General features: G+C 42.3%; 3 protein-coding genes across 4 annotated transcripts; 2 read left to right on the top strand and 1 right to left on the bottom strand.

Annotated features, from left to right (window-relative positions):
* Window positions 1–7,344: 7,344 nt before the first annotated feature.
* Window positions 7,345–72,963, bottom strand: si:ch211-186j3.6 (putative neural-cadherin 2). Its single transcript, XM_044030850.1, has 21 exons — window positions 72,954–72,963; window positions 72,765–72,885; window positions 72,524–72,686; window positions 69,345–69,512; window positions 69,183–69,257; window positions 69,000–69,108; window positions 67,829–67,938; window positions 65,872–66,063; window positions 64,060–64,503; window positions 63,111–63,441; window positions 59,711–59,804; window positions 57,640–57,824; window positions 48,497–48,726; window positions 36,525–36,802; window positions 31,351–31,565; window positions 19,878–20,005; window positions 19,100–19,227; window positions 18,265–18,388; window positions 15,173–15,353; window positions 13,795–13,961; window positions 7,345–7,617 (listed from the first exon to the last, which is right to left on the bottom strand). Exons 1-21 carry the CDS (start codon window positions 72,961–72,963, stop codon window positions 7,345–7,347), a joined length of 3,726 nt encoding a protein of 1,241 aa, XP_043886785.1.
* An 8,637-nt stretch (window positions 72,964–81,600) lies between these two features.
* Window positions 81,601–86,285, top strand: LOC122772656 (aldehyde dehydrogenase family 1 member A3-like). The gene is made up of 5 exons (XM_044030851.1): window positions 81,601–81,629; window positions 84,644–84,911; window positions 85,209–85,366; window positions 85,473–85,547; window positions 86,210–86,285. Exons 1-5 carry the CDS (start codon window positions 81,601–81,603, stop codon window positions 86,277–86,279), a joined length of 600 nt encoding a protein of 199 aa, XP_043886786.1. The 3' UTR covers window positions 86,280–86,285.
* A 676-nt stretch (window positions 86,286–86,961) lies between these two features.
* Window positions 86,962–118,432, top strand: lrrk1 (leucine-rich repeat kinase 1). Of its 2 annotated transcripts, XR_006360759.1 has the most exons (39): window positions 86,962–87,259; window positions 87,923–88,043; window positions 89,570–89,784; window positions 92,632–92,803; window positions 92,918–93,097; window positions 93,245–93,381; window positions 93,494–93,720; window positions 93,838–93,965; window positions 94,051–94,214; window positions 94,299–94,436; window positions 94,641–94,753; window positions 94,818–94,894; window positions 95,019–95,148; window positions 96,094–96,206; window positions 96,473–96,687; window positions 97,337–97,501; window positions 97,633–97,805; window positions 97,886–97,997; window positions 100,890–101,049; window positions 101,403–101,581; window positions 101,663–101,760; window positions 101,925–102,096; window positions 102,178–102,347; window positions 102,490–102,629; window positions 103,729–103,945; window positions 105,178–105,347; window positions 105,513–105,731; window positions 106,797–106,936; window positions 107,340–107,477; window positions 108,959–109,153; window positions 109,359–109,510; window positions 109,599–109,716; window positions 113,663–113,779; window positions 114,314–114,511; window positions 114,587–114,801; window positions 115,760–116,170; window positions 116,490–116,591; window positions 117,014–117,333; window positions 118,202–118,432. XR_006360759.1 is itself a non-coding variant. In XM_044030192.1 (38 exons), the coding sequence occupies exons 2-38, from the start codon at window positions 87,974–87,976 to the stop codon at window positions 117,189–117,191; spliced, it is 6,018 nt and encodes a 2,005-aa protein (XP_043886127.1). In that variant the 5' UTR covers window positions 86,962–87,259; window positions 87,923–87,973; the 3' UTR covers window positions 117,192–117,639. The 2 variants fall into 2 exon arrangements, 1 of the variants encoding a protein (XP_043886127.1); XM_044030192.1 differs by lacking the exon at window positions 118,202–118,432 and having other exon boundaries at window positions 117,014–117,639.
* The last annotated feature ends 25,747 nt before the right edge of the window (window positions 118,433–144,179 follow it).

Raw genomic sequence — 144,179 nt, forward strand, 5'->3', positions numbered from 1 at the left:
TTTGGGTTATTTTTAAGTATTGTGAGTGCTTTGCGTTCGGCCTCCGACAGATTGTCTGGGACATCTGTCGGGGGCCGAAAGCGCTGTAATGATTTCCTATCTGTATGTATGAGTGTGTGTGTTTTATTGTCGAGGGTGGTCCAGTCTGGTTCCCAGTGTGAGGGGTGGGAGAACTGTGAGGGTGTGAAGTCAGAATGTGGGTGGAAGTAGTCGAGTAATTTGATGCGTCTGTGATATTTGTGTAGGTCCCTTTGAAGTTCCTCCCAGTCGTAGGTTGTTGGGCGTGGGATGAATGATAAACCCCTCTCCAAGAGCTGTAGCTGTATCTGTGAGGGGGTGAATAATGTGGAGAGGTTGCAGATATTGTTGGATGAGTTCCACCCCAGGTCTGGGCTACTGGCAGGTGTCTGTAGTAGTCGGGGGATGGTGAAGTCTGGTCGTGAGTCGGGGGCCAGTTTGGTTTTGGGTGAGACTATAAATTTAATTGTGCACACCAGTTGTTAAAGATGAGTTTGGCCGTTTTGGGGGTCCAGTGAATATTGTCCTTTTCTGTAAAAAAAGTGTCGTGAGGTATTTCGGTTAGGAATGGGAAGTGAGTGACCATGTTGTTATTGATTGTAGTGATGTTATTCTGTTGGGTGGGGGTGAGGTTGGGGGAGAAGTTGATGACTGGGAAATAGATGTCTGCCGTGGGGAAGACAGACTTCAGCAGCCTAAACAGTGCCTTGAACTGTTTGATGGAGGTCTGCCTGGGGTCCTGGTCTTTATTATTGATACCAATTGCAATGATGACGATCTTGGTGTCCGGGTTTGGTATCGTTTTTTCACAGATTTTGAGGAAGTGGTAAGTATTGGCCCCGGGGTAACTGTCCAATTGAATGAGCGGGTTGGTGTGGGCGGGGATGCGGTTGATGTTGGAGTCTCCGAGGATCAGGATTGGCCTCCTGGGTTTGAAGGACCAATCCTGGATTTTTCTGTTGGGGCGGGCGATGTGGTAGTTGGGACGATGGAGGGATGATGCAGCAGCTGGAGGGGTGAGGGGGAAGGTGGGGTGATCTAAAAGGGGGCTAGAGGCCATGGGTGGACAGGGAGCTGGGGGCGGTGTTATTACTGGGTTGGGGTGGGGGGAGGGGGGAGGCGATGATGGGGGAACACTGTCGTGGGGGACCGGGGGTGCTGATGAGCCAGCGTCCCGGACTTCCTCGGCGGGCAGTGTCGTCCCCCTGGGTAGATGAGTGGAGGGCTCAGTAGGGGCGTTTTGGTCTGAATAGACTTCAACGGACCCGGTTGTCATCGTTGCCTGTTCCACATGTGTGTTTTTTAGGGGAGGTGGGGACAACTGCACCGCCGACTGGTCCGGGACGCCAGCATCATCTATCTGGGAGGAAAATGGAGAGATGTTATCTGAAATGATAGTAGAAACATTAGTGGTGCTATTGAGTGAAATGGATAACAGTTCTGGGGCCTGTGTGGGTTTCCGGGCAGGTGGCTTGGGGGTGTGGATCTGGACCTTAACTTCTAACTGGGTGTTTTTTATGTTGGCCGGGGTGAAGGGGGGTTGTGTGATCGGCGACTTGGGCTGGGAGGTTGTTGGTGGGGTTAGGGGGAGTATGGGGGATATGGGTGAGGCAGGGGCTGTGGTTGTGATGTCGGTCCTGGTGGAGATGGGGCCCCAGGTGACCTTCTTCGTCCTCTGGGGCAGCGGGGTAGAGGTAGCAGGTGCTGGGTCGGGTTCTATTGCCGGGTTAATGATGTGGGTGGTAGGTTCGGGGGTGGGTAGCCGGGTGATTTGGTGATTCTGCCGGTGTGGAGGTATGATGGGGCCTGTGCGTCTGGCTGGCTTCTGGACTGGTTTATGGCTTGGTCGGAAAAAGTCTGTCATGGGGGGAGTCCTGGATGGCTGTCGGCTGGCGTAGGTGGGAGTGGAGGGTGAATTTCCAGTGGTTGAGTTGGTGCCTTGATAGATTGTGAGTCTCTGGGGAGCCTGGGATGGTGGAAGATTGGGGAAGTGACTGTCTTCTTCAGGGATTGTAAAGAGGGTGAGGTCCAGGTTGTTTCTGCTTCGGTGCTGGGGTGGGGGGGCAGTATGGAGGATGGTTCTGGTTTGTTGTGGTAGAGACTGTAGTTGTTGCTGGACTGAATGCAGTGTTTGCTGCATCAGCCTGGGGCCATAGCGTTTCCTGGCCCAACCAGTGGCAATTTGAAGGGCCAGGGGATTAAGGGGTGTGGAGAGAAGAGAGGTTATTGTTGTATGATAATGGTCCTGTAAGATAAGCATTGTGTTCTGCATCCAGCGGGTTGTGTTGTTGTGTATTTTGTTGTAAGTGGCTGTAGTGGGTGTGGATGGTTTGATAAAGTCTGTAAGGCGTTGTACTTGTCTGTTCATCCCTGGTGGGAAGGTGCCGGTTGAAACTGCAGTGTCCATAATGTGTTTGTGGTGTGTGGCCTGAATGAGTTTAAACAGTTGTTTGGCAATGTGTCTTGTTTCTGCATCGGGTGGGTGAGTGAGTGGAGTGTTGTGTGTGTGTGTGTGTGTGTCTATGTGTTGTCCTGTAAGTGTATGTATTCTTAAGGACATCAGTGGTTGTGGTTGTGGTGTGGAATGTCTGTCACTCTCAGGTGTACTCCTATGTGTAGGCCCGTCTCTGTGGAAGTGTGGCATGGTGGTGGAAGGCTCTTACCTTAGTTGCCGTAGATGTAGATTTGGTCGTCCCAGAGTAGAGTCTCAGCCGCAGATGGTCCAGGAGGTGCTGTTAAAAACTCAGACTTTGTTGTTGTTAGTCTTATCCGGGTCAGGCTGGCAGAGCCCTCCACCTCCAGTTTAAAAACCAAACTTTATTAGGTTTAAAAATTTAGTTAAAAAGAGTAAAATACTCTATAAAAGCCAAATAAAAAGGTTAAAAAGAGTAAAATCACTCGCTCAATAAAAAAGAGGACGGGCCTAGAGTATAGGAGTAGTCCAGGTTCCCTGACGTTTCGCAGAAGTACTGCTTCCTCAGAGGGATACCAGAGAGTGACAAACATTTGGTATTTGACAGTTGAGGGGGGGAGACAAAGTCCCTCCCCCAAGTGTCAGTTTGGATGATGTGGTGTAATGGGATTGGTCGGGGTGTGGTGTAAATTAAATATTCGGAGGGAAAGGACTAGTGTGTGCCTAAGATGGGTTGTTATAGGGGCATTCTGGAGGGAAAGTCGGTGATTGGATGTATTCAAAGGGTGTGGTGGTGAGTATTTATACTGAGTTGGAAAAGGTGTGATGCTGTACCTGTTTGCTTGTGGTCCACTGGTTGGGCCATGGACTTGCACCCAGGAGGCCCGGGTTCAAGCCCCACGGACACCAGGCTGAGAGCCATCCAAGATGCCGACGATTTTGTGGAAGAAGATGGTGCACAGTTCAGGTAGGTGTTTATGATGCTACTCCTTTTTGTTCTTTTTTGTCCAGGTTGCAGATAGGGTGGGTGACCAGATCAGTGGCACGGGCTGGGTAAGGGTTGGGGTTCGGGTTGGGGTTAGAGGTTATGGAGGGTCCATTTTATGTGCACAGGCCTACTGATCCGGTGTGTGGCGATGGTGATCCAGTCCAGGTCTGCCAGCCGGGAGACCAGGGTTCGATCCCCAGGCAGAGCCCCGGGCAGGAAGAGGGCGCCCACTGTATTCATTTTATTTTATTTTATAATTTTTGGAATAAACCTAATCATTAATTTGAGGAGTACTGGAGTCGAATCCAGGTCGCCGTCAGGTGGGTGGGAAGGTAAGTGCTGTGGGGAAGGTAAGTATAAGCAGTATATAATTATATTAAAAGAGGGGAGAAGGATCTTGTGGAGTGGTGGTGACGTGGCAATAACGTTGGCCTTCATGTGGGCGACCCGGGTTCAACTCCAGTCTCGGCCGCATGGGGCCCCGGGGAGGACGGCATCTCAAGTATAGGGGTGAGTAAACATTGAATAATAAAAAGTATGAAAAAAATAAATAAAATAAAATAAACAAGCTTAAAATCAATCTTAGTTGAATAAAAGATGATTAAGAATGTTTAATATAAAGTAAATGAGTGGATAAAATGAGTAAGAATTTAAATACGCTGTAAAATGATTGTTTTAATCTAAAAAATGTATAAAATAATTTGAACTTACTTAACTTTTTGTTTTGGGTTTGATGCCGTCCTGCCTGAGGGAGTGAAAGTTCTGTTAAAACAAGTATATGTTTAAAACTAGGGGGATTCCAGAGCCCCAAACGGCTGTAAAAAGTGGGTCAAGAGGGGACGACCACGTCAGGGGGAAGCAGTAAGATGTGGTCTAATCTGCATTAAGACCCCCTGGCGTGGTGGTCCCCAGCCTGTGGATCCAAATCCTTTCCGCCCTCTTTCTCTGCCCGATGGTCCAGTGGTCGTTGTTCTCCAGGCCGGAGATGATGAGATGAGTGGGGGAGTGGTGTTGGAAATGGCTGACCAGTGGAGTCTGAAGTCTGCCTTCCCCAATGTTGTACAGGTGTTGTTTTAAACGGGTGAGTATGGAATGTTGTGTTTCGCCTATGTAGTGTCTATTGCAGGTTTTGCAGGTGATGATGTAGATGACGTTTGTGGTGTTGAGAGAGAAAGTGCCCAGTGTTGGATATGCTGTACTGCTGTGTGGATTATGAATGAATTTTCTATGTTTGTAGTGGGTGGAGTGTTCTGAATGAAGTTGGGGTATGTGATCGGAGAATTTGGATTGCGTGAGTATGTTGTGTAAATTCCGGTTTCTCCTGTAAGCTGAGATGGGTCTGTGGTTATGAAAGGCTGGTTGCTGCTGTAAAATAGAAAAGTTATTTTTGATGGTCCGGTGGAGTCCTGTGGTTCTATGGGAGAAGGTGGAAATAAAAGGTATCAGTCGTGTCGGGTCAGTCAGGGTGTGGTCGGATTGTGGTGTGTGGTCAGGGGGGTTCTGTCTGGGGTCCGGGCTGCCTCCAATTCCAACCGGGTTAGGGTTAGGGTTAGGGAGGGGCTTGGGAGCCCCTGGGTTAGGGTTGGGGCTGGGGTAGGGGGAGCCCGCACTGGCCCCGAATCGAACAGAATTCGGTTGGGGGTCAGTGACAGGAGGAGGGGTAGAGAGGTTAGGATTAGGTATAGGGATGAAAACCACCATTTTGCGGTCATTCCGCGAATAACTTTTGAACGAAGTGTCGGATCGACTCCAAACCAACGTCCGCCCCTCCATTTAGGCACCCTCCGGAGCCCCTGGTGAAACCCCCGTGATTGTAGGACAAAAGGAAGCCGAGATATGGAAAAATGACCGAAAATTCTTCGGTCATTTTGGACTTATCTCGAGTTAGGAAGGTGCTAGAAAGCCGAGGTAGGTGTCCAAGGATGCGTCTTGAGGAGCCGCACTTAGCCAGCCTAAAACACCCCATGACCAAACGTGTAGTTTTTGAGTTATTTCCCAAAAACCGTCAAAATCTGACTTTTTCGGATTGACTTGAATTTTTGCCGTACCCCCTAATGTGGCCACGGGCTTTCCAATGCACTAGGAGTGGAGTCTCCCAAACGTTGGCGGGCGGAGTTATGGCCGATTGAAAATCGCCATTCAATGCGAAAATTTCACCAAGTGCCAGGTCCAACATGTACCTGACAAAAACCACTCAGGAGCATGTTTCAGGCCATTTGGAGGCTATCTGAAGCCAAACCGACATTGCTCGATTTAGTGACCCAGGAATGTGCTAGAGGGGTGAGTAACGTCGGGTTTTGTTCGTCTCATCAAGGCCTTTCCATAGATGCCAGAACCATCCCTGTGTGACAAAAGGTTCAGGAGATATGAACTTGAGAAGGTACTGTTTTCGCCATGGACGGTCCAGCAAGCAGGTGGTGATCCAGCCCAAAGCAGGGAGTGGTTAGGGTTAGTAAAAAGGTCATGGTAAGGTGTAAGGGTAAGGGTAAGGGTTAGGGTAAGGGTTAGGGGTTAGGGTTAGGGTTAGGGGTTAGGGTTAGGGTTAGGGTTAGGGGTAAGGGTTAGGGTTAGGGGTTAGGGTTAGGGTAAGGGTAAGGGTTAGGGTTAGGTATAGGGATGAAAACCACCATTTTGCGGTCATTCCGCGAATAACTTTTGAACGAAGGGTGGGATCGACTCCAAACCAACGTCCGCCCCCCCATTTAGGCACCCTCCGGAGCCCCTGGTGAAACCCCCGTGATTGTGGGACAAAAGGAAGCTGAGATATGGAAAAATGACCGAAAATTCTTCGGTCATTCTGAACTTATCTCGAGTTAGAAACATAATGGCTGCCAAATAATGATCTGATCTGTAAATTCACAAACATGACTGCCAAATAATGATCTTATCTATAAATTCAAACATAATGACTGCCAATTAATGATCTGATCTATAAATTGACAAACATAATGGCAGCCAAATAATGATCTGATCTATAAATTCAAAAACAAAATGACTGCCAAATAGTGATCTTATCTATAAATTCACAAACATAATGACTGCCAAATAATGATCTGATCAATAAATTTACAAACATAATGACTGCCAAATAATGCACTCTTCTGTACAGCCACAAAAAGGCTCACTGAAAATAATTGTGTAACTGAACTGTACGTATGTATGAATCAAATTTGAGCTTCAATTAACTCTAATTTGTTCCAAAATAAATAAGGTTATTAATAATTTGGTGTCAAGAAAAGTTTTAATGCTGTAAAATAATGCAAATTTAACCCTGAGAATTGAACCCGACAGTTGTTTCAGAGAAGTCTTTGTTGTCAGGTAGAAATAAATCAAGTGAAAAGTCAAGTTAAAGTTTGGAAAACACCTGCAGACGCCTGCGATATTACATGTCAGTGACCCGCTGTGTTCAGGGCTCCTTTGTGCTTTGAATGATTTTTTCCAATTTCGTTTCCCTCTTTGCTCCTGAGCAGATGTTCACCTTTCCATCAGGTCACCTTTCATCCATCCTGCTCCACTGACGCTCACATAGAAGCTGTGTCACCTCACGCTGAAGGAAAGGTGTGAACGACCTGAGAAGATTGCAGAAGGTGGAGGCTGACAGCCGTCAGGACGACTGATGTCGTCGCCTCGTCACAACCTGACAACGACTTCAGGAACAGCTTTCGCTTCTTTTGTTGGATTCTGGTCTGATAAAAAAATCGATTTTTATATTTATTTTTCTCTGGAAATCTATTAAAAATCAATGAACTAAATTAACCGTCAACTCAATGAATTCATCGGTTTGAAGGTTTTCTGATTGGACACAATAGCTCACTATTTGGCAGTCAGTCTGTTTTTTGATGTAGAGAACAGCTCATTATTTGGCAGTCTGTCTCTTGATGGATGTATATAACAGTAATGATTGATTGATTGATTGATTGATTCCTCACTCACCCTGGAAGCTTTTGTTGATCTCAGACGGGAAAGTGTTTCCCAGAATCACGGCACTGGGGTCAATTACGATTTCTCTGCTGCGCCCACGCGACCCGGTGACCTCCCGCTGACCCCCGCCGCCGTCCAGCCGCAGTGTCATCTCGTTGTCGTGGCGATCCAGGTGGACCTCGTGCCACTCCCCGTTGTCGAGGCGATAAGTGGGCAGGGTTAAGTTGTAGTCTCCGTCGCCGAGGTTGAAGAAAACACAGAGGAGACCTTGGAAAATCTGTGGAATTTTAATCAATAGTTTCAGACACTGTTACTGTGACTTTAATAAGAAACTAGAGACTTTACAGCAAGCTTTTATTAACAATCATAAGAATTGATTTTTGTTTACAAGCGTCTTATACTCACACAACTTAACGGTTGTTTTTCTTTGTTCTCTAACAGTTGTAAGTATGAATGTTTGTTGTAATGACCCAAGATTTATTTTATTTTTTCAACTACAGCAAATCAAACAGAAATAGCGTCGTGTGTGCGGCGCTTTAAGGTAAAAACAGGGCTGATATGTTCCGTTCTCCTGGTGTTTGAAGGACGACTTGTTAATAAAAAGTGTCTGAAGTGACGAGGGATCATCAGGCGAGCGACAAGCGAGAGAAAAGCAATCCTCACGTTTAAACGATGAGCTGCTTCTCCTGCGCCGTCTCATCTCCAGATGAAAACGCTTCCATTTTGGCCCCGAATGTGACGCTAATCACGCGTCTCTCACAGAGCGATATTCATTTAAAACTAATCCAGCAGCCTACGCCTGCTCTGTGTGTGTGTGTGGAAGAGAAGACTGAAGGCCACTTTCAGAGCGAAGGAGCAGCGAGTGCTTCACCCTCATTTCAATTTCAAACCGTTTCCTCCAAGTGTCCCACTGAGCATCATTTTCTGCTCTCCAGCCTCGTCTGTCGCCGCGACTGCGTAAACAGGCGAGTGAGACGACAAGTGGACCATACCAAGTAAAATAAAATAAAATAAAACCAACAGGAGATGAGCCATCACATGTCAGCTCTGCTTTTCATTTACTGCTTCTTCTTCTTCCCTGGTGTTCACATCATATTTGACCTATTTTCTTTTTAAGTGAATTAATATATATATGATTGTTATGAATGAATAATAAGTCAACATTATCTTTGCTTTGTTTTAATGAGTTTTTCTTTGAGAGTGTGGTTGATTGAGGTACTGACATAAAAACATGGCTGCCGGCGAGGACAGAAGGAAAAACAGGTTTTAACTACTGAGCCAAATACTTATCGACTGAAGTCTTCATCAGTTTAAGTCTAAGACATCTTTAAGAACGTGTTCACGTCTTTATCTCACTGTTAGACACACTTTTACCACCAGGAAACTGAAGTTTGTAAACCACTCACTCTCCCACACCAAAGCCCATAGAATGTCTGATTTTGTCACTTCAGTGTTTGAAAACCTCTGTTCAGATTAAAATCAGTGTCACAAAGTGACCACACGAGGCAGCAGTAGACCAGCAGCGCCTGTGTCCTTGCGAGTTATAATCACTGATTTTCTCTATGGACTTTGGTGTGGGAGAGTGAGTGGTTAAAAAGTCAGTGTAGCACTGTTGTAGTGTAGCAAACACATCCTTAAGATATCGTAGACTTAAGCTGACGTTGATTTTATCACATGAAAATATGGTTAGCGGCCAGTTTGACTCAGATTCTTCCTGCAGGGGGCGATGATTAACATTTCACTGAGGGCATGAATCCTCTTGACTACACAACAGGAGACCTACAGTGAAAAATGAGTCCAGGTTTCACTTATTTTTGAAGGACAGCGCTCTGTGATGAATTTATGTATTAATTATAATCCAAATCCACTGAGGCTGTGATTTTTGACCACATGCACTCGATGCCACCTGATTTTACCCCCAATTAAAGTTGAACTGAGCGCAGCAGTTCGGCTCCCTGGGAGGTGTGTGTGTGTGTGTGTGTGTGTGTGAGTCTCTGCCTCACACACACTTTTACACACACTAGGTGTGTGTGACATTGTTGAGTAAACAGTCCCACTGCAGGGACCGTCTCATTTCCCCTGCCACCGTGTGCTCTCGAAGCTGCACAATCTTTCAGTTTCACGGACGACGCTGTTAATCTGCCGCATACCGGGATTAAATGATCCGGTTAAAATGTAGATTATCTCTGTTCGCTGCTCTGCAGTGAGCCGCTCCAGATTATTGATTTAGTGATAAAAAAAGAAAAAGAAAATAAATAGCATATGCTGCCGAGCGAACGGCCTCAGCAGCCTGAAGGAGATGAGTGTGATGTATGTTAAAGGCTCAGTGTAAACACCTGCTCAGTCTGAAAGATAAAGGAACATTTCTCAATATTTAAGGAACAAAATCATGTTTTTAACATGTTTAATCAATGACTTGTCGATTAAACACAGTGTAAAACAAATAGTTACATTTGTCGCCTTAAGGACATAAAATGTATTCATCCAGTTGACCGACAGGGCCTCACAGTTATGGTTATATCGCCCCCTGTTGACTTTGACAGTGAAGTTTTCATGTGGATGAAGATGTGTTTGAAAACATGATTGTTTTCTTTCTGAGGGTCATGTTATTAGGACTTTGTATTTTTGTGGTATTTCCAATGACCTGCTATCCATTAAACACAGTGTAAAAGAAACAGTTACATTCGTCACCTTAAGGACATAAAATGTACTTGTCCGATTGACCGACAAACCTTTAAAATTATAGCTATATCGCCACCTATTGACTTGGCATGACAGGGTTCTTTTAAACAGACAGACAGATAGACGATAGACAGATAGATAGATAGATAGATAGATAGATAGATAGACAGACAGACAGATAGATAGATAGATTCCTTATTGGCAAGTATCTAACTTCTTAATCAAACTAGGGTTCGATTAGAAGGAGCTGGTGTGAATGCACCCATAGATGAACGTGTGAGATGGGTGAATGGCAAAACTGTTGTGTAAAGCAGCTTTGAGTGGTCATCAGGACGAAGAGCGTTAAATAAATACAAACCATTTCCAGGTTTGAGAAACACTGATCAACATTTTCTGGGCCAAACAACTAATCTATAATAATCTGTAGATAATCGATGATGACGAAAATTGTGAGCTGCAGTTCTCGCCCTGACATAACTGTCTTTATATAACTTCTATTTTTCCTGTGAGACACTGTGCTGCTCATCCATTAGCACAGTAAGTGTGTGCATTGTCTGATGTCGATGGAATCGTGCTGTTTCTCTCTGTACCACAGTCTGAGTCCAGCTACTCGTTGCTGCTTATTAAAACAACTGTCTTCTCTCTCTTTCTCTCATCCCTCACACAAAATCACACATTCATTTCCACATTTAACCCGTGCTGTGTTCAGTCAGAGATCCGCCGCGGCGCTCGTGCCTCGCCGGTCATTAACTAATCATAAGCAGCGGTAAAAGTCCAGTGTTGCTCTGCCTCTTCATCTCACTTATTGCCACACTCTGTGACCGCCGTGCCCATTTCCAGCTGTTATTCCAGCCATTACACCGCGAGTCTCCAGCTCCCACTGACAGATGGACGCAGCATCAGCGTCCGTCTACAGGAGATACAACCACTGACGCTGATTTTCATCATTCAACCACTAACCTGCTGCTCCCTCAGAGTCACACTGACTCTGTATCACCATGAATATGTCTTTAATCTCCCACAAATACTTTAGTTTCACCCATTACAAGCTTATGAGCACCTATCATTTAGACCAGTGGTGCCCAAAGACTGGGTCGTGTTTTAAATAAAGTTTTAAATGGCATGAAATGTACTTAAGTTTTAGAAGTAAAAGTATTAAAAAAGTGAGGAGTTGTCTTTTAAATGGAAAGTTGTGGGTTCAATTCCTGCTTGTCTATAAGTGTCCTTTCTTCTGATTTTATTTGGTAGTAACAAAGAGCGTTAGAGGAAATGTAGTGGAGTAAAAGTATAAGTTAAACAAGAAACAAAAATGACAAAGTAAAGTACAGATATGTGAGCCTTGTACTTGAGTACAGTAACAAAGTATTTGTACACTGAATACGATGTTATTTGCTTCATGCCACAGTCAACAGGTGGCGATATAACCATAACTGTGAAGCCCTGTCGGTCAATCAGACGGACACATTTTATCTAGCTAGACAGATAGACGGTTTGTCGGTCAAATGGACAATTACATTTTATGTCCTTAAGGTGACGAATGCAACTATTTGTTTTACACTGTGTTTGATGGACAGCAGGTCATTTGAAATACCACAAAAAATACAAACTCTTAATGACATGACCCTAAGAAAGAAAGAAAGAAAGAAAGAAAAAGAAAAGTGACCTCTCACAGTTGACCTGCAGCTCATTAGTCACTCTTTTATGCGACTGGTTAAAAGTTATGAAAGCTGTTTTACAAACTGCATCTTTTTTTAATCTTCTTATGTTTATTATTCCCAGTAGAAAACAACTTCAACGATATTTCATTATTCTGGAGTGGAAATGTGTTTTTATGCCTCTGTGGATTTCACTGCTCAGCAAATCCCCGAACATTTGTATTGATTTAAATTAATATTTACTGGCCTGTGTGAAAGTGAAACAATAGTCTAATCCAAGAGGGGGAGGAAGAGGAAATATCACAGGGGAGAGAATGTATTATCTTAAAACAAGCATTTAATTTCAATGCATGTCAAACACACACACACACACACACACACGTTTTCCTCCCTGATGAAAAGTAAACAGAAGAATTACACAGAAAACATGATCCTTGAAGGCAGCACTGTAATATTTCCATCAGAGAACATGGCAGGGATCCCACTCTTCCTCAGTGGGGGGGCTCCTCCTCCTCATGAGATTACACACACACACACACACACACATATTTTCATGCTCCCTGCACCCGCGGATAACATTTAAAAATGGAGAATTGTTGGAGTGATGGATGGAGAAGCTGAGACGGACGGGGAATCAGAGGAGAGGCAGTGTAACCATGACGGCGGCCGCGCTGTGGATAATCATCATCACTTCAGACGCTGACGTGTGATCGATACACAGAGTGGGAGGGGCCGTAGAGAATGTGTGTTTGTGTGTGTGTGTGTGTGTGTGTGTGGGGGGCAGCTCAGCAGCAAAAACATGACAACAAGCGGGAAATAAGCATGACTTACATTTAAAGCTGCAATATATTTTAATTTAATTAACAATTTCCGTGATTAAAACGATGAGTGATTTTAAAGTATCTACTACTAATTAAAACTGATTTTAGCCACAAAACAAAAGATTTATCGAATAAAATCCACATCAGTTTAAGTGTACGATAGCTTAAATAAATGTTAACCACTCACTCTCCCACAGAGAAAAACATACATTTTAACATCACAGCACACAGGAGTTGTTGATCCACTGCTGCCTCCATCACTAACTTCAAATGTCTTATTTTGACTTTGTTTGACTTAACCTCGTTGACACAAAGTGACCACACGAGGCAGCAGAGGACAAGCAGCTCCAGTGTCAGGTGTCATCGTCATCGTCATCGTCACGTCTGTGCTCGTGAGAGCGGAGTCACGACGGGTGAATATCAATGAAAACAAATGTAGATTCTGTATCTGCTAATTAACAGAATTCACTGAGGACTTTGTTTGTTTCACACACACACACACAGTAAATCAATGAGCTGCACACGGGCGCTCTGCACTGAAATAAGATTTTATCCATCTGGAGTCGTAATAAAATAAAAAAAAAAAAGGGTAGAAAATCAATATTTCTCATCAATATCTATATTGTTGCGAGACGCCGCAAATAAATGAAGGAATGAATGTGGGAGGAAAATAAAGAGTCACGTCTCCTAAACACTAGAAGTCCATTTTCGTCGACATCATATTTTAGAGTCCGTAAATATTGGGTGGGAACGAGTGTGCGTCATGTGACCCAGCAGTTCACCATGACTCTTTGTCATATGGTAACTATTCACTCTCATTTATTACTGTCTATGTCTACGTAGCCTTTAGCGATCGTCGATCAATGAATCAATTATTTCCTCTATTCATTCTTAAACTGTTGAAAATGAAACGACAAAATCTGGGATTAAACGTCAAAACCCGAAATTAAACGACAAAATATGGGATTAAATGACAAAACCCGAAATTAAACGACAAAATATGGGATTAAATGACAAAACACCAAATGAAACGACAAAATATGGGATTAAATGACAAAACACGAAATTAAATGACGAAACCTGGGATTAAATGACAAAACCCGGGAAAAATGTTGATAAGTTTCTCTTAAATGTCTTGTTTTGTCCACAAACAGAGAAATCTGCTCCACACAGTTACAGTATACGCTGATGACACAGAAAAGTGACATTTGTCTCCTTGTCTGTACGCACAGACAGTACACGCACACGCACACGCACACGCACACGCACACACAGTGAGCGAGTGTGTGTCTGTACCTCGAGTCTCAGGTATTCACTCTGCTCCTTGGACGTCACGCTGATGATCGTACTGTTGTGTTTCCGGGTTCGAACCAGGACTTGAATCCACGTCCTGCGAGCCGGCAGCGGTGACGCCAGCTGGTACTGGACGTAACTGTGTCCATCCAAGGAGAACTCTGGCACCTCTGGTAGTGACACACACACACACACACACACACAGGTCAGTCAGCTGGTGCTCCAGACTCTTTTATCAAAGACATGAATCATCTCTCATGAATATGGAGACGTAAACCTTCATTCATTTATTCATTAGTTCACTCACTTCATTAATCACAGAGAATGTGTGTGTGTGTGTTTGCCCTCTGTCGGCTCTTTGGATTAAATCTGAATCAGTGCATCAGTGTTTCTGAGTTTAAAGCTCAGCTCTGGGATTTAGCTTTAGCTTTAGCGACCGCTATGTGGGCAGTGAGCTAAAATCAAGGCGGGGCCATGATGGACACTTCTGTGCTAACGTCTGAGTAGGAGTGGGTAACAAAACCCGGGATTAAACAATAAAACCCTGGATTAATTGACACAACCCGGGATTAAACGAAAAAAACTGGGATTAAACGAAACCTGGGGTTAAATGACAAAACCCAAGATTAAAATAAACGACAAAACCTGGGATTTAACAACAAAGCCCAGCATTACTCGGTTATCACTGTAGATTCAAAATCTACTTATAATTCCAAAATCTACTTAAAGTTTAAAAATCTACTTAAAGTTTAAAAATCTACTTAAAGTTTAAAAATCTGCTTAAAGTTTAAAAATCTACTTAAAGTTTAAAAATCTGCTTAAAGTTTAAAAATCTACTTATAATTCTAAAATCCACTGGTCAGAGAGTGTCGTCATGACAACCAAGCCAACAATATAATTGTACAGAATGAGCAGTAAAAAAGTCTTATCAGCCGTAATTGACTGCAGCCTGGAAAACTCAGATTAACGTCAGATTAAATTGATCATATTTAAACTCCCGTGTTTTCCCTCGAGGCTGCGAGAGAAGAAATAAAAAGCTGAGAACACGACACATGTTTGCATCCTCGTTAATCCTCACAGGAGACGAGCTTATTTTAGCCGTGAAAATGATGTGAGCTGCAAATGAAAATGTTTAAATAACTCACACCTCATTATCAGGCATATATATGTGTGTGTGTGTGTGTGTTTCAGCTCATGTGTCTCTCATGTCTCATGTCATGTTACTTTTTTTGGTTGTTATTCTTATAAAATCCATGTTTTTCATGTTATCGTCCTTTATTTAATAGTTCTTATCATTATTTATTAGTTCATAGAATCCACGTAAAACCTCTGCAGAGATGCGAGACCCTGGTGTTGAGGTAAAAACATGAAGCGAGCTCACCCTCCTCACACCCGTGTCCCGTGTATCCCGGCACACACTGGCAGCTGAACGAGCCCCACTCGCCGTGACAGCGGCCGCGGCGGCCGCAGGACGGGAAGCCCATGTTGACACAGCTGCTGTCAGTGGCCGGGCAGCCGGGCGAGCTGGACTGAGAGTCAGCCGGAGAACCCAAGTCATACAGCTGCACATGGACAGATACAGGGAGGGAGGAGGGAGGGAGGGAGGGAGGGAGGGAGAGGGTGAGCAGAGGTCAGAGGGAAAGAGGAGAGAAGACCAAGTTCACGTTGTTGTTGAACATCACAGCACACAAGAACTGTTGATCCACTGCTGCCTCCATCACTAAGTTCTCATGTGAAATCGGCACAGAGCTGGAGAAGAGAGGAGGAGGAGGAGAACCTTCACATGTGCTGAAGGACATGAGCTCAGGGAACAGTGGCCTTCTTTCTCTCGTCTCTCTCTCCCTCTCTCTTGTCTCCTCCTCTCTCTGCTCTCTCTCTCCCTCTCTGTCTCTTCTCTCTCCCCCTCTCTCTTGTCTCCCTCTCGCCTCTCTCCCTCTTGTCTCTCTCTCTCCTCTCTGATCTCTCTCCCTCTCTTGTCTGCTCTCTCTCTCCCTCTCTTCTGTCTCTAGTCTCTCTCCCTCTCTGTCTCTCTCCTCTCCTCTCTCTCCCTCTCTTGTCTCTCTCCCTCTCTTGTCTCTCGTCTCTCTCCCTCTCTCGTCTCTCTACACCACAGCGATGAAACCAAACACTGAAGGAACCCTCGCACAGGCAGCTGCAGTCACAGCTGACAGGACGTCAGAACCTTGAATGACTAAATGTGTCCTCACAGAGAAGAAGACGTTAATATGTTCCCTCTCTCTCTGCTCAACTTTACGAGCTGCTGCTGCTGCTGCTGAAAATAATGTGTTATTTTTTAAAGTTCTGAGTTGGAAATCCTTCTTTCAGATTGACGTCAGTGACACAAAGTGACCACACGAGGCAGCAGAGGACCAGCAGTGAGCTAAAATCCCTGACTTTCTCTGTGGACTTTGGTGCTGGAGCATAAAAAGATTGGAAACAGCAGTGAATCTTAACTCAGGACCAGTGAAGCTGTACCTAATAAAGTGGCTGATGAGTGGACGTCGTGCACTTTCTTCTGTGTTTCATCGTTGGCAGCAGACGTAGCAGGAGGCTGCGCAAGCGTCGTGAACTAATGAGAGAGAATGAGTGGGCGGAGCCCGGGATAATGAATCCCCGAGGAGCAGACGACGCTCGGCGTTCTCGTGACTAACAGCGTTGACGGACATGTTTCCACGGCGTGTGTTTTGATTCAGATTTTTGTTCCTCACTCTGATTTCTCCTCACCCTCCTGTGGTGATGTTGTTGTTGTTTTTATCATCAAAGAATGTGCTAATGTGTGACATTTTGTTGCCATAGCAACACCCTCTGTTTCACTTGAGGTGTGAGGAGCGATGGTGCGGTGAGGGTAATTGACTTTGATAGATGCTCTCGCTGTGACTGAAGCCTCTGTTCGTGCCCTTGTTTCCTTGCGTTTGATCTTAACGCCTCCATGTTTATGTGTGTGTGTGTGAGTGTACATTACATTTACTGATCACATGATCACATGTCTGTACGAGCAGCGACACACAGGAACCAGCCGGAGTCACACATGCTCAGTAACAGCACGTCTGCCACTGAGGAAACAAGGAAAACAAGGATCCCAGCCAATTAACCAAGGAACGAAGGAATTCAATCTAGGTCAGATTGAATCTTTCACATAATGAGAATGTGTTTGAGACAGTTTTTCCTGTGTTTGTAAACCGCTCACTCTCCCACACCAAAGTCCATAGAGAAAATCAGTGACACAGCAGCTGCTCCATCACTCTGCTGCCTCCATCACAAAGTTTAAATGTCTTATTTTCTCACTTCACTGTTTGAGAAACTTTGTGCAGATTGACCTCAGTGACACAAAGTGACCACACGAGGCAGCAGAGGACCAGCAGCTGCTGTATGTGGGAGAATGAGTGTCTAACAGTGAGATAAAGACGTGAAACATGTGACCTAGATATCGTCAACTTCAAATGACTTTGTGATTCACTTTGTGTCACTGAGGTCAATGATTGACAAAATCAGACATTTGAACTTAGTGATGGAGGCAGCAGTGAGTGTGTGTGTGTGTGTGTGTGTGTGTGTGTGTGTGTGTGTGTGTGTGTGTGTGTGTGTAGGATGTTAAAATCACAGATTTTCTCCGTGGACTTTGGTGTGTGAGAGTGAGTGGTTTACAGTCGCTTCATCTCGCTGTTAAACAGACCTTTCACTCTGTAAAGCACTCACTCTCACACACCAAAGTCCATGGAGAAAATCAGTGATTTTATTATTCATCCACTCACTCCTGCCTCCACATCAGAAATATGAGTGTGTGTGTGTGTGTGTGGTACCTGACGACGACCACACGACAGTTTGACATTTTCACAAATGTAACTTCTCCGTCATTTTATTTCATTTTCAAAGTAAGCTAAAAGTAAATGTTTTTTTTGTTTTTAATCATCTGTGAATCGACGTCGTGCTCATTTCTGAATCAGTGGGAATTCATTTTTAAAAACTGTGACATTTACGTCTAAATACCACTCATATCAGGTAAAACAGCCGCAGACTGACGCGGCACAATCTCTTGTTTCATCTGTTTTTTGTTTTTTTGAACAAACACTTTTAATCAAGGTTTAAGGACGAAGTGGCCGAGCGAGTGGTTATCAGACGTGACGGGGTTTTAATCTGCCCGAGTTTGGGGCTCAGATTATCGCACTTCTGTAAATTTTCCCTCGCGCAGAGAAGCAGAGGGCGACATGAAAGGTCTGCACTCGGTCGTCAGATTGGACGGGAGTGGAGAGAGCGAGCGAGAGCGTCCTGAGTGTCCTGAGTATCTGAAAGTGCTTTGAGGTCCCAGTTAAAAGCAGGAGAAAAATAAAACACAAGTACAGTGAATGTTCAAACCTGTTATTAAACCATTTATCAGCCAGAGTGCAGGTGTGAGCGTGTCTGTGTGTGCTAATGGCTGTGTGCTTATACTGCATGCATGCGTGTGTGTGTGTGTGTGTGTGTGTGTGTGTGTGTCACCTTGCTGTCCACCACCAGGTTGCGGATGCAGCCGGTGAAGTGTTTGTGCTGGAGCTGAGGGTAGATGTAGGGAATGTCCTCGTTGACGCCGCCCAGCTGCAGAACCTGGCTCATGTTCAGGTGCCTTCAGAAAACACACACACACACATTTATAGTCTAGAACACACTTAACGTCACGTGTGTTTCTCAGCAGAGACTCGCTCCACTGCTGGTTTTCTGCTGCCTTAGTTGCTAAGTTTGAGTCCAAAGCAACACCATAGTCACATTTAAACTTATTGTTCACTGGTTTAATATTTAATATCATTATTATTAGACAGAGTTTTTCAACCAGGAAACAGACGTTAATGTTGTTTTGTGACGTGTTCACTCTCCCACACCAAACCCCATAGAGAAAAACAGCGATTTTAATATCACAGCACACAGGAGTCGTTGATCCACTGCTGCCTCCATCACTAACTTCTAATGTCTTATTTTGTCACTTCGGCATTAAATGACCTTTGTTCAGATTGACCACAGTGACACAAAGTGACCACACGAGGCAGCAGAGGACCAGCAGCTCCTGTTACCCTGTGAGCTAAAATCACTGATTTCCTCTATGGGCTTTGGTGTGGGAGAGTGAGTGCTTTACACACTTCAAATCTGAGTTAAAAGAGTCAGTTTAACAGTTAATATGAGTAAAATATTCTATAAGACATCATGGACTTCTTCAGACACACCTTTTATTAGCTTCTGTCCCCTCACCACACACACACACACACACACACACACACACACACACACACACACACGTGAAAACACCTGAACTATCGCTTCACACGGGTGAGACGCGGCGTACCTGTCGGTGTTGGGCGTGACGCCCGTCACCTCACAGGTGGAGTGATCCTCGGTGGTCAACCACGTGCCCAGACCCTCCATCTCCATCACTGCTGCTCCAGAGCAGCGGTCCAGAGTGAAACGCACTTCCTGTGGAGGAGAGCGTCACGTTTTATTCATGTGACCAAAGTGAGAAAGTAAAGAAGAAAAAATCATGTAATATTATCCCTTGTGACACCTTTTTATTTTTTATTTTTATTTACTCACATATTTACCTGTTAATGACACAAATGTATATAAAAAACACACATTTTTGATCAATTTTAGTGACAAAACTGTGAAATTTAAAGTGAAAAACATATTAAACTTCTTACCACTTTATTGGGGTTGTTATCGTTATTGTACTAATGTCATCTTTTTAGTTTTCCCTGTTGATGTCACAAATTTATACAAAAATAACAATATTGTTTTATCAATTTTATTGATGAAACTTTGAAGTAAATGTGAAAAAACACATTTTTCAAATAATATTATCACTTATTATCAATTTAATAGGAAATCTGATTATATTACCTTCTGATTAGAAACTTATAATAGTTATTTTACTATAATGTCACCTGTTTATCTTTCCTTCATATATTTACCCTTAAATGCCACAAATGTGGACAAAAAGCAGTTTTTTTCTTCATCTTATTGATGAAACTGTGACAGTAGCAGCAGGTTTTCCTGTCACAGACGCTCACGTGTCACAGAAATCATGTTTTCCGTGTCATAAACGGCGGCCGGCGTCGTCCCCTCACCTTGCTGTTGCTGCGGACATCCAGGCGGTGCCAGCGCCGGTCTGCCACGTTCACGTTGCTTGGCAACTGTAGCACCACTGTGCCTGAGCCGTGATTGATCTTCAAGGTGGGGGTCCCGTCGACGAGCTCTGTGTGGAGGCGGTCACATGATCGGAGGTGAGATAAAGAGCAGGTAAATCCAGTGTCACATAAAGAAGAATGAATGAATGAATGAATGAAGTGAACATCAACACTGATGAGGATTTGTCTTCACTCACAGACGACAAACGCTTTTATTACGTCCTATTTTCTGACTTAGTCAGATGGCAAATTAAAAGTTAATGAAGTGGTTAAAAGAGTGTGTGTGTGTGTGTGTGTGTGTGTGTGTGCATGTACAGAATTAACATGTTAAACAGAGAAAAGGACATTCATCATCGTTGCTGCTGAAACTCACTCACAGACTGAGTTATGTGTTTATTTGTATGTTATTAAAACAAAAACTCTACACCTGTATACCTGTACACCTGTATACCTGTGTACCTGTACACCTGTATACCTGTGTACCTGTACACCTGTATACCTGTATACCTGTACACCTGTATACCTGTGTACCTGTACACCTGTATACCTGTGTACCTGTACACCTGTATACCTGTGTACCTGTATACCTGTACACCTGTATACCTGTACACCTGTACACCTGTGTACCTGTACACCTGTGTACCTGTATACCTGTACACCCAGACTCCTGTACACCCGGTATACCCGTACACCTGTGACACCTGCACACCTGTACACCCGTGAGTACCGCGTGTACCCGTACCTGAACATGGTACCTGTATACCTGCGTACCGTACACCTGTATACCTGTGTACCTGTATACCCGTACACCTGTATACCCACACTCAGCCACCCAGAAACGTACACCCACATACCTGTACACCTTTACACCTGTATACAGCAAAACGCGTCTGTACACCTGTATACCTGTACACCTGTACACCTGTATACCTGTACACCTACCCAAGGTACACCTGTACAATTCCCAGATACCTGTACACCTGTATACTGTATTACACCTTTACACCTGTATACCCGTACTCGCGTACCTGCACAGCCATATACCCGTATACCTGTACACCCGTATACCGTACACTGGTATGCTCTGCAGTACACCTGTATACTTGCATACCTGTACACCCGTATACCTGTACACCTGCATACCCGTACACCTGTATACTTCAGAGTACCTGCACACCCGTATACCTGTACACCCAGTACCCGCATACCTGCACACCTGTACACCTGTATACCTGTACACCTGTATACCTGTACACCTGTATACCTGTACACCTGTACACCTGTATGCTGTATGCTGTTTACTTGTACACCAGAGCATGTGAGCGGAGAGCGGAAGGATTTTTTGTTGAGCGAGGAGCGGGAATTTATTTGAAAGGTGGAGCGGAGCCTCATCTCCGGTCTCTACCCACTGTCTCACTGTTTTTGTCAGCTTAAAAACGAAACATTACCGTAAGTCTTAGTTGAGTTGAGTTGTGGTATTTTTTAAATGATATGAATAAAAAAACGGGAAAAACGGTCAAGCTCATGTTTCATTTGAAAATGTATGATGGAGCGGACGAGGAGAGGACATTTTCACCCACTCCGCTCACATGCACTGTTGTACACCTACAGTATATACCTATCTACCTGTATACCTAGAGGTCAGAGGTCAGTGTGGATATGCAGCACAGAAAATTAAACATCCTGTTTACTTTTCAGATTAAAAGACCCCGTGTTAACACTGAACTACATCACAGAAAGAATCCTTGTAAGCTCCTGTTTCCTCTCTGCAGCCGTGGAGGTGAGACACAAGCCCTGCATTTACCCGGCAACAAGAAATACTATTTTCTGATTGGCTGATAGGTTTGCTATGTACACAGAAGTATGTGAGCAGAAAAGGACTTTGGTCGAAGTGAAAGTCACTTTTTATAGTTATTCCTACAAAATAAAAGACACCCTTATCTTACTAAAATGAACGAGAACATGGAACCATGTGTTTTATTTCATGTGTTTTGTTTTGTGGCTGCAAAGACAAGAAGTAAACTCAGGGAAAAGTTTTTATGATCCAATTCCAGAAAAATAATATGAAAACGACTCCCGCTGCGTCTGCGGTGACTTTGCACAAATTATAATTGTATGTAATGTAATTATGTTGTTTTAAAGCTGGTGTCACACCAGCAGTTTGTCTCTGTCGGCTGTATTCAATTAAAAATTATAATGGCCGTCACAGCTCATGTCCAAGCGCTCATTGTTCCCAATTTTCCCCACAGACACACACACACACACACACACACACATTATCATTACGATTACACACACACACAGAGCCAGAATTAACTTTTCATTCCTCTCTTAAGCTCTCTTTTCTCCTCGTGTTTCATTTCCAGTTCTTTCTAAATCCTAATTTGCCCCAAAAAAAAATGAGGCGAGTGCAGCATAGACGGGAATTAATTAAAACATTCAGTATTTAGAGAAACTCCAGTGTGAATTTCACTGACACTTTCACATTTGTCTTCATTTGTAAAAAAAAATTAAATAAAACATAAATAAAATTGCTTGATCAGGATTTGGCCGAGTTTTAAAGACACGGAACAGAAGTCATAAAAATCTGCACCTGCCTTAAGTCTGTGATAGATTCATGTTCACTGACGTTAGTAAACCACTCACTCTCACACACCAAAGCCCAGAGAGAACACCAGTGATTTTAGCTGCGGGGACACAGGAGCTGCTGGTCCTCTGCTGCCTCGTGTGGTCACTTTGTGTCAATCTGAACAAAGTTCCTCAAACAGTGAAGTGAGAAAAATAAGACATTTAAACTTTGTGATGGAGGCAACAGTGGATCAACAACTGCTGTGTGTGTGTGTGTGATGTTAAAATCACTGATTTTCTCTATGGACTTTGGTGTGTGAGAGTGAGTGGTTTACTCTCGTCACCTCCTCTGAGACCAGTAACGTCCGAGTTCTTGTCAAGTCAAAAGGTCACGTCACTCTCGACAGGAAAGCTCCTTAACTGTGTGTGTGTGCGTGTGTGTGTGTGTGCGTGCGCGCGTGCGAGTGTGTGCGTGTGCGTGAGTCGGACGTTTACAGTAGTTGGTTCGCTAACGGTTCTGAGTAGGACCCGCGCTAGTTGCCGCCAAAGTGATCGCACCCGCTGTGAAAACGTGATGTGGAGATAAATGTTAATAATCTGCTGCTTCAGAACGTCCTGATGATTGACAGCGACTGTCAGTGTGTGTGTGTGTGTGTGAGAGAGCTTTCATCATCCTCACAGTGTCAGTCCTCCTCTCCTCCCTCTCTCATCTCCTGTCTACTCTCTTACCTCCCGTCTCACTCTCTTTCACTCTCTCCTAAAGTTTTCTCACTCAAACTGACGTTTCTCTCTTTTCTGCTGCTTTCACAAACGCTTTCTTCTCCCGACTCTTTTACCGTTTGACTGAAGCTTTTATGAAGCAGCTGTTTGCTGTCAGCCTGTCTCCCTCAGTCTGTCTCCCTCAGTCTGTCTCTCTCAGTCTGTCTCTCTCTGTGTCTCTCTGTCTCTGTCTCTGTCTCTGTCTCTGTCTCTCTCAGATCTCTTCACCTGCCGGCTGTAAGTGTGCGTCGGCGCTGACCTGGAGGCAGTCGAGGTTCTTGTGTAATTGTCTTGTCAAAGCAGAGATGAGCTTGTGCGCTGAGTGTCTCTCTACTTCATTAAAGCCGCAGGTGCAGAGGAAACAACACACAGACAATTAGCGAGCGAGGTAGATTCAGTCGCTGCCACACTTCAGGAATGATCCAATTACTTTGAATATATTGGCAGAGGATTCGACAATTTGACCTGACAGAGCAGAGTCAAATTCAATAAATGACTTTAATCCCAAACCTTCCTCCTTTGTTTAAGTCATTTGTTGTCGTCTTGAGGTGAAAACCTCACTCTGCTTTAATCTGTTACGTCGTTCATTTCCTTCTTTCATGTGCTGTCTCTTCACCTTTTCCGACTTCCTCATGTAACTCACAAACCCTTAAAGAAATACTTGTATTTAATGTATTTAATAGGTTTAGGACACAAAACTAAAGACTTTCGTTATAAAAATCTATGTTTCACGTCTTTATCTCAGTGTGAGACAGACTTTAACAACAGGAAACTGAAGTTTGTGAACCACTCACTCTCCCACACGAAAATCACTGATTTTAACATCACACACACACACACGCACACACGCCACACCTTTTACACACCTACGCCTTTTACACACACACACACACACACACACACAGCTGCTGCCTCCATCACTAAGTTCAAATGTCTTATTTTGTCACTTCAGCTTTTAAAATACTTAGTTCAGATTTACTACAGTGACACAAAGTGACCACACGAGGCAGCAGTAGAATTATATTAGTCGTAAAAATGAGAAAACATAAATAACCAATACAGTGAATTTGAAATACTGTAATTATTATATTTTAGCATTAAAAACATCATTTTGGTATGGTAAGGAGTTTTAACCTTTACACAAACATACAAACATGAACAGCAACATTGATGCTTCATATTTACTGTGATTTAAAACCACAAGGACACTCACATTAGTGGAGTCGTGTTATAAATGCTTAAATCTATATACAAGTATCTCACACGAGCTGAACTCTCAGTAACACGAGCAGAAAGTGTGAGAACAGAGAAGACGTCAAACACCAGGAAACAAAGCAGAGACAAACAGAGAGTCAGAGACGAGCGTACGCAGGGAGGAGACACCATCAAAGACAGACGAGGACAAACAGAGAGGCGGAGCTTTGCTCTGATTTCATCTAATGACTGGGAATCAACTCATTCATTCATTTTTGACATTATTCTTCCATTAATGAGCTGAACAGGCTCGCAGCAATTAAACGTGTGTTTCCGTTCAAATGTTCCTGAGCTTCAAACAGACGGAGGTTATGAGTGTGAATTATTCATTCAAGAGTGATTCTGACAAACACAGAGCTGTGTTTGTCTCCACACACAGGACATTCACTCACTCACTCATCCATCACTAACCAATACATCTGAATAATGAGTTCATCTTCAAACGTGACATGTAACTTCACAGGTCGCAGCACAGGCACAGGTCATGGCACAGGTACAGGTGAGGCACAGGTCATGGCACAGGTCATGGCACAGGTCGTGGTACAGGTCATGGCACAGGTCGTGGTACAGGTCGTGGCACAGGTCATGGTACAGGTCGTGGCACAGGTCGTAGAGTAGAGGGTTTGGGTTCGGAGAGGTGAATTATTTAAAAAATATTGTCACATGTCACACGTTGTTGACGAATGGCTCGTCACAACATCGCTGAGCTCTGCTCACGCTGCGACGACACAAACGCAGTTACAGAGCTCCCGCTGGGACTGAGACAGACTCACTGTCCGTCAGTCCATCCTCACAGGAGGTTTTTAAACTCAGGCCGAGACATGGCTTTGCACTTACAGGACTCGACCACATGAGTTCTGCTCCTCATACGTTATTCATGACCTCCCACACTGAGACAGACGACGGGGAGTAAACTTGTGTGTGTGTGTGTGTGTGTGTGTGTGTGTGTGTGTGTGAAGGGCTCAAACACCACGCCTGGGAGTATAGCTCTTAGGCTTATAAAAATGTCCTAGATCCTCCTCTGGCGGCCGGGGAAACCTGGAGTCAAACAGCGAGCATATGGACTGCATAAGCAGGCGTTACAAATCATACCACTGCACACACACACACACACACACACACACACACACACACACACACACACACCACACACAGAAGTCAGCCTGAGTGCAAATCAGCAGGTGTTGCTGTGGAAACTTGTATAAAGCGATCTGTCAGCTCATGCTCCGCCCCACAACTAGCGTGTATTAGCTTCTAGAAAAAAAGCTTTTGCAGGAGCTGTCTGTGTGTGTGTGTGTGTGTGTGTGTGTGTGTGTGTGTGTGTGTGTATGTGTGCTTTTTCAAGGTTAAGACCTGGTTTTAGGGTTAGGGTTTAATTTAGACGACATGTAAAAAAAATATAGAATAAAATGTAGTGTGACAAAAACATGACGTTATTGTGACAATTCACCTTGTAAACTGAAACTTAACGTCATGTAAACAATGTTTGGAATAAGTGATTCAAAATGTAATGTTACAAAAGCGTCGCAAATTTCTATGAAAAGTTTTAGAAATCCTATTTTATTTTGCACTTTGTGATGCTTTTTGTAATTTTACATTTTGAATTGTTTATTCCAAACATTGAATAAACAATTGAAAATGTAATTTTACAAAAAACACGACTAACATTCAAAAAAAGGCTGCAAATTTCAAAATGGAAAATTATAAAAAGCTTAAAAATAATTACGAAAATCTTTGTTTTACAAAAACATGACTAAAATGTTACTAAACGTCATGTTAACAATGTTTGGAATGAATGATTGAAAATGTAATGTTACAAAAGCTTCGCAAATTTCTATGAAAAACTTTACGTTTTGAAGTGTAAAATGTATGTCAATGTAAAATTACAAAAAAATTGTTTCACAAAAAACATGCTGGAAATCTCAAAATGTAAAACTAATAAAAGCATTAAAAAAAGTGCAATTTTTTTGGCAGGTGCAATGAATTACTTTAGTTTTTTACAAAATTCAACATTCATTTTTTTGTAATACAGGATTCAAGAAGTTAATGTACGTAGTAGATGTTGTGCTGTTAGTGAGGACGTGGCCCCCTGCTGGTCACCTGTTTGTCCATTCTGCAGGGGTTTGTAATCTCACACATTTAATGTTCTTCGTCTATTGATTGGACAAGAAGTGGCCTGTGGCTCATCACCTGAGTGTGTGTGTGTGTGCACGTGTGTGCGCGTGTGTGTGTGTGTGCGTGTGTGAAGCTTCCAGTCATGTTTGTCATTCACTGTCAGACACGAGTCATTACTTTGTCGATCAATGTCACTCACACACCTGAGGTCATACTGCTGATCAGAGCAGGAGGAGGTGGTGATTACCACACTGGTTACAAGGTAAAGAAATAAGTCATTTAATGAACAAAGAAGTAAAGAAATTAATTAATTTATTAAATAGAATTAAAATTAAATGAAGTTTTCTCTGTGACGTTGAAATGTTCCATGTTACAAAACATGTTTATATCATCTCACAAAATGTTGCTTTTACTGAAAACCTTTATGTGTTTCTCCAGCGGGTTGCCAGGCAACTGGACTGACAACCCGGTCAGGAATTCATTTCACCTGCCAAGACAAAAAAAGTGCATTTCTTCAAAATGTCACAATATTCTATTAAGGTTGTCTGAGCGAGTCTGAAACGTTCCCGCTGTTCTGCGAGAGGAGAGCAGGAGGAGGGGAGAGGGGAGGAGAGGGAGGGGAGGAGAGGGAGAGGAGAGAGGAGGAAGGGGAGAGGGAGAGAGGGAGGAGAGGGAGGAGGGGAGGGAGGGAGGGAGGGAGAGGAGAGGAGGGAGGAGGAGGGGAGGAGAGGAGACATTTACTTTATTATTGTGACGTCACAATATTAAAATTATTACAAGGCTCAAGTTAGTAACACAACAAATACAATTTCAAGGACTTGGAATTCTTTGCAAATGTACAAACTTTCAAGGATCTTCAAGGATGGTCCTTGAAAATCACCCTAAAAAGACATGGATCATTGAAAGTCCTTAGATTTAGTGTAAGAAAGAAGTGACGTTGATATTGAGGTAAATTTGAATTTTTTTTTCAAATTTCAAACTAAAAAGACATGGGTCATTGAAAGTGCATGAATTTAGTGTCGTTTTTTTTAATTTACAAACTTTCAAGGATTTTAAGGACCCTGGGATTTCAAGAACCCAACATTAGCAGCAACTTAACTTCTTTCTTTCACAGAATTTAAGCACTTTTAATGACCCATGTCATTATTCAAAGACTTTCAAGGATTTTAAGGACCTGTGGGAACCCTGTGCAAATTCCAAGAATTGAAAAACACAGAAACACGACCTGAGAAAGTTTTCCTCTGTAAAGTCTCAGTTTCTTCCACACTGTGACTGTAACCACGGTGAAAGTGTGAGAATGTAATGAGTCAGAGATCGGACGAAGGCGACCTGTGGGACAGACAGACAGCGAGGACAGACGCCTGTCACAACACTCACACACACACTGAAAAACTCTCAGACTGAGACTAAATGTCATCCTGAGTGGACGCGACATCGAGAACATTTGCTGTCACGACTTTTCCTGGACAAAGTCACGACTCGTGATTTACACACATGATAAATGTTTGATTCTGTTCTGTTGTATTTTATTCTGCTGTGTGTTCTTTCATTATTATTATTTCTGTTTGTCTATTTTCTTTTGACGTTTGTTAGTTTGACTTTCTTGTCGACCGAGCTCACAAACATCTGACATTAAACAATAGTTCAGTGCAGGTATGAAAAACTGTTATCACTCACCAGTTCAAGACCAACTCTAACCTTAACCAGAACCAGTTAATGATTAACTCTAACCTTAACCAGAACCAGTTAATGACTAACTCTAACCTTAACCAGAACCAGTTCAAGACCAACTCTAACCTTAACCAGAACCAGTTAATGATTAACTCTAACCTTAACCAGAACCAGTTAATGACCAACTCTAACCTTAACCAGAACCACAATTCAAATCTTTGTGCTAAACCTGGATCCAGGTTCTGCCTCAGTAGGACCAGGTTTTTGGTCTCCATGAGGACGACTGGTCCTGACAAGGTCAGTGTTTATAACAGAGAAAAAAAAAGGTCCTAAAGAGGCGACACAGACAGACACACACACACACACACACACACACACACACACACACACTGTTTCGAACATGTAATCTCTTCTCCTGCAGCGGCTGCAGATTGGATACAGTGCACAGCCACATCTGCAGTGTGTGTGTGTGTGTGTGTGTGTGTGTGTAGCAGTGCTGCTGCCCTGCGGCAGGATGAAGGGCAGATGAGTGGGCGGCTCCGAGCACTGAAGGTCTGTGTGTGTCTGTGTGTGTGTGTGTGTGTGTGTGTGTGTGTGTGTGTGTGTGTGTGTGTGTGTCTGGGGAGCATGAGCAGGCTCAGTGGGCAGCATCTCTTAATAAGGTTTAATAGTCACAGATGATGGATGTGATCACATTTTCTTTTTGTCCTCCTCATGTGCGCTTTACATACATGTGGCGTGTTTCCACCGGCACGGCGTGGTTGCTGTGTTTCCACGAGCATAACACCTGATACCTTCTCTGGCGAGTGGAAAACAAAGTCACGGCAGATTCATGCAGCCGTTGAAGTGATGACTCCGCCCACGTTGATTAACCTAAACCGTTCTGTGCTGTGACAAAAAAAAGCTACATTCAGCTGAAATACTTCATCTTCCGTAGCGTGCAAATCGCTAAAAATTCAAAACTTCCCACTGCTGCTGCTGCTGCTGCTGAAGTAGCTGCTGCTGCTCATCCTTCATCAGTACAGTAAGATATTCAGTTTGCCGGTTCAGAGAGAGGAAGTTGAGATTGTGGTTAAAGAGTCGTCTCGAAGTCACGTTTGTTTTTCTTTTCTTCTGGTGTTTGTTCTTCTCACATCTCGTCGTTTCTTCACAGTTTCTTCTTAAATCTCACTTCTCTCTGACTTTTGTCCTTGATTTGATCTGAAACTGAATCTGACTTCCTTTGATTTTCACTTCAAAGAAAACTGCTTCTTTTTAAATGTTTGTACATGAATATTTGCACAAACGTTATAATATTCATCGTTGTTGATTCATTTTTATTCATAATAAAACTCTTCCTTTTGTTTCTTTATCTGTTTGCATTGAACAAAATGAATATTAATAAATAATATACTGTTAATCGTGTTGCTGTATATTTCTTCTTTAAAGTGTCATTTTTACTTCATAGTTCATATTATTTTTTGCTATTGTTTAACCTTTATTTTGAAAAGTCATTGTCTGAGTTGTGCATACGACATAACTTTGTTTTTTAGAAACAATAACTAAATATATTATATAATACATTTATCGGTTTTGACTTTTCGGACTAAAATGAATATTAATATTCACAGTTAGTTTCCTCACACATGTTTTTAGTCTTTATGTGATTCTTGTAAATTCATCTTTTTATCATCATTTCTTACAGGCTGTACACTGACGAGCGAGTGCTGCCCCCTACAGGATAAAAAGAACTTAAAACATCAGCGCCATCACCTGGACCACGAGAAAAGATTATTATTCTCACCATCGTCTGGTGTCTACTGCGATTTCATCACATGAAAAATCGGATTAGATTGGATTAATATGTATGTAATGTAATATGTATGTAAACATGTATATATGTATATATACATGTTTACATATATGTTTATATTGTGCAGTGACAGTTGTTATCGCTCGGCTCTGAAACAGTTAACGAGTTTGTTTGTGGAGCATCGTAATTAACGTCAGGCTGAACATATTTAGAGCTAATTAACTTGTTTCAGGGTTCGTCTGCTGCAGCTAACGAAGACTCGACAACCTGGACTCAGTTCAACTGTGTCTGTGTGTGTGTGTGTGTGTCCAGGTATCACTAATGTTGTGGGGACCTAATCCTGTTTACACACTCACATTATGGGGACTTAATAATCAAGACCCCATAAGGTAAATTACTACATTTTAAGGTGAAGATGTGTTTTAAGGTTAGGATTAGGATTAGGCCAGTCGTAATTGTGGTTCAATTTAGAGTAAGTCTCCAGGAAATGAATGTGAGTCAATGCAATGTCCCCTCAAGTCATGAATGTGGAACATCAGTCATGTGACCTTATTCAGTGGTGAAAATGTCCTCAGAGTGAAACTGTCTCTAAATGAGAATGATGGACACTCATGGACCATGTGACATGAAACCAAGGATCCTGAACCATCTGTGCGCGTGCACACACACACACACACACACACACACACACACACACTGTCTGAGGCTGTCCGGGCAGGAGGACATCATCTCCCACACACATACATTACTTTGGCAGTGATGGAACAACAGACAGACAGACAGACAGACAGACGGACGGACGGACGGACAGAGAGTCTCTCAGATTGAAAACACTAAATATAAATCTTCTATATCTGACTCCAAACTACACAAAATGCTGTTGCCATGGCAACCCCTCTGCATTTTGGCAAATTATTGCCCATTCGCCACGAAACAGGAAGTGCAGAGCGCCGTGCCATGACTGCGCTCAGTGATTATTTAACGATTGTGTTCACAGTTTATTTTCTGCTGAGTGGACAAAAGGTGACATGAAGCTCCTCCCACAGAGTCTGGCTCCGTGTCCATGACAACCAACGGAAAATAAAAACCAAACCGGACCCGACGACCATTTACAAACAGGGAATGAAAATGTAGCAGAAGAAAAGTGAGAGTTTTTACAAAGTCACCACGTCCTGTCTTCTAACATTGCGCTCTATCAGCTCAGTATGACCCAAAGCCTGCTGGGAAACCTGATTAAGCCCCTCCTCCTCTTACCTAGGGCCATGAAGTCCTCGTGGTCCCAGGCCTGCAGCTGAGCCAGAGGTCCGCTGTAGAGCAGCAGCCCGTCAGCGACGTCCGTGATGAACTCCAGCGACACGTGACTCTCGAAGCACGGCGTCATGGGAGGGAACCAGGCATAGCCGTTGCCGTGGAAACTGCGCCTGTTCTGCTGGCACTCGGGGCCTTCGAGCTGAGCCGGGCACTGACACCTTCAGGGGGAGAGATCATGTTGTTATTTCACTTTGTTCACAAAACCAACAAAAAAACACAAGTAAATAAAGAGAAAACACAATTAAAAACACAAGTAAATAAAGAGAAAACACAAATAAAAACACAAGTAAATAAAGAGAAAAAACAAATAAAAACACAAGGAAATAAAGAGAAACACAAATAAAAACACAAGTAAATAAAGAGAAAACACAAATAAAAACGCAAATAAAAACACAAGTAAATAAAGAGAAAACACAAATAAAACACAAGTAAATAAAGAGAAAACAAATAAAACACAAGTAAATAAAGAGAAAACACAAATAAAAACACAAGTAAACACAAATAAAAACACAAATAAAAACACAAGTAAATAAAGAGAAAACACAAATAAAAACACAAGTAAATAAAGAGAAAACACAAATAAAAACACAAGTAAATAAAGAGAAAAAACAAATAAAAACACAAAGAAACGTCTGTGCATTGATGATACTGTGCAAGAATATGAATAAATAAAAGACAGTAAATATGAAGAGGACGATGAGGAGGAAAAAGCAGTTAAAGGGACAGTTCCGGACAAAATAAGACTTTTGAACTCAGTGATGGAGGCAGCAGTGGATCAACAGCTCCTGTGTGTGTGATGTTAGAATTAGGCATGTCCCGATATAACCTCTGAAATAGCACACACACTGTTGTTGTTGTTGTGATCATGTGATCTACATGCATCTAACACGCAGAGCCCACGTGATCACAACTGTTTGTATCGGAGATTTTAGACGCAGTCCGATATAATCTCTGGGCTTTGGTGTGGGAGAGTGAGTGGTTAATAAACTTCAGTTTCTCACAGTGAGATAAAGACGTGATACATCGTAGATTAGATTTGCTGAGTCTTTTATTGAGTGTTTCTGACGCACGAAACACAAACCCCAGAGAGAAAATCAGTGATTTCAAAATCAGCTTCAGCTGTTGAATAAATAAATATTCACAGTGCACTCGAGTCGGTGAAAGCAAGGTCACAAAGTGTCGTACAAACACGATACGATCAAAACACAATCTCTGAAAATGAAAGTTCACCTGAGGATGTTTTTATTTTCCACTCGTTTATCACGACTGTGTGTGTGTGTGTGTGTGTGTGTGTGTGTGAGGCATCAGCCAAAGCTCCATGCCTGCATTTCCATTTTGGCAATGTCATCCCATAATTCCCTGAGCGCGAGACGAGCTGACACATAGATTTGGTCACAATGGCCGAGCCCTTCAATCCTCTTACAGCAGCTTTGTTTTGCTCATTCTCCGTCGACTGGGAATCATATTTGTTAACGTGGCAGCGTGAGCTGTAATCCCGCCTCTGACACACACACAATCTCATTATTAATCCCACTGCCTGGATTATCTGCATGTTCTTCCTTCAATCTTGGGCCATAATCTGTTTGTGTGTGTGTGGAAACTATCCCACAATAATTCCAGTTTGCATTAACTGTAATCTGATAAAAGTTTGATGAGTCTGAGTCAGCTGTGCTTTCTTCTGACTGTAACTTTCTTAAAGGGACAGTTCAGTTTTTAGCTGCCAGCAGGTTTTTATAAACTTAAGAGAAATCCACCTCACTTTACATCTGTGGTGTCTGAAGAATACATTTAGCTGCTTTATTTCTTTGTTAGACATTTAAACATTTTTAACAGGAAACTGAAGTTTGTAAAACACTCACTCTCCCACACCAAAGCCCAGAGAGAAAATCAGTGATTTTAGCTGCGGGGACACAGGAGCTGCTGGTCCTCTGCTGCCTCGTGTGGTCACTTTGTGTCACTGAGGTTAATCTGAATAAAGGATTTTCAAAAGCCGAATTGACAAAATCAGACATTAGAACTTAGTGACGGAGGCAGCAGTGTGTGTGTGTGTGTGTGTGTGTGTGTGTGTGTGTGTGTGTGGTTCATGGAGCGACATAAACTTCAGTTTCCTGTGAGAGAAATGTGTCCAACAGTGAGATGAAGACGTGAACATGTTGTTAAGATAGAGTTAAGAGACCTCAGCAGATCTTAAATCTGTTTGTCCATGTGTCCGTGCTGGTGAGCGTATGTGTGTCAGACTGACAATGAGTCAGTGCCTCACACAAGCACACTTCATTTCCTTCACTCGTTTCCTTCACTGCGTCCCTCGAGACCTCGTCTCCTCCCGTCTCTCTTCAGTCTCGCCTCTGAAGACGTCGCGGAGCTCGGTTCCTGTGCGAGTCTCCTCTGCTCCGCCTTGTTCTCTCCCTGTCATCACATCACTAACATCAAAAATCTGCTGTTAGTCTGACTAAGACAACACTGGCCTTAGTCGGACTAACATACCTGAGTCTGATGGTGGACGTCTTTCTTCAGAGAACACGACGTCCACAAGAGACACGTCCATGTCAACACACACTAACATAAAGAGAGACACCACCTACAGAGGCGGAGTCACATGTAATCTCAAAGTCCTGACAACAGTCCGACGTTATTAAAGCGTCAAAGAAGAGCGGAAAACATCGCGAAACTAAACAATCCCAGTCCGCGTTTGTAGTCGGAACTTGGAATTTCCAAGGGAACGCCGACTGATCTTAGTTTGTAGTTTTCCTTCATTCTTATCCTCATTCTTTCCTCGTTACCTTAATCGATCTGTGATGGATTCTAATCTGCACTTCTCTCTTGGTGGGTTCTTCTGCTTCTTCTTCTTTTCTTCTCCTTCTTCTTCTTCTCCTTCTCCTGTTGCTGCCTCCTGCAGCTTGAGTCGTGTCAAATGATTAAACTTGACCCTTGTTAACCTGTAATCTCCATAAAACGTTCAGAAACTAAAGAAAAAATACAAACGTGCAGTGATAAAATGGTGGGAATTGACTGGTAATTTCATCATAATGTTCAGACTCTGCGTGGAGTAACAGCAGAGACGCTGATAAAAAGCTCGGCGTTTGATTTAATTGGTTGCAAAGAGCCCTTCATGTGCGCCATTAGAGACGCGAGCATCCGGCTGAATTACAACAAGTCAGAGCGGGTCAGTGCGTCTGCTCCGCTCTGCCAGGAGACGTCTGGTTTAGATTCTCCTGAAAAAAACGGCCGTTTTGATGTTAATTAAGACACTCCCTCCTCAGTCACTGGCAGACATGACAGATCTGTCGTCCACGGCGACGGCGGCGGCGAGGTTTGAGGTTTGATTGCTGCACAGAAAGTCACGTCTGTGCAGAAACGTGAGCGTCAACTCTTTTACTCAGAGAAAGAAAAGTGTGGATTTAAGCCATGAACACCAAAGAGCGACGTAACATAACAACTTAATTAAATTAAGTCAAACATGTAACCCCCGCCCCCTGCAGCTGCCAACACGTCCACGTTTGAAATGCCCACACTCCACCAACACGTGTTGAGCTGTAAAGCAGCTGTTAACAGCTGGAACAAGGTTCTCAAATCCCCTCTGGTGTGAATAAAAATGCTAATTACAGACAGAATTTCTTCCTTTTTCAGTGACGAGAGAAACTCTGCTGTTAATGAGCAGGAGTCAGTGTCACACACACACACACACACACACAATCACACGCTCTGGACTCTCTGAACCATCGAGCTCCAGGACCTGACGCCATGTTGGTGAGAGAACAGCGAAGCCCCGCCCCCACACGAGAGGGTGTGGTCAGATTATGGGTTGATGTGAACAGATTATCTTGACGTGTGAGGGATTACCAGACGTGATGATTTTAACGTTTTTGATATTAACAGCCGAGCAATAACCAGTGAGAGCGACTTTAGAAGACGAGTGGATTCTGTCTTCTCAGCCGTGACTTCATCAAATATCAGCACACACACACACACACACACACACACACACACACACACACACACACAATGCAATGTATTTATCATGCACATTTAAAACAACACAGTGGAGCAAAGTAAACGTGTGTGTGTGTGTGTGTGTGTGTGTGAGGATAATAAGAGCATCAGACAAACATGATTCTCTTTGTCATGTATATTTCTTACGTGAATACACAGCTCACACAGTGTGAAGGCCGACTATCAGACCATGTCTGCTGCTGCTTTTACTGCTGCTGCTGCTGCTGCTTTTACTGCTGCTGCTGCTGCTGCTGCTGCTGCTCATGTCTGACAGAAACAATAATCCAGCAGAGTTACACGATGTTTACTGATCTCGCTGCTCAAGGACAGAGTTTTGTTTTTCCACTTCACAGTCGTTCAGTTCTCACGTCATCGTGTTACAATCACATCGTATTATTTATAAAGTAAAGATCACGTCAGTCATTTTTTTATCTTTGTTAAAACCTGATTTTATTTCCTTGGTTCACTCTGTGTCTGACTCTGTGTCTGTCTCTGTGTCTGTCTCTCTGTCTCTGTGTCTGTGTCTGTGTCTGTCTCTGTCTCTGTGTCTGTCTCTGTGTCTGACTCTGTGTCTGTCTCTGACTCTGTCTCTGTCTCTCTGTCTCTGTCTCTCTGACTCTGTGTCTGTGTCTGTGTCTGTGTCTGTCTCTGTGTCTGTCTCTCTGTGTCTCTGTGTCTGTCTCTGTCTCTGTGTCTGACTCTGTCTCTCTGTCTCTGTGTCTCTGTCTCTGTGTCTGACTCTGTCTCTGTCTCTGTGTCTGACTCTGTCTGTGTCTGACTCTGACTCTGTGTCTGTCTGTCTCTGTGTCTGTCTCTGTGTCTCTGTCTCTGTGTCTGACTCTGTCTCTGTCTCTGTGTCTGTCTCTGACTCTGTCTCTGTGTCTGACTCTGTCTCTGTGTCTGACTCTGTCTCTGTCTCTGTGTCTGTGTCTGTGTCTGTGTCTGTCTCTGTCTCTGTGGTTATATCTGTGTATGTTGTCACTGCGTCACAGCGCCACTCACAGTCCTGGCACATGTACTGCAGTGTTTTGAGTTGTTTTGATGTTTCCTGAAACTTTTTAAACGAGTAAAAAACACGACGTCACTCGTGTGTTTCTGTCTCGTGACGTCGTTGCTCGTCCACGCACCTGTATCCGTGCTGAGTGTCCACGCACACGCTGCCGTTGAAGCAGGGGTTTCTGGGATACGCGGCGCAGGACTGGTGGGACTGGTCTCTCCCCGTGCAGGAGCACACGGCCGTGGACTCCACCGTCACGGACACCAGACTCATGGTGCCACAGTCCACCACTGTGGGCGTGTCCCGCACCTTCAGCTCGCTGGTGCAGCCGCCGGAGCCGGCGCACTCCGACCCGGGACACTCGTCCACTCGCACCTGGAGCACGCTGACCTGCAGGAAGGACTGCAGCTGCAGAGACACAGGGACACAGAGGCAGTCAACACTCACTTTTTATTTCTTATTAAACACATTTGAATTCTATAAACACGTCTGCACCTTTTTTCTGGGTTTTTTTCTTCCTCATAAGATGTGAAAAGTGTCTCGTGATTCTCTAACTTTGTCTTCAGGCGGCAAAATGTGGCACGGAAACATTTCTACGGATAAAAAAAATGGAATCTACGACAGATTTTACTGTGAAAATACAACAAGATAAAAACAACACGGACACGACCTGGTGACACAAGACCACGGTTTCTCCTTCTGATGACGTTAAAATCGTCGCGTCTGTTAATCCCTCACACGTCAAGATAATCTGTTCACGGAAGACTAAAATCTGACCACACCCACAATTGTTTTGTGACGGACCAAATGATCCTCTCGTGTGGGGGCGGGGCTTCAGACTTGAGACTTGAAGGTCTCGTTGTCGTGTGATTGTCAAGTCGCCGTATTTAAAAACAAAAGTAACGTAAAAGTTTCTTTTCACCCTCAAACGAAGCATCGTTTGTTCTCTCTGTCGTGGAAACTCAGTGAACAGCTGACGGTTCCTGACTCTTTATTATCTACAGGGTTCAGTACCAGCTCAGTTCTTGATACCACGCCTCCATGGACGTGTTTGTAAAAATCACAGAGAAACCAACCTGACCAGTGTCTGACCGGCCAAGGACAACACACACACACACACACACACACACACACTTCATTCGGTACATTTTTCAATTTCCATTTCATTTTCTCTTCCAGTGCTTCATCCGCACTGCCCGACTCAGCGGTCGTTTCCTGTTTTCACCTCATCAACGCTGGGTCCGCACCGGAACTGGTGCAGAAAAAACAGAAAAATCCCACAACAACAACAGCGACAACAGCTGCACGACAACAACAGCGACAGCAGCTCTTTGATCAAAGTGTCCACTCTGCTGGAACCTGCAGTTTCCCACATCATTATACCCGTTGTTTGTCTGTGTGTGTGTGTGGCTGTGTGTGTGTGTGTGTGCATGTGTGTGTCTGTGTGTGTATGCGTGTGTATGTCTGTAATATGTCTATGTGTGTGGCTCAATACATGTATGTCTGTATACTGTATTTTACATATGTGTATGTATGTATGTATGTATGTGTAATATGTCTATGTTACATATGTGTAATACATGTATGTGTCTGTATTTGCATGTATGTATGTGTAATATCTATGTGTGTGTATGTATGTCTGTATGTGTGTACATATGCTGTGTGTATATGTGTGTGTGTGTATCAATAATATGTGTATGTCTGTGTATGTCTATGTGTATGTATGTGTCAGAGTAGCCCACTAATGTTGTGGAGACCCTAAACCTGTTTACACAGTCACATTGTAGGGACTTATTGTCTTCCTTATTAGGGACAAAAACAAAGTCCCTGCTTTGTCAAATTACTACATTTTAAGATTGAAGGTATGTGTTTAAGGTTGGGGCAGTTGAGGATTGGGGTTAGGAGGTTGGGATTAGGATTAGGCCAGTAGTAATTGTGGTTAGGGTTAGAGTAAAGTCTCCCAGGAAATGAATATGTAGGGTGAAATGCAATGTCCCTCATATAAGATATAGAACATGTGTGTGTGTGTGTGTGCATGTGTGTGTGTGTGTGCATGTGCGTGTGTGGTTATTGTTCTGTGTAAACCAGATTAGTCAGACTTTACAGAGCCACGGTGACATGATGTCAGACAAAGTAATAATTGTGCGTTTCAGTCAACAATCGTCTCCTTTAACTCTCTCATGACCGTCGTCATGACGATCAAGCCTGGATTTTATTTTTGGAATCAGATTGGTCAATATTTTTCAAACAACAAATGGGTATTACGTCACCAACGTTTTTGTTTGTTTTATTTTGCAGTAACGAAGACGGTTAATGGAAATGTATCAGAGATAAATAACAAAGTAAAGAACAGAGATGTGAAAATTCTACTAAAGTATTTGTACTTTGTTACATTACAACACTGCTCAGCTGACACAGGGAGAAAGGTGGAGTTACAGTAATGAGACGATCACATGACAAATCCTGTCTGTCGACACTAAAGTGTGTCGGCGATATCCTCCACTACACAAGAAGGTGCATGTACTGTGTGTGTTACATATGTATTATATAACTGTAAAAGATCATCCAACACGAAGAAGAAAAAGGAATTTAATATGCAGTCTGTGCCATTTACAAGCTGCACGCCTTCAAAAAGCAATTATAGACTTGAAAACGATAAAACTGCTCTGCCCACACGCACACAGTGATGTATATGTGCTGAAGTGAACATGGGTCACTTCATGCTCCACGTTGTGCACCGATTAGAGCTGATTCTGTGGCTGTGAGTGGACTGTGCTCAGGAGAGCGTGCACAGTTTTCCCCCTGAACGACCTGAGCTGCACTGACTCTGACGCAGGTGATGTTTCATGGATCACTGTCGCCACCGCTGTAGCTGTCGCGCCCGGCAAACAGCGCTTTGTAACCAGCGCGCGCTGTAACCAGCGCTGCTGTAACCAGCAACGCTGGTGACAGCGCTACTGTGACCGGCGCTGCCAGCAGCCCGCTGTAACCCAGCAACCTTGTAACCGCGGCGCCACTAGCAACCCGCGCTTTCACTATGACCCGGCAACGCTGTAGCAACGCTGTAACCGGCAGCGCTATGACTTCCGGCTTACGCTGTGACCGGCTGCCAACCCTTTGGCAACCAGCGCTGCTGTGACCGGCAGCTATACGGCAGCGCTGAGCGGCAGCTGCTGTGACCAGCAGCTGCACCGGCAGCGCTACTGTGACCGCTTGCTACTGTAACCCAGCGCTGCTATGACCGGCAACCTTTATGACGGCAACGCTGTGACCAGCGCTGTGACCAGCAGCGCTTTATGACCCGGCCGCTACTGCTTGACGGCAACGCTGCTTGACGGCTTGCCCGCTGCTTGACGGCAACGCTGTGACCAGCAGCGCTGCTGTGACAGCGGCGCTGTAGCAGCCAGCTGCTTGACCGGCAACTGTGACGGCAGCTGCTGCTGACCGGCAGCGCTGTGGCAGCGCTGGCAGCCAGCCTTTGCTGTGACGGCAGCTGCTGTGACCGGCGCTGCTGTGACCGGCAGCTGCAGCGACCGGCGCTGCTGTGACCGGCAACGCTGTAGCCGGCAACGCTGTAACCCGGCAACGCTGTGACCGTAGCCGCTGTGGCGGCGCGCTATGACCCGGCGCCGCTGTGACCGGCAACGCTGTGACAGCAGCTGTGACCGGCGCCACTTTGTGACGGCCGCTGCTGTTGACGGCCTTTGTGACCGGCAACCTTCCTTGTGACCGACGACGCTGTGACCGACGCCGCTGTGACCGACGCCGCTGTGACCGACTTGTTGTGACCGACGCCGCTGTGACCGACGCCGCTGTGACCGACTTGTTGGAAAAAGCTGATGATTGTGAGATAAAGTAGAGAATAATATTTTTAAAACCTAAGACGGAGCCTGAGCTTATCACTGGTGTATAACACGGTCTTTAACACGGTGTAATTATGTGCTTATATAGAATAAAGACTAAATAAATGCATAGACTTTAGAAGCTCTTTGCCTCCACGGTGTCTGTTTAATTGTTACGTGTAATGAAAAACATCTTAAATAAATTGTGAGCCATTGGCAAAACACTCGGGTTTATACAGCGGTCGTTATTTTTATTCACTTTTAGTCACAGTTCATTAAAAGCCCGCCTTTCCTGGACCTCCCACTTCCTACTCCACCATAAAAAGGCAAACAAGGAACTGGTAAAAGCCGAGGAGACACACGACCAACGTTCAGTGTGACGAGCTGACGAGTGTGAGACGTTTAAAGTGCAGGTCAAGCAGCTGTGTGTGCTGCAGACGCTCAGGTGGAGCGAGCGTCTGATCATTTACAGCGACAGGCAGAGTTCTCGTCTATAACACCGTTTTCTTCTCTGCTTGAGAAACTCAAAAGTCCTTCTTCCCTGCAGGTGTTCACATGATGAGTTCTCCTAAAGAGAGCTGCTGTTTTTTACAAGTGTGCTTGTGTGTGTGTGTGTGTGTGTGTGTGAAGCACTGACACATCGTCAACGCCGGCTCTCACTGGAAACACTGACTGACAGTGAAGACGTGAGGGAAGACGAACACGAGCAGCAGCAGCAGCAGCAGCAGCAGCAGCAGCAGCAGCAGTATCTCACTGTGAGACACACTTTTCCAACAGGAAACTGAAGTTTGTAAACCACTCACTCTCCCACACCAAACCCCATAGAGAAAATCAGTGATTTTAACATCACACACACACACACAGGAGTTGTTGATCCACTGCTGCCTCCATCACTAAGTTCAAATGCCTTATTTTGCCAATTAGGCATTAAAGAACCTTTGTTCAGATTGACCTCAGTGACACAAAGTCACCACACGAGGCAGCAGAGGACCAGCAGCTCCTGTGTGTGTGTGTGTGATGTGGTTTGGTGCGTGAGAGTGAGTGGTGTAAACTGTCCCTCATGTCCCTGCATGTTGTCACTGCGCGTGAGCCTCGGCTTCTCATAATGGTGGACATGATGATGATGATGTTGTTGTCCTGTAGGAGCCAGTAATGACTGACTCACATCATCATCATGAAATCATTCAGTGAACAGTCATGAACCCATGCCCCACACTCTTTCCTGTCAGTGTAACATATTAAATCTGTCCCCCACCACGTCAGCTGGCTCTGCTGGCTCCTACATTAATGGTCACACAGCAGGGTCATATTCATAATGTGTCCTCGTACACAGTTACTCTATAGTAGGACATTCTGAGAAAACGCATCATGACGTCTAAAAGATTGACCCTCACAGTCCACACGGGTTCCTGGTAAAGACAAGTGAGTTGTTAGTGGAGCTCACACGGAGAATACAGGACTGAAGCGAGGAGACAAACACACGTCAGCCACTTCACACAAGGCTAATGTTATAAAAATCACAGTCAGTAAGAATCTATGTTATCTAAAGGACACGTTCACGTCTTTATCTCACTGTGGGACAGACTTTTCCAACAAGAAACTCAAGTTTGTAAAAGACTCACTCTCCCACACCAAACCCCATAGAGAAAATCAGTGATTGTAACATCACACACACAGGAGTTGTTGATCCACTGCTGCCTCCATCACTGAGTTCAAATGTCTTATTCTTACAGTTCAGCTTTAAAAATTCTCTGTCGTAATTAACCTAAGTGACAGAAAGTGACCACACGAGGCAGCAGAGGACCAGCAGCTCCTGTGTCCCCTCCAGCTAAAATCACTGGTTTTCTCTATGAGGTTTGGTGTGGGAGACAAAACGGAGACAAGAGTGTGCACAGCAGCGCTTGCTTTTAAATAATTAGGACTTTCTTCAAATCTTCAAACTGTCTGACAAACATTTCTTTTCTTCACGGCCAAACTTCACAAGTTTCTCCCACTTTAATTCATTCACTCATCTAAATTCATCTCTGTTTTTCCTTTTTTTTTGTCCTTCACAATTACACGTCGTTCGTCGATGTCGTAGTCGATGTGCAAATGCCTTCAGATTTATATTTGAAATTGCTCTATATCCTAGAAAACACTTAATCCCACGTCGGAGCTTCTTAAACTCCAAAGCCTAAGTGGTTCAAAGGAAATCAGCATGCCCCAATTTTTATTTTTTTTATTTTCGTAAGTGCTGGGGAAATTATTGCAGAGGCTCACTCTGAGTTTTCTGAAGCAGAGAGAGTGGAAAGCAACAAAAAGGACCAGAGGGACACATTGTTCCATGGACTTTTGTTCCAGAAGAAGAAGATCCCTCCTCCCTCCTCCCTCCTCTCTGCCCTCAGGGCCACGTTCACATAATGAAGACATGAACCTCAGTATCAGAGAGACAGGCTTGTGATTTTTAAAAAGTCAAAAACCCAACGAGGAATCATTTTAGAGTCAAGCACAGAGGGATCAGTTCCATTATTGAGGCAGAGGGAAAAGGAGTGATGGAGAGACGGAGAGGAGGAAGCTCAGCTGAAATGATTCCCTCTACCCCTGCTCTATTTCCCCGTTCATCCTTCCCCTCGCCACGCTTCACATCTCATTCTGATCAATGTCTCCTCAGGAGAACACGCGTGCTGAATTCAGATGAAACGCTCGGCACTCTGCTGGCAAATCACACCTGAGAGCGGCGGCGGCGGCGGCGGCGGCGGCGGCGGCGGCGGCAGCCACTTCTCCACTTACACGGCTTCTCCCTGTGCTTTTCTCGCTCTTTCAAATAAAAAGTTCAAGGCACTCTCACACACACTCATGCTTTTCCTTCCTCAACAAAAGTCTCATTGAAAGACAGAGAGGAAGATGAAGAGGGAAGATGACCTGAAGTGACCTGAACTAGAGCTTCATGGAGGCAGATCAGGCCAAAAGCATTCGTTCAGATGACAATAAAACCTATTTGTAATTGAAATGAATTGTAAAATTCAAGTTTTAATGAGATAAGATAATAGTTTATTGTCTTGCACCAACATTCTGACAGTCATAAAAACTCTCTTCTGTAGGGGATTCATTTTGGTTAAGAAGTGAGATTAAGTCAAGAAGGAATGATGATTTTATCCGTTCTCAGGACATGAGAGGGCGCTATGAAGATACGCAGCAATACCACTGGGAAACGCGGGGGCAGTATAGAGTCAATACTCCAATTATGTCGATACAGTCTTGTAATAAATCTTCTCGTTGTCAAACACTGAATAATATTCAGCATTCACGTTGTATTTCAGATCAAAAACAATAAAATAACCTCTTCCATGTTTGGTCCTCGGCACTGCCCTCTAGAGGAAGTACTGCATAAACATCTATACCATGTAGGGTAGAGACGGACAGACGTCCAACAGACACATCTGTACGTCTACGTTTGAGAGTGTATAATATTGTACAAATAAAAATCAACTCGATGTATTACTGAGTATAAGTGAGTTATGTAAAAAAGTGAGTGAATGAATGAACAAACATTCATCCTCGTCCCTGCAGTGGCTGAAGCCTCTGGCTGGATTTGTTCTCTTTCAATTATATAACAGGGAGACAAGCAGGTAGAGACTGACTCATCGTTTCCTCTGAGGTCGCTGCTCTCTCTCATTCTCTGTTTCTGCTGCTGAAATACTGACTTTCTACATGTCTCACTCGCTCACACTCACCCTCACCCTCACATTCACACGTGAAATAAGGTTTGCCTGAAGGCAGCGGCCAGTGTGAACTTCCTCCTCTCAAGTGATAGTAAACGCTGTTATTATCTTGCTGCTGGTGGAAATAAACTTTTCATTCATTCATCGTTGATCATCAACACAAGCTAAAAACACTGTGTTAGCTTCATACTAACACACAAGCTAAAAACACTGTGTTAGCTTCATAATAAGCAACACAAGCTAAAAACACTGTGTTAGCTTCATACTAACACACAAGCTAAAAACACTAGCTTCATAATAAGCAACACAAGCTAAAACAATGTGTTAGCTTCATACTAACACAAGCTAAAACACTGTGTTAGCTTCATAATAAGCAACACAAGCTAAAAACACTGTGTTAGCTTCATACTAACAACACAAGCTAAAAACACTGTGTTAGCTTCATACTAACAACACAAGCTAAAAACACTGTGTTAGCTTCATACTAACAACACAAGCTAAAAACACTGTGTTAGCTTCATACTAACAACACAAGCTAAAACACTGTGTTAGCTTTATAATAAGCAACACAAGCTAAAAACACTGTGTTAGCTTCATACTAACAACACAAGCTAAAACACTGTTAGCTTCATACTAAAAACACAAGCTAAACAAATTGTGTTAGCTTCATAATAAGCAACACAAGCTAAACAAATTGCGTTAGCTTCATCATAAGCAACACAAGCTAAAAACACTGTGTTAGCTTCATATTAACACAAGCTAAAAACACAGTGTTAGCTTCATACTAACAACACAAGCTAAAAACACTGTGTTAGCTTCATACTAACGACACAAGCTAAACACACTATGTTAGCTTCATACTAACAACACAAGCTAAAACACTGTGTTAGCTTCATAATAAGCAACACAAGCTAAAACACTGTGCTAGCTTAATACAAACAACACGAGCTAAACACACTGTGAATTGACAGATTTCAGTGTTTTAGTCTAATAATCATTGATTAATTTTATAACTGCAGACGCACTCGCCTGCGTCTCTGTGTGAGGACATGAGACAAATCATCTCATTGTGCCTTCATTGTTGATCAACGTAGTATAGTATATAGTAAATTTTCGGAAATCATGCGCTATGATATTGCAGATGCACGAGATGCAAAAGAGTGCCCCGCCCCCCCGACTAGTGGATTTTAAGTCGAAATTTCAGGGCTTGAGTGGCTTCATGAATGTCTTTGGTTGATTATAGCGCTACCAACACTGCATTAGCTTCATAGTAACAACACAAGCTAAACAGTCAGACTGAAACTGTTTCCTTTATTTTGTGCATATTTGCATACGGAGCAGGAAAAAGTGACAACAGATCGTAAAAGACCACAGGAAATGAGACGGACATCGTGTTCTGCTGCTCGCCTTCCACTGAAGCTCACTGGGGTTTGTTTTTTTAATAAAACTGTGACTTTAATTGGGGACTTTTTAACTTCACCATGACATGATGAACTACAGTATGTTGAACCCTAAGCCATGTTTTCTTCTTCTTCTTCTTTTTCACAGCTCCACAGTTTCAATGGAACATAAAATAATTGGAAAAGTTAACATCAAGTTCCAGAAAAAACTGACAATATTTTATATTTGGTTTGAAATCTGGGGCAGTTTATGACTGAAGTCAAACACACACACACACACACACACACACATTTTTTCCCATCTTTAGGAAGTGAAATACATGATAATTTTCACTGAGGTCATGATGGGTCTTTAGTCTTAAAAGCGTCTTGGTTTATTTATCGTGGTGTGTAGGATCATTATGTTACCATAAAATCAGGACTATGTACAAAACAAGGTCATTAAAAAAAAGAGCCATTAGTGCTGTGAGTCTCCTTTAACCTCATTATCATCGTTTCATTTTAAATCTAGTTTGTCAGAAGAAAACATTAAAGTGTCTTAAAGTCGTCCCTGTAAAGCAAACTCAAATTTATTTCTAGACACATTAAACAAAGTCGGAGCATTTTTGTGCCGGTAATTCACAGTTTAAGTGTGTTGAGCTCCCCTAGTGGCCATTAAGAGGTTGCATGTTAACAGGAGTTTCTCTTGGTAAAAATATGCCTGTAATGTGTGTGTTTTTGTTGTCTTTATAATAGTTTGATGATGTAAATCTATTGTTTCTGAGTCGTTTCTGTGAACAGTAGTGCTCAGACACTGATTTTGTCTTCATGTAATTGCGATATTGTCCACGTGGCAGCGCTGTATCTTTTTATCGTTTTGTTGTTTTTTCACAGTAATTTCGTGAATTCAAAAACAATACTCGTCCTTTTTGAAAGCTGAGAAATAAAATTCACACGTATTTGAAGCCTCAAACATTCATTAGATCCTCTCTATTAGCGACTCGTCATGTCTGACACAGGGACATGAGATGATTACCGGAGTAAGGCTTTAAAGGTCTACTATGCAACGTGTCACATTATACGAACAAATAAAGCTAAAGCAGTGCTGTTAGCTTGTGCTGTTAGTATAGAGCTGGCATAGTGTTGTTAGTTTGTGTTGTCAACATTAGGCTTACACAGTGTTGTTAGCATGTTTTATCGATTACGAGTTACAGATGTTACCATAGCTTCTTCACAAGCTAGCAAGGTTTAATTTGTCCATATTGACAAAAGTGGATGTGATGAACGTGTGTTTACTTCTGATCCTGCTGCTAAGCTAATGTTACGACCTGTCAGTGAAGCTAATACTTTAGCCCTCTGAGTTTCAGAGCAGAGAATGCTCAGATGTCATTTTACAAATTAGCGATTGTATCACCATTCAAATGGGAATGAAGTGGTTAACAACACAGTTTTATGGTGTGAGAAAATCACAACACACTTGTTTTAGTGCTTTACAAGGACGTAAACACTCGGTGACTGAGCCACAGGTGTGCTCACAGCCCCAGGTGATTTCACATAGACGGGTGACAATGACTCAGCAGAAATCTGCTGCAATATAAACAGCTGTTGCCTCACTGAGCGACTTCTCCGATCAATGCGTCCAAACCCAGAGGGGGAATCATTTACTGTGACACTGGGAAAAAAAAACAACAGTGTTTGTTTGTTTGTCCCTGCTTTTCATTTATTTTCATTTGCTTCCTTTGTTTTTTCTTTCATTACACACACTCATCGTCTGCTGTTTACACACTTTTTCCTGTTTTTTCTATCATGGAGGATATAGAGAAAAGCTCATTATTTGGCACTCAATAGGTTGGTGGAGGTATGGAACAGCACATTATTTGGCAATGAGTCTATTGATGGATGTTTAGATCAGTTCATTATTTGGCAGTCAGTCTTCATGGATGACTAGAATAGGTCATTATTTGGAAGTCACTTTTTGTAGTGGATGTACTGTATGGAACAGCTCACTATTTGGCAGTCACTTTTTGTAGGTGGATGTACTGTATGGAACAGCTCACTATTTGGCAGTCAGTCGAGACGAGTGTCAGAGTTTATTGTCACTTTAAATCCACATAAATCTAGTCCGAGACTATAATTAAATATTATGATTATTCCATCTGCTCGCTGTGAGCAAGTTTCAGAGCAGTGATTGTCTAACATGTTACGTCTATAGAGGTGAACAGCATTGTTTCCTGCCAGAGGGAGGCGCTACCTTGGTTGTGGATTGTGATTTTAAAATGAAAACTGTGCAGCTTTAAAAACTTGATTATACTTTTCTTTTGGTCCTCACCATTTTCAGCTTTCAGATTAAATCCATCAAACTCTCCTATAAACGAGGCCACAGGTAAACAAGAGCAACAAATGTCAATCAAGTTGCCACACTTCCACTAATTTGCACATTTCTTTGCTCGCTAATCTTTGCTAAAGTGATGTTTCCATGGAAATGAGCAGCGAGGCCTCGGTCTGGCTCATATGAAAAGAAAAAAACAGATGCCAATCAAAATATGAAAGAGGCTCTTTATGCAAAATACATTAAGTTAATGAGTTTGTCTGCCAGTGAAAGCGCCGCTCGCTGCGTAACGACAAGGGAAGTGGATGAAAATGACCTAAATGCGTCCGTTTCACAGACACTTTTGCCTCTCACTTGGCGCCGGCGTCTTGTTTTTCCTGTCATGTACAAATTCTGAGCAGAGTTACACAGATACAGAGAGGAAACTGTCAGGATCAAACAAACACGCCGTCTAACGAGTTACAAGACTCAAAACTAACTCCTAAGTTCAGAGCCGAGTCACGTGATCTGTTGTTGTGAGTCTAACCTCTAAGAGGAAGAAGAAGAAGAAACAGAAGCCTCTCAAAGAAACATTTCAGCTACAAACACGTCGACAGGTTCAATACTCTTAGTGCATGTATAGAACAGCTCACTATCTGGCAGTCAGTCTCGTGGTGGCTGTGGTCATTAGCTCATTATTTGACTCATTATATCTCTTCATGGATAAAAATAACAGCTCATTATTTGGCAGTTAGTATGTTGGTTGATGTATGGAATAGCTCATTATTTGGCAGACAGTCTGTGTATGGAACATATGTGTAAAATATTATGATATTAATCATGGAAAAAAAAACAAAGGAACGTTGATCTACCTTCTGTTTGTGTGCAGCCAGATAACCGTGCATCCTCTCAGCCCGCAGGAACGACTCGGCGGCGTGAACGGCGAAGCGGACGTCCAGCATTCGCTCCCTGACGTCCATCAGGCTGAAGACGTTGATTCCGTCGGGCGGAACAGAGAGCATCTCAGACAGGAAGTCCACCAGCAGATCGTAGCGGCTCCGATGTTTCCCTCTCAGCTCGATGAACTCCTTCGCTGTGATGTCTGTGAGACAGACACACACACACACACACACACACACAGATGTCACTGTACAGAAATGGCCTCATTATTTTCACATCTGCTCGAGGGGAAAAAAAATGTTTCATGATTAAGTTCTGAGCTAAAGCTGCAACAATAAATGATTGAAAATGACTCAGCATTTATCAGACAAAACCTTGAAGGGGCGTGTTTGTGTGTGTGGTTGCAAATGATGACATTGAATTTTGATTCCGCAATGAGCCAGTTAAAGAAAGAAAGAAAGAAAGAAAGAAAGAAAGAAAGAAAGAAAGAAACTGAAGTTTGTAAAGCACTCACTCTCCCACACCAAACCTCATAGAGAAAATCAGTGATTTTAGCTGTGGGGACACAGGGGCTCCTGGTCTACTGCTGCCTCGTGTGGTCACTTTGTGTCACTGAGGTCAATCTGAATAAAGGATTTCAAACGCTGAATTGACAAAATAAGACATTTGAACTTCTTTTCATGTAAGTGCTGCTTTCTGTGTGATGAAGAAAATAAAACACCTTTTTCTCTCCCTTAAGAAGCAGAAACATCAAAGGCTGAGGAGTATATGTATGAAAGATGGTTTCCCTCACAAGGAGGAATTTCTTCTTGCATCAACACTTAGAGAAAGAAGAACATGAGTGGGAGTGAAGATAAAATGGAGGCAGCTTTTCATCCTTTATTCAGCCTTTTGTAACCATGTTCTTAACATCAGTGCCTTGTCAGTCCTGAGTGTCTGACAAAAGTATCGAACGGTGCCTTTCATAGATTATATTCCCCTCAGTGTCACACACTGTATGTCCAACCGTAACAAGACGGAGAGACACAGAACAAGGTTGTCTGTCAGGAAACTGAACTGTGGGCCACAGTTTTCACTACGCACACTCTCCCACACTGAACTCCATTGAGAAAAATCATCAAGAACAACGGTGACCTGCATGGACACAAAAAGCCTCAGTACTGCCCTAAAAAACGTCTCGACCAGAGGAGAAAACAAGGGTCAACAGGGACTGTAATGACTTTAATGTCTTTCTATGTGATTTGTGTCACTTGATGATTTGAAGGTTCTGGCTCACAGTCTCTGCTCCAGTTCATCCCAAAGGTTCTTCCACACCAAACTCAAAGTCGGACCATGTCTTTATAGTCCTTGCTTTGTCCACTGGGGACACAGTCATTTTGGAACAGAAAAGGACCTTTCCTCAAACTGTGGACACAAAGCGGAAAGCATAGCATTGTCCAACACGTCTTATTGAGATTCTCCACTGGAGACAAGAGGCCGCGAGCCCAAAGCCTGAGTGAAACTATTTCAGAGTTGTGGGCAAATACGTTTGTCCGTATAGTCAACCACCAGTCAACGCCAAACAAATCCGACGACATCAAATCCTAATGACAGTGCTAACGAAGAAGACACCTGAAGCAGCGCCATCTCCTGGAGAGAACACACACGTGCTGGTGGTTCTGCCTTTAAACAGCAGACCAAAGCGTCTTCTCCGTCGACGACAACGATAAAGTCGCGTGACCACATGACCTCAGAACTGTCTCTTTAAGAGGCTTCGGAAATATCAGTGATCCACCGAAGTTGTGGTCGCGTTGGAGGGAAACATGTGGCCACGAGAGACTTGAAACAACCTTCACTTAATTGGTTTCTGAAAATCTCGCCAGAGGACGTCAGCAGATCGTCCAGCTGGATCCCACGGACACATTTACACTCGCTAACTAATGTGTTTTACCGTCATGAATAAATACATAAATTAAATTAAAGACAAATTTGAGGATGAATCCAAAGGACAAACACAAAGTGCTCTTACACAACATTCACACTGGTTAAAAAAAAACCTCTTCAGACCTGGATTTAAACTGGTTTTTATCGACTTCAGCTCCAGGTAACGACCAAAGGTTCAAATCGTGTCCCTTTGAGAGAAAACCACAGAGCTACACTTGCAGGATATTTACTGTACTGTGTGTGTGTGTGTGTGTGTGTCAGAGTCAGGTTAGTATCGACACCTGAGTGTGACGGAGCCTCTGGGAAAGAGGCAGCAGTGAGGGAATGTGAGGCTGGATCAAAGCCAGGTGAAGAGACTGTCACTCGGTGTTAGAAGTTACGACCCTCTAACCTCAGCCTTCCTCCCCACAGACCCTCTGATTCTGTCTGTCTGTCCCTGTTTCTCCTGACTGATGCGAGCTGACATCAGCCTCCGTCTCTCACACTGTAACCACAGAGTTGGTTTCAAACGCCCTGTCTTGTCTCTTGATGCCAGAACACGCAGCATTTCATCACTTGAACCTCTTTCACGCACCCAACGCCACGTTGGCAGGAAAATATCCTGCAAAACTGAACGGTAGCAAACCATTAGAGTTGACTGTGCTTTTGAATGATATAGCTGATCTTTATACTGCCCCCTGGTGCTTTTCACCTGTAATGGAAAATCATTCCAGACCTGAAGCATCAGCACATCTTCAACTTTCTGACAATCGTCCCCTCGTTCTACTCCAGAGAACTCTTATACTTTCACGTGAATGAGTGATAAAGATAGTTGCAGTACATGTGCAAGGCCTGTACGTGGCGCTGTGGCGCTGCTACATTTCAAATGAAATAAAGCTTTATTTGAACGTGTGTGTGTCTGTGTTTTCCTTTCACCGCAACCTGTCTGGGCAGATTCTGCACATCTTTGAGTCTGGTTCTGTCAGAGATTTTTTCTTTGCCTTACCCGATGATTGGCTGTTTCCACAGAAACGTAAAGGATGACTCTCGGAGATTTTACCCACAAAACACCACTTCCATGGATGTGAATGGTGTTTTTTTTCCTGCCAAAATGGCAGTGATTTAGCTGCGCGACGTCCGTCGACCTCAGCGCCACAGATAATCTCGGAAGGCGAAGAGAAGTAGCGAGCGCCGAGCCTCGACGATAATCATGTAACATGGACAGCGTCAGCCTTCACGTTATGAACCCACAGATTGTATTTTCCCTCCACGTTGTCATGGACTGTGAAGGACTTTCTGTTTACCTCGTCTTTCTTCTATCTTTCTATCAATACTGAGAAAGGGCCGAGGGAGGGAGGAGGCTTTAATCTGTGGGAGGAGGAGGACGAGGAGGCAGGTTTCACTTGTGTTTTTCTTTGTGTGTTCACATTTCATTCCACATTTGTTCTTGAAATGGGATTTAGAACGTCAAGAAGGGTCTAAGAAACGCTATAAGTACAATATTTTCATAATCCCCGAGACTGAGAATCTATGAGAGATGTTTACTTCAGAGCTGCACGTGGAGAAAATATACAATCCTGGATCTGTCTCACACACGCCACACTCGACATAATGCATTTCTTGGCTCCTTACCCAAACATTAACCATCACAACTGAATGCCTAAACTTAACCCTAACATTAACCTAACCTAACATAAACTAACCTTACCCCTGAGAAAGTCCTTTAAAAGTCATGAGGACGAGACAGAATGTCCTCAATTTCCCAAAATGTCATTTGCTGTGGACGGACGAAACAAAGCCTTGTTCCAAACCTTAACCATAACCAGTTAATAACTAACCCTAATCTTAACCTCACCACCAAATCTTGACCATGAGGTTCTGCCTCAATAGGACCGGGTTAAACTCGAGAGTGTGAGACAGATTCGTCTTCTTCTCTTTCCTTCTTCTGTTCTGTTCACATCAGAACTGACCTCTGACCTCTGAGTCAGGGGGAGATAGAGGCGTGGATGAGGGAAAATGTTCTGCAGCTCAACTGTTCAAAAACAGCAGCCATTCTCGTTGGCACCCCACATCAGCCCCGGTCACCCACCATTACCAATATCACCTTCGCCGGCCACGACATCCACCTCTCTACATCAGTCACCAACCTTGGTGTAGTAATGGACCCTCACTTGACCTTTGGACTTCACATTAAACAGCTTTGCAAAAACTCTTTTTACCACCTACAGAATATTGCAAAACTCCGCCCCTCTCTCTCACTTCCAGATGCAGAGAAACTTATCCACGCCTTTATCACCACCAGGCTGGACTACTGTAATGGTCTTGTCGGGATCACAAACAAAAACATTCAGAAGCTTCAACACATACAAAACTGTGCTGCCCGGATCCTCACAAAGACTCGAAAATATGACCATATCACACCAATTCTCAAATCCTTTCATTGGCTCCCAGTCTCACACAGGATTGAATCCAAAATCTCACTACTCTATGGTAATGCTCCAACCTACTTGAAGGAGCTAATCACCCCTCAACCCACTCCACGACACCTCCGCTCCGGCCAGGCAAACGTCCTGCAAATCCCAAGGACCCAGTCTTTGGAACGCTCTCCCTGACGACCTGAGAGCACCACTGACCCTAGACACTTTTAAAAAAGGCCTAAAAACCCACCTTTTTAAGAAAGCTTTTTAAGTTTAATTGGAGATGTTCTCTCTCCAATTATTTTTTTTTTTTTTCATTTTTATGTTTGTAGCACTTTGAGATTGTTTGTTCAATATAAAGTGCATTACAAATAAAATTAATTATTATTATTATTATTATGAGTCACCGTCGACGCCCTGAGCCCGCGGCTCGGTCACTTCATAAACAGCTGCACTGTCTCCGCGTGTCTGTTTGCTGCTGAGTGCATTGATTTGAAAGAGCGCGGTCGTTAATGAAGAGCTGGAGATCACAGGTGTCAAACACCGCGGTGAAGACTCGCTTTAACGCTTTTAACCTGCAGCTCTGCCACCAACTCACTCAGCCAAAGAGCAACAAAATGTGATGTCAAGGATTAATGCCTTTGTGTGTGTGTGCGTGTACATCTTTGTGGGGACCAAAAACGACAGGAAGTGAAGGTATTTTGTGACCGTAGAACTGTGGGTGTCACCTGACTCGCTTTCTGTGTTCACACCACGCGCGGGCTGAGCGGCACATTACATTACATTACATGTCATTTAGCAGACGCTTTTATCCAAAGCGACTTACAATGGAATCAAGTACAATTTGCCAGGGGTGGAATCGAACTTGCGACCATGATGTCTTTGGTACACAAGGTAGGGCCTTAACCACTGAGCCACTCCACCCCAACACGGTAGGTAGGCACGGTAGACACGACTGGCGCAAAGCGCTCGGGTTGACATTGCAGAGATTGCTGAGATTCTCCGGACGACGTCTCCGGACACATGGACACTCGGAGCTGTACGACAGTTAATCTGTGGAAGAAACCGTCCTGTCATCACAGACAGGATTTGTCATGTGATCGTCTCATTACTGTAACTTTCTCATATATAGAACATTCAAAAACTATGGGTAAGACTCCGCCTTTCACGCCCTGTGTCAGCTGAGGTTGGCACAGCGCCCCCTGCACGTGACCCTCATGTGGAGGATAAAGCGGTAGAAGAAGGATGGATGGATGCTGGGAAGCAGAGAAATAGAACTTCTGTGGACTGAGCGTCCAAACACAGACGAGATTCACCGGCGCGTCACACGTCTGTGATGGTGGTCATGAGAGGGTTAAAGAAGGGAAGTGTGTTCTGCAGAAGGACAAAGCAGTTTATTGTAAGAACATTTAAGAAAAGTAAAATTACAACTAGGTTTATGTTGAATTCAGATTAAGGGCTAGGGTTACATATTTAGTTGTTTTAGATGAGGTGAAGAAAAGGGGCGAGGGAATGCATTATGTCCTTGCTAAGGCTGCTGCACAAGAACGAGTGTGTGTGTGTGAGTGATAGTTTCCAAAGTAAGTGGATGAAAAAAAAAAGAAAAAGTTAGATTTGCTTGAACAAATAAAGCTGAGAGTTGTTTAACTGGACAATTTTTCCTGCAGCTGAGTTCTATTATTCATTTTTATCACATTTGAAGGTTTGCATTCGGCACTCGGTTTCATTTCCTTTACACAAATATTGGAACGAGAGCACCAGCTGTTCTCTGCACATTCATTTACATCAGACTGACAAGCAAATCCTTTTATATACTTATCCTGTACACAAGACCCCCCCCACCTCCCCTCCCTCCTCCTCCTCCCTCCCTCACATCCTTTCCTTTTCCTCTCCCCTCGCGTCACGCCGCGGCCTCCCGCTCTGCTTCTATTTCAATATCTGTGAAATCATAAAAATCCTTCAGCCATGTCCCATTTCTCTAAAGTGAATTTAATTTGGAGGAGACAGCCGATGTGCCGTACATCAGGTAATGATGGATGCAGCTCAGCGTGTGAGGAGAATGTGCTGGATGAGCAGAAACCTCGCCACTAATTATTTTTGCCAACATAAGTAATGGAAACAGGCTTTTCCACCAGAACTCATAAGTCAGGAGAAAGACATTAATAATGGCTCTCCTTCTTTTTGGGGGTGGGTGGGCGGGGTTTAAAGAAACATCTTTAGCTGAGAGTGTGACAGTCCTGAGAAACACTGCAAACAGTTTTGGGCAAACAGTCGTCAGTGCTCATTAATTTTTCGGAGACTGGAGACAGATGTGCATTTCTGTACCAACGCGTACGTCCACATTATTCTGTTTTCATTAAAAACACATACATTCTGCTCTGAACACACACAAGAGCGCGCACACCCGACCAGAACCTGCCGTGGTCATGTGGACGTCAGTGTGGTATTAGTCTCTGCTCTGCATGCACCTGCCATCCACACTGCCTTTCAATCCAGACACTTAAGAAGTTTTATAACTTTTAGTATACATTTTAGTCTGGATGAGCAGAAAGTAAAAACACAGTTTTCTGTATTCACTTATCCATCATAACTCGAAAATTAGATGTAGATGTGAATGTAATCCACACTAACATCCACATTACTCTATTTTCATTTCATTTCAACAGAGAAATTCTGCTCTGAAAACACCCACCATCCACACTAGAGCACAGATACCCGACCCAAACCTGTCAAGTCATGTGAATGTAAGTGTGGATGTACTTAATCCACATTATTCGGTTTTTAAAACAGAAAGATGTTTACAAATGAAAACAGTGTTTTATTCTGTTTTGAAACCTTTAAACTCTGCTCTGAACGCACCTGTCATCCACACTAACTTGCTGTTTTCCAATCCAGACACTTAAGAAGTTTGAAAACCTTTTAGTCTGGACGCGCAGAAAATAAGACACAGTTTTCCGTATTCACTCAGTCCGTCATAACTCGACAATCAGATGTGGGAGAACTGTTTCTTACGGAGCTGAAACACAGATTTCTTTTCATTTTGTTTTGCTTTAAAAAGCCATTTTTACAAAGAAATGAAATCTCACGGCTGCCGCCTCAGGTGAGCAGTCAAGTTCATTTCTATCAGTTAATCACAACAGAGATCGGTCAGTGGAGTTTTCCTGTCCATGTGACAGCATAAAAACGCCACAGGACATTTGTCAAAGTGACTGCAGACAGAAAGGCTGAGCTCTGCCGCAGCTGTAAAGTGGACAAACTGAGCTCTGAAGGCCGAGAGCGCAGAGGTCGAGCGCGTTGGCATGAATGTCAAAACAAAACGCAACAAAGGAGTTAAAGCAGCAGTAAATATCGGCCCAAAGATAAGAAAAAAACAAACAAGGAAACTGGGAGATTTACAGAGTCAGAGTTTATGAGGAGAAAAGGTCAGTGTCACAGTAACTGATGTTCACTAATATAACTCCACTGCACTTTACAGCATTTATGACAGTTGTGTGTCTGCTGACAATTGTGACCATGTTGGTTTAGATCATGTTTTCTTCATAATCAATTAAATAATGAATTCATTAATTATGTGTGAATCTACCTTTGTGTTCATCACTTATGAACAGAAGAAGAAGAAGAACGTGTTTGTATGAAACGTGAAATGTCTTAAACTAAACTCAGGTCCACTTAACTTTTATTCTACTTGTATTTAACCAGAAATAAAGAGATTAAAAATGAAATCATTGACTTAAAGATAATTGCATTCAGGCGAAACATCATGTTCATGTTGGAAAAGCAGAAATGACACATTCTTACACTAAAAGCAGCAAATAAATACTTACTATACTATGTGCACAAAAAGAGCAAATTCATGGGATTGGCATTTGGGTTTTCGGTCTAGTTTGATATTTGGCCCCAGGGGCCTTTTGCCTGGGGGGCCTCCAGACTCCCTGAACGTCTCTTCTGAGTATGGCTGCTAATGTACAGACTGAAATGATTGGTGGACTGCGTTAAAACCAGAGACTGTGAGAGGAATAAAAATATATTGGTCTATCTCAGTGAAAACCTAATATGTGGTAAATCTATGAGAACGCTGTGAATGATCTGGTTGTAAAGAAAAATCTTCTCTTCCATTTTCTGCTGCTGGTTCGTGAACTGAGACGTCCACGAGCCGAGCAGGAGGAAAGGGGCTTTCTCAGGTCATGTGACGTATACAGTTTGAAGATAAACCTCCAACACAAGGAGCCCACGGGCATCGTGATTCCAAAAAATCACCTCAAATGACTCATTTTGTCAGAGAAGGAGGAAAACTTCACTTTTTCATAGAGAAAATCAGCGTTTTCAGCCCACAGGGACACGGGAGCGCCTGGTCGACTGCTGCCTCGTCTCGTTTGGTACATGTGTGACACTTGGGTAAAGAAATCATTTCAAACACAGAAATCGCAGAATATTACATTAGAATTTGGTGTTGGAGGCAGGAATGGTAAAAAAATGTCCCCTGTCCCTGGAAGCCTAAATAGCTGCTTTACTCCATGGAGTTTGGTGCAGGAGAGTGACTCAAACTTCACTTTCCTGTTGGAGAAGTCTGTCAACAGTGAGATGAAGTCGCAAACATATTGTTGTTTGCTTGGTGTGTGTGTGTGTGTGTGTGTGTGTGTGTGTGTGTGTGTGCGCGCGCAGTGAAAACAGCATCAGACCTAAACCTGACACAGGTCACGAGAATCATCGACCAGCTAACGAGTGATCAATGAAAACACTCACATGAAACATCACAGACGAGTGTGTGTGTGTGTGTGTGTGTGTGTCAGTCTCACCTGCCAGTCGTAGAGACCCAGAGTTATAGATGGCCTCGTCTCTCAGCTCCCTCACGTGCACGGCGACAGTGGACACGGCGTCCGGCCAGATTCCATCAGACACACGGACCTGGAAGTGATACGTGCCGGGCGGCGCGTTCTCTTTAATGATCAGGAAACCTGTCCGCTTGTTCAGGATGAAGTAACTGAGGGAAACAAGGAACACACAAAAAGTGGTGTTTGTAGCAGCGATGGGAATCAGTATCAAAGGCCCTGGATCGGATATTGGACCGATGAAAATGTAAAATACGATAAATAGTCGTATTTTGTATTTTTGTCACCGATTCTGTTCCTAACTTTTATGGAAAGAATTCCGAGACACAGTCGGGGCGGTGAGGGAGTCTGGCTCAGTGGACTCAGGATTGGCCGTGATCTCCAGCGGAAATCCGTGAACCAAATCCACGAGAGACCATGGTGCTGCGCTGGAAAAAGGGTGGAGTGGCCCTCGCCAGGTTGGGAGTGAGATCTTGCCAAGTTTGAGGGACAGTGAAATGTGCTTTTCTAGTTTCCCCCCCCTCAGTGTTTGTGTTGAAATCACAGGCTGGGCCACTCAGAGGTTAGTTCTGGGCCACATGTGGCCCACGAGCCACCCTTTGCACCCTTCTCCTGTGTGGTTACCAGACAGAGAGTTGTTTTGACATCGTTCCTCCGCCGTGTTTCTGCTCTACATTTCATTCTGGTTGTTTGAGTGTTTACTCCGCTGTTAACTCTGTTTCCTCCTGGGACGAAAACAGAGACAGAGCCGAGAGGATACATTAGCCCGAGAGGAGGCGGGAGGAGAAATGAGAGGCGCGAAGACACGAGCGAGGAAGCAATTTCACTCGGGTCCTTGTCTACATGCTCGCCCTCGACACCAAATGAGCTCATTCAAGTTTAATTAGAGAGGAAATACAAGGCAGGAGCCTCGGAAAATCAAATAATAAACCACTTGTAGACACCGGGGCCAAATGACCTGCGTTTACAGCGGACGCTGCAGAGTGTGTAGATCATCGCTGCGGCGGCGGGTATCACAAGTCAATTTTATATTTCGGCTAAAACTAACAATGCCGTCCCGTTTGGTGCGTCGCGACCCAGCGAAGTGCACTTTTATTGACTTTTATGTCGACCACTTCTGCTCCAGTAGAAACAGACAGTCACAAAACTCCCACCACGACATCACCTCCTGATCGGGAAGCGAGCAGCTAAAGTGCGATCTCTCGGCGTATTTGATGCAATGAAATGAAAGCACATAAAGCTGAACACGACGTGACAGGGAAGAAAAAACACAAAGAGACAGTGTGCTCTGAAGTCAGCTTTAAAAAAAACAAAGTACCAGGAGACAGAGAAGTGTCATGAAATGTTAATGCGTGATATGACAGTGAGTCCCAGAGGAGCACGAACCCTGACTTTGATCCCGACCGAACAAAAAACGCTGTCACTTTGAGTTTGGTTCAGTTTGGAGATGAAGGTCAAGGTGTGTGTGTGTGTGTGTGTGTGTGTGTGTGTGTGTGTGTGTGTCATTCTTTGACACCTATGTCACGGTCAGGGTGGAGCACAGCGCAGTTCTAGCGTGGCTCGGCTCAGTTTATCAGTGATAGAAACCTGTAGTTTTTTAAGTTCCTGCTCTGCCGAGACTCACATGTGATGTCATCAGACTGAAGGTCTCTGATTGGTCAGAGTGTCGTCACTGACGTCAAAGCAACATCAGCTGTAGATCGAAGTGAAAAAGAGTTAAAAATGGTGAAAACATTGATCAGATCAGTGTTCTGGTGGATTCAGAGCTCCATCATCACCACGTTCACTGGGATTTCACTTCAACGACTGAACCATTCTGTGATTAACTTTCACCCAAAACTACTGCGGGTTCACGCAGCCGTGCTGTGACGACTCACGCCCACATTGAGGAGGAGCTATGAAGTAGAGCAGAGGTGTTTGGAGGTGGAGAGTGCAGCGTGTCAGAGACTGACTTTGTTTAAATCCTGAGTCAGGCTCGTGTTTGGACTGAGAGCAGAACCTTTACTCAGCGACAGTCCAGCAGCTCTGTGTTATTTACCTCGGCACGTGTCCTTCAAAGACGTACGTCTTGTTGTCCCAGTCGTCAGGGTCAGGAGAGAAGACCTTTCCCAGCACAGTGGTCGGCATACGACCTGAAAACAGGAAAAACATCATTTTAAAAATAATCTGTGTCAGAATGATGAACTATTATTTGAATGTATTCCTTCTTTTTAGTGTAAATAAACATTGATTAATGTGGTGATTGAAGCATCTTTTTCCTTCCTGTTCTGGTGGATTATTAGTGTTTGTATTCTCTGGAGTTTCTTCGCGATCTGTTTCCTGATCTCTGTTTTGTTTTTGTTTTTCTCTGCTGCGATTGCAACGATAATGATGATTTTTATTATATGTGTTTGTGGGAGTAGGACGCGTGCGGGGGGAGGGCAGGGGAGGCTAGGGGAGGGGGGAGTTTCTTGTTTTATTTTTATCCTGTGAAGCAAAAAAATAACAACGATGCAAAGCTACACGCGCCGAGCGAGTGGTGCAGCAGACGCGTCGTAGAGTCGTGTGGTTCAAAGGCAATAAAAGCTGCAGTATTTTGGTTGAGCTCGTTGGTGATGATGATGATGATGATGATGATTGCGACGATGATGCAAACTCTCTGGACTCTTGGCACCACAGAGGAAACCAGAGTGTGTGCGTCTCTTAAACAGAGCACGAGTAAAGAGAGTGAACCGTCCAAAAAATACAAAATCTATTTAAAAACAGTGATAGGAGTCCTGGAGCAATCAGCAGCCGTCTGATCCGAAAATATAAAATCCGATATAATCCAAAAACTAAACACATATCGCATGCTTCACTATTCAAAAATAAAATAAAATAAAATAAAATAAAATAAAATAAAATAAAATAAAATAAAATAAAATAAAATAAAATAAAAATCCGTCTGGAAACTCCTCGTAAGCTCGCGAGCTGCAACATAACATCCCTGCCGATCTCTGCTACATGTCATCGCTTTGACATGGAATTTGAACGATTATGAGATAAAATGGACAAATCACAGCACTGAAGTTGTTCCTTCTTATGAAAGATCAGACACGAGCTCACAGTCTGGTTTATCTGAACGACCTGTCCTGGTTTCTTCTGCCGTGGCGTCCTCATTCTGTTCAAGTCTGGATGAAAGGGTGAGACACCGGTGTTTTCTCTCCAATATGCCGTCATCTCTGCAATAACTTGGGATTTCTTCTGTTTTTGAAGATGCTTGATGCTGAAAACACGCCCGCGATTCTCATGTTCTTTGAGACTGTCTTACTATAACATTTATTTGCCATGGACTGTTTTCCGTCGCTCGGACTACGTCGACTTCTTCGTTGCTCTGATTGGTTGTAGCGCTGTCCTATTAGAAAGACAAGCGTTTATCCCCGCCCCTCGGCTTGAGCCCAGACCGAACATGTTGATGTAGGTCTGATTTAACCGGCGAAGAGAATGATGTCTCTGAAAAGACTAATGTCAGTATCAGCACTTGTTGAGCCGCTGCTGCCTTTTGTTACAAATGAATTAAAGGCACTCATTTCATTTCATTTCATTTCGCTTTAATTGAATTTGTCTCTCTTTCTGAACTCTGTGCTGTCATTTGTTAAATTAGCCACAATAACACGTTACAACCCTGGTTAACTGCAGGGTTTTTTGCGGGATCTAAATTTGGAAAGATTTGTGCCTCCATTAACGGGGGGAATAATACGCGCGCGCACACACACACACACACACACAGAGTGTTACAGGTGATTGGCACTCAGACACAGAGCCGTGCTGTTTGAATGTGCGATGATTATAATCGTGTCGAAGGAGCCGCTCCTCTCTCCCCTGCAGCTCCTCACACTCTCAAACATGTGAGAATTATTCAGAGGGAAACTTCAAAATTTAAAGGCAGACCATGACAAACTGAATTCTAACCTCCAGTTTGCCTTTGCCAGAAAGTTTGGAGCAAAGTTACACAGGAAGAACATTGTTAGCCTCGGAGCTTTTCTGCAGCCCAAAAAAAAATAAATTATAATTATATCTTATTTAAGAGCCACTGCCTGTGGCGCAGGAGTCCAGCAGGGGGCGCACACAGAAAAAACCCTTTAAATGCACAAAGTTAAGGTTCATCTTCAGGATAGTTTTAATGAAGCTCCAGAATATAATCTGTTGTTGTTTATGCTGACGACACAGCGATTTACATTCCCAATGTTTACAGCGTAACTTTGTTCACATTTTTTTTTTGTATCACTCCAGTAATTGTTGTCTTTTCCAGAGTAGGAAAATAACTGTTACAAATCTTTTACAATCCATGTTGGAGCACATCCACAGTAGGTATGTTTATATTGTATCTAGGTATGTTTATATTGTTCCATTCATTGTTTTCCTTTAGAATTTAGGAAAATAATTCTTACCAATCCAATACAATCCATATTGTTCACAGTATATTCAACTCAAACAAATCAATATTTAATATAAATACAATTACAGATCAGAACAGAACATAAATGAATTGTTCCATAATTTGTTTTACATTATAAATCAGGAAAAATCATCAGTATATTAAATTATTAAAACTAGAAAAATAGATTATAAACATCAGAATATTTTTAGGTGTTAAATCTTATGCCGGGAGAAAGATGGAGATTATAGAGATTAAATATTAGGGACAAAGTTGTTGGCAGAAATAATTGTGTCAATTGCTTTGTTAAGATTTGCAGATTTTCATATTGTCATGAACAAATGTTGATAAATTCAATCATTCGAGGCTTCAGTTAATTAATGATCCATCGTACTTAGACTTCCTTTTATTGTCACTGCACAGAAAACACAGCAGTCAAACTGGCAACGAAATTCCATTGCTTGGCAACCGAAAAAAACACAGCATTGAATTGTGAGGTAGTTACTGTAAACTATGACTCAAGAAAAAATAAATAAGTGTATATGTATACAAATATATATAAAGGTAGTGCAAATATAAAATATGGACTTAAAAACAGGAAAGAAAACTGTAAGCAAACAATGTTCGGGGGGGTGTTGTTTGGAATTTAGCAGTCTGATGGCCAGCGGAAAGTAACTGTTCCTGAGTCTGTTTGAACCTCCTTCAAACTTCAAACAGCATTTAATATTTTATTATTTATTCTTTATTCTATAACTCTGAGACTCAATCAAGCTGCTCATTTATTTAAGAGCTGCACCTTTTCCAGGATATTTTATGTATTATTTAAGTTTAAAGTTAAGTATGTTTGTTTTTAATCATAACGACTTTGTGCCTATTTTATTTTTTCTACATTAAAAGTCTAACTCACTTTGTGTGTGTGTGTGTGTGTTGTTGAGAAGACGTGTGGGGATGTTCATGTTTGTAAATATGTCACTGGTTCATCTCAAGGCGTTAAATAAAAGGATGAATTATAATAAACTCCAGAGCTTTGTGTCGTCCTCACCTCGGTGACTGTTGATGAAGATGTTCTTCTCTCCCGCCGCGTGTGCATGGTCGTTCTGGTCGCCAATGGTTACCGTCAGGGTGCTGGTGACCGTTCTGCTCGGACGGCCACTGTCACTCATCACTATCGGGATCAGGAACTCCTTCTGCCGCTCGCGGTCAAACGTGCGCAGCGCCGTCAGCGACGCAGTGCCGTTCAGGTTGTCCTGCAGGTAGAAGTCGTTGATGTGGCGATACTCGGAGGAGATGGTGAAGTGAAAGGGCGGGCCGTTCTCAGGCGAGTCGCGGTCCACGGCGTGAAGGAGGGTCGACGTTTGGTTCAGCTTCACTACCTGAATGAGGAGGGAGAGAAGAAAGAGTTGGAACTTGTCGTAGTTTCTCTGTCGGATCATTTGAATCATCTTTGGGGTTCCACAAGGCTCCGTTCTTGGTCCTTTCTTCTTCAAAGTCTACTTCTAATCAGACGACACAGATTTATTTAGCTTTCTTCCAGAGACTTAAGTCTAACTGAATTCCTGTAAGAGAAGCTAAATAACTGAGATTGATTAATGAAGAAATTAAAATTCTCAAGAAATTTAAGAACCTCACGCTCTGCTGAAAATGTTGGTGTGATTAATTAAGGACAAGGATCTGAATTTCAGAAACCTTATCAAAGTTATCAGTAAATCTGCTTTTTTGCACATAAAAACAAAGCTGCAATGTGAGATGTGTCAAAATCTGACTTGGAAAACTTTTCATCAGGTCGAGCTACAGATTATAATCTCATTCAGTGTGAAAACGCCATGAAAGAGTAGTCTGTGCTTTATCATAATCCTACACTTAAACTGTTTTCTGTTAAGTTGTATTTTTCTGTATACTTCTTCTGTTTCTGTAAAACTGTCACAACATTATATCTATATTAAATATATTATATATTAGTGTATCGCATGTGAAACGAGATACAAACTTACCTGCGGTCCGACTACATTCTCAAAGACTACGGGCAAATACGCCGCCTCAAACTCCGGTCCGTTATCGTTCACATCCAACAAAGGCAGCTGTACCGTGGCACTGCCTGTTAAAGGTGGGACCCCGTGATCTGTTGCTATGACAACCAGGTGATGCTGGGGTGTCCTCTCCCGGTCCAGAGGCTGGGTCACAGAGAGAACGCCGGACTTGTCGATGGAGAACAGTCCCTCAGGGTCCGACTCCTCCAACAGGCTGTACGTGAACTCAGAGTTCTGGCCCGAATCCGAGTCGCTGGCCACCAAACGTGCCACGCTGGTTCCCACGGCGACGTCCTCGGGCAGCGGGGCAAGAGACAGGAAGTGAGGGATGAAGACGGGGGTGTGGTCATTGAAGTCCTCCACCTCCACCACACAGTGAAGTAAGCTGGAAAAGTCGAGGTCTTCAACCTGAAACAGACGGAACGTTTGGTCTGAGCTGAGAGGGAATAAGAACTGAGCTGTTAAATCAGCGTTAAATACTGATGAAAACTTCGGCTAACTGACGTTAGCCAATTTAACTGATTTTATCGTATAAAACACACACCAGTTTACGAGTTCGACGTCATCTTGTGAATATGTTCACGTCTTTATTTCACTGTGAGACAGGAAACGGACGTTTTTGAACCACTCACTCTCCCACACCAAAGCCCATAGAGAAAATCAGTGATTTTAACATCACACACAGATGTTCAAATCACAGATTTGTTCAGATTGACCTCAGTGACACAAAGTGACCACACGAGGCAGCAGAGGACCAGCAGCTCCTGTGTCCCTGTGAGCTAAACTCAGTGATTTTCTCTATGGGCTTTGGTGTGGGAGAGTGAGTGGTTTACAAACTTCAGTTCTGGTTCTCAGCACAGCAACAGTGTAGCGAGAACTAACTTTATGTTCGTACCTCACACAACGACACTTCAAAAAACCTGAATGATCACTTTAATGGCCAGTATGAGTGAAACACTGCAGTTACTGTGGTTGGACAATAACTATGATTAATGTTCAAGTTGATAGTAACGGAATAAGATCAAATAAATTATAATATAATTGAATAAAATACCACCGTCTTTAAATCTGTCATCATCCACATTTCTGCCATGTCCTGAAATGTGCGTGTCACTGATTTTTATGTCACCTTCTGGAATTTCAGGTCGTTTTCCAAACGCTAAGCTGCGCTGACATTAAAGGTTACGTGGTGGAGCTTTCACGTTGTATCTGATATATGACACACACTGACTCCTCAAAGTCTCTGAAAACCTGAAAACTTCTCATTCTCAAAATATTCTCTCTATTTTCAGCTCTTCACCGGGTGTTTTTCTGACCTCTCATGTGTCTGTAATTCAATCATCGCCAAGTATATATATATATATATATATATATATATATATATATATGCATACACCGTATATTTATAATAACATACATATAATAATGCGGTTTACCTGCAAATAGTCATTTATACAACAACAAAAATGTAAATTTTAAAAATGTAGATATACTTTAGATTCTCTATTCTTTTGGATATTAATTTGCTATTTTCTACCTCTTTGTGTCATGTAGCTAGTTTATATTTTACGTTGTGTATTAATAATCTAATCTAATCTCATAGCTTCAAGGTACTGAGTCTCTTTAGTGATCCCAACAGCTCTTTTGTGAAGTTTAATTATACATTTTATCTTTGTTTTGTAGGTTTTTCCCCAGCAAAATATATGACTTTACAGTAGAAGTTTGCACACACGCACAGTTTAGTGTTATTTCTGACTGTGAGTGATGGTCTCGTACCTTCAGCGTGAGGTTGAAGCGCTGCTCGCTGTGACGCTCGTAGTCCAGGCGTTTCTTGAGTCGCAGAGTGCCGCGCTGCTCCTGCTTATGACTGACCATGTAGAACTTCTGCTCTTGGTCTCCAGACACGACGCTGAAGGTCAGCTGGGCATTCTCTCCGGTGTCTCTGTCCTCTGCAGCGAGCTGCAGCACCTGAGAGCACAGCAGGCGACTTCCTCAGTCATTATTCACTCACAACTCTGGAGCAAACAACAAATCGTTTCACTTTCAGCACGAAAGGGAAAACTGATTTTAGCCAAAAGACTCAGCTAATTAAATATCAACATGCCTGTTTGATATTAGTAAGAATATATTTGCTACTTTATTTCATCATTTTTTGACAGGAAAGTGAAGTTTTCAAACTCACTCTCCCACACCAAATCCCATAGAGACAATCAGTGATTTTAGCTGGCGGGGACACAGGAGCTGCTGGTCCTCTGCTGCCTCCTGTGGTCACTTTGTGTCATTACGGTGAATCCGAACAAAGGATTTCAAACACCGACTTGAAAAAAATAGTGATAAAATCTCACATTTGAACTGAGTGATGGAGGCAGCAGTGGACCAACAACTCCTGTGTGTGTGATGTTAAAATCACTCATTTTCTCTGACTGGACTTTGGTGTGGGAGAGTGAGTGGTTCAAAAACTTCACTTTCCTGTTGGAGAAGTCTGGCCCACTGTGAGATGAAGACACGTGGAGATTTGAGGAGGTGAAACTTCTTTAAGTGTCTGAAATCTGTTTTTCCTTCTGCACGGTGACTCAGCGCTGACTCACCGTCATTTCATAAAAAAGAAACACTTTAAAATAAACCTGAATTTATCAATGAAACCAGTGAGACGTCATTTAAGCGGGAAAAACAGCTCGAGCTTTATTTAACCACAGCTGGAGACAGTTATTGGTGAACGCACAAATTCTTTTCATTATTGAAAAAGTATGTGGGTCACGTTTGTAACAGCTCGCCTCAGCTCTCTAACTCCAGGTTCACCTTCCTTTTTTTAATCTGTGAATTACAGAAGTGGGCAAGAATGTGCAAAAATAAATGTGCAAATGTGCTTCAAGGTCAGGGATGAGCATGTGCCACATGTTCCACTTCATGCTCTTTTATAGGAAAATACTTTTTCATAACCAAGTTCCTTTAGATCATCATACCACTTCATACGCTTTGTATTTGCATAGATTATTCTCTTTATTGTGTCTCTGTGATGTCAGGTGACAGATTATTTCATTCAGAATAACAGATTATTTTAGACAGAATCATTTTTGACAAGACCCAAGAGATTTTAGTCAGGATAAAAGATTATTTTGGTCAGGATTATGGATTATTTTAGTCAGGATTACAGATTATTTTAATTGAGATGATAGATTAATTTCAGTCCCGATAATAGATTACTTTATTCGGGGGAACAGAATATTTGATTCAAGGTAAGAGATTATTGTAGTCAGGATAAGAGACATTTCAGTCAGATTATTGAATTAAGGATAACAGACATGTTTTGTCTTTTTTGGGGGGAATTATTGAACATTTATCGTCATCCACATGAACCAAATAATCTGTCAGATTTTAACCATTTTTCTTTTATTATTAAACAAACAAATAGATTATTACACCTTTATGTAAGTTTACACAAGTTAAAGTTAGTTTGAAGGAAGTTTAGTTTATTTTTTGATGACGAATGTTTTGTGCATTTAAAATTGAGTTCATGTTTTGTTTTGTCTAAAATATTTAAGTGTTATTCAATAAACAATTTTCTATTGTTTTTTTAACAGTTGTATTTTATCGGACGGACAAACACGGCATCAGCTGGATTATCAGATGCAGTGATTTCCAAAAACATAACAAAGCCTTTTTTTATTATTTATTTTAAATAAAACACGCACTATGTTCTTCATGATAATAAACAAGTGTTTCATCTTCTCACCTCAGCGTTCGGCTCCATGTTCTCAGAGATCTTGGCGACACACGAGTGATCCGTGAACCACGGAGCGTGGTCGTTCACGTCCTTAATCTGGATGGTTGCAGTACCAGTTCCTGTCAACGGGGGTGAGACGATACATGATCTCACCTCGCATCGCGATAAAAACTCACGATAAGTCAAAAGCAGTGAATTTCCACAGAGACTATGTTTGTAAGAAAATCATTAATATGTCGATTTAAAAAATGCTGCTTAACTCACAACAAACAAACTATTATTATGATATAGTTATATGTCAGAAAAGATTCTTTAAGTCATCATAAAATGATTTAGTCCGATCATGATAACAGATTACTTGGTTCAGGACTATGTTAGTCAAGATAACAGATTATGCTAGTCATGATGACGAATTACGTGAGTCATGATGACAGATTACGTTAGTCATGATAACAGATTATGTTAGTCATGATAACAGATTATGATAGTCATGATGACAGATTATGTTAGTCATGATGATGTTAGTCATGATGACAGATTATGTTAGTCATGATTACATTACATTACATGTCATTTACCAGACGCTTTTATCCAAAGCAATTTACAAGGGAATTGAGTACAACCTGCCAGGGGTGGCGTTGAACTTGCAACCATTAAGTCTTTTGCACACAGGGTACATGTTTTAATCACTGAGCTACACCACCCAAAATGACAGATTATGTTAGTCATGATAACAGATTATGTTAGTCATGATAACAGATTATGATTGTCATGATGACAGATTACGTTAGTCAAGATAACAGATTATGCTAGTCATGATGACAGATTATGATAGTCACGATAACAGATTATGTTAGTCATGATGACGGTTTATGTTAGTCCGACAGATAACAGATTATGATGATAGTCGCGATGATAACAGATTATGTTAGTCATGATAACAGATTATGATAGTCCGCGATAACAGATTATGTTGAGTCATAATGACGAATTATGTTAGTCCGCGATAACAGATTATATTTAGTCATGATTTATGCATAACAGATTATGTTAGATTTATGACTTAACGATTATCCGCGATAACAGATTATGTTGAGTCATGATGACAGATGTCATGATAACAGATGATGATAGTCGATAACAGATTATGTTGGTTCTGGATTAGAGTGAGGTGGTTTACCTGTCATCCCTCCTCGTCTGGCCTCCCACCAGCAGATAAGACTCTGCCTGCTCTGGTCAGACCGGCCATAGCCCGGTGATGGTTCCGTCGTGGGGTTGATGGTGAAAATCTGGGCGCCGGGACTCCTCCCACCTCCGTCCGTGGCGTCTAAACTACCACAATCCTGGGAAGCGGCGTTCTGACCCACAGCCAGTCGTCCAGGTCGGTGGCGTCATCTCCATCCCGGGCGTCCCTGAGTTCTCGCCCGTCTCCTGACAGCTGAAACGCGTGAAGGCGTTGTGATTGATATCCCTGCGTTGATGATGGCGTCGGTGAAGCCCGTCAGACCTAGCCGCCGTCTGTTGCCAGGGCGACAAAGCGCCAGACAGCGCGCTCCTCGCGGTCCAGCGTCCTCTGAGCGTAGATCTTCCCCGTGACCTCGTCGATGATGAACTCGCTCTCGGCTCCCTGACCGTGGAGAGAGTAACGCAGGGCCTCAGGGTCCGCGTCTTTGTCGGGGTCAGACGCCGTGACCTTTGGGGAGAAAATGGACTTTTCTTTATTTGGTTTCGGGACGTGTTCGTCTCCAGTGTTTGGAGAGAGAAGAAAAACTTTTCTATGCTACACTTTACTCTGTTTCTTCTCCATCAGTGAAAGAACCTGTGGTAGCAGCAGCAGCAGCAGCAGCAGCAGCAGCAGCAGCAGCAGCAGCAGCAGCAGCCTCTCGAGCTGTTTGGCCTCTCATTTTCACAGCAGCTATAATCAGTGCTGACTCAGCGCAGTTAAAAACCCTCCTGTAGGAAAATCCAACCTCTTTAATTCTTCCTCTGCTTCTTCTGCTTCTTCTCCTTCTTCTCACTCATCGTCAGCAGCAGCAGCAGCAGCAGCGGCAGCATCAGGAGCAATTACGCCGTGGGAGAGATGTTGGGTAATTTGCAGCGTGATGTCAGCGCTCGCTGTGTTCTACTAACACGGTTAAAAGAAATCCTCTTCCCTGAATCAGGAGGGAGAAGCATCGCGGCGCAGCTCGCGATGACGAACATTCTCAGCAGAGAAATTAGAAGGAGATGTTTTAATGTTCTATTTATCATTAAAAACACTTCCCGGGGTCAAAGCTTCAACAATTCTGACACACTCTATATCTGTCTGCTGCTGCTGCTGCTGCTGCTGATGATGGTGCTGCTGATGGTGCTGCTACTGCTGATGATGATGCTGCTGCTGCTGATGATGATGCTCAGTAATTGCTTAATAAAAAAACTAAAATCATTTTTTTCAAAAGTGGAACGCTAATAAAAAAATAAAATAAATGTACTGGTACTAAATAATGATGAACTTAATCTCAATTAGGTTCCTGCGCACTTTAATTGCTGCTGACTTGAAGCAAAGGACACTGCATCATTAAATATACAACTCATTAATAGAGAATTGATATTTTGAAGTGGGTTTTTTTCGCCCTACATTTATAGACATTAAACATAATAATACACGTCGGTGTCAAAGTCTAATAACGGCTGCCAGCAGGTCCTCATGGAGAAAGGGATTTCAGCCAATTTGCAGAAGACTAAATTAATATATAATATATGCAGGCATAAGTCAGATATATTATTACTTTACTTACTATAATATTTAGCAGGATTCTTAGGTTAGGTAAACCACTCACTCTCCCACACCAAAGCCCATAGAGAAAATCAGTGATTTTAACATCACACACACACAGGAGTTGTTGATCCACTGCTGCCTCCATCACTACGTTCTAATGTCTGATTTTTATGAATTCTGTCTTTTAAAACTTTAATTCTGATAAACCTCAGTGACACAAAGTGACCACACGAGGCAGCAGAGGACCAGCAGCTCCTGTGTCCCCATAAGCTAAAATCACTGATTTTCTCAATGGGCCTTGGTGTGGGAGAGTGAGTGATTTACAAACTTCAGAGAACATGGAAACATGCTAGGAAACTAGATGGTAATACAATCTATTTACTAAGAAAGTACCCATATAGAACAGATGTAACTACTAAGTTATAACATACTACAATTACATGGAAACATACTAGAAAAGTAGATAGTATTTCAATATACATATTATCAAAGTACCAGAAAGAAAGATTAAAGTACAAAGTTATTAGTAAGTATGTAAATAGAAACGTACTAGAAACTTAGATAGTAAAACAATACACATATTCCGAACGTAAAGGACCATTAGTACTAAGTTATAACCTACTAAGTACCTACAATACATTGGTGAGTTCCAGTTACTTACCTTTGAATATCATATTTATAATTGGCACGGTTAGTAAATTGCTGTACAAGGCCAAGAAAACTTCTATTCAAATTATAACAATTAGAACCGTTTTTAGAAATATAACAGTTGTTGAATTGTGTACAGTTCAGGGACAGCGTATTGACTAATTCCTATTAAATACACTTCACACTATGTACATATTGTACATTTATACATAGCTATTTAACTAGTAATAAACGTTAGTAACGTGTGTATGCCTTGCACTAGCTAACGTTAGCCTAGATGCTAATTAATTAATAAGGAAGTGATGCTACTACTAGCATAACATTCACATGAAACTCTATAAAGTACTAACTGAGATTAAAAACAACTCAAAACACACATAATAGCAGATACCACGTCTACAGACCGTGTGTGCTGTCAGCCAGGTGCTAAAATAAATCAGTAAATAAGAGCTTCACGCGCACTTAATTGGCACCACCTTTCTCTCGTTTGTTTTCCTACTTCCGGTATGTTAGCCTTTCAAAATAAAAGCATCACTTTTGTGCAGATGACCTACCACAATAAAAGTAAGACAAAATTGATGTCATTTACATACATTAACTTTGAGTTAACTTGTTGTCCAACTGAAGTGACACAAACTACTATAACTTGCCCCACAATAATAATACAATTCTGATATTATTGCAATATTTCAACTTACTGTTAGAGTTTTGCACATTCTTCTGGGTGTTGGCTCACTTTCACAACGATTAGCATCGAAGGTCAAAGTGGGAGGAGCCAGAGCAGTGCAAATAGAGTGGTGCCTCATCTCCGTTCTGCACTTTGAACTTTCGTTGACGCAACCATGTACTTAGTATGTTATAACTTAGTACTTACATCCGTATGGGTTCGTAGATTGTATACCCGTCTAGTTTCCTTGAAGGTTGTGCTTACTAAGTAATAACTTAGTACTTACTATGCTTTCTGTATGGGTACTTTCTTTCTTGTATTACCATCTAGTTTCCTAGTATGTTTCCACGTACTTACTAGGTACTAACTTAGTAATTACAAAAAGTTATTTTGGAACTTTCCTATGAACTATGTTTTGTTACCATCTAGTTTCTTAGTAAATACCATGTAATTAGCAGAGTGTAAAATAAAGGGTTTACAAACTTCAGTTTCCTGTCAGGTTCTCGGTGCATTGTCAGTCTTGACTTTGTGTAAATATTTAACGCAAACACACTTAAAAACAACAACTGAATTATAACTGGAACACATGTTTTTGGCCTTTTATTTGAGGCAGATTTGATAATAAAAATACCTGTAAGACAAAGACGGGCGAGCCGTCCAGCTCCTCCGTCACGCTCCCGTAGTACTCGTTGACGGTGAACACCGGGGCCTCGTCGTTCTTGTTCACCACGTTCACCGTCACAGTCGTGTAATCTTCCCACTTCCCGTCTGAAGCCAGGACGTGAAGTTTGTAGCTGAGATTCAGGAAAATGAACGACACTTTAGATCCAAACAGCTTCTGTTTTTGTCAGAACAGAACAAACCTGTCCTACCGTTTGTTCTGCTCGTAGTCCAGAGTCTGAGCGATGAAGATCGTGCCCACTTCAGGCTCCACGTCAAACACTCCACCCGTGTTTCCTGAAGTGATCTGATATCTCAGTTTAGCATTTCCACCTGCAGATCAACACAAGACCGAGCAGCGCTCAGTGTCAACGTCACCCAGGGGAGAACCAGGGAGTCACCCAGAACCATTATGTTGTCATTAAATCAGAAAATGACTGTGTTTTCAAAATATTTTCTACTTAAATGTGCTCATTCTCCTTTACAGCATTTGTGCTTGTTGTATTAATAACGTTTGACTGGATTATTCCTCTACACCGGAAATAAATAAATAAAGAGTTACATGAAGCGAGTAAAAATTGTATTTTATCCTCTTAAATGAAAACGTTTGAAGGTTAAATAAATCATAAAAATGTCACAGCTCCACGTTCATTAACGTCGTAATAATCCCGCCTTTTTAAAGTCATCAGCGGCTGATTATGGTGACATTTACATTTGTTTGAGTCAAAATCCTTTTCTCCAACTTAAAATAGTGAAGTTAAATTCTCATAACATTAAGACTTTATTCTCTTAATATTAAGACTTTATTCTCATTATATTAAGACTTTATTCTCGTTATATTAGGATTCTCTTAATATTAAGATTTTATTCTCGTATATTAAGACTTTATTCTCTTAATATTAAGACTTTATTCTCATTATATTAAGACTTTATTCTCGTTATATTAGGACTTTATTCTCGTTATATTAAGACTTTATTCTCTTAATATTAAGACTTTATTCTCGTTTCTCTAAAGTCTTCAGTTTGGTTGTAATACTCCGTCGTACGACCTCAGAATGATAATTAGAGCTAAAGCTGCAGCTGCGTCCATTAATATGAACGAGTGAAAAAAAGGAGAAAAAAACCTCCATGTTCTTTTTCCTCTTTCTGAAGTGACAGACAGTAAATATTTAGTAGATCAAGAAACAGCTCCATCATTATTCTGAAGACTTGGAGTTAGACAGTGTTTTACAGACAGAGTAGATAAAGATATCCTGGGTATTTTTTTATAAGCTTAGTTACCAGGAGATAAGTATAAATTGGACATCCAAGTTAACAATCTTTGCTTTATACTTTCAATCACGTAGAGGCTTCCTAATTGACAGATGTGTTCAGACTGCAGCTCCTGTAGGTATGGATTGAAGATTGGGATTGGTTTAATCAATGCCACTGCCTTGTGTTTTTGATTTTAACGGATAACGACCACACAGTGATTGACTCTTTGGCCTCTTCCGCTACCTGACCACATACTGAGCGTCGTCTTTGAACTCCCTATGAGGGCATCGATCTCCTGTGTGGAAATAAGGAGGTGGGTGAGGCTGAAGTTTTCCCTCCTTTCTGCATTTGTCTACCTGCAGTCTCATTTGTGACTCACTGAACATTGAGTGCTTGAACAGAAACTGGGAAATGTACAGACATGTGAATAAACAACAGCAACTGTACTGTTTCATCCTCACTTGCACAAAGATATGTATTTCATTTCAGACCAGCACCAATGTCTGGATAGTTCTTTGATGAATGAATGTCTGCAAATGCTCCAGGTATTCTCTGGAGCATTTCCTGACAGCTCCCTAGTTGGATCCCGAGTCAGAGACGAGCTCTCATGTCATATCTCCAAATAATATGTGAGTGAGCCAATGTCTGAATAAAAGCAGTGCAAGTACAGAATTATTCATATTGAGTGCATGATAAGCTGGAAATGTTCCCACTTACACATCAAAGCGGAGGTTCTGTTTCTCCTCAAAGAAGTAATCAAGGACAAACTTCCTTACAAAGTCTGGATTCAACGTGTTATCGATCACCTCGGTCCGACCAAACTGGAAGAAAGAGAGAGGAAGGGACAGTAAACACGATGCAGATCAATCTGTTCATTTAGTGAGAGGAAAACACAACCAGATTTCAGAGAGTAAATCTCCATGTTATTGTCTTTGCTGGTTTCAAAGTTCTTACCTGGCAAATGTGCAAAAATATGGGGATCCTTTACAAACCAGACTTCACCTGACCAAGAAGAGGTTTAAACTAGTAGTCATGTCATGGTTTTTACTCTCATTGCTTTGCTGTGGGTAACTTACTTCCATTACTGGAAAGAATGTGAATATTGTAGAAATATTTTTGAAGTGAAGGTAAGTGAGAGCTACAAGGTTTTTAAACCTTTAAAACTTTCAGAATTATATCTCATTGTCCCAATATTAAAAAAAAAAATTAAAACTGATGAAAAAGAAGGATTTAACTTAAATGGCTATATATATACACATTTGATTAAACAGCTACACACGGCTGCTCAAGTTGGTGAGCAGGTTGCAGTTGTGGAAAGAAAGATCAAAACTTTCTGCCACTGCTGTTCTGCTGGCAGCTGCCCAGCAGTGACAACCACAGTCCCCAGTCCCACTGCTCCTCACAGCACATGAGTGTCTGCTCGTCTTGTTGGCTTCACAGTGAAAGAGTGCACAGGTAAAGCACAGAGAGGCTCATCATTTCCTCAGTGGAAAGTCTTTGCTCCTGCATCATGATGTTTTGATCCAGCAGTGACAGTAGCTTATGGGATGGCCATACAGTATGTTTGCCATTAACAATTATACAGAGCATCTACCAAAGAGACGTAGATGTTTCAGAAATGCTTTAACAAAAACAAAAAAAACAGCATGAATACAGTGAGCTGAGAAAATCGACAGCAGGCTACACTTGCTAAACAATGCAAGACATACATCCAAACACCTCCAGTCAGTCCTCTTCTCAAAGCTCCACCCCAAAATTTTGGGAAGTTGTTGCCAGTAGTGGAACAGTGCTTTATGTGCTGCGTTTCCATCATAATATAACAGTATAGCCCTGGGTCAGGCTTGCGTTTCGACTCAGCACAGTACCTTTACTTGGTAGGCGGGGTTTGGATAGTGTGATGAACAGCAACATTGAATGCGACACAAAAGACAACAATGGAAGACGTCCAGCAGCGTGTGGCTGTTTGTCTCAACAAGATGTCAAGCTTTATGAGAATAGACTACAGGCATTGAAGACACAGGCAGCAGGGAAGTGACATTATTCTGTCACCTGGTTAGCTAACTGTCATGGGTCTAGCGCCACCATTACATGTACCGTACCATTTTACTCTGGTATCCCAAAGGTGAGAGTGCCAATGAATGGAATGGTTGGGGCTGGTTATTTTGGTAACCCATGGCTATCTTCTCTGCATCAGAGGTGTACGACTCCCCAGCTCATCATGAACACTGACAAGCTGTGAGAGCAGAGGCATTAGAGATGCATGCCAGCAGTTATACCTGTAAGCATATAGTTAACCCGTGGATTGGATGGGGTCATCAAAATGCACTGCATATTTCACAGGTGAGTGAGATAAAGCAAAATTAATGAGGAAAATATGAATGTGTAGTGAAATATGAGCATGGGTTCAGGTCTTCAAATTGAAGAAAATAATTGACGAAGCAGGATCATTTGTATGTGCAGAAGATGTTTCAGGTGACATATGAGCCATCATTAATTGTCTGGTTTGGGCAGATTGGTTTGTGACAGATGGATATGCCAACCCATCATTTCATGTAATCTGAACAAAATGATTAGTTGTTTGTTAGAAATGACAACTTTATATAGTGATGACTATGAGGACATGAAGAGGAATTCAACAGATTGAATGTCTTCAGTGACGTCATCACATAAGGTCCTTTGGGCAGCAATCATTCTAAAATGTTTTAGCACAGGTGTTACATTAATGACAGGTCTGTTCATTTCATGCAATGGGTTGTAAATAAAGAAATGGTTCATCCATAGTCTGGTCAAATTTATGATCAAAGTATGTATTTCCATTTCATAAAAGAAAATAACTCATGTCAACTGCTCACCATATGCAGAGGGAGTACTCTTATTAATGTGTTTAACCTTTCTCCACTGTAGGCAAGGAACGCAATAAACCCGACAGCCACAGTTTTTCAATCAGTCGGTCCTGCCTTCTTTTAAAGGTTGGGTAAAGCAAATGCACAGATTCTCCTCTTCACACGTGGTTAGAAAACAGTGGCTGAGAACATGTGAAAAACATTACAATGGCGGAGTAAATAATTACAGAGTAAAGGCTGAAAACAGTTTCTCTCCAGTGTTCTGTTCAGGATTCTTTAGGCACTATAGGTTGAATCTCTACTCATAATCAACAGAAATCCAGTATCATGTCAACAGATAATCAGTTGACACTATATGATAGTTGAATGTGAACAGATAAGTATAAGTAATATTTAAAACTTTAAATGTATCTATGTATATACACACTACACTCTGCTCCGTCCCTTAGAGCATCCACATGCGTTGCAGACTTAAGAATCGTGAGTTATAGTACAGGAAGAGCAAATAATATTAGTCCATCAAATATCAAACAATTATTTTGCCAAATCAAAGTTATTTATTTCAAAGTACACATTTTTTGCCACTGCAGGAGTAAAACGTGTAGGTGGAAGAATTATGTTTTCATGTTGTCCGTCTGTCTGATGAATGTGAAACCTCCTTCAGGGAATTTCTTCAAATTTGGCAGACATCTTTGCTTGGAATCAAAGACGGACAGCTCAGATTTAGAAATTGAAAAGGTCAGGATAACTGTGACAATTCATGTTTTCAATCTGACAAAATACACTTCACAGCTTTTTATTGAACACCTTTAAAATCTTCACAGACAATGTGTGTACAGACAGAAGACGACAACCTCAAAGCAATCATTTTAGCTGCATCTGGCCAAGACTGGCTCACTTATGCCGTTTTTCCACTACATGGTCCCAGCTCACCTCAGCCCGGCACAGTTGCTTTTCCATTACAATATAATACCTCTTCAACATGGGCGGAGTCATCACTGCACGGCTGCATGAAACTGCTGTGACTGTTTTACACACGAAACACACAAACTAGTGACTTGTAAAGCAGTTGTTTTCAGTGCAACTGAATCATTAGAACAAGTTAATTAAAAAAGATTTGTTCACAGAATCGTTCAGAACTTCCTGCACGACTCTGTCTGACAGTGACTGAACTGAAATACAGCGGCAGGGTTTGTGATGCAGCTCACCGCTCACAATTGCAGGCTTTCAGCAGTGCTGTTACTAAATACACCAGACTGTGTTAAATATTGAGATTTACATAAACGTGCTAAATGTTGGAGATTAACGCATGTTTTCAGGAATTTTAAGTATTTCTAATTGATCTATACTTCAGCATTGTTCAGTTCAATTCTTGTGTCGGACGTGCTCATGCCTCTTCCAGTGACGGCACTCTGACAACGGACGGCAGTCTGACGACATCATGCATAGTATCGGCTTATCTCACTTGGAACCTCGTCAGAGCAGGTACGAAAATAAGTAGCAGGTACTAATATCTAACAGAATAGCAAAATAACCACGCCAATAATCCACTGAGAGCACAACTCTAGTTTCAGGGTCAAGTGCAAAACAAACTCCAGTTCAATTCTGCCCAGGGACCTTTGTTCATTATCAATCATTTCCTTTCATCTCTACTTCAGAGATAAAGAAAATAATCTGATGTATAATTAACTGCATGATTGTCAAATAGTATTGAAGTGCACCTTTGAAAGGGTAACATAACTTGCAGTATATACTGTAGTGTAATAAGTTAAATATAATACGTATCGACAGACCATCACCATAATTTTCCACTTCAAAAGGAAATCAGAAATGCTACTCTGGATGAAAGGAGAACCATTCATTTTTCATGCATACTTACAGTTTTCCTATTCAGGGTCATGGCTAACAGGAGAGTATCACAGCAACTCGGTGTGTTTCCAGTTGCACTCATTTGAATGTCTTTGGATAAAAGTGGAGAACCTAAAGGCAATCCACGGCAGCCAAGACTCACAGTAAGCACAAATCGTTATCCCAACTGTGCAGTTTTCAAAGCTCCAGGTAGAAATATGTGTGTTCTAAATTTGAAGCTTTGAGGCCAGCACCTGTACATGCACTCTTGATCTGTCTAAGTTGAGACTTTTTCAAGCATTATGGAAATGTACAATCAGCACAAATCCCATCGGCAGAGCAGGAGGGCTTTAATCAAGGACAGACCCGGCAGAGGTTGATGAGCAGGCCTGTGGACTTTGTTAGATTTGGGATTTTTCAATTTTCAATATCCAGCTCCAGGGGGATTTTATCTCTCGCTCTCCGCTGCTGTTCTCCTGTATTTCCTTTAAGAACTACTCGGCATTATGAGAATTTCAATTTTGAGCCAGCAAACATGCTGCAGTGTGTTACTACCTATTACTCACTTGAGTCACTGACAAGCTCACCCCTTTACGTTTACATTACATTCTAGTCATTTGCCTGACACTTTTATCCACAATAAATTACAAAAGACGTACTCTGCCTGCACAGCAGTCCGGTGCAATTTAGGATTACGTGTCTTGTCTTGCCCAATGAAACATGGGCTATGGGACACTAGGCCTCAAATCCAAGACTGAAAGATCACCCAGTCTACCACTATGTTACAGGCAGATGAAATAGTCATCACAGTCATCACTTACTGGTTTGTGAATTCCTGTTTGTTTGGCCATATTTGAAAGAGCAGAGTGCTTGTCCTCCACATACATCTGTGACCATGCACCAGTTTGACAGAACTGTCAATCACAAAGTGTCCATGCAAAAAAACTAGAGAGACCATTAACTCCATAAAAATGTTTAATGATGTTGTAAATCAGGTTTTTCCATATCCAATCATGGCCAATCAAGAGAATACAGGTTTTTTTTTTTTTTACTGTTTGTCGTCTATTTATATTTAAAGATGCCAGGAAAGAAGGATAAAACTATTCTTTCATTCTGGACAGCAACCTCAGTGCAGTTATTATCTGTGGGTTAGGCAGAGTCATTGAATCCACTGTTCACATCTAAATATTGATTAGTGGAGTTAAATATTAAAAGTACATGAACAAACCCAAGGAGAGTTTACATTTTCCCTTTATCTGAGGAGCCCCTGGTGTCTACAAAGCCCAAAGCAGCTGTTTAGTTTGTTTATGCCTGTGGCCAGCTCTGTGCCTTTCTCCCCATTAACCTGAAGCACAGGAGATTACTTTTCCTATAACAGTCATTATACACAATTTAAGCTTAATTTCACCATTGTATTTCCAACACTTCATTTCCTTCTCTAATAGTGTTCTAGTGTGGACATGCAGTGCACTGAACAAGACTGCAAACTTAAACGGATTTTCCAGACAGAAAGAGTGTAATTATGTTTTTTTAAAAAATAGGGTAATGTCTATAGTCACTTATAAGACACTGATGTTTATTTTTAGAGAAAAGGTTGAAATGATTAGATTTGGAAAAAGAATTATAAGCACATACTTTTTTCTGCAAAACTAAAAAGTCAATATTTCTAAAATAAACTTGAAGAGGGGAGAATTATGTGGGGAGTTTTTTCTGACAGATGGAGTATGTTTTTTTTATGACAAAAGATATAACAGAAGAGCTGCCTCCCTGTCTCTTTCTCACACATACACACACCTAAAGGATGCATCTATTAAAAGGCACTTTCTTAGATGTTTTCTTTTGTTGATAAAGTTTTTTTCTATGCACTTTTTGTGTCTGTCACCCATCCAAAGTCTACACAGTTCCATTTTGGCATAGCTGTAATTATATTTTTTTTTCCCTCCCCCTCGGTGTGAGAATTTGATTTCCGCTAATTGCATCAAAAAAGTGCCTGGAGCCTAATCTGCAAATGTGTTCAAACAGCCCACACACTACAAGATGGTGACAATACACACGTCGCTAGGAGGCTGCGGACAGAAGGATATGCATGTAGTGCTACTGTTCAAGAAGGAAGTGGGCAGCTGAGTGGGACCTCGAAGCATATGGAAGATCTCCAACTGTGGATGCACTCCAAAGCTGCGAGCCCAAAGAAAGCTACCAGCTCTTAAATCAGCTCGGATTTATAAAAATAAAGAGCGGCGGAAAATTCATTTACAGCCAAACCATGTGTCTCAGTAAAGGAGCTGGGTATTTTCACTGCAAGAGAAGAAAAGGTCTCTGCAGAGATGGAGAGCCAGTGAAAGTAACAAAGTTATGAACCTTTTCATATCTTCTCACTGAAGGGAGAAGAAGCATTTCATGATATTTTCCACCGTCTTTGCTCTGACAGAGGTTTGACAGTTTACCCCAGCACAGTTTCTAAAGCTGTGCGAGGATTACTGTCCCAGTGCTCCAGGCAACTTACATTTTCCCAGCAACTGAGTCTGAGGTTTAAGTATTGATCTTATTGTATAAAGTATTTTATATAGTGTTCCCCATAAGAGCAAAGAGGAAAACGGTTTTACTCCGTCACTACCAGTCAGAAGAAAGCCCTAGGATTCAGCCTGGAAAACTAAACAACAAAAGGTAATATAGCAACAGTACAAACTGTAAAGACCACACATTACATTCTGACACCAACAACAAACTTCTATAAAACATAGAGCCACTTATTTAAAGGCATGAATCATGTGTGTGAAAATAAAACCAGATTCATCAGCTGTTCTCATTCAGACCTGGGAGCAAACATACAGACATTTGCAAGCATTATGCGTGAACAGCGACTGTCTGGTTGCAGAACACACACGGTGCCTCTTTGTTTTCTGTTACATGTATCAAGCCTGCAGCTTATTGTATCATCACCAAATGTCACCATCCTCTGACTGTATTCTGTGGCTGATGGTAAGTGCAATGACGGGTCGGGCAGTGTTTTGAAATTGATCAGGTCACTCTGAATAAGTCAGCCCAAGTGTGTTTTTATTGCCATCTATACTGCATGCGACTGTATACTAAACAAGCAGTAACTATGGTACACAGCTGGTTGCCAGGGGCAGGGTAACACCATATCAGTGCAGTTTATAAGAAATGCATTGGACTCACTTCAGACAGAACAACGTGATCGTAACTGAGCAATGTTCCTCCCTTTATCCATCATAGAGCTTCCAAAGAAATTAAGTGATCTCTCAACTCATCTCTTTGCTTTGTGAAAACTGCTGCCATTTTCTCCACGCAATTTCACCTGGATTACGCCAGCATTTAAGCGGCAGAGAAAGTTGCAAATTTGAGGTCTACCATTACAATTCAGTTTTGGAAACACGGAAAACATTGGGTGTATGTTTTTGCAGGCTTGAGTGACACCAATGTGCTGGGTTTTCTTTTTGCCCAATATTTGAAATTAATTTCCACAGTTTAATATTTAATCTCCTCAACTCTATTTTCTTTTAGCTACAGTATTACTGAAAACTGTTGCTGAGATTTCTCTCAGCAACACACACAGCTTCAGTTGAAATCTTTCAGAGCAGAGGCAGACTTGGTGATTATGGTGCTGAATGCAAGCTGCCTCACAGTAAAAGTCTATAATAGTGATTTGTTCAAAACGGTTGTTTCTTTGGGTGAGAAATCTGCCGACTTTATGATTTCCCATTTAAATAACATTATAGTTGTCAACAGTGACAAGCTCAAAAAATTATGTTGCAATATAAACTCATTAGTTTAGTTATCATAACTCGTGTAACTCTATATAACCTTATTAATTTAGTTAACTTTATATAAACTCATTAGTTTAGTTAACTATATAAACTCATTAGTTTAGTTAACTTTATATAAACTCATTAGTTTAGTGACTGTATATAAACTCATTAGTTTAGTTATCAAAACTCATGTATATAAACTCGTGTAGTTAACTGTATATAAACTCATTAGTTTAGTTATCATAACTCATGTAAAGGTATATAAACTCATTAATTTAGTTAACTTTATATAAACTCGTATTGGTTAGTTAACTGTATATAAATTCATTAGTTTGGATTAACTGTATGTAACCTCGGTATTAGTTTAGTTAACTGTATATCAACTCATTAGTTTAGTTAACTGTATATAAACTCATTAGTTTAGTTAACTGTATATAAATTCATTAGTTTAGTTAACTGTATATATAACCTCATTGGATTTAGTTAACTGTATATCAACTAATTGGTTGGTTAACTGTATATAACCTTATTAATTTAGTTAGTAACTTTATATAAACTCATTAGTTTAGTTATTAACTGTATATAAACTCACATTAGTTTAGTTAACTTTATATAAACTCATTGGTTTGGTTTACTTTGTATATATAAACTCATTAGTTTAGTTATCAAAACTCATGTAACTGTATATAAACTCATTGGATTTAGTTAATTGTATATATAAACTCATTGGTTTAGTTGTCATAACTCATGTAAAAGGTATATAAACTCATTGAATTTAGTTAACTTTATATAAACTCATTAGTTTGGATTAACTGTATATAAACTCATTAGTTTAGTTAGCTGTATATAAACTCTAGTTTTAGTTATCATAACCGTGTAACTGTATATAAACTCATTAGTTTAGTTAACTGTATATAACCTCATTAATTTAGTTAACTTTATATAAACTCATTAGTTTAGTTAACTGTATATAAACTCATTAGTTTAGTTAACTTTATATAAACTCATTAGTTTATGTAACTGTATATAAACTCATTAGTTTAGTTAGCTGTATATCAACTCATTAGTTTAGTTAACTGTATATAAACTCATTAGTTTAGTTATCATAACTCGTGTAACTGTATATAAACTCATTAGTTTAGTTAACTGTATATAAACTCATTAATTTAGTTTACTTTATATAAACTCATTAGTTTAGTTAACTGTATATAAACTCATTAGTTTAGTTAACTGTATATAAACTCATTAGTTTAGTTAATTTTATATAAACTCATTAGTTTAGTTAACTGTATATAAACTCATTAGTTTATTTAATTGTATATAAATTCATTAGTTTAGTTAACTGTATATAACCTCATTAGTTTAGTTAACTGTATATCAACTCATTAGTTTAGTTAACTATATATAAACTCATTAGTTAACTGTATATAAACTCATTAGTTTAGTTACTGTATATAAACTTATTAGTTTAGTTAATTGTATATAAATTCATTAGTTTAGTTAACTGTATATCAACTCATTAGTTTAGTTAACTGTATATAAACTCAATAGTTTAGTTAACTGTATATCAACTCATTAGTTTAGTTAACTGTATATAAACTCATTAGTTTAGTTATCATAACTGTAACTGTATATAAACTCATTAGTTTAGTTAACTGTATATCAACTCATTAGTTTAGTTAACTGTATATAAACTCATTAGTTTAGTTATCATAACTCGTGTAACTGTATATAAACTCATTAGTTTAGTTAACTGTATATAACCTCATTAATTTATTTAACTTTATATAAACTCATTAGTTTAGTTAACTGTATATAAACTCATTAGTTTAGTTAACTTTTATATAAACTCATTAGTTTAGTTAACTTTGTATATAAAAGCGCTTAGTTCGTTTAGTTATATAAACTCATTAGTTTAGTTATCATACTTCGATGTAACTGTATATAAACTCATTAGTTTAGTTAACTGTATATCAACTCATTAGTTTAGTTAACTGTATATAAACTCATTAGTTTTAGTTATCATAATGTGTAACTGTATATAAACTCATTAGTTTAGTTAACTGTATATAACCTCATTAATTTATTTAACTGTATATAACCTCATTAATTTATTTAACTTTATATAAACTCATTAGTTTAGTTAACTGTATATAACCTCATTAATTTATTTAACTTTATATAAACTCATTAGTTTAGTTAACTGTATATAAACTCATTAGTTTAGTTAACTTTATATAAACTCATTAGTTTAGTTAACTTTATATAAACTCATTAGTTTAGTTAACTGTATATAAACTCATTAGTTTAGTTAACTGTATATAAACTCATTAGTTTAGTTAACTGTATATAAAGCCTCAGTTACAGTTGAGGCTGCAGTAGCACTGACACAGCGTGTCCAGCCAGGCTTTTGTACTTCATACAGAACATTATTATTGTTGTTGTTGTTGTTGTTATTGTTATTGTCTTTGTTTGTGTGCAGATCGACCGACAGCAGTTTGAGAAGATCATGGATCTGATCGAGAGTGGGAAGAAGGAAGGAGCCAGGCTGGAGTTTGGAGGAGTTTCTGTGGGAGAGGAGAAACTCTTCATCCAACCAACCATCTTCTCTGCTGTCAAAGACCACATGACCATCGCTACACAGGAGGTGACCTCTGTCTGACCTCTGCGAACACGGCAAAGAAAAGATTGTTTATGTTTTATTACGTGACCTTAAATCTCTCTGTCTTTTTTCTGTCTTTATAAAAACGATTTATTATTTTAACTTGACCAGGCTTTCTTTTCTTTTCTTTTCTTTCCTTTCCTTTTCTTTTCTTTTCTTTTCTTTTCTTTTCTTTTCTTTTCTTTTCTTTCCTCACCCTTAGAAATGGTTTGTATAATGTTGTGACAGAAGAATCCAGAGAGACTCAGTTGGACTGTTGTCTCTGTTCATGTGTCCTCTCAGATCTTTGGTCCAGTGCAGTGTATCTTCAGTTTTAAGAGCCAGCAGGAGGCGATAGAGAGAGCCAACTGCTCGCAGTATGGGCTGGTGTCAGCAGTGTTCACCAGCAGCATGGACAGAGCTCTGTCTGTGTCCTCAGCTCTGGACAGTGGCACCGTGTGGTGAGTAACTAAACCTGGAGATAATTCTTCTTTTTCAGCTTCATAAATGTGAATATTAAAGTTAAAGTTATAAAGTTTCTTTGCTTCATTTTCTCTCTTTCTAAAGGATAAACTGTTACAACGCACTTCACGCCCAGTCACCGTTTGGAGGCTTTAAGATGTCGGGAAACGGACGAGAACTGTAAGAACACAATGTTTTTACTTCTGTTTCATTCACTGCTTTTCAAACGTCTTTGTACATCTACACACATGTATGTACATGTGTGTAGATGTAGATACATGTACATGTACATGTATGTATACGTATACATACATGTACATGTATGTACATGTATACATACATGTACATGTATGTAGTTACTTATACTCAATTGGCTCAATGTCAAACTGAGGAAATTGGGTTAAATGATGATGATGAGTAATAATAATAACAAATGTAATTGTGATTTTATGTTTTAATGACGCGGGTTTATCATGTGTTTGGGCGGTGACACTTTATGTCCATAAGGTGAAGAACGTAACTATTTATTTTAATAGATGAGGAAGTCACAGGAAGAGAAGGCAATGTTTTCAAATATCGCAAATATTTTGGCTCATTTTATGCCAAATGTATTAACGGACAATTTATAAAAAGATAAGAAGATTTTACTGTGTTTGATAAAGTGACATCTAGTGGTGAGACTGCAGATGACTCCTCTGTCCACTCCCTGTAAACCTCTGTCTTATCCTACATAAGTGATTCTACTGTTTTAGACACAAGGAGGTGGAGCTAACAAAGTCAGGTCATCTGTGGACGTTTGATTGTTTCCTGCTCTGACTTCCTGCTGTCGTCTCTTCTCTCAGTGGAGAATATGCTCTGGCTGAATATTCAGAGGTGAAAGCAGTGACCATCAAACTCAGAGGAACCATGTGAGAAGAACCTGAGACCACACACACACACTCAGACTCTGAGTCAGTCACATGATCACGTCTTTGTCTCACTGTTACACAGATGCCTGTAAACCTGTGTGTGTGTGTGTGTGTGTGCATCAACATGTTTACTAACAGTCAGGATATTCGCGTCGTCCACGACTGTGACTGACGTTAAAATCACACTCATTGTGTGACGCTGCAGTTTTCATGTCTTCCAGTGGTGGCGCTGTGGAGCTGCTCGTGTGTAAACTAAATGAACTTCATCTCCACATGAATCACTTTCTTGTTTAATTGATGAGTTGTTGTTTTTGAGTTTGACATTTGTTACTTTGTTTTTTTAATAAATGTCAAACAAACATTGAAAGTGATGAATTATTGTTGCAGTTGTGTGTGTGTGTGTGTGTCTCTGCTCACATTAGATTTGTATTTAAATAGAAATTCTGAATAAAGAAAATCAGACGTCATTGTCTCGTGGATCTTCTCCATAAATCAAACACACTTTCACAATTTCACTTCACATTAAAACAGAAATGACAAACAAAACTTTAATCTTCCTGTTTCCCTCGTTCACCTGCTAAGCCCCGCCTCCTTCTCCTCTGATTGGATGACTCATGTTTTCCTCCACCGCTCACCAATCGTTACTCTTCATGTTTCAACTCAGACCAATCAGAGGCGGGGAGGCGGGGCCTTATCCACCTGACAGGGAAGGAGAAGGAAGTTTGAGCAGCAGCGGTTCACGAGCCGTAGATCGGTTTCGGTCTCGATGATCGATGATGGGTAAAAGCGTGAGTTCATGAACGTGCGCGTGTGTGAGGAGCGTTCCAACATGAAGTCGTTTCGTGTCGAAGTCGCTTAGAAAAGTTCAGTTCGCTTCACTGTGTGTGTGTGTGTGTGTGAGTGTGTGAGCGCGCGGAAAGTTTGCATCGTGAAATCAGGAAGTTCAGTAAAATGTCTGCAGTTTTCAGCTGTGAAGCGACTGAGGTGAGTTCACGCACTTTAGTCTGTGTGTCTGTCTGTGTCTGTCTGTGTGTGTGTGTGTGTGTGTGAATGTGTGTCTGTCTGTGTGTGTGAATGTGTGTCTGTCTGTGTGTGAATGTGTGTGTGTGCGCGGGAAAGTTTGCATCGTGGAATCAGGAAGTTCAGTAAAATGTCTGCAGTTTTCAGCTGTGAAGCGACTGGTGGAGTTCACGCACTTTAGTCTGTGTGTCTGTCTGTGTCTGTCTGTGTGTGTGTCTGTGTGTCTGTCTGTCTGTGTGTCTGTCTGTGTCTGTCTGTGTGTCTGTCTGTCTGTGTGTCTGTCTGTGTCTGTTTGTGTGTCTGTCTGTGTCTGTCTGTGTGTCTGTCTGTGTGTGTCTGTGTGTGTGTGTGTGTGTGTGTTTATCTATGTACTCCCCCCCACACACACGTTTATGTAGTTGCAGGTTTAAATATTCACAGTTTCATCAGTCAGTGAATCTACTGCCCTCTGTGGCCAAACACCAGCTACTGCATTTACATTTTCTTTAGTCTTCAATCGTGGAACGGTCCACAGTGGACCACTGTGGACCACAGTGGTCCACTGTGGTCCAGTTTCAGTACAGTATGAATGAGATGTTGTGATGTGTAAGTTTTTTTTTCCTTTTTCATTTTCATGTTTGTAAACAGAACCTGGACTGATTTTCCTGCCTCTGCTCTGACTCGGGTTCTTCAGCAGGAATGTCGTACTGGTCCGTCGGCATTCCCCGGGAATCTGTAGCCACGCCCACAAACATGGAGCAACAAAGTAGTGAGTAGAGAGAGAGAGAGATCAGTAGAAGCTGTGTGTGATGATGTCACTGAGCTCTTTCTCTGCAGAGAATGACGATGAAGTTTGTTTTGTATTGTTTATATTTATTATAGATGTGTGTGTTCACACACAAAGCTGTCTGTCTGTCTGTCTGCCTGCGTCGAAGCTTGAGAAAGCGGGACTCTCGTGGGGCAGCAAGCGCAGTGCATTATGGGACTTTTTGGAAAAATGACTTTCTCGCTCAAGAAAGTACTTGATCTTTACTCAGAACATGGCGGCACGCATGGACGCAGCGGCTCAGTGCTTTGTATGGAAGTGTGTGTTAGTTTTGTTTACCTTGACGTCCACATTCAGCTGGACGAACAATATCTACAACCGGCCTGAACGTCTGAGGATCGGTTACAGCAACGAGAGAAGCGTTACAACAGAGTTTCTCCGTTTCCACGACATCACGGGAGACATAGCGAGGAGTCCCGGCTCCCCATGGATCATCACCCCCACGGGCAGGTGACGGAGACCGCGAAGGGAGAGGAAGCAAAAACGTTAAACCACCGCTTCCTAGTGCTTTCCTCACCAACGCCTGATCCCAGTCAACAAAATCGACGAACTGAGACTACAGGTGGCGACCAACAACATCGTCAAGAACAGCTGCATTCTGCTGATCTCAGAATTCTGGCTCCACTCGTCGATTCCGGACTCCGCTATCCACCTAACAGGCTGCACGGTACAGGGCCATGACAGGACCAGCGACTCCGGGAAAAGCAGAGATGGGGGACTGTGTTTGTATGTGAACAACAACTGGTGTCCAAACACAGCGACTGTAGACAGTCACTGCTCCCTGGACTGAGAGTATGTGACTGTAAAATGCAGACCCATTTATCTCTCTAGAGAGTTTACCGCGGTCTTGATCACCGTTGTTTATATAGCACGGCGACACAGCCCTCTACAGCTCAGCCCGTGCCAACCTGAAGAGGGGCATCCGAGAGGCCAAGTTAGACTGTAGGACCACCTGCAGAGCAACAACAGCAGGCAGGTGTGGTTGGGTGTCCAGCAAATTACTAATTACAGGACCAACCTGGGTCCTGTTGTTGGTGGAGCTTAACTACTACCTCGCCCGGTTCCAGGTGGAAACGTCAGTGGCCTCCGGACCTCACCCAGGAAGCAACAACTCGGGCGTGCACTGAAGGACTGCGCAGATGAGCTGGCCGTGGTCCTCACCAGGATTTTTAACCAGTCCTTGTGCCAGTCCACATATATATGTATATGTGTGTGTGTGTATATATATATATGTATATATACAGTACATATATACTTTTATTTATATATATATATATATATATATATATATACAGATTTCACACACAAAAAGGACAATAATCTGGTTTTTCTGTTTTTAGTTCTGTGTCTTTCTTTCATTTTCACTCTCTCACTTCTGCATTTAACCTGTCGTTACCATAGTAACTGCAGCAGTGGGGGGGGCATCAGTTTAGTTTCCGTCTAAACTCCTCCTCCCTCTCTGCTCTCAGGCCCTGGGGAGGAAATGGGAGCCAAGGCATCGCTGGTGGATGATCAGGGGCCCGCCCCTGGTCCCACTCCCACCCCCAGCCCCGCCCTCATTCCTTCTCTCACACTAGAGAACATCCACACTGCATATAAGGAGGGGGAGGAGCATGTTGCCAGGGAGCTGATCCAGAGAGCCTGCTGCATGGAGTGTAGCACTGTGGCGCCCCCTATCAGCGGGGTGAGTACACTGATACATTTACATGACTGGACACACACACACACATAACACCACGTCATTGATCAGACGCTTTTATCCATTGCGACTCATAAAAAGATCATTTAAACATTAGTGTACAAACAAGAGCTCGAAGTGAGAAAGTGCTTCAAGTAAGACAAACTCTAAAGTGCTCGTGGTCTTAGTCCAGGTCCAGTCTAAAGAAACGTGTTTTTAGTTGGCGGTGGAAGATGTGGAGCTTGTTCAGAGAACAGTCTGAGTTCTGTGAATGCCTCTGTGATCCTCTCAGTGAGGGGGCAGCAGGACGCTCTACTGATGCAGAGCGGAGTGGGCGGGCTGGGGTGTAGGTTTTCATCATGTCCTGGATGTTGGCTGAACCGGATCCGTTTTTAGCATGGAACGCAAGAACTAGAGTCTTGAAGCGGATGCGAGCAGCTACAGGAAGTGAAGGGCGCGAAGGAGCAGTGTAGTGTGAGAGAACATGCTGGGAGCAGGGAGACCAGCCAGGAGGAAATGACAAGAGCCTGGACCAGAACCTGGACCAGAACCTGTGCCACCTTCTGGGTTAGAAGATGACGTATCCTTCTGATGTTGTGCAACATGTATCTGCAAGATCGAACTGTTGCAGCAATGTTGGCAGTGAGGGAGAGATGGTCATCAAGTGTCACACCCAGGTTCCTTCAGTATGAGAAGGAGTTACCACAGAGTTGTCGAGGGTGATGGTCAGGTCTGTCGAGGGTGCTGGTCAGGACTGTGGTGGGTGATGGTCAGGACTGTGGTGGGTGATGGTCAGGTCTGTGGGTGCTGGTCCAGGATGTGGGTGTGGTGGTCAGGTCTGTGGTGGGGTGATGGTCAGGTCTGTGGTGGGTGGTGGTGGGTCTGGTGAGTGGTCAGGTCTGTGGTGGGTGATGGTCAGGACTGTGGTGGGTGGGATGGCCAGGTCTGGTGGTCTGGGTCTGTGGTGGGTGATGGTCAGGTCTGTGGTGGGTCTGCAGGGGTCAGGTCTGTGGTGGGGTGGTGGTGGGTCTGTGGTGGGTGATGGTGATGGTCAGGTCTGTGGTGGGTGATGGTCAGGTCTGTGGTGGGTGATGGTCAGGTCTGTGGGTGTGATGGTCAGGACTGTGGTGGGTGGGGTGGTGGTGGTGGTGGTCAGGTCTGTGGTGGGTGTTGTGGGTGATGTGGGGGTGGTGGGGTGATGGTCAGGTCTGTGGTGGGTGATGGTGGGATGGCTGTGGTCTGTGGTGGGTGATGGTCAGGACTATGGTGGGTGGTGGTCAGGTCTGTGGTGGGTCTGTTGTGGGTGGTGGTTGGTGGGGATGGTCAGGTGGGGGTGTGTGGTCAGGTGGTGGTGGGTGGGGAATGGTCAGGTCTGTGGGTGGGTCTGTTGTGGGTGGTGGTCAGGTCTGTGGTGGGTCTGTTGTGGGTGGTGGTCAGGTCTGTGGTGGGTGAACCCTTTCCTGGGATAAAAATAAACTCGGTCTTGTCGAGATTGAGTTTCAGGTGATGGTCAGACAAGCGGAGATCTGTTCTGTAGCAAGTGTTTCGGAGCATGAGGTCAGAGGTCAGAGGTGGTTTTCAGCTTTGTGAGTTGGTGGAGAAGGAGAAAGTGAGAGAGAAAGAGAAGAAAGTAAAAGAAGTAAATGGGATGACTTCTCTGACTGGATGTTGAAGTCGCCAAGAAGAACAAGTGGTGGGCCATTTTCTGGGATCATCCAAGAAGTGTCCCAATGGGCCTGGTGGACGGTAGATGACAACAATGATTAGTTTTACTGGGTGAGTTACAGTTACAGCATGAAATTCAAACGACTGTGAAGAGAAGTGTGGCAGTGGGTAAAGAGTGAAAGTCCAGTTGGGGTTGATGAGCAGACCTGTCCCGCCACCTCTTCCAGTGGATCTGGGTGTGTGGGAGAAGGAGTGGGCGGAGCAGAGAGCCGCGGGGGTGGCTGTGTTGGCCTGTGGAACTGGCAGACTGTCGACAGTCGTCCTCTGACAATCGTCTTCCACAGATGCTGTGACTGAATGTGAGGTTTGTAATATCTACGAGAAGAAACATGAAGAGGAATGGAAAAAGTGCACATACATATGTGAAAGGTAGACAACAATTACAGACCGGTACTTAGCCTCATTAGCCTCCTTGTTAGACTCCGGGTTAGACTCCCGAGTCTTTGTCTTCCCGAGTCTTTGTCTTCCTGAGTCTTCGTCTTCCTGAAGCTGCTGCTTCAAAGTGAATGCTGCTTTTTAAAAACCAGCTGATTAGGAGCTGATTGGTTACAGTTGTGTTGGCCACTCCCATGTAGCCAATGAAACTTCACATCTGGTGATGGTGATGACTTTAAAAATTAGTCAGATAATTTTTTTTCTATATATATATATATATATATATATATATATATATATATATATATATATATATATATATATATACATATATATACACACACACATATATATATATATATATATATATGTTTATTTATTATTATTATCATTATTATTATTATTATTATTATTAGTATTGTTCTATTGTGTGATTTTTTTTATTCCTTCTGTACTGTATGTCTTGGACCTTGAGTCTGAAAATAGAGCTTATCTATCTATCTATCTATCTATCTATCAATAGAAACTAGGTCAGAAGAGCTACAATAACAACTTTGTCTTTGAACTAGCAGACAAAATATCAACAACAAACTTTCAACATTAGCAATGAATGAAAAACAACAAATAAGAAAGACCTACAGAAGTTATACTTAGCTTAGTTCCAGTTCTGTGAGATACCCACAAAGTCCAAAATGCACACACACACGATCGATCATTCATGTGGAGATGTGTGTGTGTGTGTGTGTCTCTCAGGTCCACCTCCTGTGTGCGGCCTGTCACCATGGAGACGTGGACAGTGTGCGTTACCTTCTTAAAGAAGCTCACATCACGTTACCTCAGGAGCCGTCCAGCAGTAACCCGGCCGTCATGGCGGCTTCCTGTGGTCACAGCAGTGTGGTCAAAGAGCTGCTGGACTCTGTTCCAGGTCAGAGGGAAACTCACAGCTCCACCTTCTGGTCAACAGGAGACATGACACATGTATTATGTGGTGACATCGTCATTTAAAGCTGCAGTGTGTAACATTATTCCCCACCCCCAGGTCAGTGTCTGAGGCGGGACTTGTTGAACTGGATGTTGGCGACGTCGTGTCGTCAAGGTAACCTGGACGTGGTTCGGCTGTTGGTTCAACGCTACGATGCCGACATACGTGACTGTGCCATCCACACTGATGACTTCGCTGTGGTCACCAGTCTGCCACTGTACGCTGCTGCTCAGGCTGGTAAAGACATGACATCAGCGTTTTTATTCATGACATCAGTGTTTTTATACATGAGGTCAGCGTTTTTATACACAAGGTCAGCATTTTTATTCATGATGTCAGTGTTTTTATACATGACGTCAGCGTTTTTATTCATCATATTCATAGGTCATGAGGACATCGCCTTGTTCCTTCTGGACAATGGAGCAGGATTGTCGTCTTACACACTCATGGACCATCCGACCTTCAGCAAACATCTGCTCAGACTCAAACTACAGGACATGAGTCACAGAGACGTGAAGGAGGTTTGCATGTTTTTTATGAACACATGATTTTAATTCACATCAATATGTCTCCTATTCATGTTTGATGAAGACATATTATAGTGTGTGTGTGTGTGTGTATGTGTGCGTGCAGGCTGTCGGTGTGTGTTGGAGTGGTCTACAGCTGCCCTGGTTGGATCTGGACTGGTTCATGGATATCTCGTGTCGTCTCACAGATGTGGACTTGTCGTGTAACGCTCTGTCCTCTCTGCCCTCTGTCCTTCCCTGGGGTTTGATCCACCTGAAAACTCTGGATCTGTCCAACAACCTGCTGAAGGAGCTTCCTCCTGCTCACAGCTCTCAGGAGGTCATCTGCTCCAGGTCAGGTCTCTGATGTCTGTCCTCACTGTCCTCTCTGTCCTCACTGTGTTTGTCTCTCTCTGTCCTCACTGTGTTTGTCTCTCTGTCCTCTCTGTGTTTGTCTCTCTGTCATCACAGATTACAGCAGGTTAATCTGTCTCAGAACCTGTTGACCAGTTTACCAGCAGGACTTCTTCACCTCACACACGTCCAGAGAATCTGTGCTGCTAAGAACCACATCAGTGTCCTGTTTGACGTCCCCGCCTGTGAGTCCTCACATGTCCTCTCTGAAGGTGGCGCTGTGTCCTCCGATCTGGTTCAGACTCAGCCTCACCGTCTCTTTCTTCTCAGCCACAAACTGGATCGGCCTTCGTAAACTGGAGGAGCTGGACGTCTCTGACAATCGTCTGGACAGTCTGTCTGTGAGCATCATGCACTGTCTCAAGTCCCTGACTGTCCTCAACGTGAGCGGGAACAGACTCAGCAGCTTCCCTGACCCCTGGGCCTGTCCACTGGTAAGACACCAGTGTCCACTGGTCAAAGACGACAGCTGGAAAGTCTTCACATAATAATAATAATAACTTTGTCTTCTTCTTCAGAAACAATGCAAAGCTTCGTCCAACATGATGGAGACACTTCCAAACACCATGTCCATCTTCTGGAGAAACAAACTGCAGGACGTGGACTTTTCTGAGAACAGTCTGAGCGAGCTGCCGTCACACATGTTTGAGCTGGAGGTAACACACACACGCACGTGCACACGTACACGCACGCACACACGCACGTGGACCTCAGTGACACAAAGTGACCACACGAGGCAGCAGAGGAGCCGCAGCTACAATCATTGTGGCCACAGCTCAACACAATGTGTTAATAACAGTGTATGTGTGTGTGTGTGTGTGTGTGTGTGTGTGTGTGTGTGTGTGTGTGTCTCTCATCAGGCTCTGCTGTCACTCAAACTGTGTGGGAATCACCTCACAACTCTTCCAGCAGCAGGAAACTGGAGATGTTCTCAGCTGAGGACATTAGACCTGTCCAGGAACCAGCTGGGCAAGTAAGTCCACATGTGTGTGTGTGTCTGTCTCTGTGTTATTAATATTTGACATTTCTCCTTAAAGAACAGAGGAAGTGTCCAGATCTCGGAGGCTGGCCTTCCTGACCACATGGAGCAGAAGAGACCCAGAACCAGGTCCAGGTTTGTCCTCATCACTGAGTCACACTGTCACCATTGTTATCACCATTCACACACTTTGACTAAATAATTTAACCTTTGTGTGTGTGTGTGTGTGTTTGTGTGTGTGCGTGTGTGTTTTCGTCAGTGTGTTCTGTAGAGTTTCCTTTGATCCTCCGTGATTCTCTTGAAGTTCTGTATTTGAACGACAATCAGCTGGACTGTGTCCCTCAGTCAGTGTGTGCTCTTCACAACCTCACTGAACTCTACCTGTCCAAGTGAGTCCTCATGTCCTTGTGTCTTCATGTCTTCATGTCTTCATGCCCTTGTGTCTTCATGTCCTCGTGTCTTCATTTCTTTGTGTCCTCATATCTTCATGTCCTTGCGTCTTCATGTCCTTGTGTCCTCATATCTTCATGTCCTTGTGTCCTCATGTCTTCGTGTCTCTCACCTTCTCCACCTGTGGCTGTCCTCACACACACGCACCTCCTCCTCCTGCAGTCGTGTAGATGTCAGTCCAGCTGTTTCCAGCTGTTTGCGTCTCTCACATTTTTTCTGTCACTGAATGTTACTTTATGTTTTCTATGAACTGAAGCCTGTTTTCCACCAACTCGGAAACTGACACTCTGGTCACTCTATGGTCACTCTATGGTCACTCTATGATCACTCTATGGTCACTCTTTGGTCACCCAGATCACCTGGTCACCTCTGGTCATCTATGGTCACCTGGTCACTCTATGGTCACCCCCGATCACCTGGTCATCTATGATCACCTATGGTCACTCTATGTCACCTGTGATCACTCTGGTCACTCTATGATCACCTGGTCACTCTCTGGTCATCTATGATCACCTATGGTCACCTTATGACTCCACCTATGGTCACTCATGATCACTCTTGGTCACTCTATGATCACCTGGTCACCCATCTGGTCATCTTATGGTCACTCTGTATCACTCTATGGTCACTCTATGATCACCTCCTATCATCTATGGTCACTCCCCATGGTCACCTATGGTCACCTGGTCATCTAGCACCCCACTCTGGTCATGGTCATCTATGGTCACTCTATGGTCACTCATGGTCATCTATGATCACCTATGGCTCTTGGTCACTCTATGGTCTCTATGGTCATCTATGATCACTCTATGATCACTCTCTGGTCATCTATGGTCACTCTCTCATAAATCACACTGTTCTCCTCTCACCTGCTCTGGGTTCAGTAATCCTGGAATCCGGGAGCTTCCAGCAGAGCTGGGTCAACTGTGTAACCTGTGGCAGCTGGACACTGAAGACCTGAACATCTCCAACATTCCACAAGATGTGAGGAAAGAAGGTGAGGAAAGTTTTACTGTGACTGAACCTGCTGCTGCTTCGCAACATGATCGCGTCTTTATCTCACACAGACAGGAAAACACACACACACACACACACACACACACAGAGGAGCTGCTGGTCCTCTGCTGTCTCCTGTGGTCACTTTGTGTGACAGAGGTCAATCTGTGAAGTGTCAAAATCAAACATTTGAACTCTTTTTGATGGAGGCAGCAGTGGATCAGGAGCATTGGCGTGACCTCACCTTTTAACCTCTGGTCTCATCAGGTCCTGCCTCAGTCCTGGCCTTCCTCCGTGCTCAGCTTCGTAAAGCAGAGCCGTGTAAACTGCTGAAGATGCTTGTGATTGGTCCACCACGTCAGGGGAAAACTGCCCTGCTGGAGGTGCTGCAGAGCGGCCGGGCGTCGGCCTTTAGCCCGGCAGACTGCAGCATCTCCACCTTCACCTGGGAGCTGGAAAAACCAGAGTGTGGCAAAAACAATGTGAGGACGGCACATGCACATGCACATGCACATGCACATGCACATGCACATGCACATGCACATGCACGCACATGCACACACACACATGCACACACTTTCTTTGTGTCCTCATATCTTCATGTCCTTGTGTCTTCATGTCCTTGTGTCCTCATGTCTTCGTGTCTCTCACCTTCTCCACCTGTGGCTGTCCTCACACACACGCACCTCCTCCTCCTGCTTCCTGCTCCTCCGTGTCGTGTAGATGATGTCAGTCCAGCTGTTTCCAGCTGTTTGCATCTCTCACATTTTTTCTGTCACACACACATGCGCACACACACACTTACACACAAACATGCACTACACACACACACAAACACGCACACAAACAAACATACACACACACACACACACACATGTTCGACATTCATGACTTGAGGGGACATTGCATTGACTTACATTTATTTCCTGGAGACTTACTCTAACCTTAACCACAATTACTGCTGGCCTAATCCTAATCCTAATCTTAAAACATGTCTTCACCTTAGAATGTAGTCATGTATGTTATGGGGACTTGATTCTTCGTCCCTATAATGTGACTGTGTAAACAGGATTAGCTCCCCACAACATTAGGCACTCTCTGACTGGTGGTCTGTGGTCTTGTCGTTGACAGAAAGACTCGGTGGTCTTCCACGTGTGGGACGTGGGAGGACACGCCAGCATGTCCACAGTCAACCAGTGTTTCTTCACTGATAAAGCTCTGTACGTGCTCGTGTGGAACCTGGCGCTGGGAGAAGAGGCTGTGGTCAGTCTGCAAACATGGCTGCTCAACATAGAGGTGAGACACACACACACACACACACATCAACTGAGTTTAATTATTTTACATACAATAAACTGATGCAGCAGCAGGAAACAGTTTGTGTGTGTGTGTGTGTGTGTGTGTGTGTGTGTGTGTGTGTGTTTCAGGCTCGAGCTCCAAACTCCGCCGTGGTCGTCGTGGGAACACATCTGGACCTGATCGACACTAAGTTCCGCACAGAGAGACTGGCCACGCTGCGAGCTTACATCCTGGCTCTGTGTCGATCTCCATCAGGAGCTCGAGCTTCAGGATTCCCTGACGTCACCTGGAAACACCTGCAGTAACTCCTCCCTCCTGTGATTCACCCTCTCACTCTGTGGTCATACTTAATATAACGTGTGTCTCTGTGTGTGTCCTCAGTGAAGTGTCCTGCAGGACATTGGAGGGTCTGGACAGTCTGAAAAAGTTGATCTATCAGGTGACTCTGTCCATGAAGGACAGCAGCAGCAGCAGGAAACTGCTCGGTCGACTGGTGAGTTCATCCTGAACTTCTATACATATAATTAGAATATCATCAAAAAGTTGATTTATGTCAGTAATTCCATTCAAAAAGTGAAACTTGTATATTATATTCATTCATTACACACAGACTGATTTATTTCTTTTAATTTTGATGATTATTACTGACAACTAATGAAAATCCCAAATTCAATCGCAGAAAATTAAGAATATTACTTAAGACCAATACAAAAAAAAGATTTTTTAGAAATGTTGGCCAACTGAAAAGTATGAGCATGTACAGCACTCAACACTTAGTTGGGGCTCCTTTTGCCTGAATTACTGCAGCAATGCGGTGTGGCATGGAGTCGATCAGTCTGTGGCACTGAGCCCAGGTTGCTCTGATAGTGGCCTTCAGCTCTTCTGCATTGTTGGGTCTGGCGTATCACATCTTCCTCGTCACAGTACCCCATAGATTTTCTATGGGATTAAGGTCAGGCGAGTTTGCTGGCCAATTAAGAACAGGGATACCATGGTCCTTAAACCAGGTACTGGCAGCTTTGGCACTGTGTGCAGGTGCCAAGTCCTGTTGGAATATGAAATCTGCATCTCCATAAAGTTGCTCGGCAGCAGGAAGCATGAAGTGCTCTAAAACTGACCGTGGACCTCAGAAAACACAGTGGACCAACACCAGCAGATGACATGGCCCCCAAACCATCACTGACTGTGGAAACTTTACACTGGACTTCAAGCAACGTGGATTCTGTGCCTCTCCTCTCTTCCTCCAGACTCTGGGACCTTGAGTTGCAAAAGAAATGCAAAATTTACTTTCATCAGAGAACGTCTTGCGTACGTCTGTGCGTGGTGGTTCTTGAAGCACTGATTCCAGCTGCAGTCCACTCTATTTGAATCTCCGTCACATTTTTGAGTGGGTTTTGTTTCACAATCCTCTCCAGGGTGTGGTTATCCCTGTTGCTTGTACACTATTTTCTACCACATCTTTTCCTTCCCTTCGCCTCTCTATTAATTTGCTTGGACACAGAGCTCTGTGAACAGCCAGCCTCTTTAGCGATGACCTTTTGTGTCTTGCCCTCCTTGTGCAAGGTGTCCAGAACAGCCTTCTTCCACCTGCGGAACATTATGAAAATTAGAAACATTCTGTCTTTACAGGATGCTGAAAAACTAGTTCATGCTTTTGTTACATCTAGATTAGATTTCTGTAACTCCTTATTAGCAGGATGTTCTAACAAGTCTGTTAGAATCCTTCAGTTCATTCAAAATGCTGCAGCACGAGTTCTGACAGGAACTAGAAAGAGAGACCATATAACTCCAGTGTTAGCTTCTCTACACTGGCTCCCCGTACAGTTTAGAATTAAATTTAAAATCCTCCTCCTCACGTACAAAGCACTTAATGGTCACGCCCCTTCATACCTGAAAGACCTAGTCTTACCCTATCACCCTAATAGACCACTTAGGTCACAAAATACAGGTTTACTTGTGGTTCCCAGAGTCTGTAAGAGTAGAAAGGGAGGCAGAGCCTTAGTTACCAGGCTCCTCCTCTCCTGTGGAACCAGCTTCCAATGAGAGTTCGGAAGGCGGAGCCTCTGTCTGTATTTAAAGTTAGACTTAAAACCTTCCTTTTTGATAAAGCTTATAGTTAGAGCTGGTTCAGGGAAACCTGGACCATCTCTTAGTTATGCTGCCATAGACCTAGACTGCTGGGGGATTTTCCTGTGGTGCACGCACATTCACTCTCTCACACTCAGGATATGATTATGACTTTTTATATGTCATGAATCTCCCTAGTTTGTGTCTTTCCTTCCTTCCCTCTCTCTCTCTCTGTATTCTCATCTTGCAGGTTGCAGGATCCAGATCCAGTTTTCGAGGCTATCCATATCATCCATATCGTCACCATTATTATTGTGCCATAATTAAAAAGTCGATATCATTAACTATATAAACTTGTAACCTGATACAGTTGTTGTGTATCTGCTCCTGGTCTCTCTCTCTCTTCTGTCTCTACCTCATCTCCCTCTTGTCCTTTCTCTCCCCCCTTTCTGTCCCCCACCTCTCCTCTGTCCCCCATTTTCCTTTCACCCCAACCAGTCGAGGCAGATGACCGCACATCTCTGAGCCTGGTTCTGTCAGAGAACTTCTTCTCTCCACTGATGCCTAGTGTTTGCTCATTGTGTGAACTGTTGTGTTTCTCTGCTCTCCTTGATGTTGTCTATGTACAGTGCCTTGAGATCATGTATGTTATGATTTGGCACTATACAAATAAAATTGAATTGAATCCAATTGAATGGTCGTCTTTTGGACAACTGTCAAGTCAGCAGTCTTCCCCATGATTTGTACCCTACAGAACTAGACTGGGAGACCAGTTAAAGCCCATTGCAGGTGTTTTGAGTTAATTAGCTGATTAGAGTGTGGCACCAGGTGTCTTCAATATTGAACCTTTTCACAATATGCTAATTTTCCGAGATACTGAATTTGGAGTTTTCATTAGTTGTCAGTTACAATCATCAATATTAAAAGCAATAAACACTTGAAATATGTCAGTCTATGTGGAATGAATGTATACATTATACAAGTTTCTTTTTGAATGGAATTACTGAAATAAAACAACTTTTTGATGATATTCTAATTATATGACCAGCACCTGTAGGCCCTGGTGCCAGCTCATTATTTGGCAGTCGGTCTGTGGGTGGATTTATAGACCAGCTCATTATTTGGCAGTCAGTGTGGAATGTTGTCAAAAGACTCGAGCCTCAAACGTCACAGTGAATAAATTAAACTTCACTTAAAAGAACATCACTTCACTTGTCAACTGTAGAAAAAAGCCACGCGTCGTTAGAATAATATGAACTCATGTGTGTGTTTTGTGATTGTGTTAAAGTGTTTATAACATTTTGTCCTCATGGTCCAGATTCCCAGGAGTTATCTGACCCTCCAGGAAGCTGTGATGACTGAGAAGCAGCGGCGAGAATGTGAGGGAGACGTCCAGTATCTGACCGACACACAGCTGGACCACATCGTTGAGCAGAACCAGGCCAGTGACATCAGAGACTATGAAGACCTTCAGACCGGTAAACAGCTGGAACCACACACACAAACTTCTCCTTATCTCAAAACAAAGGTGTTTTCACAGTTTGCTCTCTGCTCTGGTTGACCTGGAGGGAAAGGTTTGGGTCATCAAGGACCTTCCAGGACCTTCATATTTTTTTCTAGCTTACTTTTAAAAAGCAAATTTTTTGTCCTTAGTATAACGTGCGTGATTAATGTGAGACGAGCCGATCTGATGACATGTTGTGGTGTTTTTGTTTTTAGTTTCAGTTTTCAAGACGTTTCACTTTAGGCTAAGCCCCGCCCCGTTCGCGTCACGACGTCAGCTGTAGTAAATGTTGTTGTGATAGAGCATGATTTATGTTGACGTCAACAGCCATCAGCTTCCTGATCGAGACGGGGACGCTGCTGCACTTCCCGGACACCAGCCACGGACTGAGCACCCTCTACTTCCTGTGTCCTGTGTGGCTGTCCGAGTGTCTGGAGAGGATCGTCCACCTCAAGTCCTCTCGCTCTGTGGCCAGAAACGGACTGATCCAGACTGAAGACCTGAGGGTGAGACTCGGAGGACAACAGAAAGACTCTGCTTTTATTCCCAGTGCTTGTCTTTATGTCCGTCGTGTCTCTTGGATGCAGATGCTGATGGTAGGGACAGGCTTCACTCAAAAGACTGAAGAACAGTATTTCCAGTTTTTGGCCAAGTTTGAGATAGCGCTCCCTGTGGCCAACAGCAGGTAAAAGACATCTATAATGCATTGTGTAACAACGTTCATCTTGGGATATTCTATCTCTGTATGGTGACAATCATCTTATTAACATATTATATTCTTTGAACCACCTCTTTATATCCACATAGATCCACATAGTCATGTAGCTCAGTCCACTCCTCTCTCCGCAGGTACCTGCTGCCTCACCTGCTTCCCTCGAAGCCGGCCATGGACCTCCACAGTTTCCATCAGCAGGTCACAAACACCCTCCAGCGCCTTTTCAAGATGAGTTTTGTTCCTGCCGGGTTCTGGGAGCGCTTCATCGCCAGGATGTTGATCAGCCTCACAGAGATGGACCTGCAGGTACTGAACCCAGCTCTGACCTCATCACACACCTGTTGTCTCTGTTTAAATTCAAGGACCTGACACGTTTACCGTCTTCAGTCCTTTGAGCCTCAAAGGCCCAGCAGGGGGCAGCGCAGCAGGAACTCTGTGATCTACAGCTTTGCTGGAACCCAGCAGAGGAGCCGCTGCAGCACCTTCAGAGTCCGACGCAGCCAGACCGTCTACTGGAAGGAGGGGCTACTGGTCACTTTTGACGGAGGTTACCTCAGGTCACTCATCCTCACGTTTTTAATACTTTTACTTTGAAACTTCAGTATATGTCATACACTGTTGGACTGTAACTGAAGTTAAATGATAAAAAAGTGACTTTAACTTCGACTGGAAACATGTTTGTGTTTGTGGCGTCTGCAGCGTGGAGTCGTCAGACGTCAACTGGAAGAAGAAGAAGAGCGGAGGAATAAAAATCATGTGTCAGTCAGAGAGCAGAGATTTCTCTGCCATGGCCTTCATCACCGACCACGTCAACGCTCTGATCGAGCAGTGGTTCCCAGGTGTGTGTGTGTGTGTGTGTGTGTGAGAGAGAGAGTGAGAGAGAGGAGCGAAAGGGAGAGTGAGCCAGTGAAGTGAGCCCACTGTTATCATACTGTAGTGACGTGACCCTGACCCCTGTGTGTGTGTGTGTGTGTGTGAGCGCCACTGTTATCATACTGTAGTGACGTGACCCCTGACCCTGTGTGTGTGTGTGTGTGTGTGTGTGTGTGTGTGTGTGTGTGAGCCACTGTTATCATACTGTAGTGACGCCCCTGACCCCTGTGTGTGTGTGTGTGTGTGTGAGCCACTGTCATACTGTAGTGACGTGACCCCTGACCCCTGTGTGTGTGTGTGTGTGTGTGTGTGTGTGTGTGAGCCCACTGTTATCATACTGTAGTGACGTGACCCCTGACCCCTGTGTGTGTGTGTGTGTGTGTGTGTGTGTGTGTGTGTGTGAGCGCCACTGTTATCATACTGTAGTGACGTGACCCCTGACCCCTGTGTGTGTGTGTGTGAGCGCCACTGTTATCATACTGTAGTGACGACCCTGACCCTGTGTGTGTGTGTGTGTGTGTGTGTGTGTGTGTGAGCCACTGTTATCATACTGTAGTGACGTGACCCCTGACCCCTGTGTGTGTGTGTGAGTGCCACTGTTATCATACTGTAGTGACGTGACCCCTGACCCCTGTGTGTGTGTGTGTGTGAGCGCCACTGTTATCATACTGTAGTGACGTGACCCCTGACCCCTGTGTGTGTGTGCACGTCTCAGTCTCCGTCTCTTTCCCGCCCTCCTATGTTTGTCATTGGTTGGCTTCAGCTGTCGATCCACAGCAAGCATGAAATAAGATTTGTGGTTGGCTGGCCGTAGTGGTGCATTCAAGGGCAATCGTAAAAATTATGTTTTTTGTGACTGCCAGAGCTGTACATGCAGGGCAAGCGTGGGGGAAAATCTATATTGTTTATATCGTTGCTTTTTCGATATTAATATCTTGAATGTTCATATCTAGATATCGATACGATAACGATATATCGATCAGCCCTATACCCATACAGTTGTGACGTGACCCCTGACCCCTGTGTGTGTGTGTGTGTGTGTGTGTGTGCGTGCGTCACTTGCAGCGCTGACGGCCAGTGAAAGTGACGGGAGTCTCCTTATCGAGCAGTACGCCCCCTGTCCTCTCTGTGGACATGGAGCAGGGGTCCATCTCTTCAACATGGAGGACTGTGTCCTGGCTGCAGTGGACAAGGAGGACATCATTTGTCCTCAGCATCCCGAGCAGCCGGTCCCGCTGCAGGAGTTGGTCCCAGAACTTTTCATGACCGACTTCCCTTCACGGTGACTTCACTCTTTTATTCATTCACCCTCTCATTTTACCTCACACACAGAAACCTGAACTTAATATTAAAGATGAACTAAACTAAACTCTTAATGATCTGAAATGACACAGAGCACAAAACACACACGTGAAAACATGTGAAAACACACATGAAAACACACACGTGAAAACACACACGCGTGAAAACACACATGAAAACACACATGAAAACACACACGTGAAAAACACTGAAACACACATGTGAAAACACACATGAAAACACACACACACGTGAAAACACACATGACCCTAACCCACACGTGAATACACATGTGAAAACACGTGAAAACACACACACGACGCTTAGAGTGACGTCACTATTGTTTGTAGTTCTATTAATTATCTATTAATTTTGTTTATTACAGGTGGGGGCAATGTTTATTGTGGCACGGTTAATTTGGGGAAATATTTTTGCTTTATTTTCATCTGGGTTGTTTATTATAATAATCATGCTTGTGTTCATTTATTGTGTTTTTGGGATAATTGATGTTTGGATGGGAGGGGCAGAAGACATATATATAAAGAGTGGTCTACCTCCCACTCGAGCAGAGTATATTGTGTTACGAAGGAGGTAACACCTATTTTTGCTCACCAGTAAATTCAATTATTTTATTAGTAATTATTATTACTTTTGGCAATAGCACTTTGGGACGTTTCATGTTTTTTCGCGATTTTCACCTGTAAATATTTTTTCACTATGCACCTTGGTTTGGACAAATAAACAGAGAAACAATATCAGTCGACTACGCCATCATCTTTGGTCTATTAAGGAGTTGCAGCAGCACACACACACACACACACACACGCAGACACACAGTTGTGTAAACACGTCTGTTCTCTGCCATCATCTTTGGTCTATTAAGGAGTTGCAGCAGCACACACACACACACACACACACGCAGACACACAGTTGTGTAAACACGTCTGTTCTCTGTCACAGTTTAACAGTTTGTCTGTCTCTGTCTCTGTCTCTGACCCTGTGTCTGACTCTGTCTCTGACTCTGTCTCTGACTCTGACTCTGACTCTGTGTCTGACTCTGTCTCTGTCTCTGTCTCTGACTCTGACCCTGTGTCTGACTCTGTCTCTGACTCTGACTCTGTGTCTGACTCTGTCTCTGACTCTGTCTCTGTCTCTGACTCTGACTCTGACCCTGTGTCTGACTCTGTCTCTGTCTCTGACTCTGTCTCTCAGACTGTTCCTGGACCAGGTCCAGCTGGACTACAGTGAGGAGGAGAACCACATTCTGGGTCAGGGAGGCAGTGGAACCGTCATCTACAGAGCTCTGTACAGGAACCAGCCTGTGGCGATCAAACGCTTCCACTTCAGGAAGTGTCCACAGCAGAACCTCAGCAGAGACACAGGTACAGACATGTCCTCCATGTCCTCATCCTCTGACGCTCTGATCGATCCAATCATCGATCGACAGCTTCCATGACCGTGTTTGTTTTTCATGTCTGTTCTGATTCTCACAGTTTAAGTTTCTAATCTGTGTGTGTGTGTGTCTGTTTGTGTGTGTGTGTCCTCAGACGGCATGGTGAGACACCTTCAGTCAGCAGAAGCCTGCAGGAGTTTCTCAGAGTTCCGTCAGGAGTCCAGTATTTTACATTCACTGCAGCATCCGTGCATCGTGTCTCTGGTGGGAATCAGTGTTCACCCTCTGTGCATCGCTCTGCAGTTAGCTCCTCTGAACAGCCTGAACACTGTGCTGCAGGACGCACAACAACAACACAACAGCAACAACACAGGCTCGTAAACACAACAACAACAACAACACAGGCTTGTAAACACAACAACAACAACAACACAGGCTCGTAAACACAACAACAGCAACAACACAGGCTCGTAAACACAACGACAGCACAACAACAACACATCACTCTGCAGTTAGCTCCTCTGAGCAGCCTGAACACTGTGCTGCAGGACGCACAACAACAACACAGGCTCATAGACACAACAACACAACAACAACACAGGCTCGTAAACACAACAACAGCACACAACAACAACGCATCACTCTGCAGTTAGCTCCTCTGGCGGCTACCGAACGCTGTAGCACGGGGCGGCACAACAACAACACAACAGCAACAACAGGCAAGTAAACACAACAACAACAACCAACACCCAGACGTAAACACAGCCAACAACACAGGCTCTTAAACGCAACAGCAGCAACAACACAGGCTAAATAGAACGCGACCGCAACACAACAGCAACACATCACTCTGCAGTCCAGCTCCTCACAGAGCAACTGGACACTGTGTGCTGGGGCCTTTAACAACAACACGCAGGCTCATGGGCAGCACACAACAACAGCACAGGCTGGTAACACAGCTGAGCTGTAAACACAACAACAGCAACAACACAGGCTCGTAAACACAACGACAGCACAACAACAACACATCACTCTGCAGTTAGCTCCTCTGAGCAGCCTGAACACTGTGCTGCAGGACGCACAACAACAACACAGGCTCATAGACACAACAACACAACAACAACACAGGCTCGTAAACACAACAACATCACAGGCTGCGTAAGCACAACAGCAGCAACAACACAGGCTAGTAAACACAACAACAACAACAACATATCACTCTGCAGTTAGCTCCTCTGAGCAGCCTGAACACTGTGCTGCAGGACGCACAACAACAACACAGGCTCATAGACACAACAACACAACAACAACACAGGCTCAACAATGGCTCGTAAACACAACAACATCATATCAGTAAACACAACAACAACAACACAGGCTCGTAAACACAACAACAACAGCAACACAGTCTTACTGTGGTTCTTGTGGTCCTCTCCAGGCTCCAGGTTCATGCCCCTGGGTCACATGCTCACCTTCAGAGTAGCCTATCAGATCGCAGCAGGACTGTCTTATCTTCACAGGAAGAGCATCATCTTCTGTGACCTGAAGTCTGACAACATCCTGGTCTGGTCTCTGCAGGTGTGTGTGTGTGTGTGTGTGTGTGTGTGTGTGTGTTATTCATAACCACTTCTATGTCATGTGCAAAGTTACGACAGGGATTTTTAATAGTAAAAATAAAATAATTATAATTATTTTTAGAAAATATATACATTCACCTTTTAGTGTGCAGCTAAAAAAAAAGATCCTCACAATCTGACTTCCTTTGAACCGCGCTTTCAAAGTAAGAGCCACTCTTTACTTTAGTCAGTATCTAAGTTTTAGTGTTTGTCGTCATGGTGACAGGAGGTCGTGTTCATGACATTTATCAAACTAACACGTGAGCATAGATTTGCTGATTCAGCTCATTGCTGTGATTTTTTTGGAATATGAAAGATGAGCAGTGATTGACAAGCATCACGTATTACTGTCACTTTAACACCAGGTCAACGATCCGGTCAACATCAAACTCTCTGACTATGGAATCTCTCGACAATCTTTCCATGAGGGGGCGCTGGGTGTCGAGGGAACACCGGGTTACCAGGCCCCCGAAGTCCGACCAGGCATTGTGTACGATGAGAAGGTACAGATTTATTATTATGATTATTATTATTATTATTATCATCATCAGTAATGATGAAGACGTGAACGTGCTCTTAACATAGATTATTAACATAGACAGTCTTTTGTTAAAGCGGCTCAAATCTGTTCTTTGGTCCTTGTGTCTTGTTAAAAAGTAGCTGCAGGAGTCAAAGCAAACATGTGGATGTGATCAGTCAGCAGCAGCAGTAACAGCAACAGCAGCACCAGTAACAGCAGTAGTAACAGCAGCAGCAACAATAGCAGCAGCAACAATAGCAGCAGTAGTAACAGCAGTTGTAAATAGCAGCAGCAGCAGTAACAGCAACAACAGCAGTAACAGCAGTAGTAACAGCAGCAACAATAGCAGCAGCAGTAACAGCAGCAACAGCAGCAGCAGTAACAGCAACAAACAGCAGCAGCAGTAACAGCAACAACAGCAGCAGCAGTAACAGCAGCAACAACAGCAGCAGTAACAACAGCAGTAACAGCAGTAGCAGCAGCAGCAACAGCAGTAACAGCTGCAGCAGCAGAAACAGCAGCAGTAGCAGCAGCAGTAACAGCAGCAGTAACAGCAGTAGCAGCAGCAGCAGCAGTAACAGCAGCAGTAACAGCAGTAACAGCAGCAGCAGTAACAGTATCAGCAGCAGGCAGCAGCAGCAGCAGTAACAGCAGCAGCAGCAAGCAGCAGCAGTAACAGCAGCAGCAGCAGCAGCAGTAACAGCAGCAGCAGCAGCAGTAACAGCGAACTTAGCAGTAACTGTATATAGCCATACTGGTTCCTGTCCCTGGTTCAGGAGGAGGGCTGGGTCAGGTCAAATCTGAACTCCAGGTTTTATCCAGTGATATCACTGTTTATCAGTCACAGCTCCTCCACTCACTATCTGTGAGTCCTGGAGATCCATAAGGATTTGCCATCAGATAAAGACTTTCAAGGACCAGACTGATGAAGAAAGAATGCACAAAACAGAATTCTCCAGATAATCCAGACCACGTTATTTACAGAGCTGAAGGTGGACATGTTCTCTTGTATTGTTCTGAAGGTGGACATGTTCTCTTGTGTGCTTCTGAAGGTGGACATGTTCTCTTGTATTGTTCTGAAGGTGGACATGTTCTCTTGTGTGCTTCTGAAGGTGGACATGTTGCCTTGTTCTGAAGGTGGACATGTTCTCTTGTGCTTCTGAGGTCAGACATATTCTCTTATGTGTTATTTCTGAAAGGTGAACTATATGTATTCATCTTAATATTTATTCCTGAAAGGTAGACATATTCTTATGTTATTTATTCTGAAAATTGGACATAATATTTCTCTTGTGTAGCTGAAGGTGAACATATTTCTCTTGTGTGTTATTTCTAGTGGACATATTCTCTTATTATTTATTCTGAAGGTGGACATGTTCTCTTGTGTCTTGTGTGCTTCTGAAGGTGGACATGTTCTCTTGTGTTGTTCTGAAGGTGGACATGTTCTCTTGTGTTGTTCTGAAGGTGGACATGTTCTCTTATGGGATGGTTCTGTACGAGCTTCTGTCTGGACAAAGACCAGCGCTGGGTCAGCATCAGCTTCAGATCTCCAAGAAGCTGTCCAAGGGTGTGAGACCGGTGCTGGGGAGTCCAGAAGACGTCCAGTTCTTCTGTCTCCACCAGCTCCTCACTGAGTGCTGGGACACCAAACCTGAGAAGGTGAGTCTAGAGTCTAAAATCAAGTCCCCATAATGTAAATGACTACATTTGAAGATATGTTTAGAGGTTAGGATTAGGATTAGGAGTAGGCCGGTAGTAATTGTGTTTAAGGTTAGAGTAAGTCTCCAGGAAATTAATGCAAGTCAATGCAATGTCCCCTTATGTCATGACTGTCAAACGTGTGTGTGCGGGTGTGTGTGTACAGCGGCCCGTGGCTCTGCAGTGTGTGAGGCAGATGCAGGAGCCCAGCTTCTCCTGCCTCAGGTACATGTTGTCATGTGACCAACACTCTCAGCTCTTCCTGTCTGAGCTGCAGGGAAACAGCGCCATCTTCTGGAGCGGAGACAAAGACGACAGGTTTGTGTGATTCTTCAAAGAAATTCATGTTCAATAAATCGTCTTTTCTCACAACGTCGTGTGTGTGTGTGTGTGTGTGTGTGTGCAGGAACTACAGTGTGGTGAACGTGGAGAAGGGTCAGGTGGAGGTGAAGAGGATGTCGTGTCCAGGCGGCAGAATCAGCTGTCAGATGAAGATGTCCAACACTCTGTGGATTTCCACCAAGGTACAAGCTGCTTACACACACACACACACACACACACACACACCGCTGCCCACAGGAAGTGATGAGTTTCACAACAGTAACACTGAGTTAGTGAAGTGAGGTGTAAACAGGTCAGAGGTTGTTTCCAGGTGTCCCCCTCAGATTGTATTTCATTTTCAACAGATCTAAGTACAGCAAGTAAAGGTCCTTAAGCCACAGCAAAGCTTTGGGGGCAACTGGTGCCTTCCACTCCAACAAAATTCTTCTATGTGCTAATAAAGAAGCAAAGGCGAAACTATACTTAATTTTTTCCTAATTGTTTGATGGTCTGATAAAACTCCAAAAATAGCCAATTCTGGACAAGGCGTCAATTTCACATTGAGTGCTTCTGCAAGATGTTTAAAAACATCCGTCCAGTAAACTTGCAGACGGAACAAGACCAAAACACGTGGGTCATGTTCGCTGGTGACATGTGACACCTATTACATGTGTCTGTGACATTGGGATACATTTTTGAAAGTTTGGAATTGGTAAAATAAATACGATGGACAACCTTCTATTGTATTAAATTAAGCCTGGTGCAAGTTGTACTGTTATTTACACAAATGAATGCTGAGTTCCAGACACCGTCATCGTTCTTGATTTTATCAAGAGATGTCTCTTTGAGATGGGATATTAAGGTGCACATTTTTGAGATAAGGCCTTTCTGATTTGTGGGAACGTCCAAAATTGAGTCAGTTAGGGTTAGGGTTAGGTGAGACTTGGGAAGGTTACATTTTTCACATAATTCGCTGAAGCTAGCAAGACATTGTTAATATAGAGATCACTTAGCCTGACAAGGCCGGAGCTCTGCCATAGAGAAGAGATGATTGTTATGTATGGGGCTGTGATTAGACCATCCTTTAAGTCCAAAAGCACATCTAAATTGGAACCAAATTTTAAGGGTGGAGACGACAATTGGGTTACATGTGTATTGGGATGGTTGAAAGGGCAATTTTGATCTAAGTAGAGCAGGATTTAGCTTCTAGTTTACACCAGATTAATTCAGGTTCGCAAATCCAGAGAGTCATTTTGCTTATGTTAGCTGCCCAATAGTAGAGTCTTAGGTCAGGGAGTGACAAACCACCAACAGACTTATGCCTTTGTAAAAACTCTCTGCTCATACTGGCAGTCTTGCCTTTCCATATAAAAGATGGAATTTGCTTGTTTATAGCACAAAAAAGGAATTGGGTAAAAAGATCGGCAAGCATTGGAAAGATACAGGAAATGTGGAAGCATGTTCATTTTGATGCAATTTAGCCTGCCTGCTACAGTTATATGTAAATTACACCGTCTTTCCAGGTCTGATTTAAGCTTGTCCATTAGGGGTAGAAAGTTGTTCTTATAGAGATCTGACATCTTACAGCAGATATGAACACCTAAATATTCAAAGCTGCTTTTAGACACTTTAAATGGGAAATACACATCGGGGATGCCAAGGGCTAAGTTATTTACAGGAAAACATTTGCTTTTTGAGAAGTTCAATTTATAACTGGAAAATGCTCCAAAGCTGTTTATCAATTCAATAATTTTAGGGATGGTGGTTACTGGATCAGAAATAAACAATAACAAATCGTCCACATACAAGGAAAGTATATGTTCCAAACCACATCTGTGGATTCCTTTACTAAAACCGGCGGATTTAAGTGCTATAGATAAAGGTTCGACTGCCACAGCAAACAACCATGGACTCAGAGAGCACCCATGCCGGGTTCCTCTGTTAAGTGTGAAATATTGGGATTTCATCCCTTTAGTACTTATAGACGCTTTAGGGGAAGACTATAAAAGTGACATCCAAGAAATATACTTAGACCCAATACAGAACCTCTTTAAGACCTCTAACAGATAACTCCACTCCACCCTATCGAAAGCCTTCTCCACATCCAGGTAGACCACCACTTCTGTTGTCCCCCCGGACGCAGGAGAAAATAGAAGGTCGAGAAGGCGGCGGACGTTGGAGAAAGAGTGTCGGTTTTTCATAAACCCGGTTTGGTCTGGTGAAATGATGCTTGGCATAATTGATTCAAGTCGTAAGGCCAGTGTTTTAGCTAAAATCTTGTAATTGGCATTTAAAGGGGAGATAGGGCGGTAGGAATTACAATCAGAATCTTCTTTACCCGGCTTAAGTAATAAGGTTATTGATGCTTCGGTGAGAGTATGAGGCAGAGCTCCCCAGTCCAGAGAGTCATTGAACATGTCTAAAAGGAGCAATTTTTAAAAAAAAAAACTCTATAGTGTAACCATCTGGGCCAGGGGCCTTGCCACTTTGCATTAGTTTAATTGAGTTTGCTATGTCACGAAAGACGAAAGGGTCGATCCATTTTGCTCTTCAGAGTAGAAGAAATGGGTGGGAAATTTAGGTTATCCAGGAAACTCATCATTTCTGTTTTGTCAGTTGGGGATTGTGAAGTATATAGTTCAGAGTAAAATGTTTTAAAGGTTTCATTTATGACAGATGGCACTACTGTAAGTTCACCTGAAGGGGTTCTAATCTGTTTAATTTGCTGGGATACTGATTGGCTTTTTATTAGGCGAGCCAGATGGCGTCCTGCCTTCTCACCGCGTTCGTAAAGAAATCCACGTGATCGGGAAGGGTCATTTTTCAGTTATAGTCCATTTGAAGGTTTTGTCTCTCTTTGTCTAATTCAGGGGATGGAGAATTTGATAATTTTCTGTCCAATTCTTTTATGCTTTCCATTTGTTTTTTGAGTTTATTTAGTCTTGCAGAATAACATATAATCTCTCCTCGGACTACCACCTTTAATGTCTCCCACAGTAGAGATGGGGATATAAGATTAGACTTGGTTGGTAATAAGAAAATGCGATCTGGGCTTTTTGTGGAGAGTCAAAGTATAAGTTGTCATTATGGAACGAGACCTGGAGACGGGCAGGGTGCAGCCCTTTCAGGTAGAGAGAGTGTTTGATGGCATTGAATGCGGCCCGTTTTTTAGCCAAAGCAGCGCTGATGCCTGGATGTACTCTCAGCTCGGAGCCGCGGTAATCCATCTTGTGTTGTCTGGCCCATCGGAGGACTTTTTCTTTCTCTTGGAAGCGGAGGAATTTGACGATGAAGGCTCTGGGTTTCCCACGCCAGCATCGCCTGGTCTGGGGCCGAGGGAGCGGTGAGCTCTCTCTACCTCAGGAAGGCTGTTAAAAACAATGGCTTGGGATTGCAAGGTCTTAACAACTTCAGTTTTCACTCACCACAACTTCAGTATTAGTGAGACGGTTGTTAAATGACGTCACCTGTTGACCTTGTGAATCCACTGATGACGACGGCCATGCTAGCTAGCTTGGCTGAAATGCTATCTGCTCGAGTTGTTACTGACGGTTGAGGATTAGAATTTGAGGTGCTCATTACGTCGCAATGCACTTTCCCACATAAAAACTAAGTAATGCGCGAGTTAGCACTGTTAAACTGATAGACTTGAAAAGTAAATGAAAAGATGGGCTGGAGCCCCCTGCTCGCACGTCTGCTCTCTTTGTCTTTAAATGATCATTATTATTAGAATCCAATCACACTTTAAACAAAGGTATGGAAATATATAATAAATAAACAAGGCTTCTCAAGCTTTTTATACCAAGGACCACCAGAGGGAGCTCATGTACCACTGGTGGTACACGTACCACAGTTTGAGAACTGAAGGTTTAAAAACCATAAAAGCAAATATTAAAATCAGTCACAGTGTTTGACAGTTTTATTAAAACTGTTTTTAAAAAACCCGGGAAATATTGGAAAGAAAACAATCTGAAAATGTGTTTTTTGATAACAATAATAATAATTATCATTGTTATAATTATAATTATTATACTAATAATTATAACATAATAACTATAACAACAATAACAATAACAATAACAATAATAATAATAATAATGATAGTGTTAGTTTGGTAAAGTCTTTATGTTAAACGTCTTTGTCCCACAGGAACAGGACATTTTCATCTACAGTCTGAAGGACATGTGTCCACTCAGTCGTCCTCAGAGACACTTCTCCTGTCCAGCTGTGGTCACCTGTCTGTTTCCTGTTCCAGCAGCAGAACAGGTCTCTCTCACACACACACACACACACAGTGAAAGGTTAAAGGTCAGCTGTCACTCATAATTACCCTATAACCACAGTCCCCGCCCACAGCGTGATGTTGAAGAAACTACAAACTTTTGTGGGAAAAGTGTTTTTGTTTTTTATGGTCTGTACTGCTGCTCTGACCTCTGACCTCTGACCTGCTCTCATTTATAACTACTGGTCACCTTTTGAAGTCCAGCCGAGTCCAGGTGTGTGCGTGTGTGTGTGTGTGTGTGTGTGCGCGCGTGTGCGTGCGTGTGTGTGTGTGTGCGCGCGTGTGCGTGCGTGAGAGAACACGGTTTTTAGAAACAACAGAAAAAACAAACAAACAAAAAATAATCTGAGTTTCTCTCTGTGAAATGATGATGAATGAATGAATGAATTTTCCACAGCTGATCATCGCTGACGTGTTTTTGTGACACAGTGAATCAGCAGCTGCTGAAACAGTGTCCTCTCCTGTCCCCTCGTGTCATCAATGTCTCTGTCTGTCCTCTCCTGTCCCCTTGTGTCCAGACCCTAGTCAGAGTGTTTGCAGGGATGTCAGACGGTCTGGTGTCCATCTTCAGTCTGGTGGACGACCTTCCTGTAGAGGGCGACACTTACCTGTGCTCACACACACTCAACAAAAGTGTGTTTGGTCTGAAGGACTCAGATCCCAGACAGAGACCCTACCCAGTGAGGACCATGGTTCTGGTCCACAGAGGCTCTCAGGTGAGGTCTCTGTCTGTCATCATCGTCTCTGACGGTCATCTCGGTCTGTCCTCACCGTCTCTGTCTGTCCCTCAGCTGTGGTTGTCTAACGGCCCAGGTGTCCTGGTCATAGACACTCTCAGTCTTCAGGCCGTGCAGAGGCTGGAACCTTACGAGCCGCCGTCCTGCGTCGTATCCATGGCAACCAGCTTCAGTCTGTGGGGGGAGGAGTCTGTCTGGACCATGGACGACCTCACCAACACGCTGCTGCTCTTCCACGCCTCCTCCTACGACCTCTGTGCCAAGTACTGGTGAGTGAGTGTGAGAGACGTGGACGTGGACGTGGAAGTACATATACATATATATATATATATATATATACATATTAATATGTATATATATATATTAAATAATAAAGCTGTTAAGCTCAAAAGTCGTCATCATAAAGTAAATAATTATTTGTACATTGAGACGAGCGCGTGCGCACACGTCCGCTGCATTCACACGTGGCACGAATGACCCCTCGCTGTTTGATTTCCACAAACACTACACAGTGTGTGTAGAATTGTTGAGATCAGTGTCCAAACAAGGGTTTAATCTTGTACAAGAGGAGCATTCACAAAGCAACACACACAGGCCAGTTACAAAGTGAAGACTCCCTGTCTTCGAGGAAACACAAGGTATTTATCTGTCTCAATGGGTCAGCTATCACCTTGCCCCGAGTCGCAGACCCATTGTCTCTATTCACAAGTCACCTCAAACAGTTACATTAACAATACAAAGGTCACATCAAACGGTTGCATTGAACATTTGTCTTCATGTATTACATGAGGTACATAATTCCCATAACAGTGTGTGTGTGTGTGTGTGTGTGTGTGTGTGTGTGTGTGTGTGTGTATACACAAGGCCAAGCAAGGATCATTAACAGTCACGCGTGGTCTTCATGTCACGTATTTGAGGCGTAGTTCACCTGTCACATTGGCGTAAGCGTGACGCCTACGTGACGCACGTCTGTGCATTGAAAGTGAATGAATTTACACGTCAGAGGTTTGATGTCATCACAGAGACGCTGTACACGCGTCTTTACCATAGTGTGCTAGCATTAAATCCCCCTGATAGTGTGTGTGTGCGTGTGTGTGTGTGTGTGTGTGCATGTGGGAGGTTGAGTGATGGTAAATTCAGCGTTAAATTCATGGTAAATTCATGGTAAATTCATGGTAAATTCAGCGTTGATTGTGTCTGTGTAAGTTGACATTTGATGTTTCTCAGTTGTGGGGACAGCAATCCTCTCCGAGACGTCTTCCCTGTACGGCGTCCTGCAGGAGTTACCACGGCAACCGAGACTGACCCGAAGACCACAGACCAGGTGGAGAGTTTGGAATGTGCTGATGGAGAGGTGACGGTGATGTACAGTGAGGAGGCGGGGACTCAGATCATCCAGCACCAGGACTCACTGACAGATTACTGCTCCATATCATCCACCTGCTCGGACCTGGCCTCGTCACACACACACGGCATCAAACTGCTCCCGCCGTCACACCCGGGTGGACCGGGCGGCGTCCAGGAGCAGCAGGTGTCTATCAGTCCTGATCTGGACTCTGCAGGACCTGAGAAAACCACAGAGACTGAGCTACAGGCCTTTAGTGTTCTGCCAGTGAACGGGACTCTGTGGATCCCCAGGTGAACACACACACACACACACACACACACACACACACACAATACTCCATAAAGCAAAAATATGAATAAAGTAAATAAAGTTATTAAACTTAAAATAACTCAATCTTCTGTTTACAGACAGTAAACATTTGTGTTCATACGAGTCAATGAAAGAAAACTGTTTCTGATGATCTCTGCGTCACATGATCACGTCTTTATCTCACTGTCAGAAACACACACACACACACAGGAGCTGCTGATCCTCTGCTGCCTCGTGTGGTCACTTTGTGTCACTGACGTCAATCGTGTGTGTGTGTGTGAACTGTTTGTCGTCTTCCAGACGCGGAGGTGATGTGATGGTCATTGAGGTGCAGTCACATGGTGATCAGCTGACGGGGCGTGTTATCGCTGTCCTCCGCCCACCTCAGTGTTCGTCTTTAGGGTGAGTTCACGTCCTGGTCCCTGAACGCCACAGAAATGAAACCACATGATTTTAACTTTATTTAGGTTTATGGCTAACATGCTTGTCATGTTCTCACCCTGAAATCATGTCATCATACACGATGAACACATGATAAACATAATTATATATGATATAATTATATATAATGATATATGATTATATATATAATCATATATCATTATATATATATAATTATATATATAACCATAATGATTATGATGATGATGATGAATCATTCCAGGTTGAGCCCCTCCCTTCTCCTTCCTCCCAGAATGCTTTGTGTCACACGTGTTTTTCTGTGGTGCAGTGAAAACCTAATTACAGACGAGTCATCAAACTGCAGCTCTGTGTCCTTCCCTCATGGCTTCTCTCCTCACTTTCTCCCTCTGCACTTCTCTCAGGGTCCTGCAGGAGGCAGCACTAGTGGCCCACGACACGGTGGTGTGTGGCTTTCAGCAGGAGAACAGCGCGTGGTGCCTGTGTGTCTGGAGAGGCTGGGGCTGCAGCGAGCTGGAACTCTTCTACCAGTCATACGAGGAGCTGAGCCGTCTGGAGAGCAGCATGAGGAGAAGGAGGTAGCACAGAGCGGCAGTGTTCACAGCAGGAGGTGCTGACAGGAGCGGGAGGAGGCGCTGCCTCACACTGACCACAGGGGGTTCAAACTGACAAAAACCTCCTGCTCATCCCTGAGCTTTGTAATCATACACACGCACGCGCGATGGTACGCTCCATGTGAAGTCAATCACCGTCACTGTTAGATTAGACAGCATGCTGATCTCATGCTCATGTTTTCATGCGTTCACACTCTCATGCGTTCACGCTTTCATATGTTCATGCTTTCATGCATTTGTTCTTTCATGTGTTCATGCATTTATGCTTTCATGCGTTCATGCTTTCATGTGTTCATGCATTCACTTGTTCTTGCTTTCATGCGCTCATGTGTTCATGCGTTCATGTTTTCATCTGTTCATACTCTCATGCGTTCATGCTTTCATGTGTTCATGGTTTCATGCGCTCATGCATTCATGTTTTCATGTGTTCATACCTCATGCTGCTCATGCCTCAAGCTCATGCTTTCATGTGTTCATGCATTCACTTGTTCTGCTTTCATGCGCCATGTGTCTGCTCACCCTCTCATGCTCATGTTCATGCATTTATGCTTTCATGTGTTCATGCTTTCATGTGTTCATGCATTTATGCTTTACGCGCTCATTTATTTATGCTCGCGGCTCTCATGCGTTCATGCTCACCTCATGCTCATGTTTTCATCTGTTCATACTCCCCATGCTCATGTGCTCATGTGTTCATGCTCACCCCTCTCGCCAGTTCATGACCATGTGTTCATGCTGCTCACCCTCATGCATTCATGTGTTCATACTCTCATCCGTTCATGCTTTTATGTGTTCATGCATTCATGTGTTCATGCTATCATGTGTTCATGCGTTCACCCTCTCATACGTTCATGCATTCATGCTTTCATGTGTTCATGCTTTCATGTGTTCATGCGTTCATGTTCATGTGCTCAGCCTCGTTCTAGCTGCTGCTGTTTATTCTGTTTCTTCTTCATTTTCTCATTTTATTCGCTCCAGTCTGCAGCGCGGCGCCCTCTGGAGGACACACCAGGATTTTGGTTGTTTTGTGGGATGAAGCAGCTGGTAAACAGCTGTGTTGTGGAGACACACACACACACACACACACACACTCTTTCCCAGTATGTTTAAACTGAGCCACATGACTCCGCCCACGTGACCACAGCAGCTCATGAACATCATGTTACAGCAGCAGTAGATCTTGCTTCATCTCACACACACAGAGATGTGTGTGTGTATGTGAGTGTGTGTGAGTGAGTGAGTGAAATGATTCAGGGTCTATTGTCACATGCATGTTTTTTTTAGTTTTTTTTATACATTTTTGATAATTTTCTTCTTCAATGATAAAGTTCAGTAAATGTGTGTAAATAATGGCAGCCCCTCACAAGGAGGCGGGGCTTATTTATTATTATATTATCGTGAAGCTGTTGTGAACTGAATCACTTTTCTCAATAAAGTTCTTATTTTAAATCTGTGTCACTGTGTGTGTCTCCATCCAGGTATTACTAATATTGTGGGGACCTAAACCTGTTTACACAGTCACATTATGGGGACTTGTCTTCCTTGGGGGGACAAAAATCAAGTCCTCATAATGTAAATGACTACAATATAGGTGGAGATATGTTTTAAGGTTAGGTTGAGGTTAGGATTAGGGTCAGAGTTAGGATTAGGCCAGTAGTAATTGTGGTTAGGGTTAGAGTAAGTCTCCAGGAAATGAATTTAAGTCAATGCAATGTCCCCTCAAGTCATGAATGTTGTACGTGTGTGTGTGTGTGTATTAAATCTTTAACCAGCTTCAGGTTTTTTCTTCTTGTTAAATTAGAGTAACGATGATGATGTAAAACATTAATCAACAAAATAAACTTGGTCCCAATATTTATTCATCCAAATAAATTCCAGATGGGTTAAATTATGATGTTGAGTTTAACGACATTGTAAATGTGTCAGGCTCGACTCGTGTTATTAATCTCTGCAGTTTATTCTGACATGAAAGAAGAGAGAGAACAACTGACAGACAACTGACACAATCTCTGTTCGTCCTTAAATGATCCAGAATCCAGATCCAGAATCCACATCGGACTAAAAGCCAGTTCCAGACACACACTTACTCATACACACATACAGGCAGTGACTCAGCCAAATTTCCTTGACACTGAAGAAGAAGCAAATGTGGTGAACAACAGAGTTATTGTCCTGATCTGAATCTGTTATTGATTTCATGACATCAATAATCAGCCACACACACTCACACACACAATCCATTTATTATCAGACTCTCTTCCCTCTGCTCATCTTAAAGGGACAGTTCAAGGTTTTGCTGGTGGAGTCAGCAAAAGACTCATGTAATAAACTTTATGTCAATTTAACTATAGTATGTCGTCCACAATCTGACAAAAAAGTCACAGTATAGTATGTCGACCAAAATCTGAAAAAAAAGTCATAGTATAGTATGTCGTCCAAAATGTGAAAAAAAAGTCATAGTATAGTATGTCGTCCAGAATGGCTCAAAAAGGTCATAGTATAGTATGTCAGTCCAAAATGTGACAAAAAGTCATAGTTTTTTCTCCTCCTTCATCTCCTGGTTTATTGTACGGTGGCCTGGGTGGGACATTTAGGAAGAAAGAGAATTACAAAATCAGACAAAATAGTACTTGCAGGAAACAGATTGATTTATTAATGTGTTTACTTTTGGATAGATGAAGCTCCACATTGTGAAAACTGATCCACTTTAGGGCCCAATTTATTTAAGAATTAGTGAGAATGAGTGACATCTAATGGTGAAACTGCAGAGTGCAGCAAACAGACATGATCTATTCATCTAGATCAGGGGTCTCAAAATCAAATGACCTGTGGGCCACTGACAGTCTCGTCAGGTCAGTCGAGGGCCAGTCAAGTAAAAAAAAGAAACCCTACTTTTTTGGGAAAAGCAACAGTTGCAGTGGATGTTAAGAGCTCATATCATCAATATGGCGTATTAATTTGTTATTTGTTTCATATGTACTCCATTGACTCGTGTGAGCTCTTTTATCCATTTTTCTGTACAGCACTTTGGTCCACTGTGTTTTACAAATAAAGTTGGATTGGATCATTTCAAAATATGAGTGGTTGTTTTAATATGCAACAATAAAAAAAAAAACATATTTATGATGCAAAATTAATCTATTCATTTAAAAATAAAAACATATAGAAATGACTCGTTACAACTTGATATTGTTTGGAGGGCCACATGAAATCGATTGGAGGGCCACATGTGGCCCCCGGGCCACCACTTTGAGACCCCTGATCTAATCTTTTTTAAATTACTTTGATTGGTAACACCAAAATTAACTTAGAAAATTAAAAGAATAATACTTTTTTAACCTTAATTTGAATGAAGTTTACTCATTTACGTGTTTCATTTTTATCAATAAAAACTCAGATGAGCCTCTTCTTTAGTGGATAGTTCTTTAAGTGTCAGTTGTTTATAAAACAAACAACATAACTGTCCCTTTAAGTCCACCTCAGCTCTGCTCCTTCAGCTGACGCTGCAGTTCAAAGGCAGTAATGTTTCACGCTTTCATTGCTCCCCGCTGTCGCGTGAAACCCGAGCCGTGCTGCACTCATCCTGAATCTGTGTTTGGGTTCAACCAGTCAGGACCCCAACGGCTGCCGGGCCACAGGGAGACTGTCCAGGTCAATGCCTGACTAATTTTTAAACGGTTCAGCTGCACTGTACCAGATGTGTATGTGCATGTGTTCTTGTAATTGTTACCTCTTTAGGACCTTTTTTCTGTCGTAAACACTGACCTTGTCAGGACCAGTAGAGACCAAAACCTCATCCTAATGAGGCAGAACATCATTTTTGAGGAACTGATAAAGTTTCGGACAAAGATTTATGTTGTAGTTAGGTAAAGGTTAGGGTGAGTCATTAACTGGTCATGGTTAATGTTAGTGACAGATAAGAAATACAATGTGGAAATAAACATATTATGTGTTTGCATATGAGAGGCTGTGGACGTCAGAGGTTCCCCTACAAGATGAAAAATATTCCATGCACCCCCCTCATGTATTGTCCCCTGCACTCATTTGATGATAACATCAAATAAACTTTGAGTTATTAATATTATAGTGGCCGTTTGTCACAATACGAAATCAAATCACAGTCAAACTAAACTTAATGAAAAGACCACTTGACTATTGCACTGTGGGAAAGAACCATACATAGGCAAAATAAATGTCACATGAAGGTTATTGCAATTTAATGTAAAATAAATAATGTGAGAGGCCCACTCTATGCCCAAGATCATTTTAATCTAAAGAGAATCTAAAGAGAAATGAAAATATCAATCAATCAGTCAATAAAATATACTTGTGCGACATCACAGAATTATTTTTTTTAAAAGAGAGAGATTAAACATGAATATTTCATCTTTGCTAAAACACATAAAAAAGTTAAATGTGGCATTAAACATTAAAATGTGGCGTTGAGACCTAAAACATTAGAAACACTGCAATAAGAGTACATTAAAAAACAGTAACATGGTGTAAACTGTGCGAGATAATCATGAATATTTGATTATTCACGCGATTATTAATAGATCACCGGTTAATGAGGCAATTTGTGTTAATTACAAATGTAAAATAAAATCGTTTTATCAGTGATTGCATTGATAAAAATTAAAATCTACTCCAATGATGATCTAATCTGTGTGTGCCTGTTACCACAAGGTGGCAGCAGCAAGCATTTAGTTAGTGGATGTGATGAAATTTACCAGGGTCATAAATGCATCTAAGTAGCTGCTACTTTCACTAGCTTTCATGTGCTTGAGTTTGTTGTTGGACTACACATAATGATTCATTTCATAATTGATTAATCTGTGAATTATTTTCTCAGTTAATTGATGACTTGCTTGGTCCATAAAATATCAGAAAATGTTGACTGTTTTTTCCTAAACTTCAAAATAATGATGCTCTCACGTGTATTGTTTTGCTCTTTTGTCCACAAACCAAAATGATCCTATCCCAAAATAGTCCCAACAAGAACAGCCACATATAAACCATAAAAAGTCAGGACAGTTAAACTTGTGAGGACAATTTTGTCTAGTCTTCACAACTTTAAAGGTCTTTTTGGGGATTAAGAACTGGGTTTAGGGTTTAGTTTACATTTAGGTTTAGGCATTTAGTTGTGAAGCTTAAGGTAAGGGGCAAAGAATGATTGCATTATTTCTATGAGTGTCCTCAGTAAGACAAAAAGAAGTTTGTGTATTGCATATAATTACTCATGTTGTGGGGACCTACATGTGACAACACACCAACTTAACGTGGACTTTTTTTCTTATGGGGACAAAAATTAAGTCCCCATTAATTATTAATTATTACATTTTAAGTTGAAGACATGTTGTCTGGTGAGGTTAAGGTTAAGCCCAGTAGTAGTTATGGTTAAGGTTAGAGTAAGTCTCAAAGGAAATGAATGTAGGTCACTGTCCTCTGGAGTCATGGAAACCAGATTGTGTGTGTGTGTGTATTGCCGAGCCTCAACAGTTTCAACATTTGAAACGATCACTTTCACAGAGTGATGAACACCAGTCTTTGCCCTTCATTTAACTTCCTCTCTCATCATTAGCTCTCTGTGCGCGTGTGTGTGTGTGTGTGTGTGTGTCTCTGGCATGTTGTGCAGTCGTGCGTATAAACACACATTTGTGTGAACATGGTGAGGTATTTGTCTGCATGTTCTTGTGTGTTTATGGATGGATTTCTGCATCAGTTTCCACTTCTTCTTTTTCTTCCTCTTCTTCTCTGTGTTGTTGTTGTTGTTGTTTGTTGTTGTCGTCGTCGGGCAGATGGTGACCTCCACATGAACTCATCTTTCTGCTCTTCTGCTCATTTGTTCAGCTGTTCTCCACTTCTTACCTCCTCCTCCTCCTCCTCCGCCTCCACAGTAAAGCAGCTGTATGTTGTGCAGCTGTGCAGCTCGTCCACCAGAGGGCAGAGCAGACCAGGGTTTGGGTGGGTGCAAATGTGCCGCTTCTCTCTGATGAAGCTATACGTTTGCACTGCAGTGTTTGAGTCTGTTCATTGTTTAGAAATCAGTGAGATATATGTGGAAGAAACATTTTAAAGAACAATTTACAGACAAAAAACCACTGGTCGGTCAATTAAATGATAAAGCTGCTGCTCGTATAATGTTGAGCTAGTGATGAATTTTAATTCATTAAATGTTTAATTTAAATATCTATCACTATACAAAATTATTAATTATTATTTTATTATTATTGTTAATTTTTTAATAAAATGATAATTCAACCCTGGATGGTCAACAAACAACAAACATAGTAATGAGTTAAAAGTTAATTCAAACTAAGTTTAAAACATTTTTATTTTTTATTTCTATAAGTTAATTTTCAGTGTTACCCTTTAAAATTATTATTATTATTTTTGTTATTGTTAAATGATACTACTGTGCAAAGGTCTTATAGGTCACCATTGGATTTTATTGCTTTATCAATTATATAATTATTACACAGTTTAATTATTTCTCAATCACTTTATTGGAGGACATGCATAAATACAGGAAACATGTGTAGTTTTAAAAATCTAATTATATCTATAAAAAAATAGACTGTGTTTGTCTAAAAATATCTGCTGTGGAAAAAAAAGGGTAAATTACACCAGGTTTATTCTAGACGTGCTGGAGAACTAACTCATATTATATATAAGACCAAGTTTCAGTCACATCCTTTCTAAACAACACATTTGCACAGTACTGTATTTGTGTATATATAGTACTTTATATATCCTCCTCATTTTCTTGTTCAAACTCTACTTTCTTTTTGTGGCTGGCGCTGAATTTTTGCTAGAATGTGATTTGTCTCACATTTCTCAAGGTTTGAGTCACAGTGGAGCTGTGACTTTTCTCTGCTAGAACAAAGTTATATTTTTATTATTATTATTATTATCATTTCAATTAAAGTTGCAACAAAAGTCATCTTCGTGTACTTACTACTGATGTCGGCTGCGAGGTTTTTATAGTTAACGAAAACTGACAAAATAACGAAAACTAAAATTGAAAAAAACATTTTTGTTAACTGTTTGTTTTAAAAAATGATGACTAAATGTGTTGTTTCCATCTTTATAAATGAATTTCATACATAATCCTTTTGGATTCGTATGAAGTATTCATATTTTTTCTCTGCCGGCAATTTTGAAAGGTTGTATTTGAGACACAATAGTCACCTGGCAAATACTCCATATTACAAAAAACTAACACAACAAAATAAAACAAACTTATTTAAAAAGAAAAAGGCGAAACAAAATAAAAACTAAAACTCTTGAAAAATACAAAACTATTATATAACCTTAGTAGGCTGTCACTTCCTGTGGGCAGTGCACGAGATACTGAGAAACACGTTTGATTTGTGCTTCAAAGTTACGTAGTGCAGCTTTAGAAATGAACAAAAACACAGCATTTCTCACCGTTTCCAACACTTTTATCACCTCGACTGTGAATAAAAGAAACGAGGGGAAAGTGTTTCGGCGGAGCGATCAATAAAAAGACGAACAACAGAGTGGCAGCGCTGATTTGAAGCAGGTCGTTTACTAACAAATGCTAATGTGACAGCTTGTCCCCTCGTTCTCATGCATCCTCCTGCTTCCTGCTCAGCATCTGTGCTCATGTACACACACGTGTGTGCGTGTGTGTGTGTGTGTGTGTGTGTGTGTAAGTGCGTGCGTGGCGGCTGGATTCAGGGCTCGTGTCCTGCGGCCTCCCTCCTTCCTTCCTTCCTTCTCTCTCTCTCTTTCTCCTCAGCTCCTTATGAATCGATGATCATGTGGTGTAAGGGAGATAGATGGCCCCCAGCTCCATCTTGTCTCCTCTAATTGTAAAATATTAGTTACATTAGACTCTGGCCCATGATTAATGGAACTTATTTGGAAGGTGGACTCTCTCTCTCTCTCTCTCTCTCTCTCACTCTCTCACTCTCACACACTCACTCACACACACACACATACTTTCTCTCCTTCTCTTGGTTACCACTGGTCTCTGAAGTCTCTTCCTGAAAGAATTGAGTGATTTTGCCTAAAGCAGACAAATAGGCTTCTTCCCCGGGTGACGAAGAAAATAAAAGGAGAGAGACTAAGAGGAGGAGAGAAAAGAAGGAAGGAAGGGAGATTTAAATAGAAAAAAGGGGCTTATAAAATAACAACTCTAAAGAGAGAGAGGTCTTAAAAAGTTGCGGTAGTTGGATCTGAAGGGATTTAAGCTCCGTCGAAGATAATTCAGACTTGGTTTACTCTGCACAGGGGATCGTGTTCGGGGGGGAAAAAACTCAAAAACATGATCAAGTCCTGATCGTGTTTACAGGCTGATCTCTGTGAAAAAGAGAGAGCTATTCTCGTCTACAGCGACTTAAACCTGCCTCGCAGAGAGAAGTCGATAAGTTCAGGGTGAAAAAAGTGTGTGTGATGTCGTCTGTCGTTTCTAACTTTTGTTTTCCAGGGTTTTTTCCAGGTTTTAAATGTTACATTTCACAAAATAAAACTGGTATTTTTGTGTTTTATAGTGACATTATTATTGATGCGGCTTTTAAGTAACTCCTGTGATTTGTTTTTACAGTTAAATACAAGAGAAATGCTGCTAATTCACAGCACTGTGACAATAGATATCTGTTAACTTGTGAACTGTTCAGTTAACTCAGGTTAAGACAAATCACAGTTATATATGACCTAACATAATAACCACCAAATTAAAGTTTAAAAAAAGGATTTAAAAGAGCAAATAATGCTGTGGTGAAGTCACACTAAACAACTTTCTGTAAAGTGAGTAACTGAAATAAAAATGATGACTTTGTAAAGCACTCACTCTCCCACACCAAACCCCATAGAGAAAATCAATGATTTAACATCACAGCACACAGGAGTCGTTGATCCACTGCTGCCTCCTTCACTAAGTTCAAATGTCTCATTTTGTCAATTCGGAATTCAAAAACCTTGGTTCAGATTCACCTCAGTGACACAAAGTGACCACACGAGGCAGCAGTAGACCAGCAGCTCCTGTGTCCCCGTGAGCTAAAAACACTGATTTTCTTTATGGGCTTTGGTGTGGGAGAGTGAGTGATTTACAAACTACACACTTTCCTTGTGTCTTGTGCTGGTTCCTCCTCCATGCAGCCAGCAGGGGGCACACAACTCAGCAACAACTAAAAAAAACATACTGTTGCTTTAAACCAGGGGTGTCAAACATACGGCCCGGGGGCCAGAACCGGCCCGCCAGAGGGTCCAATCCGGCCCACAGGATGAATTTGTTAAAATTTCACACTAATCTAAACGTAATGTCAAATGCTCCAGATACCCGTGACTAAATGTTTGTGCCTTTATAGATCCAGTGTGCCGTGTAAATAGTAAATTTAAGTATGATATTGTTGAAATTGCACTTATATTTCTGAAGAAATTTCATGTTTTGTAAAATTATCCTTCATTAAATGTAAAACAAAGGAGAAAAAACAAAGGAGTTCTTGTTGTTCATAGGTTATTATTCTATTATTTTGCTATTTTTACTGATCCGGCCCCCTTGAGATCAAATTGTGCTGTATGTGGCCCCTGAACAAAAATGAGTTTGACACCCCTGCTTTAAACTCTCAACCAGCACAAACTCTGCTCAACTGGGTTCCCGTGGCAAAACGTTAAATATCTGTGTCTGTGTGTTTGTCTTTTGCTCCACGCTGCTTCTTAACTTTCAGCCATTATGTGCTGTGTGTGTGTGTGTGTGTGTGTGTGTGTGTGTGTGTGTGTGTGGAGGTCAGAGGAAGTTCACCATGATGAATGCAGCAGAGCGGCCGATGCTCTTTGTGTCAGAATGTGAGTGAGAGGCAGGTGGCCGACACATCGATCAACCCCTGCTTTGCTTTTTTTCTCTCTCTGTTTGTCGTTATTGCCGAGAAACACTGATGTCAGCACACACACACACACACACACACACACACACACACACAGTCCTGCACTGTAACACAGACATACATGCATCTGTTATCTGTGTACAGTGACAGGTCAGCAGCAGATTGTGTCGCTCAGTTCAGCAGAGACTCTGAGGAAACATGAGGCAACGTTAGACACACACACACACGCACGCACCCACAACAACAAAGCAGACAATAATGCAACTCAAAGTGGATCAAATCAAAATAATCAAAGAAAGCAGCACAACAAACAGTATTAAAAACAACAAAGGAGAAGTGAAGAAGTGAGGAAAAGAAGGGGAGGAAAGGAAGTGAGGAAACACCATCAGCCGCAAGAGGGAAAGCACTGGAAACTAAAAATACTACTGTGTGAACTAAACAGGAGGTAACATTAGGTAAAAAATAGGAATTAAAAACACAATTTGTAACAGAATGAAACGTAATGATAATAGATGAGTAAATAAGTGCTAAAATAAATATATAAGAATAATAAGTGCAGTAAAAAAGGGACTTAATAAAGGGGGAGGATAAAATCATATTTGTTGGACCCTAAAATGAAATAAAAGAGAACAAATGTATGATAATAAAACTCCGGTAAAAGACATTTAATACTTTTATTTTCTGTGTGATAAATATGATCAAATGTGATTACATGAATTTTTTTTCCCCTATATTCTTATTATATGTCTGCATTATTTTGGCAGTTGACAAGACAGAGGAGGTGGCCAGGTTTTCATTATAACTATATTATGAAATCAATTGGGGGGCCATGTGTGGCCCACGGGTCGCAAGTTTGAGACCTCCGAAGTGAGCTGTAATATCTGATTAAGATATATGATTTATTTTTTTGCAGCGTTCAGTTGAGAGTGAATTGGACGAAACTTTGGGAACGTGAATAAAAAGAAAGAATGAAGAAGGAAAAGAGAGAGAAGAGGAAATAGAAGCAGAGATGGAGACAGAAAGGAAGAAGCTTCTATTTTTGGGGTTCTTATTAACAGGTCCTTCTGGTAGAGCAATTAATAATCTAGTTCAGTATTTAACATGGGACCTGTTCCCTGGTGACAGTGTTTTAGCTGTAGCTTTGATGCTGGAAGAGCTCCTTCTTCTCCCCCCTCAGCTCCTCCCCTCCTCTCCTCTCCTTAAGTGCCTCCCTGGTGTTATTTGTGTGTTGGTTTTCTTTAGTTAAGCTCAGAAACAGACCAAATTGTTATTCCCCAAACTTCAGGCCAATTTTCCATCCACACGCCAGCTCGTAGAGGGAAATGCTCTTAATTCATGAGAGGAAGTCGACGGAAGGATAAACTCCCTTCAGGCTGTTTGAAGTAATGTAAATGTATTTATTTTTAGGGGGGTAAAATTAAAGAGAAAAATCCCTGTTTCCTGTGCCCATTGGTGCCACACATCCCAGAATAATCCTGGACACCTGTGACCAAAGAGCTTGGGTTTTAACCTCAGCAGTTAATGTTGTCAGCTTCTTTCTCTTCAACAGAACATGAGGTCACTTTTGTAAATTGTTACCATTCAGAGGAAGATAGGCGATAAAATACGACATATATACGATGATTGACAGCTGGTATCACCCAACAGGAAATAGGAAACTGTCATGGCGCTGGTTAAATCGCAAATCTTAGAGCGCGTTGTTAAATTTGTCTCCCACACCAAACTCCATTCAGAAAATCAGCGTTTTTTTAGCTCATGTGGTCACAGGAAAGTCTGGTCCACTGCTGCCTCGTGTGGCCGGTTTTTGTCTCAGATTTAAATCTGAACAAAATATTTTAAACACTGAAGTCATTAAATAACAATCGTGGAGGCAGCGGTGCTTTCGACAGCTCCTGTGAGCTGTGGTGTAAAATTGCAGTTTTTTATTATTGAATTTGGTGTGGGAGAGTGAACGGTTGATAAACACCGGAAAAAACCTCCGTTTCCTGTTATAAAAGTCTGTCGAACAGCAAAATAAAGGTGCAAATATAATCTGAAGATATCATAGACTTAGTCTGGTGTAGATTTTATTGGTTGAGCCTTTTGTTAAGTGGCCAAAATCGACGTTTTTAATTAAAAATAATAAAAGGACGACACAGAGCTCAGGCTATGTCAGTGCCTCAAACAACCACACTTCAAAAAACACCTCATCTATCCCTAAATTCCAAGCTGAAAGTGCCGTGACATTTATTCAAGAAAAAAATCAAATAAAAGAATCATTAGTTATCTTCATCTTCTGATCCTCAGTCAGTTGCTAAGAGAAGCCCGCGGTCGTCATGTGCTGTTGAAAGGTTTGACGAGTCAGATAATTTTTACATCAGCGCTGAAACTGTCACCGGCTGCTAATTCCCGATGACAGTTCTTCACCTGCCTTACAAGTCCTAATGAGTCAATTAAGACTTCACGAGGTAATGAGGTTCTGAGTGTCTCACCAGCACAAAGGTGCTTGTGCATTTGCACATGTCAGGAGTTTGGAGCAGAAAGAAACAAATGCATTAACATTTTTTTTGTAACGTCTTCCATGTTCACCGCAAAGTCTGCATTGACTTTAAACGTGAGATTTATTGATGAAAAACTCTTTTCTAATGTCCAAAGTCTGTCACATGATACTCAGTCTCTGTGTCTCCGCCCTTTATTCCTCACTGATGGAGGCAGCAGTGCATCAACAACTATAAGAAATGTCTTAAGAAATATATTTTCTTAAGACATCATAGACTGAAGCGGTGGCTAAATTCTGTTTTTTTTTTTCATGTTGTCACGGAAACATTTCACTCAACAAACCCTGAACTATGTCTTTAAGTATGTAAGTGGCAGCCTGACACAGTTTAACACCACAAATTAAAGTCTATACTGCAAACATTTCCTCTTAAGTTCCGCCCACCTCTGCTGTAAAACAGAGTTCTGCTATTCCTGTGTAAATATGCACATACATATAGAGTTTATTGAACAGATGGTTTAGCACTTTTAATTGCTCACACCTTCTGCCCACAACCTTTTACATCTGACACTTTATCTTAAGCCTCCTGCAGACTTTGATTTCAGCAAAGTATACAAGATTATTACAGATGCCACATAATATCAAATAAACAACATCAAGTTTGACGCATGTCGACTGTAGAATGTGACACTTATTTGAGTTGTAGGTTAAAACAATGCAGGGCAGAAAGTCAGGAAGTTTTTCGGAAGCTGTTACGACTCATTGGACCACTATTTGGTTACTAAAGCATTTGATTGTTTCATGTCCATCATCCTTTGTCCAATATTATAACATTATTTTCAAATTTGCACAAAACTGACTGAAAAAAAAAATAAAATAAAAAGATTTTAGTCTCTTAACAAAAGGCTTACATAATAAAATATACACCTGCTTAAGTCGCGCCAATTATTGAATTATTGACGGTTTATTTTGCCATTGGACGATGTTTTCTGACTGGAAAGAGAAGTTTGTAAATCACTCACTCTCCCACACCAAACCCCACAGAGAAAATCAGTGTTTTTAGCGCACAGGGACACAGGAGCTGCTGGTCCTCTGCTGCCTCGTGTGGTCACTTTGTGTCACTGAGGTAAATCGAACTGAGCGATTTCAAACACTAAAGTCACAAGACAACACAATTTTAACTTACTTTTTCAGCTGTGATGTTAAAATCACTGATTTTCTCTCTGGGCTTTGGTGTGGAGACGTCAACAGTTTACAAACTTTCCAGCTTCCTGTCAGAAAAGACAAAAATAATAAAGTGACAACATACAGTACAATCAACGATAACAGAAGAATTGATGCACAATCTGGAACACACAAAAGAGGCTTTTTTTTTAAATGTGCACATGTGCAAACTCATTCTCTCACTCACACACACACACACACACACACGCACACACACACAGAGGCAGGAACATAAAGAGTAGAGACAGTGTGTTTGGCATCAGACCAAAGGCAGCCGTCCTTAAATGCCATTTGATGCCAGCTCCGCCATCTGTTGCCGTCTTAAGATAGCTTTTTTTCTCACAAGACGCAGGCGAGACAACACTTACCCCGAGATCCGCGCTGTATTTTTCACATATGGCCAAAACACATTTAACGTAAGAGCAGTTTGGGTAAGTTATAACCGAATAACCACCTCCATCCTCTCCTCCTCTTCCTGCCACTTCTCACCGGCGGAGGTTTGAATCCAAAAATAAAATAACAAAAAGGAAAAACTGCTGTTTTTTTTTTGTTTTTTTTACTTATCTTCTGATCATTGACTGTAGTTAAGGGTTTCCCAGTACCTTAGTGATTAGGCTGTAAACCACGTGGGTGATTATGAGCAGCTGGTCACAAGTTTGATTCCCAGCTGGATGGACTGAACATGTTTCATGTTTCATTATTATCTCCACACGAAAATGAAGGTGTAAACGCTGTAATAATGTTTTTAAATGTAACTGTGAGCAGAGAATAATTGGTTTGTTTAAAAGAAAAAAAGAAAATGTCATTATCTTTGGACTTTTGTTTCCCATGAGATGAAAATACTGTTAATATCAGTTAAATTAATGAGGGAAAAAAGATGCAGAGGAAAGACAGACCATTTGTTCTGCTCTACATACACAATGTAAGAGTGTTTAACCTTAAGATTTACCAAACATGTTGTGTGAATTGTGTGCATTAATTATGTTTATTTTTTATTTAGGAAGGTTTAATTGCTGTTATAAATAGTTATAGTAATATTATGTAGTAATATTATCTGTAAATATTGGTGTCATGTACTGTAAGCTCATATTTGTGTGTGGCATCAAAAAACTAATCAATCAATCAATCAATCAATCAGTCAAAAATGTCCAGAGTGGTCATGTGACAGACATTTTCCCGTGTGTTAGGACTCAAAGTTACTGTTAGTCTGTGTTTTGAAATTTTAAAAGAAAAGGAAATGTGCAAGAATGAATGTAGCCAATGAATGTGTGTGTGTGTGTGTGTGTGGGGGGTGGGCAGGTGAAACATGGGCATGTTTGTGCCAGCAGCACGCACACGCACACACTCACACACACACGCACACGCACACATACACACACGTTTGTACAGCTATTCTTCTCAGGACTCTGCATTGACTTAATTCATTAGGACAGACTTATCACTAACCTTAACCATAACCAGTTCATGACTAACCCTTAGTCCTAAACTAAACCAGTTCCCTTTAGAAATGAGTTTCGGCCTCATTAGGATCAGGTTTTAGCCTCAATGAGGACTACTGGTCCTGATAAGGTCAGTGTAAAAACGGTCCTAAATAGGTAACAAGTACAAGAACACACACACACACACACACAGAATCCCTCCCTCCTGCCCTCCTCCCTGTGATCTCCATGCACAGGGCCTTAGGGGGTTAATTAACAGGCTTAGATAATACCACACTAATGAAAACAAGACCACTGCTTCTCCTTCTCTTCCTGTTTGTCTCCTTCTCTTTTCCTCCTCGTCTTTACTCCTCTATCTATTCATCTATTCATCTATTCCCCCCGTTTCTCTCAGTCTTTAGGGCTTTTAGCATGTGAACGCACCCAGTGTCAGTCATAATGCAATGAAGACAAAAACGGACAAATGCAAGTCACTGTGTGTGCGACAGCAACAACTGAGCTAAAGTCACAGTTCAGGGTTTTTCTTGTCGTCGTCGACGACGCTTGAAAGACTGAAAGGAAAATCAAGTTTAAGCCACTTAACAGACGGCTCACCTGATACATTATTAAGTCTATATTATCCTAAGAATATAAAGTTTGTTGTAAAGTTTGTAAACCACTCACTCTCCCACACCAAACCCCATAGAGAAAATCTGGGATTTTAGCTTGTGGGGACACAGGAGCTGCTGGTCTACTGCTGCCTCGTGTGGTCACTTTGTGTCACTGAGGTTAATCTGAACAAAGGATTTTAAATGCTGAACTGTAAAAATAAGACATTTGAACTTAGTGATGTTCAAAGGAGTTGTTGAGCAGTGGATCAACAACTCCTGTGTGCTGTGATGTTAAAATCGCTGGTTTTCTCTATGGGGTTTGGTGTGGGAGAGTGAGTGGTTTACAAAAGGTTGAACAAGTTCAGTCAAACTGTGAGATAAAGCAGGGAAATACATTGTGAAGCTACTGTTGACTCAAGCCTGTGTTACAGTGGAAAACCTGAACTGTGCCTTTAATGTGCCACTGAGCAGAGGACGAAGATTAATGATGATGGCAAGTTTGGACGGCGGATTCTTAAATGCATTTGTGTGTTAAAGAAAGACAGTTAGACACACAGCCTCTTTAATGTTTAATCCAACTATAGTGTGTGTGTGTGCGTGTGCGCGTGTCTCTCTCTCTGTCATAAACACTGACCTTGTCAGGACCGGTAGTCGTCATGGAGACCAAAAACCTGGTCCTAATGAGGCAGAAACTGGTTAAATTTAATGACTTACGATTTGTATTGTGGTTGTATTAGGTTAAGGTCGGAGTTAGCCAATAACTGGTTATGGTTAAGGTTAGTGATAATAAGTCTTTGTTTGAATGGAAGTCAATGCAGAGTCCTGAGAAGAATAGCTGCACAAACATGTGTGTGTGTTTCAGGTATTAGTCATGTTGTGGGGACCTTCATCTATTTACAATCACATGATGAGGACACAAGTCCCATCATTTTACGGTGAATATATTATTGTTTATGGTTAATGTTAGAGAGTGTTCTTGTGTATGTGACCTCTTTAGGACCTTTTATTCTGTCATAAACACCGCACTTGTCAGGACCAGTAATGGTCATGGAGACTAAAACCTGGTCCTAATGAGGCAGAACCTCATTTCTGAGGAACTGGTTAAAGTTTCGGACTAAGATTTGAGTTAAAGTTAGGGTTAGTCATTAAATGGTTATAGTTAAGGTTATTTTTTGTATTTTTTGGTTTTTAAGTTCAGTCTCAGCATCACCTCAAGTTTCTACAGCAGAGTCCAAATCTCTTCCGCCCTCGTTTCTTTATCCAAACATCTCTCCGGCTTGATTTGTATTTATTGCATCCGTGAAGAAAAACCGCGAGGAGGAAGAAGAGAGGAGAAGAAAACAAACAAAACAAAACAAACAAAAAAAGAAATGTTGGCTTCTCTCGGGGGCCATAACTCACTCTCCCTAAGTGTAAAACGGGATGAGATATTCCGCCTCTCGGACTTAACGTAATGTAAGAGAGTGTGAAATTAAACCGCACACGAATAAAACGGCGGCGAGAGGGAGACGACGACACTTCATTGTGTGTCTGCCGACTGTAGCTTATCTGTAAATTCAGACAACTGGAACATCCAAAGCCTCCAAACTTGTAGCAATCTCCTTTGTCTGGGTGAGAAGCAAACAATGTAATATCAGAAAGCCGGGGAGACAGAGAGAGGGAGAGAGGGAGAGAGGGAGAGGCTCTGGAGTCAGATTGTTGCTGCCTCCACGTGTCCTGCGCCCTGTGTGTGTGTGTGTGTGTGTGAGTGCCTCAAATGGAATGTTTCCTCTTTAATTCCTTTTTTACCTATTTATATTCCCTGCACCTCTCTGTGTGCCTCCTCTAAACTCCCCATGTTAATTTGATTTAGAGCATCTCAAATTGAATAAGAGATAAAGCAAAAAAAAAAAAAGAAAAAGGAAAGACAGTCGCTGCAAATGTACTGTTATTAATAACCTAAAGTAGTAGATGGAGCTCACACGCTCTCGCTCCATCCTGCCCTCCCACTTCCTCCCTCCCTCACCTCCCTCTCCATTTTGCTGTCTGTGAGTGAGTGAACTAAGTGAAGTGGGTTATGATGGCGGTGTAATCGGCATCCCTCAAACAAACGGCTGCTGCTATTAAGGGCCATTGTGTTTGCCGCGGTGATGATCAGATTCAATCTAGGGAGAACATTTTGTGCTGGAGCTGTGGCAAGGTGGGGAGATGGAGAAAAATGCTGTCTGTGTGTGTGTGTGTGTGTGTGGGGAGGAGGGGCGGGAGATGCATATCGACTCTGGGAGCGGCAAAAGTTTAGTGCAGATGAATTTGAATTTGGAGCGGACTGGCTGCACAAAGTGAGGCCAGTTATTAAGTGTCGGGGAATGTTTTTCAGGGCGTATTTGTATCAATATGGAGCCGGAGCATCGACGCTGCCGGACTCAATCACGCCTCCTCCTCCTCCTCCTCCTCTTCTCCGTGTCCTCACATTTACCCTCCTCTCCCGGGCTCTGCCTCTCTCCATCCTTCATGTTGTTAACACAGTTTTATCAGCGCCGGCTGAAGCCTGAAGGCCCGAGGTGTTGACTCGTGGCCGCAGAGGTCGAGGTTCAAGTCCAGGTTACAGTCTGACCTTTGCTGTTTCACACAGGGATGGAAAGTGTGGTTGTTTAAGATACGCCCACATGCTCACTCTGCTTAAGTCATCTATATCTTTATCTTGCAATTTGAGAGACTTTTCCAACAGAAAAGTGAAGTTTTCACACCAAAGTCCATAGAGAAAATCAACGTTTTCAGCTCATGGGGGACACAGGGGCTTCTGGTCTACTGCTGCCTCGTGTGGTCAGTTTGTGCCACTGAGTTAAATGTGATTGAAGGATTTCAAACACTGAAGTTGCAAAACATCACATTTAAACTTAGTGATGGAGGCAGCAGTGGATTCACAACTCCTGTCTGCCTTAGTGTTAAATCGCTGATTTATTCTATGGGGTTTGGTGTGGGAGAGTGAGAGCTTCACAAATGTACGTTTCCATCCAGTCCTCACAGACTAAAAGCCCAAAATAATGACATTAAAAGTAGTTTTTATATAGAATAATATGCAAAACAATCAGTTATTGCGGCTTCACAGTTCACAGTTGTTGTACGGAGAATTTCTAACACTTTGAGTCATTTTATGAATTAAGAACTAATTTAAGAAGAAGATAGTGATGTTTGAGGCTTTTAAATGTTGTGAAACTGTGTGAGTGGGAGGATGTTTGTCGAGTGTCTTTGTGTCTGTGTTTCCACTTCATCGTGACACAGTCTACTGGTTTAGATGAAATGATTCACCGTGTGTGTGTGTGTGTGTGTGTCTGCAGGCCAGAGACCGTTCAAGTGCAGTTACTGCCCGTACAGCGCCTCGCAGAAGGGCAACCTGAAGACTCACGTGCTGTGTGTGCACCGCATGCCCTTCGACAACACGCGCTACCCGGACCGACGCTTCAAACGCTCCCGCGCCGAGTCCGACGTCGCGGACAAGAACCTCGATGACCACGACGACGACACCCCCCGCCGCTGCTGCTGATCACAGCCAATCAACCGGCGACGACAGACGCAGATGGACGCCACGCTGAGGTCTCGTCGTGGAAGTGAAAGCACCGCGGGCCGTGTCGGTCAATGACGTCTGAAAACACAGACAAACACGGACGTTCACTGTAAATCTGATCTCTGGTCAGAATCTGAATCTCTTTCTACATTAAACGTGCTCTGTGTGGGTCTGTGAGCATTTACGAACAAACTGCTGTAATGTTTATATCTAATGTTTTTATCTTTTAAATATTGAAACACTGTCGGCTCATGTTATCAGAGCTGTTGAACCTTGAGTCGTGTCATGTCGTTACTTGTGAGGACAGGAGGAGAAAAGGACGTTGGACTCAGAGATACCAGACCGTCATTGACCCCGGGTTTAAGTCTCTGCTCGTCTGGAGATGGGTTTTTTTTGGGCGGTAAATCCAGAGCTTCAGCTGGACACTGAACAACTGTCTGACACTAAAGAGCATCTGCATCATCTGCTGCTGAAGCTGAAGCTAAACTCCTGAACGTGTCATCGTGAAGAGTTCACAGTGTGTAAACGTGACCGTGGAGCGTTTATCGTTTTATTTTGAAATTCTGTGAACTATCATCATAGATATTATTACTTTTTATGTATTTTTCTCAAAAAGTTGGACCAAACTAGACACTCAGTGACCCCAAGGTCATTTGAGTTTGAGACCCCTGCAGTCGACAATGAGTGAATCAGTGAATGTTGGTATTTAGAGGTAAATGGACGACACCGCTGTGATTGACAGCTGGTGTCGTCCCATTGGAGCCAAATCAGTCAAATCACAACCCTGGAGCTCGACGTACATCCCAGAGTCAGAGGGAACAGTGGGATTTGTTTCCTGGTTCCTTACACAGCGGAATCTTGCATATTGGACCTTTAAAAAACAAACAGCAGACAAATCACGGAGGGCGGAGTCTATGAAGCGAGAGATCAGCCAGATAAAGTGACACAAGATCAATAGAGACGTTTGTTTCTCTCTGAAAATAACACTTTCATTGGGGAAAAAGGTTTTTACTGAATATTTACTGTATGAACGACAGACGAGGACACGGGAACACTTCCACTGCTGCTGAGAACATGACACCAGTGGCTTCCACTTTACGTGTGTGTGTGTGTGTGTGTGTGTGTCGGTGATGGTGCCAGCCTGACTGGGGCTGCCATCACAGAGGAAATCAATTCAGCAACACACACACACACACACACACTCGATAACACACACTGTGGAAACCCAACACTGGACGCTAACGCCATGAGGGTCAAGTTGAGCCGCAGCAGCTGGCCGCAGTCCCTTCACGTCACCTCCTCCTCCTCCTCTCCTCCGTGCTTCCTTTCACTCTCACTCCTTCCAGTATGAGCGTCCGGTGGAGTGGCCTGGGAAACGCAGCACAAATCAATCAGCGGCATATTTCAGGCCTCCATTAGCACGGCGCTAAGGCTACTGTACGTCACGTCACAGGCTCCACATGGGAGACGGATTGGACGGACGAGGAGGGCGGGGCGGGGGTGTTGCACTGATTGTGCTTTAGCTCGAGCTGCTTCACGATGACAGATGAGAGTTTTTGTACTTCAAAGGACCTGGAACTCTCCTGCAGGCGATTTTTCTACATGTGTTTTAAGAGGGGAAAGAAAGAAAGACACAAACGGCTGCGTTCTGTGTATAATACAGTCAAAAAAAAAGAAAGAAAAAAGAGACGTATGTCCTGCTCTAATAAACTCGCAAAAGTTGCCACACAGATGTTGAAAAATGACTTCATCCTTCACCTCATGGGCTTTATTTCTCTCTTTATTCTACCTTTTCTCGTATGTAACAAAATTCATGTTTTTTTCCTTCTGTGTATAGTAGTGTTTTATTTTTAATCACATGGGTGTTTTTGTTCCTGAAGGGGGAAAAATAACATAAAACCAGTAAAAAAAAAAAGAGAATGTTTGGATGTCGTTAAATCAAGCTGAGGGCAGAGAAGTCTCAGCGCTGATTGTACTTTGTTGTGCCGGCAGCTGCCGGTGACTACTGGGCAGAGCAGAATGAGAAAGTATAGCGGTTTGTGTTGTTTGTGCGGTGGAGGGCTGGGGGTTGTTAATGTTTTTCTGATAAAGAGAAATGATCCGGACTTTAAGAAAGTCAATATCTCCCACCGCAAACAAACACACACACACACACACACACGCAGGGAGGGCTTAAAACCGGGGAAAGCTCCGGGGCCTTAGCGCCGAGGCTCTTACGTCCAGTATATATACACACACACACACACACATGCACACACACACACACACACACACACACACACACATGCACACACACACACACACACACACACACACAGACATAAACAAAGGAAGGAAAAAAGAAAGAAGAGAGAAAGTTCAATGTATGGAGCTAAAGTGGAAATGAAGCACTGAACAGTATTTTTCCTTAGTTTGTTTTCATTTTTAACACATGAAACTTAAAAAAAACTAAGTAATTTAACGTACTGAAGGGGGCGCTAAACGTGTTCTTTCTTATGCCTTTCTTGAAAGGATACTGGTTAGCTAAGATGCTAACACCAAACCCCAATGACTCAGCGTCCAGTTACAGTAGCTGCTAATATAGCATAGCGTCAATAGCTGCTAACATCCAACACAGGATGAAGTATCTGCTAATGTCAAACAGAGATAGCATAGCATCTCACTGCAGTAGCTGCTAATGTTAAATACTGATACATAGCGTAGCATCAATAGCTGCTAACGTTAAAAACTCTGATGCTATAATATCGTTGAAGTTAAACGTCCTCCCGTTCTCCTTTATTTTTAATGTCCGAGTTATAAAAATTCTAAAGCGACTTCTCGCTACAACCATCGACAGATCTCGACAATTCTGCTGACGTAGCCACAAAAAGTGAAATACTTTGAATTTTTACAACCAAATTAGGAAGAATAACACATTGATTGTGGAGTTAAATATTGCGCGAAGGGGAAAACAGATTGTTGAGTGTTCAACTTTCAACTGTTCCCTACGTCATCCAATTAGATCCAGACATTTGATTGTAGTATTTTATGGATTTCGATGCACTGCTGTATTCTGGGTGTAGCTTCTCTCTTTTTATTCTTTCGTTTTGTTTTCACATATTAGCCAAAACTCAATTAGAGGGAGGAAATGTTTTACCCAAAAAGGACACGTTCCATTTCGTTTTGGCACCACTGCTCTGGATTTCCCAGCTTAGTGAAGCTTTTTAAATCAGTCTATTTTCATCATCTCGCTCAGTTGAGGTAATACATATTTTGTTGTTGCAGCTCTGGAGAGAACACCGTTTGTTGTCATTCCTCTGTGACTTGTCCTCTTTGTCCACCCCCCAAAACCCCCCACCCCCCCAGCTGTAATCCCAAAATAATCCATTCCATTGTCCCCGGTCTGTTTGATCCTCGTCAAGCTTCCTATTGAAGTAGCACATTCAGTTTTCTCAATTATAATCACTGGTGCAACAACAAAAAAAAAATAAAAAAAATAACTAAGTAGCCATTTATTTATTTCAGCCGACAGTGGATTAGAAACAGTCTGTGTTCACATATGAACCACGTCCCTCAATGAAGACTTCTGTAGCTTAATGACGGGAACGTGAGGAGAGAGACTGTGAGCTTATATCAACAGTAGATAGCTTTGTATTTAAAAGAAGAAGAATAAGAAGAGAAATATCCTTGGTGATTATTTATTACTGCATAATGTTTGATGAATAAAGAGGTGAATCATGTGTTTGACTGTGTACGTCCTGATGTGCTTTGTTTGGAGATTAATCGAGTGTTTTCTTTTCTTTCTGCAATAAAACCTCTACCTCTGTCAAACAATCTCTGTGTCATTCAGGTGTAACAAAGAAGAAAACAACAACAACTTCAGTGACTAAAGGTATTTGTAGCGTAATGTGCAGCTTTTATTTAAAAAAAAAAAGTTTAATTAAAAATACAGATCATGTGGACTAACGGAGAAAATCAGAGAACACTGGTTACAGGAAGTGTCTGAAACATGGTTGATACTCAGTCGGTGATAAACCGTTGAGATGAGATGAGATAATGTCATTAAAGGTGAGATAAGATGAGATAGAGATAAGATTAAATATAAAAAAACAATACAATAAGAAAGAAATAAGATAATAGACGACAAACTGAAACAATATCTAATGATAAGATGAGATAAAATAGAGAAATTATCAAGATAAGATAAAAAAACAATACAAAAACATAGAGATAAGATATGATACAGTACAATGAGATAAAATAAATTTACAATATGTTAAAATAGATGCACTAAGATAAGATAAGACAAGTTAAGATAGGCTAAGCTATAAGATAAGAGAAGATACAGTATGATATGATACAATAAGAAAGGATACAATGAGATGAGGTAAGATGAAGAAAGAAAAGAGTTAAGATAAGATATGATACAATGTGAAATACACTCACAGCTGCTGTGAAACCATTAAGATCAGTAAAGGTGAGATGAGATTGAGCTAAGATACGATACGATAAGATGTGATAAGGTACAATATAAGAACAATACCATGAGGTATGATAAGTTAAGAAGAGTGTTAAGATTAGATAAGATAAGTTTGTACAGCAGCAAAGACAGTCCAAAGTTTATAAATAATAAACATGCATTTTAACATCTGTGTATATTAAATGTTGGGATAAAAATGAAAAAGTATTTGCAGTAAAGACAGAGATTATATCCAGCAGGAACGTCCTCGTCCTCAAATCTTCAAACTTCAGGACAGATCCCGTTAAACTCTGTCCTGAAGTTTATTCTCTTTATTCTTTTTATTTTATTTGTATTTTTTTTTTTGTTTTATTCAGTGAAACAGCAGCTCATCATCTTTACACTCACGCCTGAAAATGGACTCGCTTATACTTTCATCACGCCGCGCTTGATGTGAACCGCGAGGCTGCGTCAAAAGTCACCGCTGAATTACACCGCTGACGTGCAAACGCCTTAATAAGGTGTGAGAGGAGTTTGTGTAAAACCAGGAAAACACAACTTAGAAAAGGACAAAAACAACTACAAGAAAAATCATAATAATCCCACTGCTGGATTTGAAATGTTGTCCCCAGGACGAGCACTTTTTACTGTTAATAGAGAAATAGAGTGTGTGGCATATTTAATGGGTATTGTTTTTATTGTACAGCACTGAATAATTAACTGGGAAACTGCATGTCACATAGATTTATCTTTTAATTAAAATATCGTGGTTCGCGCATATTTGAGTGGTGGTCCAAATAAATGCAATATCCAAATTTATGTTTTGTTTATCTTCCTGTTAATTATCCGGAGATTGTTCACTGTACAGCTCTACATTTTCCCTCTCCCTGCATCTGTCTCCCCCTCGCCCTCCCCCTCCGTCTCCCTCTTCCCCTCCAGTAATAACCAGTCAGCTTTTATTAATTTATGGATAATTGTGGCTACATGAATAAGGTAAATGGCATGAAACCGGCTCATTCTTATAAAGTGAGATGAATGTGTCGGGCCCGGCTGATGCCTCCACCTGACAGCAACATTCTTTTTTCTTTTTTTCTTTCCCCGCCCTTGTCTCTAGAGTGATACTAATTTCCAATATGTGTTTTCCAGTTTAGAGCTGAGACGAGGAAACGAGCGGCGACTCTTAAACGCTGCTACATGCAGTGAAAACGTCGTCAACGAGGTTTCTGATCCTATACGGCCATGATTTTTCACCGTGAATTACAGTTGATGTGTATTATTATGAGGATATTATCCCATATATTACATAATAAATACATTTATTTGTACGTTTTTTTCAATTTGTACGTCAGGAATTGTCATTTTCGTGTTTTCGCTCCCCGACGTGGGTCAAAAATGTGTAAAAGATGGTTTTAAAGACATCATTTTGTATCAGATCAGTCAAAAACTAGTTCAATCTTAAAGAAATAACAATGTTTAGACAATGAAGAAAAAGTTCCCCGACAGTAAGTCTATGAGAAATTCAAAATAAACAGAATTTGATGCTTTTTCTGCCAGTACCACATTAACCACACTTAAAAAACTATCCCTTTAATGTTATTTTCACACACACACAAAAGATAAGCAAGGAAAATGTGATCTCTAAGAATGTTTTAACAGCTTTCTCTCATAGTTTTACAACCTTTTCCAGCTGGAAAGTGAAGTTCGGTAACCGCTCACTCTCCCACACCAAACCCCATAGAGAAAATCAGCGACTTTAGCGTCCTGCTCCTCTCACACGTCGGATCACGTTGACATTACAGGGATTTCGCTTCAGGAAGCTGGCAGGGTGAAATCCGTTTTATGTCCGGTTCAACTGATTTGGACATTTATTTATGTCCTCCTCCGTCCTCTGGGTAATGTCTGGGTATAATAAGTTCAGGGTTTTTGTTTTTTTGCCGTTGCATGTGTGAAAGCACTCGTGTACACATTCACACAATCACTATTCAGTCAGGCATTTTCTAGACACAGTCCCTTTCCAGATAAGACCATCAAAAGGCTGAGTGGTCCTGCAAATGGAATCATCTCCATGGGGATGATGCTCATCTAATACACTACCATTGTGTGTGTGTGTGTGTGTGTGGTGTTAGGATGTAGTGTTGCATCTGTCTGAGTGGATGAATGTCAGCACTATCAGCTCTGTTACCCCGCTGACGGCTCCATTACTGCTGTCTGAGGAGGGACTTTAGGCCTGTCAGCTGTCACACACACACACACACACACACACACACACACACACACACACACAAGTCTTAACACTCAAAAAGCACTTAAAAATTGTGAGGACCAAACAAAATATCCCCACAAAGATAGTTTTTTTTTACATTATTGGACCTCACAAAGATAATAAATAAACTCAATTTAACTTAAAATTTCCCCAGAAATGAGCTTCTGTCTCATTCGGACCAGGTTTTGGTCTCCACAAGGACTACTGGTCCTGACAAGGTGTTTCCAACAGAAAAAACATCTAACTTAAATTAACAAATACAAGAACACACACACACACACACACTAGAGCAAGGGTGTCAAACTCATTTTTGTTCAGGGGCCACATAGAGCACAAGTTGATTTCAAGGGGGCCGGACTAGTAAAAATAGTAAAATAATAGCATAATAACCTATGAACAACAAGAACTCCTTTGTTTTACATTTAATGAAGGATATTTTTACAAAACATGAAATTTCTTCAGAAATATAAGTGCAATTTCAACAATATCATGCCTAAATGTACTATTTACACAGCACACTGCATCTATAAAGGCACAAACATTTAGTCACGGGTATCTGGAGCATTTGACATTCCGTTTAGATTAGTGTGAAATTTTAACAAATTCATCCTGTGGGCCGGATTGGACCCTCTGGCGGGCCGGTTCTGGCCCCCGGGCCGTATGTTTGACACCCCTGCACTAGAGGGTTGCAAACTCCGTGCAAACATTTTCATGAACCAGTCTGGGACCCGGATCCACTCTCACTGGCTGTCGGCACAAGGAAAAACATGAACGGCCCACTTCATAGAATACACATCACGTCAAGTCTAAGATTTGTTAAAAATCATTTTAGTTTTACCGTTTGACAGCGTTTTCCATCTGAACACTCAAGTTTGTGAACGACTCACTCGTTCCAGTGAAAACCAGTGATTTTAGGGACACAGGAGCTGCTGGTCTACTGCTGCCTCGTGTGGTCACTTTGCGTCACTGATGTAAATCTGAACCAAATATCTAAGACACTGAAGTGTGTGAGAGCGTCCGGCACACAAACGTCAGTTTCCTGTTAGAAACGCAGCAAACATCTTCTCAGAATCTGACACGGTGTGACACATTTATTTAGACTTTTTAAATCTTGAATGTGTTTTTGGTTAC

The sequence above is a fragment of the Solea senegalensis genome, linkage group LG7 (genome assembly GCF_019176455.1).
Source record: "Solea senegalensis isolate Sse05_10M linkage group LG7, IFAPA_SoseM_1, whole genome shotgun sequence".
Taxonomy (NCBI): Eukaryota; Metazoa; Chordata; class Actinopteri; order Pleuronectiformes; family Soleidae; genus Solea; species Solea senegalensis.

Bases quoted from the DNA above. Each gene is read 5' to 3' on its own strand.
- si:ch211-186j3.6 (XM_044030850.1), bottom strand. The intron at 67,939-68,999 runs GTAAACCACCTC...CCCCGTTGACAG, and splicing joins CAGACGAGGAGGGATGACAG to GAACTGGTACTGCAACCATC. The intron at 20,006-31,350 runs GTAAGAGGAGGA...GCCTCCACACAG, and splicing joins CGAGGACTTCATGGCCCTAG to AGCTCGTCGACGGGACCCCC.
- LOC122772656 (XM_044030851.1), top strand. From the start codon at position 81,601: ATGGTACACAGCTGGTTGCCAGGGGCAGG. The intron at 81,630-84,643 runs GTAACACCATAT...TTGAGGCTGCAG, and splicing joins AGCTGGTTGCCAGGGGCAGG to TAGCACTGACACAGCGTGTC. The intron at 85,548-86,209 runs GTAAGAACACAA...CTCTTCTCTCAG, and splicing joins TCGGGAAACGGACGAGAACT to TGGAGAATATGCTCTGGCTG.
- lrrk1 (XM_044030192.1), top strand. From the start codon at position 87,974: ATGTCGTACTGGTCCGTCGGCATTCCCCGGGAATCTGTAGCCACGCCC. The intron at 89,785-92,631 runs GTGAGTACACTG...TGTGTCTCTCAG, and splicing joins TGGCGCCCCCTATCAGCGGG to GTCCACCTCCTGTGTGCGGC. The intron at 114,802-115,759 runs GTGAGTGAGTGT...GATGTTTCTCAG, and splicing joins GACCTCTGTGCCAAGTACTG to TTGTGGGGACAGCAATCCTC.